This window comes from Talpa occidentalis, unplaced genomic scaffold (assembly GCF_014898055.3).
Source record: "Talpa occidentalis isolate TD23 unplaced genomic scaffold, MPIMG_talOcc4v2.1 talOcc4.3, whole genome shotgun sequence".
Classification (NCBI taxonomy): Eukaryota; Metazoa; Chordata; class Mammalia; order Eulipotyphla; family Talpidae; genus Talpa; species Talpa occidentalis.
In genome coordinates, this window is record NW_023603184.1 from 49,843,056 (window position 1) to 49,964,951 (window position 121,896).

At 40.6% G+C, this 121,896-nt stretch overlaps 2 pseudogenes; one reads left to right on the plus strand and one right to left on the minus strand.

Annotated features, from left to right (window-relative positions):
• Positions 1-40,033: 40,033 nt before the first annotated feature.
• On the minus strand, positions 40,034-41,213 carry LOC119255060 (40S ribosomal protein S11-like; annotated as a pseudogene).
• Positions 41,214-43,448: 2,235 nt separating this feature from the next.
• On the plus strand, positions 43,449-119,938 carry LOC119255061 (KIF-binding protein-like; annotated as a pseudogene).
• The last annotated feature ends 1,958 nt before the right edge of the window (positions 119,939-121,896 follow it).

Here is a 121,896-nt window from a genome sequence, read left to right on the forward strand (position 1 = left end):
TCACTTTTTCTGGCCTTCTCTGGTGGCCTCTGCTGCTCTGCTCTCGGTTCTGCTTCCGCTTTTCTGCTTCTGCTGGCGTCCCTGTGACGCCACCCTTAAAAGCCCAGTCTCAGCCCAGGTGAATCCCATCTACCTATGCCCACACCCTACTCCAGGTGCCGCCATCAGGCATGCATTCAGGACCGCAAGGATCCATCATCTATCCTGATGGTGGGAGGGCAGAAAAGCCTGATACTTTTTGCCTTACCCTGCCTGTGGCTATGTAGAAACTGCAGAAAGGCTAGCTCTTCTGCAGAGGCATCTGGATTTTAAACTGCACAAAATTGAGGCTCTGTCCTGTTAAAAGTAGATAAATTAAAGTTTACTCGAGATGATGGCAGCATTGGTTACTCGGAAATAGTGGTGGGGAGGGGATGAACTATGGTCTCTTCTTCCCTGGCATTGCTATTCTTTATGATTGGCACTGTAGGGTGAGGTGAAAAAGCATCAGGCTTTTCTACCCTCTCGCCATTAGGATGGTGACGGATCCCTGTGGTCCTGAATGCATGCCTGATGGCGGGCACCTGGCGTGGGGTGTGGGCATGATACATAGGTGGGTACACCTGGGCTGAGAGACTGGGCTTCTAGGGGCGGCGTCACGGGGACACCAGTGGAACAGAACTACCCGGAGGGAGACACAAGAAGAGAAGCAAAGGCCACGAGAGAATGCCAGAGAGCCCAGAAAGACTGAAGACTTGCTGGGGTCTAGAGGCCTGCCTGCCTCCCAGCCCCCTGCCTGCCATCTACCTGGTCAATCCCAATAAAATCCTGCAAAAGCCATCGAGGGCTCCAGGACTCTCTTCCTTTACCCCGTCTGCTAGAATCATAGAAAACCTGCCCTGTGCCCTTCCTGCCCCTCACAAGAACTCACCTCCATGACCCTATCTTCCCTGAGTGATACTAGCATGCCGTACCCTTTATTCTTGGGAGGAAATGTGACCAACAACTAGATCACACCTTCATGGGCAGTGAAAAATCATTTGAAACTCCTTACATCTAAGGGTCAGCAGACCACTACTTGTAGGCTAAATTCATCTGGCCACCTGTTCTTGTAGGCTTAACAGAAAATCATTCACAAGCCCTGTCTTCAAGCACTGGTCACGCTGTATGAGTGATTTCTATTCCTGTCCATCTTCCAAGACTTTTGACCTTATGAAAGATTCCACTTTTCTTAGATGACACAGGTAACTCTGTAAGTATTTGTAAGATGAAAGGGGTTATTGGTGGTGTGGGCTTGGGCAAGTCAGTTCCTCTCTGGGTGCCTCAGTTTCTAATGAGAGTTATCTAAGGTAACAAACATTCTCTATATTAAGGTGAGTGTAGCCAGAAATAAATGTCATGTTCAATTCATTGACTCTTCTTGTCTCCAACTTTGAGTTCTCCCTTAGTGACCTTCTAACTACTAGTTGGCTCCCCAGGTTGTCAGTATCATGCAGGGGATGCCCTCACTAGATAACCCTACTGGGGGATATTTTAGTGTGTATGGTGCATGTATTGCATGTAGTATGAAAACATATTAAAAATCAACTTTCTTCATGTTTGCCTGGCTTGTGCAGATCTAGTGACATGTACTTTTTCCCAGGTCAGGTCACTATAAAGAATCTGAATGGGGGGCCTCCCTGGTGGCGCAATGGTTGAGCGCTGGGTTGTGAAGCTGCCTGCAGCCTCTGCAGCGCCGATTCGATCCCCGGCCGCCAGGAGAGGGTCCCACATGGCGCACAGACCTCTCCTGCTGCCCGCTGCTCCCCTCAGCAGTGTACTTTGTAAGTCTGTCTGTTCTGTTCCCAGCTCTGGCTCTGGTGAATTCTCTCACCCTCCCATGCTTCTGACTGTACCCAGTGCTTGTATAAATAAATAAACCTTTAAAAAAAAAAAGAATCTGAATGTTGCCATAAACATAGGGATGCAGGTGTCCTTTTGAATTAATGTTTTTGTGTCCTTTGGGAAGATTCCCAGGACTACACCTGAGAAGAGAAAGCAAACATCATACAAAAATGAACAATGCTATAAAATATATATAAATACATATATATTTTTAAAAATCTGAATGTGTAGTTTCTAGGGAACACAGTCTGGGCTTATGGCCACTCCTTCATCATCAAGGTGCACTTTCATGATAAGCCCAGCAAACAGCTCCCTGCCCTTACTTAGAAAACTTACTATGTGAGAAATCATGGCATTTTCAAACCAAATGGATATAAAAGCCCTCCTCCAGACCTCATAGCACCATACCCTCAGGAGGTGTCTGGTGAGTGTGGCATAATGTTACAAGGTTAGGGACTGATGTGTTAACAGTGTTTTTAAACCATCTTCATGCACTGTTTCCTTGCAGATGGGTCATCGTCTCTTCCCACTGCCATCATTATAAAGTGGACGGAAACTCTGAATTGAGATACATGTGACACAGGGAAATGTGCTCGCCTGTCAATGTTTCCCCATGAAAGCTTCCTGCCAAGGAAGACAAGACCAGTCCTCATGCAATGGCTGAAATTTGTTTTCTGGATTCTTCTGTTCACTTTTTACTCCCTTCCCCAAGTTTCTAACATGGTCCCCAGATTATTCTGGGCCTCTGCTATGACACACCAGAGGGGGAAACACTTTGGACTTTCAGTTCATTATCTCCTTTCCCTTTCTATTTTAAATGAATAATGCGCTATGGTGGGAAAGGATAAAGCTCTTAGAATCAAGTTAGCCTGAGACCAAATTCCTCCATTCATTGGTGGAGACTCAGTTTCTATGACCTGCTAAGTGGAGATAATACTTATCACCTAACTCTACTAAACAACTCAGCGTCCCTTCCAAGCTGGAATCATGCATTAATTCTTTTTATCTCACACTGCTCATATAATATAGTACATATAATATAGCATATAATTATTATTATATTACCATATAATTATTATTATATTACCATATTATTATATGTATTATAGTACATATATTATAGTACATATAATATAGCAGATGTTTGACACATGTCAAACATGACTTTGCATGTAATCTTGCAAGGATAATGAAATAGGAAATGTTTAAGCTAAAAGGAATGCAAAGACCTACCCAGTTGAATGTCAGAAAGACTTCCTGCTTCCCACTTCTGCACTACATGGTCAGCTGTGTATCTTCTTGACTAAGCTTCACAATCTCCAACAAAGCTCCCTGGGAAGCTACTGCCATTCAACTGAAATTATCCTAGGAGAAAAAAAAAAGTTATATGTATATATATATATTTACATATATATAACATGTTTTCACATATATATTCTGGATAGAGTTAAAGTTTCACCTTATAAATGAAGAATCCATACTTGAAGAGAGGATATGATTTTGTCCAAGATCACAGAACTAATTGCAGGATAAGCCAGAACTAGAACACTGTATTATAAGTCTCTAGATTGTTTGTGCAGTGCTCTATCCACTACATAACATTTGCATTCCAGCAGAAGTCCCCGTGCCAAGGAGTGAGCACTGGGGGATATTTATAGCAAGGACAAATAAGGTTTGTTTTTTTTTTTTTTTTTTTAGAGACAGGAGGGACTTGGAGTCATGTTGCTGTCACCCTGATAATTCAGAAGGCAAGTAAATTTTTCAACATTCTTTCACTTTTGAAAGCCTCTTCCAGACAGAGGTACAAGTTCCCAGCATCTAAATAGATTAATGGAGTACCTAGAGCCAGTGAACTAACAGTGGAGGGTGGGGGATGGGAGCCTGATTAAGTGAGCTCACCAATATGCTTAGGGTGCTCTGAGAGCTGGAGGGCGTGACCAGTCAGTAACCAGAAAAGTCATGGAGGGCTTAAATGTGGAAATAGCTTCTGAACTGATTCTTCCCTAAATAGTCATACTTCTCCAAACAAAGAAGGGGAAGGGTGTTCCATCTGCAGGAACTCTGTGCAAAGGCATAGACCTGAGGAGCCTGGCACATACACAGGAGCAAAGAATTCTGTGGTGAATGGGGGAGAGAAGGAGGGTGTAAGGAAAATGAGTTAAAATCAGGCTATTTTTTGCCTTCCATACAACGGACAGTCCATACCTTGAAAAGCTATGTTTTCAACCATTTGGACATCTAGCAAACAAAAGAAGGGCCTTGCACTTGCAATAATATATCAGTTGTATGGCTAAGCAGGAGGATTGCTGTTCTGCCTCTCTCAGTGTTGGGGTGGCCCCTGCTCTGTCTGCCTGCCTGCCTGTGTGTGTGGTTCCCTGTCTCAGCATTAAAGGACTGCAAAATCCACTAAAGACTCCAAAATTCTCTTTTCGTCTGTGAGAAATGACAACGAACCTACCTGGCCTGGGATGGTTACACAACAGAGGGGAATGAGGACAGTGTGAGCAGAGGGATCTGGAGGGATAAGTAAAAGCAATCTGCTTTGAAGGCATCTACAAAAGCTACTAAGTCAAATACATCAATAATCGCAACACTTAAAAAATGGATCCATGGCCTTCAGATGATCAGAGCTCAGAGAAGGAAGAGATGATTTCCCATGTGGGGCTAGAGACTACATCGCTGATAAGTCAGGCAGGGTTGGAAATGGTCATGTTCTTTTTGGATATCTTTAACTTACTGGACCAGATCCCAAATCCAGTGCATTGCCCCAAATGAGTGTCCATTCCCATTAATAAACACCATTCTTTGATCACTACTATATGTCAGCAGTGCTTAAAATGGTGTCTGGCATCTAGTAGGTGCCAAATAAGTATTTGTGGAATCAGTCTCTTAAATGATGTACTCTTACTGTGGCAACTGCATACTCTAGAATTTTCCAGGGCTTCACAACATGCTGTTCCTGATTGCCATTAGCACAACTGTATTTGTCATGCATCTGGAATTCTGACCTAGAAAATATGGTAACAGAACCCATAGACACAACACAGGAAAGCTTCATGATCATTTTCAAAAACTCTCCATATGCCAGCTGGAGCATTGGGGAGAGTAATGGGAAGGGAATGTGGTTTTTGTGGGCAGCACACCGTTTCTGGCTGGAGACCTCAGCCACTCCCTTCTGCATGGTTGGCTAGCCCCGTAGCCTTAGAACAGGGCAGCCCCTCTGTCTTGTTCTTTGCCCGCTGAACACCCAGGCTTTAGAAGTCTTGGATGAAAGTGGAAAGCATTAGTATCTTGGAAAAGATGTAGGTGGGGTGCCTGTGGCTTTGTTTGGGTCTTTCTAAGCAGTTTTTGGTTGCTCTTTTGGGAGAGGAAACTGCCCACATTTGCAGGGATGAATGAATGTGTTGTTTCACAAACAGTATCAGCTCCACACTTCCTGGACATAAGGTTTAATGTGCTTGACTGTCACCGTTAAGTAGATCATCAGTGAAAATCATTATCAACCTTGTATGTTCTTTCATTTCTAGTCATTCCACTTTTGTTTCGTTGTAGTTCAAATGTCAGAGTTACTAGATGCATGCAGACTTTTTTGAGTGGAGGAAGAGACTTGCATTATTTTCTGATTTTTTCACAGCCTATCTTTATCTCTCCCGGAAAATTTGTAATCTCTTCTGTATTCAGAAAACAAGAGAAGGCGGTCTTAATGGTTTCCCCATCCTCCCATTTACCCAAAATAAATATTTTAGTATTAGCTCCTTCATTGCTCTTACCACTCCATTTTCAAAACTTCTTAGTTCTGCAACCAAATTATTCTCCCATGTATCCCTTCTTGTCCAGCACCTTAATTGAAGCCCTGGATCTGGGTCATTCTAACTGTCTCTTAATTGATCTTCCTGACTCTTAGATCCTAACCAACTCAGCCTTTGCACTGCTCCCTAAACCACAAGTTAGAAGGTGACACTCTCCCCCTCTGAAGCCATGGATTCCTCCTCTTCTCTCAGTGAGTAAAATACAAAATTTTGGGCATGCTATTCAAGGCCATGATGAGTCTTGATAATACTTTATCAGCCAACCTTTGGAAGTGAAAAATAAATAAGAGAAAAACAAATTTGTTAAATGAACTGGACATGATACATAAAAACTACTGTCAAAAAAATCTACTGTAAAAAAGATACGTGTGTGTGTATACACACAAACAATGTAGGGTTTCTAGGCAAGCTCACAATGATCAATGTATAATTGTAGTCAAACTATTATGTATATGCCATTAAAAATATTACTAGCAATTCCAATTTAAAAAAAAAACAGTGAAACCACTAAAATTGAAAATTATCTTAAGAAATATGTCCTGGTCCCAAGATGGACAGACTACTCCATTTGTCTTGATAACTAACATTTACTATATGCTTACAATATTCCCAGGCTTGTTCTAAGATCTTTACAAGCATTAGCATTATAAGTATTTGTTCTTTTGCTAAACTTATGAAATAGACATTTTTATTTTCCTCATTAAACAAACAGGAAAACTGAGGCAAAGAGAAAATAACTTACCCAACTTCACACAGGGACGTGGGGTTTAAATTGAGGTAACATGGTCTCAAAGTTTCCACTCTAAATGATAACCCTAGAGTAAGAGCCCCTACAAAGTTTTATCAAAAAGAGTCAGGGCCACTTAGTAGCGGAAGATGCACAGAAAGTGTTGAAAATTGTTACCAAGAAGCCGGCTGTAGACAAAGCTGGCTTATGATGTTATGTTGAGGTCATTTTGATAATATTGATTCTTAATTGATTCTTAATTCATTCCTGTTAAAAATAGCATTAAATTTTTGACTTAAAAAATTAGCAAGTACTCTGTGCAAAAAAACTCACCCTAATATCCGGGTGACCTGAGGGTCAGATGGGGGTGGGTGGAGTCAGAGATGTGGTGACAGATGGTAAAGCTTAGAAATGGGGTAAGTTTGTGGCAACAATATTTGCTCATTTTAGAAAAATGACTGACTTGATATTTAGGGTCACAAAATGTCGATGGTGTGAAAAATGGGCTGAACAAAATGTTTTTCTTCAAAGCGGGACTTGCCTGAGGAAGAGGTTAGGCAGTGAGTGCTAACCACAGCCGCCTGGGCCACTAGTGGAAGGAAGCCTTCGCCCAAGTGATGGCAAGAAAGTCACTTTCTGTTCTGTTTGCAGAAAGAGCAAAGAATCAAAACACACTTTTGCAATGGATGAGTTTACAAAATTGCAGGAAGTGTGTGACAAGACCCGGAGGACAGAATACATATTTTGAAACATGTTCAAGCAGTATCTTTTTTGTTTTGGAGTATTTCCCACCTGCAAATGGGGATTCTTTGACGAAGTGGCATCACCTGTGGTATCATCCATGGCTCCAAATAAAGTGTTGTGAGAAAACTGGGATGCAGCGCTGGGATCAAATCAGGGCTTACCCCTTGCGGGCTGTCTTCTCTTCCTTCAGACAAATCTAACCTCGCTGCACCTCAGCTTCACTGATTACAAGGAGACCATAGTCCTACCTAAGTCTCAGGAGTTCTGGGTTTTAAATTGTGCCCCAGCAAGTCAGCCTTCAATAAACATTCACTAAATAGCAAGAGTGGCTGGGGGGATTCAGCTGAGCCTTTCTTTTACTTTTCTGTATGTCTTAAATTTTTCTCATAAACATATATTGCTTCTGCTATTAGACACAAACCAATAAAACCTATTCTTTAAAAAAACGACGTATTTTGTCATTCTTTTGTCATATTTTCACATTTGCTCTCCATACCATTGTCTCTGTCGTGTCCCTTTCTTCTATACAAAGCATGGTCCTCTTTACACAGAGATCTTCAGGAGACTCCAGGGGCAGTTACTCTGTACGCTCCAGCATGGCTTTCGGGGAGCCGCCTCACTGTTCCCTGGCTGCAGCTCATAAACGAGGCTAAGCTCAGTGGGAGCCTCGTGCCCACAGGGAGCTCTGTTCTTTCCATGACATACACGTTGTGTCCCACCGTTCCCTCAGTCTGCCACTCAGTGGCATGTTCCCAGTCACCCCCAGTCCTCAGGGAGCTCCATTTCTTTTTACCCCTCGAGCTTCCTTTATGCAGAGCCAAGGCCTGGAGGTACTGCCAGAAGCTTCGGGAGCAGCACCTGCAGTTGGTCTTTGCAAACAGAGAGAGTGTAGGCGATTGCATTAAATGCAGCAAAGCTCTGGCAGGAAACCAGAGTCTAATCTTGAAGCATCCCCTGGTTCTTTTCTTTTTCTTTATAACCTTGACTTTGTGGGTCTCACATCTCCATTTTTAAATTCTGGAGCTGTATTAGCAATAAGAGAAAAGAAGGAGGTAGGGGTTTAAGGCTGCTTTACACCAACCCCTAAAGTATTACCATCTGAAGAAGCATAACAGGGGAACTTCAGATCTGAAGCAACCTGGTCTGCCTACCCTCTCAGGCTATAAATAGGTCTATTTTCAGTCAAGGGGGAAGAAGGAAAAGGCCCCGCCCTTCCTGAGCGTGTAGGCTTCTGTGAGTACACTGTGAGGTTCAAGCTTCTCCTTGAGCTACTCCTGCTTGATTGTTCCTGTCTCAGCAAATATCACTGCCATCCACCAGTTGTCTAAGTCAGAGATCTAGGACATGTCCTTTACTGCCCCTCCTCCCCACCCCACTTCCAATTATATGTGCCATCCTGCATACTCTGATCCTTTAAAACGGCCCTCGAAGCCATCAGCTTCTCTCCATTTCCACTGCAAGTCAAGACAAGCATAATGCTTCACACAGTCATTGTCTTCCTCTGGGTTTGCTTCCATTGTCACCTTTGGGGGTGGTTGCCCAGGTTGGATTCTGGTTTTCTACCTGCTAACTGATGTCCCCTCATGGCTGCCTATTTTCACCTTCAGACAGAGTTAGGCATCCATCTCTTGGGTCCCTGCTGATCCCCTTTCCAGCACTTGCCAATTTGGTTTCTACATGGTCTTCTCACAAACATCTTCTGAGCTAGTGAGGCCAATGGAAAGTATACACATCAAGACCCTTCTGCTGCAGAAAAGACTCTGAGTCCAACATATTAAACACTAATAAGTTAATATTCCTCTGTTGACCAAATTCATAATCTATATAGGAACATTCATCTGGCTTAGTTTTCATTCTGATCATGCTGCATAACTTCATGGGGAGGAGGTGCTCAGAACGTGATAGAGTCCCCAGTGTAGCCAGGATTCCAATAGATTCATTTAGCATGTGTTAAAGTTTTGTTCTAGCCCAGACCTGGTGCTGAGAACAAAACAGTGTGTCTCGTAGATGGCTATCATGACATACAGGACCTCATAGGTTAATGGAAACTGACCTAGCCTGTGACTTATTTAACTTTTTAATATATTTGTTTCTGAATACCATCTTTACAAATTCCAGGTGTAGGATTATAGAATCATAGATTCGAGGAGTCAGGAAGGAGACACTCATTTAACTCAATGCCTTTCTGCCTTTACCTAATGTTTACATTTCTCTTGCAATATTCCAGTCGGGTGCTCATGTGACTATGTAGCCCCTCCTTGAATATCTCCAGTAACAGGGGATTTAAAACCACCTCAGAGATCTACTCTACTTCTAAACAGCAGAAGGGGTTAAACTCTTCTTCCCTATATCAAACCAAAGTCAGTTTCCATAAAACTTGCACTGTGTTCTGCTCTCTGAGCCTCCAACGCCACAATAGTCTCTTCTGCATTGAGTTGGCCCTGAGATGTGTGAAGTTCTCCAAGCATTCTCTTCTCCAGACAAGCATCTGTCTTTCATTCTACCTTTGCCCATAAACATGATTTTGAACTTCTTCTCTAGTTAACAGAACCACTCTTCCCACTCTGTGGAAGCATGAAAAGAATCTTCATATAAATATTATTCTCCTTGATTCTGCCATATTAAGCATAGAGGTCATGAGGCCATAGAGCAAATTTCTCCCACCCCTGCCACACCCCATTGCATGTGTAACTTCGTAGATAGCTTTATAATAAGTAGGTCATCCATAATATTCATAAATTAGAGCTAATAATGTTGAACTTTTAGGGGTTGTTATGAATCTTAAGAGATAATAAATGTTGAATTCAATACTTCAAAAAGTATGATTTGAACAACCATCTTGTACCAGAGACAGTGCTGGACTTGGGAGCCTAAAGATGAGCCATTCTTCAAAGGTCATATTTTAACTGAAACACAGGGACCTGGGACCCAAGTTGGGAGCTCAAAAATGGTGCCCACTGTTATCATCACCATCATGATGAACACAGATACAACCATATTAATACCAATAAAGCCTTTAGGTGTTAGAGTTATTATGAGAATAATGCTTTTAGAAACAGATGAAAGATTACAGTGGAATGTCTTATAAATAATAAACATTATATCTCTGTTTGGGTCATTTTCTCCTCCTAGGAATTCCATGTTTCCATAAATCATGGAGTTGTCTAATAAATGAACTGAGTTAGTTTCCATGTAATAACTGTTTATTTGAATCTGGGTCACTTTCCGAACTTGGTTAACCTGAATGAGAAATTCTGGCGTGAAACAGCACCATCATTGGGGAGGTACAGCTGCACCAACAAGTGTGGTGCTGGACTCCCTTTCTCCTTGCAGCTGGCCGCTAGAGCAATCATCTTGTCCAGTAAGTTGTCTTCAGTCATCACCTTGCTCAGGGTGCTTGGCTTTCTTATCATTTCATAACACTGTTTGCTCAGTGTTTGGTCAAGGAACTGTTGGAAATGAAAGAATTATTTACTGTAAAACAGTCTCTTTACTCAATTGAAACCACTGGTCTTCCTGTTTCTCTGTTACTGGCAAATGACCCACCATCTAGGGTGGGGTGTGCAAGAAACCACCATTTAATACTTCACTAGGCGTAGGGATTAACCACAGGATGTCATCTTGTGTGTCAGAAGATAGGCAAACCTAGCAGAAAGGACTTCACATTTGCATCCCTGAGAAAACGAGCTATGTCAATCGACCCTGCTGCTGGGATGAGAGTTAAGATCTTTTTCATTAAGTTTCTTCCACTGACCCTGATGTTGACAAGATTTTTTAATAGTGTCTATGTCTTGTTGTATCAATCATAATGATATTTATAGTAGCTTATATTTATTATCTCTAATTGGTCCACATCCTGTATGGCATGTGGTATTCTTTATCTCAAGTGATCCTCAAACAGTCTTCTGAGGCAAGCATTACTCTCTTTTTAACACGAGAAAACAGGTTCAGAGAGGGCAAGGGGCTTACTCAGGGTAATTTAATTAAGAACTACAAGTGCTTCCTAGTTAAATCCAATGATTCAGGCTCACTCCAGTACCCATGATATTTTACTCCCTTACCCAATCACCCAGTATATGCAAATCCCCATCCAGAGAAGAGGGCGCAACTCCCAACATGTCCTTCCTCCCTGATTGTTTGTTCATTCCCTTCCATTGTATCCTTGTCTGCCTTCTCACTAAGATTTAAATTCCTGGGAAAATAAGATGACATGTTCAAATCACATAATATGGAATACAATGCTAAGGCTGGGTTCTCTGAATCCCACTTCATAATTATAGCAAGCCTCCCTTTTAAGATGAATAAGGAATCAAATCACCTATATAGCCCATGCAATAATAGCTGTGGAAAGACTGAAGAGTAAAACCACTTTCTATGTCCTCTTGTTGTCTAAAGCCAGAGAGAAGGAACTCTTCTCGTCCTTGGCCCCACTCAAGTGTAGCTGAGTAGATGTATGCAGTGGTTCAAATATGGAGAGAAGGACCTGCTTTTATTCACAAATAAAGAAGCTTCTCCAGAAGTATAAGAAACTGTTGAGTCTTCTGGGATAGAGCACACAAGAGGAATGCCCTCTCCTTCACACAGGTTGGCTTCACCTGGAGCCATTGTATGCTAGAGGCAGAGTTCTTGGCATCAGTCTCTAAGACTCTGACACCTTAGAGTCATCATTCCAATTGAAATGGAAGAATCACAATCATGAAACAAAATGTTATATAGGGACCAACAATCCAGGAAGGAAAGCAGACTGACGTGATGATAATAACTCTCCACAGTAATGAAACAGTTCCTATGACCCAGGCATTTGCTTAAATTATTTGTTTTAACCTTTCAACTGTCTGAATGGTGTACATTTTAAATATATAGGAATGAATTTGAGATGTTAAATAACCTGCCCAAATCTTCCTTGATGGTTGGTACGTGCAAAGCAGAGAGAATTGAACCCAAATCTCTCTGACTCTAAAGTCTAAGTTCTTAACCATAACGCTAATCATTAACTCTACCTACCTAACCACTTCATCTGTTCTTTGGCGAGCAGGGACTAGAGGTGAAATGCTAAAACACATATGATGATGATGATGATGTAAGAGTTAAATTATATAGCTTTTCATTTCTTAGGATGGATGTGATCATTCTAAATTAATTTTTAATTTTCATTCTAAGTCTGACGAAACAACTTTCTTTAGATATATACAGACCATCTGGACTCAGTATCTCCAAACTGAAAACTGTATTCAAGAAGTTGATGCCTATGGTGGGCAGACCAGATAAGCAGCAGCCGTTACAGACTTGAGCCTGATGACAAATATTACATGTTTCATTTATATTTGTAGAGAGCCTCATTGTCTACCAGGAATGTCATATATATTATTTTGTTTGACCCTCTAAGGAAAAATAGGTAAATTTTTTTTTTTTGATATTTTACTCAACCAGACTATAGCCTATTAAATGGTAGAACTGAGACTCCTTTTTAGGTCCTGTAAACCCAATTCCCAAATAAATGAACTTCCAATCCACCTAATCCTTCAGAATGCAGAGGTGACTCTGCTTAAGTCTTGACTTGACTATACATATCTGTGGGCTTTCATTTTTGTCTTCCATCAAATAAGAGATGAAGGCATCTACCTCACAAGATTGTGTAACTGTGGAAATAATGTAGCCATGGCCCTTTTAATAAAGTAGTAAATTGGAGTTAAGAAGTGAGGAGTGAAAAGTAAACATTCAATAATTCTACATTTAATGATCAAGTTACAATAATAATAATAATAATATTGTTTTGTAAGTGAAAATAAGAGCTATACAAGTGTACCTAGAGAGCGTGATCCTCTGTGTGGCTTGGGGAAGGCCTCCCTCGGCAGACAGGGCAAGGTTGGCACCTGAAGGATGAGTGGCAAATGGCCAGGTGAACTGGGGCCAGGTGGAGGGTGGGGTGTGGGTTGCAGTGGAGAGTGCTCCAGGCATAAGGCGCCTCATTGATGAAGACACAGGGTGCCTTTGAGGAAAAAGGAAATGACTTATATGCCTGGACTGTAGAGAGCTCCAGGAAGAATGATGTAAAAGGAAACCCCCAAGTCATGCGGAGCCTTGCAAGTCAAGTGAAAAATTTTTAACTTAATTCTAAGAGCAATGGAAAGTGACCAAAAGGCATTAGGCAAAGTGGGGAGGGAACAACATCAGCTTTAGACTTCAAAAACTTCCAGATCCTTACCAGGGAAATCTGGTAAAGCTTGTTCCTCCTTCTTTCTTCCTTCCTTCCCCACCCCCACCTCCCCCCCTGCCCCCCCCTCTCTCTCTCTCTCTATCTCTCTCCACCCCTTTCTTTTCTTTTTTTCATTTTTGCAAGCACTTCTTTAGCATCCTTTACATTGCAAAGAGAGATACAGGTTGTGTATTTGTTTGACATATAGAACAAGAAGACCTATAAGTGAGAGGAAGGATCTAGGACAAATTACCTCAGATATTATCCCTGCTTTTATCACTTCATACAGTTGCTTCTCTAATAACAATTAACTTCCAAGTCCCCAAAGCACATTGAAAACCAGCATACACACTTCTTTGAATCTTTTAATCAGTCTTTGTGCTGAGCAAGCATTTATTAAACATCAGCCGTGTACTTAGCATTACTTTGAATGCTGGAGGTACAAGAGTGTATAAGACAGGAGGCCCTGTATATGTACTCACAATTTGGGATTGAGGTAAGCCACAAAAATAAATAAGTTATGACAATAAAGTGGTTCCATGACATGAGAAGAAACAAAAAGGAAATAACTCACAGAGGTTAGAGTCCGAGGATGTTTATAGAAAAGGTCATTGGCTCTTCGTATGGGCTCAATACAGTTAAGTGGAAAAAAGTTTGAGCTGAGTCTTTCTCCCCCAACCTCAACTTTACTGAGATATATTTCACATACAACATGTGTAAATTTACAACGTGTTGATTTGATACACTATATATTGCAAATGATTTACCAGCACAACATTATTGAACAAAATCTTAACGGATGAGGGGCTTTGCAGGCAGAACAAGGGGAGCTGAAAATGAAAAGATCATGAATACCATAAAAGTGGGTTATTTGAGGTTATTTTATCACATCCATTGGATGGGCTGAAAGGGAGAGATTGCAGGTGAGGAGATTAAATAAAAACCTGTGGCAGTCATCCAGGTGAAAAGGGAAGAGGACTTGAGAATCACACCACAGTCATTGAGGCAGTACTCAGTGTGCCTGACACTGAGGAGTCCTCAGACTGGCTTGTAGGTTTGATTATACTCCCCATGAGTGGATGGATGCCTGTTCTCCCTTTCTAAGGCAGAGACCATGTGTAGGGTAAGGAAAAAATGTCAGGCTTTTCTGCCCTCCCGCCATCAGGATAGATGATGGATCCTTGTGGTCCTGAATGCCTGCCTGATGGCGGGCACCTGGAGTAGGGTGTGGGCATAGGTAGATGGGATTCACCTGGGCTAAGACTGGGCTTTCAAGGTCGGTGTCACGGGGACGCCAGCAGAAGCCAAAAACGAATAGAAGCAGAGAAAGAAGCTGAAAGAGAAGCCAAGAAGCCAAGAACGAACAGAAGCCAAGAGAGAAGCAGAGAAGGCCGGAGAGCCCAGATAGAGAGAAGACTTGCTGGGGGCTGGGAGGCCTGCCAGCCTCCCGGCCCCCCAGCACCCCTGCCTGCCATATGCCTGGTGAACCCCAATAAAAGACCTGCAAAAAAACCACTGAGGACTCTGACTCCTCCTTTACCTGGTCTGCATGGGATCAGAAAACCTGCACCGTGTCCATTCCTGCCCCGATACCATGTGACCTATTGAAATCCTTATAGTACCTGATACTGTGCTGTGTACCCCATGTGCAGACTTCAAAAGTTGAGTTAACAGTTGTGTTCCAGGGGCCTGGAGCAGGATTGGGGCAGCTGGAATGAGGAGGAAAGGCCGAAGGACCCCCCTCCCCCGCCCCGCCCTTGTATCTTGGCTGTGAAAGTTCTTCCTTCCCACAAGGAGGAAGAAATCATCTTAAACTCGGACACACCTGTTTGTTACCTTCTCCAAAGTTTGGTATAACCTTTTCCTTGTGAAATTGCACCAAATGAAACCTCAATATAATACTGGAAGCCAAGGAAAAAGCCAGGAGATGGGTGGGGAATCATTTTTCATGTTCTCCTCCAGGATCTTTAAAAGCTTTTCACTCATAGAAAATGTATATGATACTAAGATCCAACAAAGAAACTTCTCTGCATTTACTCTACAGTGACACATAAAGAAACATACATAAGTGTAGCCTTTGTGGGGAAAAAAAAATTAGAAACAGCTTAAAAGTCAATTAACATAAAATATACTAAATAAACCATAATATATTTATAATACAGGATACTATGCAAGCGCTAAAATGAATGAAATAGATCCATATGCATTAACACAGGAAACACTGAAAGTAAGGATGATGATAGGTGATAAATACTGTGTTTTATAGATATTGATAGCCATTGTATTTTAGCTTTGGTGCAAAAAATAATCAACCACCTAAAACAGTAATTTAATTCCTGTGACCAAATGCATAGGCATTGAATGCACAGAAAATGGTCTGGGCCTTTTCACACAAAACTGGTAATAGTGATTACCTTAGGGAAGGCAGAAAGGGAACAAGGGCTGGGAATGATGGTAAAAAAGGTAATAGTATTATCTGTACTGAAATCCCCCCCACCAGTGTAGTAATGCATTCATGTGTTCATGATTTAGCTAAAGAATTTTAAAGGTAAGATAATCATTAAGGGAGTGAATTTTTTTAATTTTTGGAATTTAACTATTAACTAATTTTATTTTAGCTCAGCAATACATTCATGTGGTTCAAAATTGAGATTTCCAAAATACAATGAAAAACCCATCTCTTCTCTTTGTCCTCCAATCAGCCAGGTTTCCCCTCCTTGGCAAAAATAGTAACTTATTAGAATTACATTTGAGTGCATATAAGAGAAAACTCAGAGTTGACTTAAATACAGTAGAAACAGTCAAAGGTGTCAGTTTCATGCTTATATGGAAGCTACACAAAATTATCAATGTCTGGACTCCTGACTTTTTCCTCTTTTGCAGTTTTTGTCAAGTTTTATTTGACAATCAGTGGTTAGTTTTTATCTGGATTAACTATCTGGATTTTTTTAAAGATTTATTTATTTATGCATACAAGAGCTGGGGTACAGGCCAGAGATGCAGAGTTTGAGAGGATTCATCAGAGACAGCAGAACAGGCAGATTGACCAAAGTACACTGCTGAGGGGAGCAGCAGGGAGACAGAAGATGTCTGCTGCACCATGTGGATTGCTCCCTGGCTGGCCAGGGATCGAACTTGTGCTGCAGAAGCTGCAGATTGCTTCACAGTGCAGTGCTTAACCCCTTGTGCCACCAGGGAGGCCCTATCTGGATATTTTCAAGGATGGTGAGAAGTACACTGGTCACCAATGTATAGACTTTTCATGAATCTTCATCCTCATTCCACTTCTTACACAACCATTATCTTTTGATCCAGGCAGCTTTGTTAAGCCTGGTGTCAATGTATACCATTGTGCAATATGCATCTCCTTCACGGCCATTTCCAGATCTCTCTGAGTGCCCATGGACCATGTTTCTTGAAGCCCACTGCATGGATGTGCTCTCGAATGCTGATGGGGTAGTCTCTGTTGGTGGCTGCCTGACCCTTCTCACCACTCCTCTTTGCTGGAGCCATTCTGCTTGACCCAGGTTGGAAAGGACAACTGTGAGAGTTTGTCTCCTTTTGTCTTTATGCTTAATGTCTTCATCTTTTAACTTTTAAGTTCAAGTCTGCCTCTTGGTCCAATTTGGCTACTGGAGCACCATCAGTCATTTCTGTACACTTGGGAGGAGAGGTCAGTAGGAATTGACAGGCACGGTTCTATAAAGAGCTTTCTCCAACAGCAGAAAGAGGAAATATAGAGACATCCAGATCACAGGAGACTTCGTATGAAAGGAATGCCTGTAGTAGATTGGCACTGTGCAGCTTGAAAGAAAGTATTGCCTGGAATGGAACTGTAGTCAAGGCAGGCTTCACTTATTTTACCATTTTGTCTGGGGCCAATTTTTTTTCATAACTTTATGTATCAAAGCTTTCAAGCTAATATATTTTTTATGAAATCACAGTGGTTTTTTTGTTAACTAAGATGTTACATGGCATTGAGCAAGTTTCCATGAGAGGGTCCTGCATTTTTGTCGTCAACACCTTCCTTACCACTGTCTTTTGATTAACATTTATTGGATACCCAAACATAACATTATTCATGCGTGATGGCATAAAGGAAGGAGACTCCTATAGTGCTATTTTTAATAGTGAAAATTTGAACTGCCTAAGTATTCAATAACAGAAATATAATTAACTTAATCATGGTACAATCCATATGGCAGAATTTAATAAAAATGATGCTATTAATCTTTATGTTCACTTCCGAAGACCAGCTCCAGCAAAATGTTGGGGCAGGTGTCCCTGAAAGGAGGAGATGGCATCAGCGAAACTTGAGGGCTGAGGGGAAGGGGAGTGAGGCAGACACAGACACTCTCTCTGGTGCAACTATCTCCTGCTGAGGGTCTCAGCGGGTCTTTATTTATACCTTAAGGCAAGCGGTGGGATGACATCATTGTATGCATAGAAGCAAAACAGAAACAATCAGTACATTCCTTTCCCATAGACATTTTGGGGCCTACATGTTTTGAGAAAAGAAGTGACCTTAAAAGTTAATAGATAATTAAAACTTGGACTCATTATTTCAGCCTAAACAACTACCTAAGACAGCTAATAGTCCTGGATACATCCCTATCCGCCAAGGCTACAATATCAGGAGACTCCTCTGTCTATGGCCTGCAGCTAGAGACCACTTGCTTCCTGGTAATCAGTTATTAGAACTCTTTTCTACCTAGAAACTCCTAGTGTAATCAACTCTCTGAATCATTACAAGGCTTCTTTATGGAACTTCCATGTAAGGAAAATTGCGGCCAGTTCTGGATTGCTTATCAGGCATGCCCTTGCACAATAATTATTTCCCATTGTCAAGTGGGCCAAATTGTTCAGTGTTTAATTTTTAAGCAAGTAATTCTCCATGTCACGTACTTACAGTATTCTTATACGTAAAATTTATTGCCCAATGTATATTCCGAGAAGTTTTTTCTATTGTGACCAAGAACAAAAAACAAAGGGATGTTTAATCTTCAGCCCCATGGTGTGAGTCTCTTTAAAAGTCTTCAGCCCCACGGTGTGAGGCCCTTTTCTTAGCTGCTTGCCAGCATCTTACTTGACTGGGGCAGCAAAGCCCCCTGCAGCAGTTCACAGATGTAAAGAAGTTAGTAATTTGTAGTTCCATGTAAAAGGAATTATATGCTTATTGTTATGTTCTGAATTATCCCACTTTTGTTAACAAATATATGCATCAAAGTTTAAGATGTTATATAAAAATACTTTATCACTTGGATTCTGATTGTTTTCTTTTGCTTCTTTATTTCCTGATTTTTTTCTGTAAAGAATAAGTAATATGAAAAAAGATTAATTTTGAAAAATGTAAAAGAAATGACATTTCGACATTAGTTTACAAATGTAAGTTAGCAATGATGAGATAGAAGAAGGAGAAATGCATAGTGGTAGATGGGGAAAATTAAGAAAGTAGGAGAAGATGTTGGTAATTCTTTTTAAAAGGTAATCTTATTTTCCAGAAAGTTAATTTTGTTTGAACAAAATACTATTGTTCTCAGAGTTTCTCAGAATACTTTCCAAACCATCAAATTCCTAAATATAACTAAAGATGATCCTTCTATATTAACAACGTGACATTGGATCTGCAAAAGTTCTTTCAATTGGTTGTATTTTTCTTGTAGAACATTTCCATTTTGAGTGCCCTTTTAAGCTACACACACACACACCCTCCTCTCAAGCCTTTAAATTTCAAGAAAAGTCAGAAAATATTAACATTGTAACATCTGGGAGTGATGGGGTGGGAAGGAGAAGGCTCCTTGCAGAGTCTTCACCTTAGCACTATTCAAACTTTAGTTTCTATTCCAATCACCTAAGGATCTTGTGAAAATGCAGCTTTTGTTTGAGCAGATCTAGAGTTGGCCTCCCAGGTAATGCCCATCATCTTTGGGCATCTTTGTTGTCTGGACAACTGCATAACTTTGAGCAGCAAGGAGTTAGAGTTTGGAAATTTAGTCTAATGCTTGGGTGATCTGCATTGCACATTGGAAACCTCTAGTCATGATCATTTCTTTCTAACCTAATGTTTTTTCCAACAAAATAACAAATAGTGAAAACTTTTTGGAAAGTCATTTTACCCTGTAAAAAGTACAGTTCAGGCTGTATACATGGAAACCAGAAAAAAATGGGAAGCAAAATATGGAATGGGCAGGAGCTCCCGATATACAAATGTAACCTGTTTAGAGAGGGTGTGGTTTTGTGGGAAAAGGCTTCGACTGAACATCGAAAGGTCTGATTTCAGTCCTAGTGATCACAAGTAGCTGTGTGCCTTTGTGCCAGTCATTTCTCTGGCACCTGTGGCGTTCCAGTTCTCTGTTTTCTTTTCTGTGAAATAAAAGAATTGATCTACATGATTTCTAAAATCTCTTCTGTTCTGGCACTTGTGGAGTCCATAAAAGGGATCCTGTACAAAGACATGTTGGTAATTTCATGGTAGAATTCTCACTCCAACAAGAAGGGAGGAAGAGGAAGACATACTAACACACACACACTGCCAAGCATCCGGTGCACATGCTGCTCTAATGGAGCATTTTTCTCCTTGTCTGCCCAGATACAAACTATATCTGGAGTGAGGGACTGGGAAATCTGCCTGGAATGAAATCTTAGGACACTGATTTCCTGGTTTTGGCAATTTAGAGTCGGGAATCCGTCCCAGCCTGTGTAAAATAAGGCAGACGGATAACAGGCCTTCTGGGAACCACCATGTCGCTCTGGAAGTTTTTTGATGCTAAGGGTCTCAATCCTTGGGGCCACCCTCGGGTTTTACCTTACTTCCCTATGTTGATCAGCAGCGAAATTCTGGAGCTTCTTAAACTTAAGCTTCCAGCCAAATGATCCTACTGCTTTCCCTTTGTGAAAGTCCCCAGTTCCCAGTTTGTGACCAAATCAAATTTTGCAGCTATTCATCCCTCCCCTAACAGCACCCCGGAGACCCCGAGTCTCCCAGACACTGCAAACTCTCTTCCTAGGGACCAAGCCTGCGGGAATTGGGCAGGCCAGACAGTAACACTTTCTCTGCATTTAGATAGTCCTGCCGTCAAAGTGGGATCTGCCTCTATGATAAACACGGGGTGGGAAGGGGACCTGCAGTTGTGAGATTACTCAGAATGTGGCAACCTCCCTGCAGTTCCATCTTGCATCTCAACAGACCAGTCTTTCAAATTACTAAGCAGGCCAGCAACTATTCTAACAGAGATTCTCAAGTCACCTCAAATATGCTGGCTTCAGGCGGTTTCCTGTGGTTTGCCTCAACCAGCTAGGAGGGCAGGGGTATTGTCTTCTCTGTTCCCGAGACCCTGTCCCCGGCTGACACACATGGCACTGTCAAATGAGGCACCCACTTGCCATGCAGTGACCCTGAGAAGTGCAGGAGGAGTTATTTTTCCCTTTATGCCCGGCCTAGGCCGGCCTGAATGATAGGGCTGGCTGGTCCAAAGGTTGCTTTTTATAACACGCTTTGTTGTATGTTCACGCCAGGAGAGAGCTTCCTTTCCTCCAGGGGATAATTAGCAGCATGGGGCATTTCCTTTTCCTCAAAAGTCTGTTTCCGCCCTTGAGACCAAGGCAGAGTGGGTGGCAGGTGTGGCTAAATGTTCTCTGAGGTAAACCTCAAACTTAAACTTAGAACATACAAGCAATGTGAAATGCAGGGTTAGAGCTTGCACTTGGCACCAAGTGAGTAAGTGGGCACAGGTCCCTGGCAAGTCCTGGAGTTGTTTTCTAGCCTATCAATCAGGTGAGGGGACAGGAGTAGGGGATGGGAACCAATGTGTGTTTGACACCTTTGTGAATTGTTCCTACAACAAAGGCTTTTTTAAAAAAACAACAGAGTGGAGCTTTATATATTTGAATGAGACACACAGAAGGACCTATTGTCAGGGGAAAAATTGCATGAGTAATTGTGCATGACTTCAGTCCTCTCAGTTGAAATGTGAGGCGTGTAAAGGATGATTGTGGCCATTCCAGTGTTTTCAGTGTGGGAAGAGAGAGGAAGGAACTCCTAGGAGGGTCTGAGAAGACAAAGGAGGCAGGAACCTGAGCAGCTCTTCCCCCAACTTTGCCTTGTCTTTGTTCCCCTTCTTCCTCTACTTAATTGAGGTACCACCTCTTACAGGAAGGCTTCCGGTCCCTTCCCCTCACCCCTGTTTCCCAACACAGGTGTTCTTCTTGATATTTAGCTCCTGTCTTTTCATTGTTTCTAGACCATGATATGCTGATAGGTCATAGAACAATGAGCATGGACTCAAGACCACACTCTTTCGGTTCCTAAATGTGTAACTTGGGCAAGTTATTCATCCTTTCTGTATTAATACATACAAGACATATACAACAAATGTCTTGGCATATAGTGTGCACTCAATAAATATTAGCTTATTATTTTTAATTTGTATTTCCAGTCACTAACACAATTTATAATATATCATAGGTCAGTGGCTTTTCAACCCTCATATGCATCATAACTGCTTGAGGAGCTTTAAAAATACATGGGTCTAGGTTCCATTGGTTGAGAAATAAAACTTGGTCATGGTATTTTGAAAATTCCCTGGTGGTTTTATAATGCAGTTATAAATGAATATTTGTTGATTGAATGATAAAATGAACAGATGAACCACATGGGAGTAGAATGACCAAATACAGGTAAACCCATCCTTAAGAATGTCAAGACATGATTCCGTCTCCTTAAGAAACTTGATTCTTCCAGGTGTAGATTTCAAGCAAACTGTTAACACTGCAATGGTTATAATGGGATACCTGAAAGAATCATAATTTCATTCATCTCAACATATTGAAATATTGATGATATAGAGAGATAGCTGATTAGCTAGAGCAAGTATGAGAGATAAAAGGTAATTCTGGTTATTCTCCCTTCTGTTTATGCAGACTCATTGCTCAGAGAGTTACCATAACAACTCCAGCCAGAAGCTGAACTTTGACCTTTCTGTTTTAATTGTTATTTGCAATTCAATCTTTCATTTAATGGACATAATAAACCACTTAAAGGCCTTGAATAAAGCATTTGTACCACTCTAATAAATAATTATGTGCAGGATAAAACATAATTGTGATTAACTGCTTTACTTAGTTGGCTTATAAAATTTAAACTGACTGCTGCTTGTAGAACATTGCAGGCACCTCACAGAAATTACAACTACAGACAGGGCCCCCACTCTCAAGGATCTTAAATATTAATGGTTAAGTAAAGATAAACATGCTGAAAACTAGAGGCTAAAAATACAAAATAAACATTTAAACAGTGTATAGCAAATGGACTTTGGAGTCAGATTATGCGTCTCTTTCTTGTTAGATGTGTGACCTCAATGAATTCAATTAATCGTCCTGAGTTTCACCTTCTTCATTGACCAGAGGTAGATTGTGGTATCCATATCACAGAACTGCTGTGAGATTTCAAAGCAATGATGTATGTGTCTGGCACTTTTTTTTTAATCTTATTATTTTAATTAACAAAAAAGTCTGTATCTGACGGCACACTTTATTGTCACAAATTTCATTATCAAGAGGAGGGATGATGGGGAAGAGGAAAATCAAAAGAAGATGAACTATTAGAAAAATATCTCCACAAAACAGTAAAGTACCTCGTTCCCTGCCCCACTTAAAGGTGGTGGCGCTGAGCATGTAGTAAAGCTATATAACCTAGAATGCAATTTGGGGGGAAGAAAAAAATGGGGAAAAATAGAGGCAAGGTCTTTTATTTCTGCAGCCAAACTTGCACCCCAGTTTTTCTGGGAAGAAGACATGGAAGGAGAAACATGGAGGAGAGAAATGTAGAAACACTTGAAAGAGACATGTGGGGAGGCTGACAATGGCAGGTATTGTCTTGATTAGTAATTTGCTTTTGTTCCTTTTGTTCCAGAATTGCCTGGCCTCTTTCTCCTTTTTTCTATAGTTCCCCACCAGAAGCTATCTTAGAATTATGGCAAACTTTCAGGCATCCGTGGCCCTGCTTCAGGCCACCCGTGTTTGGCTGGGCATTTACCCTCAAGAGGATGAGTAGTTTTGGGTGTTTTATTGGAAAAACTCTTATTAGGAACTTTCTCCTTCTCTCTTTAAGCAAATCAGTTTTATTAAAGTTCTTCCACACTGAGCATACTTTGTTTATGTGCACATGGTTGACGTGACCCCTTTAAAAGTGTGCAAGTTTAAAAGTGTGACTGGGTGCCCCTCAGTCACACACTCACAGAAATAAACACCAACATATACCTGCCCTCCCACCATAAATCCCTTGAAAGATAGAAAAGATAGCTTTTAAACCAGTAAGTCCCTGTTAGCACCAGCAGGAAGAGAGAGTACTGAATGATGATAACATCTGATTAGAAAGCAGTCGGGATCAGAATGATAGAGCACCCAGAGCAGAGTATCAACACATTCTAAATACTCCTCGGAGAAAAATTCTTTGAAGGTAGGAACAGAGAATCTTCAAGCTCAGCCGAAGCAAATAGAAAGAACAGAAGGAGGTTGTGAAGCAGTCGCCAGAGTTATTAATCTTTAACCTGCCCTCTGAACAATGGGCCTCTCTCCTTTCCCCACACAGGGAGTTGGACTAGCAGGGAGGAAAGAGTAAGCCCAGATACAACACTGAGCTTCGCTCTAAAACAGGAAATGGACTGTCTGGGCAGGCTGCATACTGGGCTATAAGAGACTGAGAATGGCAGGCCTGGAAGTCACCCCAGACACCTTTCAAGACACAGAGGGAGGGAAAGGAAGTGCTTTTGCTGCCCAGGCTCTCAGCTGTGGTTTCAGCCAAGTGAAGTCCTCCTCGTGGCATTTCAGGATGGGAAGTGGTGGAGTGGGGAGGGAGATGTCCCTGAGTCTTTTCCTCTGCCTGTTCCCGGCACCTAAAAGGAAATCTGCAGTCAAAGGTCTTTACTCACATTCCCCACAAACTCGCCATTCACCAAAGGAAACTGCAAGGAAAACTGATGGCTCGAAACTGAAGTGAATTAAACAAGATACTTAGGAATTAACCAATCCTTCAAACATAGATATGAATGAAAAACCAAGGATCACCAGATACCCGAGGAACTCCAACAGCTCTAGAGAAAAGGAGTAAGATGAACTATTTGCAAACTGACCCCAGAGAAAGGACAAAGGGACAAGAAAGAACATTTAAATAACTTAAATAGCATCATCCTTAGAAAGATGTATGAGCTATTGACATAGGCGACTGTGAAAAAGACACACACAGCTGCCGAAAGAAAACATATTTCATATTTCAAAAAGGAAATGTAAAAAATAAGGTAGCAAAAACAAATAAAGCAATACATGAACTGAATAATAGAATGCATATGGCAAAAACTGGGACTATCACCTGGAAGCTAAGTGTAAGGAAATCTCCCTGAAAATATAGAAAAGGTCGAGTGGAAAAATTGAGAGAAAAATTATGCTGCTTCTGAATTGTGGACTGAATTGTGTCCCCTCAAAATTCATGTGCTAAATTCCTAATTCTCACTGCAACATATCTACAGATAGAGTGTGTGAGAAGGTGATAAATGTGAACTAGGTCATAGAGTAGGACCCTAATTCAATAGGGCTGGTGGTCTTATAAGAAGAGTAAGAGACACCAGAGCTAGCTCTGTGGGACACAGAGAGCAGAAAGCAGCTGTCTGCAAGCCAAGGAAACCTCTCACCAGAAACTGAGTTATCAGCACCTTGATCTCAGCCTCTAAAACTGAGAAAAATTCATTTCTGTGGTTTAACCCACCTAGTCTATGATGTTTTGCAACCTGAGCAGAGTTATACAAATACACAAAGAATTAATTCAGAAATGATTCCATTCATTCAAAAGAAGTGCGAGGAGAGAAACGAGAATTTGTAAGGGAGACTGGCGAAGAAATGGAAATTTCCCGAGAAATCTCCCAAATTCAAAGAAGGACTCAAGTTTTCCCAGGGCCTTCCAAGTGTCAGGCAAGATAAGTTTTAAAACATCCTTACTTAGACAAACACTATGGGAATTTTAGAGTCAAAAGGAAACAGAGGAAACCCTAAAAGAATTCAGAGAAGACAAACAGATCAACTCTCAGGAACAAAAGTGAAAATGGCTTTCAGACCTCTGACTGCCAGGCGGTAATGAAGCAATGCCTTCAAAATTTGGAAGAAAATAATTCTGAGCCTAAAATTAATGACCATTCTAACCAAACTAGCATTCAGATGAGAGATCAAAATAAAGATATTTTCTATTTACCCTTCAGGTTGAGAAAATGAGTAAGCTTGACAAAAGCTGGCGCTGTAAGTTTCCAGGGGAAATAGAGCTTTCAAGTCCTCTGTGAGGGAGTATCAACGGGTACAGCCACATGCAGAGACTCTTGGAAGCATGCATCAAAAATTTCTATTTCCAGCTATAGAACCTGGACAAAAGCACAAGAGGCCCACACAGCACAGTGGGGTCAATAGTGCAGACTCTGGAGCCAGAGAGCAATGGTTCAAACCCCAGCTCAGATACCATCTTACACCAGTGAGAATGGCATATATTAAAAAAACTAGCAACAACAAATGTTGGCGAGGGTGTGGAGAAAAAGGAACTCTTCTGCATTGTTGGTGGGAGTGCAAACTGGTCCAACCACTATGGAGAGCTGTGTGGAGATTTCTGGACCTACTAAACATAGAGCTTCCATATGATCCAGCAATTCCACTCCTAGGTATTCACCCAAAGGACACAGAAACATCAATTCCAAAGAACACCTGCACCCCTATGTTTATAGCAGCACTGTTTACAATAGCTAAGCTTTGGAAACAACCCAAATGCCCAAAAATAGATGACTGGATCAAGAAGATGTGGTACATATATACCATGGAATATTACTCAGCATTCAAAAAAGATAAACACATGCAATTTGCAGCAACATGGATGGCGCTGGAAGGGATCATGCTCAGCGAAATAAGCCAGAAAGAAAAAGAAAAATACCGGGTGGTCTCACTCATAGCAGGAATCTAGAAAACTTAAATAAGGGACCAGGAAAATGAATAACTATAAGAAAGTGAAAATCAAAATCAACAAAAAACTATGAACCAGAGACACTTTTAGGGGGGCGGGGGCGGGAGGGGAGGGATTGGGGTCAGAATGGGGGGGCTGCAATTGTATGGGGAATATAAAAATAAAATTTATTATTTAAAAAAAAAAAAAAACCAGCTCAGCCTCTTAGTAATTATGGCAATTTGGTTGAAATCCCTTCAGTTGCTTGGTAGTTAGTAGAAGAAAAGGGGAATGGGCTTGAGAAACTGGATAAAAGGAGTCGATTGTGCAATGAAGGATGGATATGATTGTGGTGAATTTAATGTAGTACATACAGATATTGATTTATAATATTGTACATATGATACCTATAAAATGCTATAAACCAATGTTGCATCAATGAAAATACTGTAAGAAATACATGTATCTATACATGGGATCTATATTCAATGGCATAACTTGGTGGGACAAAGCAAATGGAGCAGTTTGCCCTGGGTATAGACAACAAAGAGATAATTTAAAACAATAACTGTGAACAATAACTTGAAAGCAATAATAAATAATAACAAAGTTTATGTGGTCTGCTCTTTATTACACTGTAAACAGAGGAAATAAATAATGTCAGTGTTGAACCAAGCTAAGTACCCTTCAACAGGTGAATAGATAAAGAAATCGTGGACTATGTACTAAATGGAATACTACACAGTTGTGAAAAAAGATGAAATAGGGCCTTTAGGACAAAATGGATGGACCTCAAGGTGGTTAAGTGAAGTGAAATAAGTCAGCAAGTGAAAGATAAATACCGATACTTTCACTTAACTGTGGAATATAAATGACCAAGAAACACACACGGGCAAAATACGGCAGGACTAAATTTTGAACTCGCGAAAGAATTTAACAGTCACCGTGGGAAACAGGTGGGAGACAGGAAGAGGTGAGGGAGGGAGGTAAGGGGATATTGGCACAGGTGGTTTAATGGAGGGTGAGTGGAACATGTGCACATATGGAGGAGCAAAAATGCAGCCCCAAATGAAAATTTAAAAAACAATGTCACGTTAAAATACCACTCCCTCCCAGGACAAACCACCCCGGTTTCCTCCCAGCCGCTGAATTCATGCAGCACTGTCTGTTCCAAAGTGTGTTGAAAAACTTGTGTCAGAAATTTATCTATGCCTGAGGGGGTGGAGGGAAGCAAATGTTTAAAAATGAACAATGATGTAAAAAAAATTTTTTTAAAAATAAGTAAAAATAAAAAAAAATTATTTATATGCTCAATAAACAGAATAACTTATAGAAGGAAGTGGAGTTGAGTAGGAATGTATGAGTAAGAATTTTACTTTTTATTTACTACTCACTTATTTAACATTTTTTTTGCAGGGATATATATATGTATTTATAATGACTTGCTTCTATGGTTAAACACTTCAATTTAAAGAGAAATAACATGGAAGGCAAAAGGACTTATTCTAGGAAGTCAGAAAACTAAAGTGCAATGATAACATATAACCATTCCTCTAAATATTTTAGAATGTGGTTTGATCTAGTGTCTGTCTCTTCAGAAGTAAAAATGTAAACCCACTATATACCAGAGCATTGTGGGTGCAACTTCTGAGTGGAAAATTCAGTCTGGAATCGCCAGTCTGGATGCCAAAATAATGGAATAATCTAATAGTCTATTATTATAAATAGACTGTTTGAAACTAGATCTATCCATGAATCCTCCATCTCACATTTTGCCTCCTGTTGGAACTGAGCTCCTGGTATGATACCAGCTTAAAATCCAGCACTCAGTCTGCCTTTCCCCTACTTCCCACTCCCCCAAGTCCAAGGCCTTACAGTCTTTGCTCCCCCTGTTCCGTCTCCCTCACCCATGTCTACTAGGAGATCTAACTTCCTAAAGCCTCTACATTTCCCCAGGCATGCCATCTGCCCTTCCCCAAGAGGGTAGCTGTTTTCCTGACTCTCTATCAGCCCACCTGGCTCTCTACTGGCCTCTCTTGCCTCCAGCTTGGTGATCTTCACACTCCTGGCACCTTCCTACTGTGATCCACCCTCCCACCCCTTTGCTGTGTAGCTGAGGCAGCCCGGCCTGGGCTTCTGGTACAATCCTCCTGAGGTCAGGACAGACAGTCCCATGCACAGGGTAAACCGAAGTCGTGGAAATCAAATCGAAAGGAGGAAGATGGTATAGACTCAGAGAAAGAGGAAAGAGTTTTCCAGGAAACCAGACTGACGACGCCCACTGCTTGGAAAAGAGAAGCTGGAGCAGGACTCACAGAACACTGGGGGGCTAGGAAAGGAAGTGGGGGAAAGGTAAGAACTATGTTCACGCTGCAGTTTTTGTTCCAAGTGTGAAAAAGCACATGAAGTTATGATCTATCACTGAGAAGAATAAAAGTTCGGCTTTTGTGAGCCCCGGCACTTTCTGGCAGGAACAGGAGAGGCGCTGTCAGGAACACCGGCTCCCCCATTCCCTAGCTGTGTGACATCAAACAGTTTCTCCAACCCTTTGAGCTTTATCTGTAGATTGGGGTCCTTCTAAGCATTCAATGAATTCAGGTAAGAAAAGCTCAGTCTGACATTGAGGTATTTGAATTTCTTTCTTCTTTCATCAAAATGCTGATGGTGGTGATGAAAACCCATCTGCGGCCTCCGTAGCCACTGCATCCTCAGTGTGAGTGGTGGACACACCAAACGATAGCTAATCAGGATAGCTGACATGGATTGAGAATGTTTTATTTGTAGCCTTTGCTCTGAACACACCGCAGTGTCTACTTTGTTCCAGGTCCTATGCTAGGTGCTGGAACATGGTAAGGGTAGTCAAGAGACATAGGAAGAGGCTCTTCCAACACAATTGGTAAAATCTTTGCTATCAGCAAGGGCATGCCACATTAAATCTTGGCCCTCCCTGTCAGGAGGTCATTATCCCAGTGATAAGTCAGAAAATACCTCCTACAATGCACAAGCCAAGAAGGGCCTTTGAGAAGTTGAATGGCTTCCTGCCTTAAGATAAGCATACCATGGACCTGAGTTGAAAAAAGGATGAATCAAGACTACAAAGGATAAATCAAACTAGGAAAGTCCATGAAGGCATCCTGGAAGAAGCAGGACTTAAGTTGAGATTTCCTGGAAAAATAAGATGTGTATATATGTGTGTGAGTAGGGGAGAAACCTGGTTTTTAAATGTTGATTACATTATTCCTTAAGCCCTTCTAAACTTCTCTTACCTGAGGTGTTAATCCCAAAATGTCTTTCAGAACTGCATTTTTTTATTTGAGAAGATCTGCTGCTAGATGTGATAGGACTTTGGGGTTTGACAGATCTGGGGTCAAATCCTGGCTCTGTCATTTTCATCTGTTAAATGGGGATTATGATACCTGCCCTAGAACTGTTACAAATATTAAATGAGATAATATATGAAAAGCATATAGCATAGGTCCTGACACTTAGGAAACATCTAGCATAATTCCTCAAGTGTTGTGATAATTATTAACCTGGATGGACCCAGAACCATTTATAGTGCACCCTGTATTCATTCAGTTTTTAATCACTTCTTTTATCAAACAGACACAGTGCCAGGTACTATTCAAATGCTGGACATAACAGTCCTGCACAAGACAGTCATTTTCCCTCCCTGCTCAGAAGAGTGTAGAGCATTGTCACATAGACACAAAGAGACATGATTGTGGTACCATGTGAGGTACTTTTTCATAGAGGTAGGTGGTATTCACTGGTGGTCAGCTCTGAGCAGGCCCAGGGACCTGATCTCACCAAGGCGGGCCTTCCCTGAAGACCCTGCTTGAAAAAACTCCCACCAGCAAAGTTATGGCTACTTCTTGCTAGTGCTAAGCTTGCTCCGATTTTATCTACAACATAATTTCAATTTAATGGCAGAATAATTTGAATTATACACATATACACACCTTACTTTTCCATAACACTCAACTTAAATCCCACTTCTTCCAGGAAGCCTTCTTTGACTTTCTTAAACCTCTAGGCATACTTGCAAAAGTGCCGTTCAGCTCATACTTACCATATGTAGACTTGATTTGTAATTTATCCTTTCTACAATTCAGATTTACTAGTCCAGCCTCTAGTAGAAACTACAACAAACAGTAAAAATACACCTGAACTTAAACTTCAGAAAGTTTTTCTGGCTCCTCCTCACACCCAGGGTGTTGAGTGGCTTTGGTATTAAGCATTCAGAATGATCGATTGCCACTTCCTAACATTTATACCCTATGTATTCCTCTCCTGCATTGTACCATGGACGCTCTTAGTGACCAACAGAAAGTGGCAAAAGGGATAAAAACATATTTAAGATTAGGTTGTAATCTTGGGTGTTCTTACACATGCTCTAAAGGATAATTTGCCTTGAGGAAAGTAAAGTATTAAGCAGACCTGTGTATATTCTTATGTGTTAAGGAACTGAAGTCTCCTGCCCAGGGCCATATAAGCGAGCTTGGAAGTAGATTCTCCAGCCCCAAGCAAGTCTTCAGAAACTACAACCCAGGCTAACAGCTATACCCCACGAAAGGCCTTGAACAAGAACTACCCAGTTCAACCATTCTTAGATTCCTGTCTCTCACATATGTCAGATAATAAATGCTTGTTGCTTTAAACTAAGCTTAGGGTAATTTATATTGCAGTGATTGAGAATGGAGCACCTTTCCTCTGTGCTTCAAGCATTCTGCCCCACTCCTGTCATGGCACTTATGCTGTGCTCTAGTGACCTCATTATGTGTCTTGTCATCAAATTCTAAGCTAATGGAGATCATGTCTTTGCACCCTCATCATCCAGCACATACCTACATATAATGAACGGGCAGAAAACTTTGTTGAATGAGTAAATTGCTTTCATATAGCATGCTAGAATTCTCTCAGATAGTCTACATGGCAACCCTAGGAGGTAGGTACTAATATTCCCACTCAACAGATGAGGAATTGAGGCTTTGCAAATCAAATATCTCACAACCAATAATTGAAAAAATTAGGACTCAAACCCAACTTATCCAATATCCACTCTATTCTGCTTCCTCTACATCAAATTTATCTTCATTTATCTTGGGAGGGGGTCTAGGAGAAGGGAAATTAATCTGAGATGAGGTGCTACCCCCTCACGAATGGAGCTCTGTAGAAGGGACCTAGGACCGGAGCATGGCTCTCAATGGCGAGGCTGGGTCTCTGTGGGCCTTCCCGATATTCCACATTAATCTCTCATTTGATCCTCACAAAAGTACCAATGTAGGAAATCAGTTCTTTTCATTCCTACTTTATAGATGAGGAAATCAAGTTAAGGAATAAAGATGGGCCTCAAGTAAATGTGTTCAAACTCTTAGTTCAAGGCTCATTTGTAAAACTCAAACAGCTTTATTTTCACAATATGGACACTAGGTTTGGGTTCCAGAGAGAATTCCAGCAAGGGAACAGAGGGACAGAGAGTCTCAGACAGTGAGCAGATGTGACTAATGCAAGGACTTGCTGGTGTGGTTATGTCCCCTCTCACCCTCTTTCTGAGCCACTTGCTGACATGACCACCCCAAGTGCTAAGTTTCACAGTATCCTTTTTTTAACGAAAGAAAATATCTGCTGTGTTTAGACTCAGTTTCAGTTTTGCACATCTTTAAAATGGAAAGCATGGGCCTCCCCTGGTGGCGCAGCAGTTGAGCGCTGGGCTGGGAAGCTGCCCACAGCCACCGCAGCACTGGTTCCATACCTGGCCACCTGAGAGGGTCCCACATGGTGCGCAGACCTCTCCTGCTGTGCCCGCTGCTCCCCTCAGCAGTGTATTTCGTCAGTCTGCCTGTCCTGCTCCCCGCTCTGTCTCTGGTGAATCCTCTCACCCTCCCGTGCATCTGACTGTATAAATAAAATAAATAAATGCTTGTATAAATAAAATAAATAAATCTTAAAAAAATAAAAAATAAATAAAATGGGAAGCATGGGGGCCTCCCTGCTGGTGTAAGGCTTAAGACACAACCTATGAAGCAATCCGCAGCCTCTGCAGCACGAGTTCTATCCCTGGCCAGGGTGCAACACACAAGGCGCAGCAGACCTCTCCTGTCTCCCCGCTGCTCCCCTTAGCAGTGTATTTCAGTCAGTCCATCTGTTCTGCTCCCCACTCTGTCTCTGGTGAATCCTCTCACCCCCCCCCACATCGCTGGCCTGTACACCAGCTCTTATATGCATAAATAAATAAATCTTTAAAAATAAATAAATAAATAAAATGGAAAGCATGGTTTCAGTGACATAAATGAGATGATAACGGACACGTGATAGGTATTCACAAGTGTGCTCTTCTGTCCTGGCTCTCTTGCCTGTGGAACATTTGCAGGGTGAGGCCACATGCCCTTTGTGAGCCTCTCTTCTCCCCCTGCTGAAGGTAGAGCAGCAGCTGTGAAAAGCAGGGGGAGAAGACAAAACTGTGGGCTCCATGTGTAGTCTTGGCCTGAGGGGCGTTCTGTAGCAGGATTTCTGCTTTATGTCAGCTGCACCACCGGGCAGGAAGCCCTGCGTCCTTGGAGGGCAGGTATCATGCTGAGGAGAAGAAGCCCCAGCTGTTCTGTGGTCTCTAATGGAATGTGGCTCCGGGCTGCCTGTTGCCTTGCTGAGTTGGGTAAACTTGGCCTATTTGATTCCATCCAAGAGACCTTTCACCTTGAGGTCTCAGTGACCAGAAAAACATCCCAGAAGCCAATAGTTTCACATTCTCCAGGGAGCCAAGATGCCGACAGTTTCTGGGCCGGACATCAGGGACAAACCCATGAGCCATGAGAGGTCCTCTGTGCTGAGGGCCCCATCTGCTCACAGGAAATGGAGTGAAGGGTCCGTGCACTAGAGGACACAGTTTTCTGCCAGGACTAGCATCTGGGCTTTGTCTCCAGGCACGCCAGCATGTGTATGTGACTGGGGTCTCATGGATAAGCTGTGGAGATGGTCAGCCCCAGCAGCAAGTCATAGGGATGCTGGCTCTTGTAGTCCTATTCAATGCAATTCAGAGCAATTAAGTAATCAAGTGAGAACATTCCAGGTACAGGCCTTTGAGGAAGCAAGGGACACTATGTAAATGTCACAGGCTTGGAAGTTTCAGAGACTGGTTTAAAATGCCAGCTCCACCACTTGCTAACCATGACTCAGGAAAGGTACTTAACCTCTTTGGGCCTCTGTAAAGTAATACTAATGCTTGCCATGCAGGGCTGAGGTAAGATTTGTCAAAGTTATTATATGCAAAGGGTATACAATGGTGCTGTCTACCTGCCCGATCAGTGCTCAACAAACCAATTTTTTTTTTAAAGATTTATTTATTTATGCATACAAGAGCTGAGGTACAGGACAGAGATGCAGGAGGTGAGAGGATTCATCAGAGACAGAGCAGGGAACAGAACAGGCAGACTGACGAAATACACTGCTGAAGGGAGCAGCGGGTGAGACAGGAGAGGTCTGCTGCACCATGTGGGTAGCTCCCTGGCCGGCTGGGGGATTGAACACGTGCTGCAGAGGCTGTGGATTACTTCATAGTGTGGTGCTTAACCCCTTGCACCACCAGGGAGGCCCCAAACCAATCTTCATTATTAGGTTTCATGGGGAGATGAAGAAGAAGTGAACAATACTCACAGTTAAGGAGACAGTACATGTAAAATGTGATTTAACTCAATTGATTTCCCACCTAGTATATATTAGAGCCTCCTACGTGCTAGCACCTAAAGGGCAGGCACAAGAAGAGTGACCCCTGACCTAGAGGAACTCAAGAGTTTTGCAACTAAGATGGATGAGTAAGCAAATCATTTCTATCAGGGCTATAAGTGTTCTGAGAAAAACAAGTGAAAATGCTGTGGGAGCAGTGGAGGGGTTGCTCACATGGTTAGAAGAAGCTGGAGAGCTATAAAGAGGGATTAGAAAGGGAGCTAGAGTCCTCTGTGGGGAGGAAACAACCCTTGGACTCCATGGGCTGAGTCTCAAAAGTTGAACAAACAGGAGCTTTGCCAGTGAAGAGTGTGGAGGTTCATGCTGAGATAGGAGACAGTGTATGGAAGAAATACAGAGGCTTGATAGAACTTGGTCAGGGGAATGAGAACCATGGAGAAACTGGATGTAAGAAATGTGATAAAGGACCATCAGCTTGAGAGATGCTGAAAGGCCTTGCTGACCTGCTAAGAAGTTGGGACTTGCTCTGAAGGCTATGAGGGATGTTGAAAAACTAATAACAAGATAATTAATTTGTTTTCAGGAAAGATACCTGGGTGGAGACTGGAGGACAAAGAGGAAGGATTGGAGGCCAAAAGTCTGGAAGCATTTGGAGATAAGCTCATCCGGGTTGCATAAGTTGGTGGGGGATCAGGAAAAGTTAGACCTCCTGGCTTCTGGTGTGAGCTTTTGATTAGATTGCTTCTCCTTTCTCGTCTCTGAAACTTGCCTACTAAGCAAACCATGACCTAAAATTGTAGTGCTCATGTGAACAGGAAAATAAAGCACACAAAATTGCAACTAGGTTTGAATTGGACTGAGGACCTACTTTTTTTTTTTTTTTTTGAGGACCTACTTTTTAACCCATGGCTTGCCGTAGTATTAAAATGTTCGCATTTTTCTATTTCCTGAGGTCTATTACTAAGGAGAATGCAAATTCTTGCTGATTTAGGCTGATCATTCATCCATTTGTTCAATCAATAAATCAATCAATCATCAATCCATCCATCCATTCACAAACCATCTTCCCTACCACCCCACCCTCTTTCTCTCCTTCCCTCCCTCCATCCACAGAAAGTTGTAAATTCTAGTCTAGTCTAGTCTAGCTTGGATAGACTAGACTAGGCAATATTTGCCTTCAGAGAGCTGCATAGCCTCATGCAGGGATGTCAAAAAAGTAAATAGGGAAAATCCAATGTGACAAGTGCTAATCCAACCAGAGAAATTTGCTAATTGCTGCAGAAGCTTGGAGCAGGCATATGCAACAGTCTGAGACATCAGGGAAGAAGAAGGCCTTGTGCCAAGGCTTGAAGGACAAAGAAGATGGTGCAGAGGTACTCTAACTAGAAAGAAGATATGCTGTGTGGGCTATTAAATAACAAGCATCCAACCTGTTAATTTAATAGATATAATTAACTTTATTACAGGATTTATGAATTGGGCAGCCTCCCATCTAATAAGCAGAAAAGTACTGTGAAAAACCATTCAAAATGATAGATTTTTATATGCAGAAAAATGGCAAGATAAGGGAGGAGAATTATGTCAGGCTTAGGTAATGGGGGATGGATAACATTCTTTTGACAAATTATCTCATTTTCCTTTGGGAAATGGATAAGATTACCTCAGAAAATTTCATAATGACCATTTAGGACCACATTCTGGGGGAGGTTGAAACCACAGGCTTGAATCCACAGTTAGGTTAGTCTTAAGTCTGGGTGGGTTTAGCACAAGCACCTCCATTTTCTTTTTAATGGGGGTTCCAATGTGCAGTGGTGAGAGTGATTAGAATTCACGAACTCAACAGTTTTCCTAGTCCTGAAGAAAAACATACGCTTTGCCTATGTTCATTACATGAATCACCTTAATTCAAATTTAACATATGGCTTCTCTCTGGCACCTCACTCTACAAGACTAAAATAGTGTCCACTTTGCCCCAAATTACCACATAGGCAATGATTGCTAGGCATTTTCTGACCTCTTCTTTCAGTGGTTGTCTCAATGGCGACCTCCAGGCTTAGTGGCCTAAGCTGTCCCTCCCAACACCACAAGCCCACATCAGCCTGATTTCTGCCCAGCTTTCAGAAGGCTTCACCCTGTGAAACTGGAAGGCTATTGTCACTCATTGTTCGTAGGTACTAACCAGCTTAGAGCATTCACCATGCCAGCGTCTGCACTCAACATTTTCTTTCCTCACCTCGTTGGTCCCTGTGAGGTGCATGACTCCATCCATTTAGGGCCATGTGACATCCCCACTTAGGGCTTTCTGTAACATCTGGGGTCACCAGCTCCCTCCTGGTAGCTCCATGGGTAAACCTCTATCATGACATTTGTCAAACACGCAGAACTTTAGCCACCTCATGATTGGTCTTAGGCAAAAAACTCTGTGCCCTATTCATTTTTCTCTCCCCAGTGGGCACTGATAAACATTTGGTGAATGAATGATTAGCAAAGGAATGAACTAAAATTTCTGGAACAAACTTTTGCCGAAGGAATGACAATCTAGAGCTAGGAATGTCAAGCATAAGAAACTGGCTGGAGAACAGACTTTTAAGACTTTGAGCAGCCCTGTGTGCTACAGGGCAGTGCCTATTTTGCCTGTGACTAAGGTTAGTTGAGAAAAAAGAAATGCTGTTGCTGAAAGCAGAGAAAAAGCAACATCATAGATCTTAATTTCTGTGAGCCCTGTCTGGCCTGATTTCTCCAGACCCATTTCTGCAGGTCTGTGCTACTTTATAGGGCTCTTATTCATGAGCTAGGAACTATTAATGATACCCCAGGAGCTGATATTATACTTGACCTGAATTGTTTTAATATTAATGTTGTGAAATTTTACAGAAGAAGAGGACCAAATTGAAGTTTATATTCACTGAAAAGAAAATGAGTAGTCCCTGGTTTATTATTAGAAAAAGTCTGGCCTTTGGTCTGATTTGTTTTTATTGCGATCCCAGGATACTACGAAATCTGACTGAGTGGCTGCATCAAACATATGCTGAGAGTCCACAGCCAAAGCCAAATATGTGAAAAGTCAAACAGTGTATAGAAAACAAACAAATGAATCACACTGTCGGATAAACTGCTGCTTGGCACAAATCCACGAAAACAAACCCAGTGTCTCTGCAAAGATGTGAGAAACATCTGTGGAAACTATCTCAGAAACAGATTTGAATTTGACCTGAAATCTTACTACAACTGAACTTTGTCCTGCAGGAGCAATACACAATGTTTTTCTTTAGTGCCTATTTGTTCTCCAATTTGTCCATCGATCATGGATGAAGCTGCTCCCTGCCCATTGAACTGTGCTCCGTGGTGGCCTTCGTCATCCCTGTGCCTAGCTGCTAGGGCTGGGCTGACTCCCAGTCATGGGATGCAAAGGTAATAGACTCTGATGGCTTGAAGCAAGGTAATTGGGCCAGGACCAAGATTCCTGGCTTCAAGTAAAGGAACTGTAAAGCACATGTAACAATTTTTAGAAATCCCTGTCCTTATCACATACATTAGTAGTGACTAACTAAAGACTGTCTGATCTAATGTCCTATTTGACATTTCATTTCATTACAATACATTTCTTTAGTTTTTTTCTTTTTTAAAACTTCATTATTCAGAAGAGTTCCTTCTGCACTGTTGGTGGGAGTGCAAACTGGTCCAACCACTATGGAGAGCTGTGTGGAGATTTCTGGACCTACTAAACATAGAGCTTCCACAGGATTCAGCAATTCCACTCCTAGGTATTTACCCAAAGGACACAGAAACATCAATTCCAAAGAACACCTGCACCCCTATGTTTATAGCAGCACTATTTACAATAGCTAAGCTTTGGAAACAGCCCAAATGCCCAAAAACAGATGACTGGATCAAGAAGATGTGGTACATATATACCATGGAATATTACTCAGCATTCAAAAAAGATAAACACATGCAATTTGCAGCAACATGGATGGCGCTGGAAGGGATCATGCTCAGTAAAATAAGCCAAAAAGAAAAAGAAAAATACCGGATGGTCTCACTCATAGCAGGAATCTAGAAAACTTAAATAAGGGACCAGGAAAATGAATAACTATAAGAAAGTGAAAATCAAAATCAACAAAAAACTATGAACCAGAGACACTTTTTGGGGGGTGGGGTGTGGGAGGGGAGGGATTGGGGTCAGAATGGGGGGGGTTGCAATTGTATGGGGAATATAAAAATAAAATTTATTATTAAAAAAAAACAAAAAAAACTTCACTATTCAAATGAAAAGAACATTAGGAGTTTTTCAGATAAATCTACATGAAGAGTATGTCTTATATTGATGTGCCTTTCAGCAGATGTTATTCTTAATTCTTTAAGGGACACACAAAGCAAGACAAAGTACAACAAAAGTAAATAGTCACAAAAATGTACGTGGTAAAAAAAACCACATTGAACTAGGAACTCAGATCAGTAACTAATTTGAATTGTTGAAAATTGCTTCACACTTAGATAAATAGGATTTTTATTTTATTTATAATTAAATTTATAGTTAATAATCTCATAAATTACTTATTTCATGGCTATAGAGAGTTTGTGGATATTAGTGACAAAAGGGAGGAGGGACTTGGGTCTAAGTTTTCCCAGATCTGTCACTGAACTAATTTTGTGTACCAAGTTCTAGTTACAAGGGGAGCTAGAAATGATGAACAGGCACAAATTTTCCTGCTCTCAAGGTGTTTAGAGTCCCAGAGGAAATGTAAGACAGGGATATTACAGTTCCATTTCACAGATGAGGAAACAGGGATTGCTGTAACTTGCCAAGATCACAAATAAGGGGCTAATAATTGGGGCTTCAACTCAGGTGACATGGTTATAGAACCTGTGTACCCAACAACTGTGCTATTGAGATAGCAAGAAGCTCAACTGAGGAAGATGTTCATTGCACACAAAGAGAAAGATGTTCATTGCCCACATTTTGTGGAGTGGTGATGTTTGCATTAAACCTTGAAGCATAGAAAATATTTGGAAATACTAATGTAGGTAGTGAGAGTAGAGGAAGAATTCAGAGAAAGGGAGAGTGGTGTTTCTAGGTTGAGAGCATGAAGTAGTAAACACGCAGGATCTAAGGAAATAGCCAAGATCAGTTAGGTTGTATTAGAATGTGTGAAAGCAGAGTAGTGGGTAAAAGGACTGGAAGGGTAGGCTGGACCAAGACCTGAAAGGTTTGGTCTTATAGACAATCTTTACTAACCTATTCCTAAGACTTTGCCAAACTAATTAACTTATCACCAAAAACCTTTCTAGGAGAGAAATACAAATAAACACACAAGAACTCTTTTCAAGTCACTTTCCCCCAAAGAGTAGCAAGTACCACAGACTCAAATTCCGGTCACTGTGTTCTGCTTGTCAGCTGTGAATTTCTCTCCAGATTTTCCAGGTCAGTCGTAGACTGTCAAACCTTAAGATAAGTAAGTGCACACATAATATCGTGGTAGTTAGAATCTTAGTAATAATCTTTGATAATCATGAAGGGTTCTTTAGAAATAATTGGGGTTTGGCTTATTGTCATAGTTACACAAGTGATATGTAATTAGAGTATAAAATAATGCTCATTTTAGAATTGGTAATGGTTAAGCCCTTTAGGGGAAGAAGTCACTGGCGTTCTAGATGAAATTAAACCAGGCAATACTTTATTAGAGAGACTCATGCTGAGGAGCCAGTGCAGGAAAGGAGAATTTAGTCTGATTCCTCACAGAGAGTTAGGAGGAGATATTTTCTTACATATGATTTTTATTTATTCATTTTTTGGGGTGGAAAAGACTTGTATTCTGACAGAGTGAGTGGGTGAGGTGGGGGGTAACAGGTGTCCAGCTCAGACCTTCTGGAACTGCTTCTGTAATGGGTGGCTGAAGCCGTAGACTGTAACAGGTGGTGCCCCCTGGAGGGGGTTGCTGGTGAGAATAGATAGCCCCAGGGAAAATGCTACAAAGTATCGCATTTTTGGGATAGAGCAATGATAAAAAATATAAGGGACTGCAGAAGGAGCTGAGGATTATTCAGTCTTTGGGATTCAGCATTTTGAGAGCTTCAGCATTTGGGGTCAGCAGATTTTGGCCCCCGCCATGCCTATCTTTCAGAAGGCCATCGTGGGCCCCTGAAGGTGGAGGCCTCTGGCAGCCAAACTCAGAGGGGAAAAGTTCGGAGGCTTTGCAAGTAACTGAGTGATTGAAACTCTTCCCAGTTTTGCTGCTGTTACAGCCTGGCAAGAAGGCGAAGACCTGGAGCCAAGCACCTCACTGAGCTGTGTGAGTGGGGCCATTTTTCGGGTTGCTCAGTTGCTACAACTGCTGTTATGAGTGTCGCTTGTCTGTGCTGCTCTGGAGTGTCCTGGCAGCTCCAGGAGCATCCGCCATTGCATGTTCTCTAGTCTTTGTGAGTTGGAACCTGGCTTCAAGTCCGGCTGCCCGTGCTCCAGATTGTCTGTGGCAAGAAGATGCCACCTTGGACACATGGCCTATTGTTCGGGAGAGGAGCTCCGTGTCCTCAGTGGTGGGAAGACGCCATCTTAGCTACTTTTGTTTAGACACGGCTTTGGATGAGGTAAATGGTCATTTTTGGCCTCAGTAACTCTTTGTTTTTCCCTGGTTTGTTAAATAAATCCCATTGTTGTTTCCTGAACCTGAATAGTTTTGCAATTTTGAGCGCAGATGAAAAACTCAGACAATGACAAGTAACCTTTGGGGCTCTGTCCTTAGGCAGTTTAGTGCTCCTTGCTGCCCTATATCTCTTCTTGGTGCTGACTCTCTTGGTCACGTTGAGCACCTTGAAGTGCATGGTCTTGCTCAGGGTACTCACCCACTGTAAGGATGTTGCTGATCTGGAGGTCCCTGAAACAAGGACACAGGGGGACAGACAAGATTGTTTGGCTCTTCTCTAAGTGGCTGTACTTTAGGATGTAGTGGAGGTAGTCTTGCAGATGACAGTGGCCTCTGCATCTTCATCTTGGACACTATACCAAATAGAATCTGCCCTCAGATGGAGACATTATCAGTAAAGAGGCATTTCTTGTCAGTGTAGGTGCCCCCAAAAGGCTCCTTGGTGTCTTGAAGCCCAGATTGATGTTCCTGTAGTATCTCAGGAGCTACTCCTTGCTGCTTTCCCCAAGTAGGGCCCTCTTCTTACTTTGAAAGATGGTCATCTGCTCTTGGTAGGCAGATCAGTCTGAATGTCTGCCATCTTTCTGGTTGCCCCCCCCCACCCAAAACAAAACAAAAGCAGAAAGAAAGAAAAAAAAAGAAGAAAAAGCCGGAGGGGAGAGCAGGAGGAGATATTTAAAGAGTAAATGCACCAGGTAGGAGGAGAACAGCCTCATAATTTATTCTGGGATGGGCTACACCAGGGCATGCACAGACAGGCACATGTGACTGTCAGCCTTCTCCCTCCAGGAAACTGTGATAATCATTAGTCAGGATGTAAGCTTTTTGCCCAGCATGTTCCCTCATAGTCAATGTGGTGGGCCACTGTAGAGGCAGGATGACCACAGAGCTGATTCATCTATAATCCGAGCAAACTGGCGGGTAAAGGAGAGTCGTGGAGCCCTCGGTGGGTTTCTCAGGCTTTTATTGAGCTTTATGTGTAGTGTGGCAAACAGGTACATGGCACACAAGGATGCTGGGGGCCAAGACAACAATGTAACCACTGCAGGTGCTCCATCAGGCAGGGCAATCCTAATGGTGGGAGGGCAGAAAAGCCTGAAAACCATTTACCCTACAACTACATTGGTCTCTAAGACCACACCTTTTAGGTGTAGTTCCAAGCCTTCCCTTCCAGGCCTTTACCCACTACTTTTGCTGTCACTCATTTTAATACAACCTATTAGATCCTGGCTATGTCCTTAGGTCTGGTGTATTTACTGCTTCCTGCTTCACTAATTTTGCTCTTAACCTAGAAACACCACTCTCCCTTTCTCTCATTTAATCCATGATTTAGTCCATGTGTACAAACAGAATTTAGGATTTAGGGTAACTCTTATTTTACCAGCACACAATTTTACCTAGACCATCTCGGTGGGACCCTTAGAAATCACGTAGCCTAAGCCCATGTATCCTGCAAAGGATGCAACGGAAGCTAAATATATTAAATAGACTTACTCAAAGTCATCCAGCAAATCAACAGAAAAATTATATCGCATCACAGAATTTTTGGAAAGTAAAACAAATGCTTTTACTGCACATTAAAAAAATCTGCATATAGGTGTAGTGGGTGTTCTATTTGTCCATGAATCTTTAAAATTTGATTAAAACACAATAACCAATAGCCAAACCTTATAAAACAATCCACTTTTATGCTACCAAATAATTGAGTAGAGATGTTAAAAATAAGAATTAGCCTTTCTTGAACACTTGCTCTGTGGCAAATATTGTGATGCATTATTTTCTATCATTAAAATAACAAATCTCACAAAGCTAGTACTATTATTCCCATTTTATGATTGAGGAAACTTTAAGAGAGTTAGATACTTGCTCAAGGCTATGCCACTAGTGAGTAATAATGTGGACTCAAACTCAGGACAGTCTGACGCCAAAGTAAGTGTTATTAACTGTTACAGTACATAACTTCACAGCTAGTAATAGATGGAACTTACATTTTTACCAGGAAATTTTAATTATCCACCAAGATGTAGAAACTAGAAAGTTTAATCCTTAAGATGTTTACCTTTGACTGAAAGTTGCTATGTAGATAAGTCTAAAGGACTTCCTCTTTGTGTGTTACAACCAACTAGATTGCTGCACTTTGCTGGAGAAACACACATCTAGTTTATCACACAGTGAGAATTCCAGTGACTGCTAGTGATTGTTACCAGCCTGAGGTCTGCCCTGTGCTGTGTCCATCAAACAGCTTTCCTGCCATGAGTGACACCTGCTTGGTAACCTGGGGTCCGGGGCCAGAGTCGTGGACCTTGAGAGATTGTACTGTGGCTGACCTAGGGCACAGCCTTCTGCCTGGCCTGGCCCCACCTGCTATACCCCTGACCTCAAATCCCAATAACTATATTGAAACAATCTTGATCTTTGGGTCTCCTGTTTCTTCTCTGTCCTGACTGCACTGTCCGGTAGACACTGCCCCGGCCCCCCCCACCCCGCCCACATAATCTCTTGCAAAGAACTATCAAAAAAACACTTATGTCCTCATACATCTAACCTGACATTTCCTAGCCCATTCTCTCCTCCGCTACTAGAATGCTTTCTCTAAAATGGATTGTGCCAACCCTATATTCCAAACTCTCTGATGGCTTCATGTTGTTTACAAAGTAGAATTCATACTTCCAAGCGTGGCATTCCATACCTTTCAAAATGCTCTCCTATTGCAAATCCTGTTAGCAAATTCCTGACACTGTTTATACAACAGTCAAGTTTACTGAGTGCCCAAAAAGTGTTGCATTTCAACAATCAGTATTTTAGTCATAGGATAATGGACAAAGACATCACAGATCTGGATTTAGGTATAGTTCTGGGGCTTTCTCTCCATGTGGATTTGAGCAAGTTGTTTCCCTCTTCTGGGTTTCAGATTCCCCTTCTATGTAAAAGAAGATGAATCTAGAAGCTCTCCAAGGCTCTTACAGCCCATATCTCTACTGGTCCCTGCTATTAGAATCCCCTTAGGGAAGCATCAATAACGCTAACCTCTAGGCAGCCAAAGATGTGTGTCTCACAGCTCTTTCCTGTGCTCAGCAGCTTAAGGTATCCTTACTTTACCCCCTCACCTCTTCAGCACTGTCTCTGGAATCTCCAGATGGGCCTGAAGTGAATCACGACACTGGCATTTCAATCTTTAACGTAATAAGCCGTGGAGCAGAGACAATGGAGCTCTTAGAGCCTCCAGCTATGATCTCACCTTCTGACCAAGATTTTTTTTGGCCTGTGATTGCTCAACCATGACCAGAAAAGAGAAAAAAAAAAAAGCCTCTACTTCAAGAAATGCTAGTGTTGACTCAGCATGCTGTAGGTCTGGAATTGGGGGAGGAACTTGTGTGGACGGGCAGGGACCTTGCAGACTCCTGTTGGGGAGAGAGGGGAAAAATACAGGCAATCCCAGAAGAAACAATCCTGAGTGCAAAGAGTTACAAGAGATGAAAGGCAGTAGGGTTTGTATGCGGGAGAAGACTTTATCGAGAGATGCTGTGTACCAGGCACTTTCAATCTGGGCTACCATGTTGCAGGAGGGTATTATCATTCCCATTTCCTTAATTCATAGAGGTTAACTAACTTTTCCAGAATTACATAACTAGTAGAGTTGTGGGTTCAAATTTAGGGTTCACCTTTTCTTTCATGCACCCTGAGAAACATCTGGGAGTAAGTCTTAAGAGCAAAGCTAGATCCTCAGGACATATTCATTGAATGATGATCTAAAGAAATAAACAAAAATACTAATGAGATGATGTTTAATCATAAATCATATTTAATCAGCACTAACCATGAAAAAAGGTAGAGTTGCAATCACCCAATGGACTAGCGTTAGGTGAAAAATGAGTGTTGTCCTTTGAAGAGGGACATGAAATGATGCTGCTAATTTCTAGAACATGAATGTGATTAACAAACTGGGCGTGGCCTCAGTCATCTTGTCTGCACAGCTGTCTGGGAAGGCTAATCTGCGGCTGGACTCTCTTGCTGCTGTCTGCTTGGCAGTGTGCTGTACTCTAATCTCCTGGCTTCACCGTTAGCTTGACATTTTTGCTGAGTCTGACTCATTCACTCCCAGCCTCGATTGTTCTGTGCCAATGCAGACTGCTTTTACAGTTGGCCTACTTAGAAGCACAGGATGTTAGTGTTGGAAGGCAGCTACCTTAGAATTCACCTAGTATAACCCCTTTGTGTTACAAATGCAAGAATAGGCCCAGACAGAGTTTGGTGATGTCTGAACTCTAGTGAGTTAGATGTGAGGCATGACAGCCCATAGCAACACGGGCCTGCCACATACAGAAAGGAAACTGGAATCAAGTAGCACTGGAGCTGGCAATACTAACCCACTGAAAGATTATTGGAACTGCAGTGGAATACAGTGAGTCTACCCAACCCCCACCGGGAGAGTGAGTTGGGATAGGGAGCAGGATCTCACTCAGCCAAGCTGTCTGGAGTTCAGGGCAAGGTTTCTGTCCCACAAGGGAAATGTGGAAGTGAATAGGGGAGTTAGAACAGAGGTGCAGTTATAAGGACTAGATCAAAATGCCCAAGAGGTGATGGTGCGTGGAGAAAAATTATAACTCATAGGCTATCAGGATTTGCAGTGTTTATCAGAAGTGTGATAAAGTCCACGTTAGTGGCAGTGTACCTCATGCCCATGGTGGGCTGTGTCACTCTCTTCAGGGGACATGTCTCATGCTCTTCAGGAACGAAGCTTCCTGAAGCTAAAAGGAGCGAGTGACTCCAGATCATAGCTAGGGAGTCAGGGAAGACAGCACTGAAGTACACCTTCCATTCTGCCTCCCAAATTTCTCCGGGATGTCAATCTCCTTACCACCCTGACCTGGGTTATCACCCTCCTGAATAATTGCAATCGAGTTTTACTTCATCTCTAATCCTCTATCCACTTTCTAAAGCATTCTTTTATCACCATGGTTATGTATCTATGACACATCAGTTGGTGTCTAGAAATATCGGATGGCTTGCCATGGCCCAGCAAACTTTCTCAACTGGGCTTCCATGTAAGAATCAAGCTCTACAGAAAATCAAGGGACCATTTTCTCAGTTCTCACTAGGAAGGTACATAGTGAGTATTATTCTGGGTCTACTGGGGAGAAATGGATGTCTATAATGACTTCCTTAAGTAAGAAGGCTAATTTTCTTGAGGATCCCTGATTGAGAAAACTTGGGAAGAATTAAGCCCAAATGTCTCTGCCTGGCATGTTTGATCCTATAGAACAGCAGCCCAACCTACTTTTGATTGTATCTCTTGTCCTCTTTACCATGTATCCTATGCTCTGGTCACACAAAATTCTTCCCATTTCATCATGCTATTTTGTGCATGTCTCAACATTGTTTTTTCCACTTAGTCTCCTTATTGCTCTTGCAAAATCGTAGTCTTCCATCAAAGTCTAGCTCACATGTCCTCTCTGAATCAGCCACCAAAGACTAATTAAATTGTTCCTTCTTCTATGAACCCAAATCATTTGTGTGGCCTGTATAACTTATATAACATATATGGATACCATATAACATGCTACTGTGTAACATATAATTCATAGTTAGAGGCTTACTGCACTGTGTGAGATACAATAATTTGAGTTTCTTCCCAGCAGGGAACATACCCCTCTCCCTTGTCTGACCTGAATAGATGTTTATCAAACTGAGAATAAAAGCAAAGCTAATTCTGGAACTTAAGTCTCTGTGCTCTTATTCCAGCATTATTGGGTTTCTACACATGACAACAACTACATCAAACAAAAAATGTGCTATGTCAAATTTGCAGGTGTACATTGTGATAGGGTGGACTGGGAGGAAACTTTCTGAATAATTACTGACAGAACGAGGACAATAACTAGTAGGCCCCACTGGGGCATGGAAAATGAAGCCCAAAAGATATTAGGTGAGGTAGAGAGGACTCTATCAGGAGTACGTAGAGGACCAGTTTTTAATTTCTCCAGGAAGTGAGAAAAGGAAAAGAAAGAGAAACAGTTGGCCGTGGGGTTAAGTGAAGGACACATACGTCAAGAACTAATGTTTGAAATGACTCATTGAAACTGAAATCTGATAATAAAGAGAACTTATATTTGCATAGTGCAGAATAGTGTCACACATCTGATCTCACTTAATTCTCAGAATAACCCTGTGTAGGGGGTGGGAGGGCAGGGGTGGAGTGTGTGTATGTGTGTGAGCCTGCATGCGATGCTGTTACAGTTCTCTCACAGAGGAGACAAACACGACTCAAAGAGAAGTGACATGTCACCGCCACTGTCTTTAAGTCAGGCAGCTGGAACCCCAAGACAGGACTGCCTATCTCTGGGTCCAGAGCCACATCACTTCAGTGAAAAGCAGGAAGGCAGCTCTTCTGGTCTAAAAGCTGAAGATCTTTATAAAATCAAAGAAGATGACATGTAGAGCTTTTTCTGAGTCATGACTCAGAGGGACTCTCCACAAACTAAAGACTTTTCTAGGCTTTTTTAAGATAAAGATAGGAAGCCATAAGTCAACTGACTTGCAGGGGGCCGGCTGATACAGAGCAATTCTCAGCTTGAACCAGGCTAGAGTCTGACTTGACTGAAAAATGTGGGGCAGGAAGAAGAGCCCAGATCTTTTGGGTTTTCACCTACTTCTAGGAAGGACGATGAGACAGGGAATAGGAACCCACTGATACACTCTGGTTGGCTTCAGATGTAGAAAACAAGGCATCAGGAAGATGGAGTGGAAGAACTGGGATCACAAGATCTGCTCAGTTTTATCCATGAATTTGGAATCTATGAGATCTTAGAATATAAATAGCACTGACTAAGCTCTGAAGAAAATTCCTTCTGTTGTCATTTAGCATCTTTATTATGTGTTTCCTGTCATCCCAACAAAATGGTGAGACCCTCAGGGGCATAGAGATGGTTTAAAAATGTTTGTATTTCACTATCTGATACATGAACATATGAAACAAATGTCAGGAAGTGGCTTTTTGATGACAATCAAGATTTTAGGTTCGTTAATCATCTGCTTACATGATTACACAGAATGAGTTTCCTTGATTTTTCTTCCCTCTCCTTCCAACACCACCTAACTGGGCTTTTGAAAATCCTTATCTATACATTAAATTATATTGTGGGTCTACTGTGTGCCAGGTACCACCTGTGTGCCACCTGTTAGGCCCTATGCTGGTGGGGGGAGGGTGCCTGGAAGTCAATGAGAGGCACCTACCTCCACAGAGTTTAGAATTTAAAGTGACATAGACTGGCATGGCTTAAGGAGCCACAGAGACTGTCTAATTCAACTGCCTCATTTCCACAGTGAGCAAATAAAGGCCCAGAGGAGGGTGCTGTCTTGTAGAAGGTCACACAGCTATTCTGTGGCAAAACCAGATAAAGAAAATAGTTCTAGTTTTCAATTAAGATCCTGATCTGAAATTATCCAAGAGGCCAAGAAAAGCTTTATCTCCCTTTCTTTCAGTCCCAACTCAGTAAGTCTTTCTCAGCCTCTTGATTATTAGAGAAAGTGAACAATTTTTTACCCTGTCTTTTCTGGAACTAAGCCTTTTCAGTTACTAATAAATCAGCTTCCTCATTCTCTGGAACTCTATCTTTTATGTTCTTTGCAACCCTCTTGTCTCCCGAGATTCTTGTTCTTATAACCAGAATCTGGGCTTAGAAATACTTGCTTGAGTTTTGCTTTTTCACAGGAAGGAAATATGTTAATTTTCTGTCACAAAATATCATGAAGTTGTTTCACTGTTGTTTAAAAGATTCATTCTGTTAGAAATACTGATAATATTTGTTTAGTGAGGGTTCTCCAGAGAAACAGAACCAATAGGACAGAGAGAGAACTAGATGACAAATTAGACAGACAGACAAACCGACAGACAGATTTTAAGGAATAGCTCATGTCATTGTGGAGTTGGAAAGTACAAAATCTAGACCAGTGGATTGGAGACACAGGTAAGTATCAATACTGCACTTCAAGTTCAAAGGCTTTGTGCTGGCAGAATTCCCTCTTGCTTGGCAGAGGTCAATTTTTTCTTCTAGTCAGGCCTTCAACTACCAGAGCGAGACCCACCCACATTCTGGAGGGCAGTTTGCTTTACTCAAAGTCCACTGATTTCAAGGTTAATCTTACTCAGAAACATTCTCACAGAAATGTCCGGAATAATGTGTGACCAAATGTCTGGGCACCATGGCCCAATCTATTTAACACATAAAAATAACTGTTATGATACTTTACGTTGAAAATCTTAAAACCCTAAGAGTCATACCAGAATTCTGAAGAGCTGGGCAAGTGTCAGTTGCTGGGGGAATCACTGCATGCAAAGGCCTCATGTAATACCATGGATCAGAATTAGTGGGTCAGGAAGGAGGTTTGGCAAAGATGGAAAAACCATCAGGTGGACAGAAAAGATTAGAAGAAGATTTTATTTTGGAAAACCTAGAGACTCCCTTTCTTTCTGCTCCATTTCATAAAGGAAAAGGAGAAAAGTCCAGACACCAAGCACCAGAGGGGGACATACTGGTTTTCTCTTCCTTCAGAAATGTTTGGTGACCCGAGTTCCAACAACATAGGGGACTGAGATAATACCCCTCCCAACTTCTCTGGGTGGGGAAGCGAGAAACTGAGCTTCATGTTCAGGGACTTAAAGCCGATGGCTGTAGAATCAGGTCTGTTGGGGCTCTGAGCCCCTAATGAAGCTGCAACAGTCTTAAAGTTAATATACCTCATGGAGTGCTTGGAGTTGGAGATTCTCATATACATTAAACAAATATTCTTCTGTCAGGAACTGCTCTAGGTGCTGGCAATCCAGCAGTCAACAAATTCCACAAAAATCCTCGCCTTCCTGAGTTTCTAACCTCAGGGGAGATGAACAATGCACAATATAAATAAGTGGAATACAACATGAAATGTGCTGATGACAAGAGCCACTGTAGGGAAGGGGATTTAGGAAATTCTGGGGAATGAATGTTGCCATTTCAATTAAGGTGGCTAAGGAGGATGTCCCTGGGAAAGCCACATTTAAGTAAAGACCAGAAGGAAGTGAGAGGGTGAGTAATGTAGACATTTGGGGAAGGAACATTCCAGACAGAAGGAATCATTGTTTGGGACTAAATTGTATCCTCCCCACCCCCACACCCCCAAAATACTGACATCTTAATCCCTAGTACCTGGTAAATATGACCTTATTTGAAAAATGAGATATTTGTAGATGTTTTCAAGTTAAGATGAGGTCATTAGGGTGGCCACAATCCAAGTTGTATGATTGGTATGCTCATGAGAGGGCACGGAGACAGACCCTCAGGGACGGAGAATTCCATGTGACAACAGAGGCAGACATGGGAGTGACGCAGCTCCAAGCCCAGAAATGCCAAGGATTGGCAACCATCATGAGCAACTAGGAAGAGGCAAGGATGGATTCTCCCTTACAGGATTCAAAGGCAGCATGGTCCTGCCAATACCTTGATTTTGAACTTCTAGCCACCAGAACTGAAAGAGAATAAATTTCTTTTTCTTAAAATCACCCACGTTGTGATACTTTGTAATGACTATTCAAGGAAAACTCATATAGCCATGAAGTAGAAATGTGCTTGGCATGTTAAAGAAATACAGAAGTCAGAGTGACAAGGGTGGGAGTAATAGGAAATCAGAGAGATTATAGAACAGATGATGAGAGCATTAGGGCCACTTAGGGTCAGAGAAGTGCCATGCTCACCTACAACTTAATTGTATAGATACTAGTACTTTTAATGAAATCTTTCATGAGTTCTTTTGGCCTATTTTAATCTATAATGTTGATACAAAACTAATTTTTTAAAAAATGAAATTCTTATTTTCAAAAACAGATCCTTAGGTGAACTCTCCTATTTTATCTCAGTTGACTAGCTAGCTGTCAACAGAGTTGTTTAGATGATAACTGTATGACACAAAGAGAAATCTCCAAAGGTTAGCCTCAGTTGCCCTTATGCCACCCTCCTGGCCCAGGGCCTGTGGCCCACAGATCCAGGCTCCCTGAATTCCCAGGTAGGGTGGTCCAGCTGGGCTTCCTGGCAGGTCAGAGGTCAATCGCCCTTGCTTGAGAACTGCATTGGTTTGAATGGGAAATTTTCCTTCTTCTAAGCCAGTGGATGGAGTTTATCTCCTAAGAAGAGGATGTCAGAGTGGAAAGAATACAAAGTTCAGAACCCAAAAAGCTGTGAGTTGGAGAAGAAATGCCCAGTTTTGAAGCCAAATGATTAATTCTGAATTCCTCCTCCGCCATGTCTTAATTATATGCTCTTGAGTAGAGTCAGTTATGCTTTTGAGTTTCTGAATAGAAATAATCCCCCTACTTCAAATGTGTATTTTTATACATTTATATTTTATTCATTTATTCATTCATTTATTTATTTATTTTTAAAGATTTATTTATTCACACATACAAGAACTGGGGCACAGGCCAGATGTGCAGGAGGGTAAGAAGATTCACCAGAGACAGATCAGGGAACAGAACAGGCAGACAGACGAGATACACTGCTGAGGGGAGCAGCGGGCGAGGCAGGAGAGGTCTGCTGCACCATGTGGGTTGCTCCAAGGCCTGCGGGGATCGAACCCGCGCTGCAGAGGCTGGGGACAGCTTCACAGTGCTGTGCTCAACCCGCTGCACCACCAGGGAGACCCCATCTATATTTTTTAAATAACATTTTTTTGAGATTTGCAAATGTCTAAGCACCAGAAATAAAGCAAAAGAAAAACAGCCCCTGCTATAGTGATATTCATAATTTTGTGAGGAAAACAGGTACAAAATCAAACAATTACTGTTCTAGATAATATGTAGTGAAAGGGAAGCAAACCTGGGTTAAGTGTGGTCCAGCACACCCCAGTGTGATGTGTGTGTGTGTATGCGCGTGTGTGTGAGACAGAACAGGAAAAGAAGGAAGGAAAATAGCCACTGCTTCCTAGAAAAGGTAAACCCGGATGGGGGCTTGATAGGCAATACTAGGAGGTAAAAGTGGGGTGGGGAAAGCATTTCCAGGAAGGAGGGTAACTCTGGCCTTCCCAGCTTCCTCTGCACAAGGGCAAGAGCTTTCTTCACAGCGAGTCACAGGCCTCAGTAAACACATTTCAGGTGTAGAGGTGAGGGCCCAAGGTTAAGAGCAGGACACTGGCAGGGGATCTTTTTTTTTTTTTTAATAATAAATTTTATTTTTATATTCCCCATACAATTGCAACCCCCCCATTCTGACCCCAATCCCTCCCCTCCCACACCCCCAAAAAGTGTCTCTGGTTCATAGTTTTTTGTTGATTTTGATTTTCACTTTCTTATAGTTATTCATTTTCCTGATCCCTTATTTAAGTTTTCTAGATTCCTGCTATGAGTGAGACCATCCGGTATTTTTCTTTTTCTTTCTGGCTTATTTCGCTGAGCATGATCCCTTCCAGCGCCATCCATGTTGCTGCAAATTGCATGTGTTTATCTTTTTTGAATGCTGAGTAATATTCCATGGTGTATATGTACCACATCTTCTTGATCCAGTCATCTATTTTTGGGCATTTGGGCTGTTTCCAAAGCTTAGCTATTGTGAATAGCGCTGCTATAAACATAGGGGTGCAGGTGTGGCAGGGGATCTTTTTTCTTTCTTTTCTTTACTTATGATATATTGCTACTTTACATGTTTATTTGTGTTTTCACAATATAGGATTTCCTCCCCTCAGGTGTGGTCACCATAGTTTTCCCACAACCACAGCACCCCAGGCCTCCACCCTAGTCCTTTGTGCTCTCCTCCCCTCCTGCTTTCTCCCTTCTCTCTTTCACCTCCTCTCCCCTTCCCCTCCTGGACACCTCAGATCTATAATCAGCTTTCAAGGATAGGTTTGAAAGTTTTTTTTCTCTGATTCTTTCTTTGCTATCTCCACATTCTGCCTATAAGTGAAACCATCCAATATCTATCTTTCTCCTTCTGGCTCACTTAGCATAACCCCTTCGAGTTACATCCATGCTGCCATAAATGGCATGTTTATCACTTTTGATCACAGAGTAGTAGGCCATTGTGTATCTATATATGTCTTTTGTTTTATCCACTCAACTGTTCTGGGGCATTTAGGTGGTTTCCATATCTTGGCTATTGTACAAAGTGCTGCTATAAATACAGGTGTACAGGTTTCCCTTTGAATTTGTGTTCATGTTTTCTTTGGGTAGCTACCTAGGAGTGGAATTTCTGTGCCACATGGTAGTTCTACTTTTAGTTTTTGAGGAATCTCCATTCTTCTTTCCGTAGAGGTGGCCAGTCTGCATTCCCAACAACCATGTAAGCGGGTTCATTTTCCTCCACAACCTCGCCAGCACTTGTTTCTCTTTGGTGTTTTGGGTTTTTTGTTTGCTCTTTATCTGGGTCATTCTCACATGTGGGAGGTGGTATCTCACTGTGCTTTTGATTTGCCCTTCCCTGATGATAAGTGATGATGAACATTTTTTCACATGCCTGTTGGCCATTTGCATGTGTTCTTAGGAGAGGTGCCTATTTCATTCTTTTACCTGCTTTTTGGTTTGGTTGGTTGCTTTGTTTTTGTTGAATTGTATGAGCTCTTTGTAGAGCTTGGATATTAGTCCCTTGTCAGCTGTGTGGTGTGCAAATATTTTCTTCCATTTGGTTGGGTCTTTCTCTGTACAGAAACTTTCTAGTTTGATGTATTCCCACTTGTTTACTTTCTCCATTGTTTTCCTTGCTGTTGGACATGAATCCACAACAGTATTTCTGAAATTTATGTCATGAAATGTATTGCCTGTTTTTTTCCTATGTATTTTCTGGTTTCAGGTCTTACATCCAAGTCTTTTATCAATTTGAATGGTTTTTGTGTATGTTATGAGATAGTGGTCTAATTTCATTCTTCTGCATGCAACTGCATAATTTTCCCAACTCCATTTCTTGAAGAGACTACTCTTGTTCCAATGTTTGTTCTTCACCCCTTTATCATAGATTAACTGTCAATCTAGGTGTGTGTTTATTTCTGGGATCTCAATTTTATTCCATTGGTCTGCGTGTCTGTTTTTGTTTCAGTACCATGCTGTTTTAATTATTATGGCTTTATACATATATATATAACTATATATATAGTATAAATGGGATAATAGTATATATATATATATATATATATAGAGAGAGAGAGAGAGAGAGAGTATAGTTTGAAATCTGGAAGTGTGATACTTCCTTTTTTCCCCTTTTTAGTCAGGAGAACTTCAGCTGTTTGGGGTTGTTGTTGTTTATTCCATATGAATTTGAATAATCTTTGTTCCATTTCTTTGAAGAATGCCATTCTCCTACCTACTTTTTGGTTTGAGATTGCATTAAATATGTAGATTGCTCTAGGTAAGATGGTTTGATAATAGTAATTTTTCCTATCCATAAGCAGGGAATATCTTTCCATTTCTTCATGTCTTCTTCAATTTCTTTTAATGATATTTTATAGTTTTAATTGTATAGGACTTTCACTTTCTTGGTTATGTTTATTCCCAGGTATATAATTTTTCTTTGGTGAGAATGTAAGTGGAATGGCTTTCTTTTTTGAAAGACTTTTTTTTTTAATTTATTCATGCATTCAAGAACCGGGGTACAGTCCAGATGCACGGGAGGGTGAGAGGATTCACCAGAGACAGAGCGGGGAACAGAACAGGCAGACTGATGAAATACACTGCTGAGGGGAGCAGCGGGCAAAGCAGGAGAGGTCTGCCGCACCATGTGGCTATCTCCCTGGCCAGCTGGGATTGAACCCACACTGCAGAGGCTGCAGACAGCTTCACAGCGCTATGCTCAACCGCCATGCCACCAAGCAGGCTTGGGATGGCTTTCTTAATTTGTTCTTCTTCTAGTTCATGTGTATAAAGGAAGACAACTGATTTTCGTATGCTGGTTTTATATTCTGCCACTTTGCTGAACTGGTTTATTGTTTTTATTAGTTTATCTATGGAGTCTTTGGAGTTCTCTATGATATTATCATATCATCTGCAAATAACAATAGCTTTACTTCTTTCTCTTGCCTAATTGCTATAGCTAGGACTTTTAAAACTATGTTGAATAGTAGTGGTGAGAGCGGACATCCTTATCTTCTACTAGGTATTAGTGGTAAGACTTTCAATTTTTCATCATTGAGAATGATACCAGCTGTGGTTTGTCATACATAGCTTTTATTTTGTTAAGATATGTTCCATTTCCCCCCAGTTTTTCAAGGATTTTCATCATAACTGGATGCTGAATCTCATCAAATGCTTTCTCAGCATCTGTTGATTTGATCATGTGATGTTTTTTCTTTTCCCGTTCTGTTGATGAGGTGAATTACATTGATTGATTTTGGAAGTTGAACCATCTTTGTGTTTCTGGTATAAATCTCACTTGGTCATGGTATATAATCTTTTTAATGTGTTTCTGGATTCTGTTTGCTAAGATTTCTTTGAAGATATTTTGCATTTGTGTTCTTTAGGAAGATTGGTCTATAGCATCTTTGCGTTGTCTTTGGTTTTGGTATTAGCATGAGGTTGGCCTCATGTTTGCGAGAATTCCATCTTTATTGTTAGGAAGAGTTTGACAGGGTAGATTTTAGTTTGTATTTGAAGGTTTGGTAGAACTCACTTGTGAAGCTTTTGTGTTTTGGGGGAGAATTTTGATTACTCTTTCAATTTCCTTCCTTATTATTGGTTTGTTTAGGTTTTCTATTTCAGTCTTGGATGATTGTGTGCTTCTGATAATCTATTCATCTCATCTAGGTTGTTACATTTATTTGAATATAAATGTTTATAGTAATGTCTTATCCTGTGAATTTCTGAAGCATCTGTTACCACTTCACCTTTTTCATTTTTGATCCTATTTATTTGTATTTTCTCCCTCTTTTTGTGAGCCTAGCTAGATATTTGTCTATTATGCTTATTTTTTCAAAGAACTAGTATTTCATTTCATTGATCTTTTGGACTGTCTTTTTTTATTTCTATTTCCTTTATTTCTGCCCTAATTTTTATTACTTCCTTCCTTTTACTGGCTTTTGGATTTTTTGTTCTTCTTTTCCTAGGTCCTTGAGTAGAAAAACAAGTTTGTTTATTTGGGTTCTGTGTAATTTTTTTTTAAAAAAAGATTTGTCTTATTTTATTTATGTATATAAGAACTGGGGTGTAGGCCAGAGGTGTGGGGAGTGAGAGGATTCACCAGAGACAAAGTGGGGAGCAGAGCAGGATGATCTACTGAAATACACTGCTGAGGGGAGCAGCAGGAGAAACAACAGTGCTTTGTAAGTTACCTCCCTGGCCGGGGATCAAACTCATGCCACAATGGCTGCCTATAACTTGATAGCACTGAGACTTTAACCCCTGCACCACCAGGGAGGACCTCTTCATAATTTTTTTAATGTATACTTCTTAATCACTATGTACTTCGCTCTTAATACTGCTTTTGCTGTGTCCTATGTGTTCTGGCGGGGTGTCTTATGCCTAAATAGTAAGTGGGGGAGCCAAGCTTTGGTCCCTAGCAGAATGGATTAAGTTTTAGTGATAATATTATATTGCTTTCCCAATAGATTTGTTATTAATATACCTGTTCACATTGATACATACAGTTCTTTTCAGAAATCATAATGAGCTTAGAATAGATGGAGCCATTGTTCTAATCACTGACTAGCACATAACAGATTCTTCATGAATATTTGTGAATGAAATTTTAAGAATACAACACAAGTTACTCATTCAGTGTTATTTGTGTGAAAAAGCTGCTCACCAGAAATCAAGAAATCTGTATTGTATTCTAACTTCTGCCAATACTTTGGGGACCTTAGGGGAGCCATTTAGTTTCATTGAGTTTATCTTAATTTCTTATCTTAAAATTTTGTTACCACCTGCCCCACCCGCCTGCAGGTAAATGTTGTGAGAATGAAATATAATGGTTGTGAAAAACTTAAAGCACAGCAGACTGAAATGTAGCTCTGTATCTTTGTCTTGGGTTTGGATCAGAGAGAGTTACTTATTTGCCTTTGGCTTCCCAGAACCCACAGCCACAGACTCTGTCCCACAAGCTGTATCATGAAGGATTCTTTTTTTTTTTTTTTTTTCATGAAGGATTCTTGATTGAGAATAACTTAATCAATAGAAGAGGTTATTTGAGTGATATCAGGAAGGTCACAGAATGGTGGGAAGACTAGAGAATCAAGCTTGGAAAATGGACATAAACTGAAGGAGACATCACAAAAAGACAGAAAGATCATATCACAGAAACACTGCAGATAAGATGCTGTTGGCACAATTACCATTACCAGCACAATTCCAAGCTGCCCTTGTTTCCTGGATCACTTTGCTTCAAATACAAGGTCTTGATCAGGAACATTAGCTGGGACAAACTTAGATCATATGCATACACTCCATTAGCCAAGGATCCAAGAGGGTAACTGTCTGGCCTCTTTCCCAAGTTCCATAGAGGGAAGAAATACTCTACTTCCAACTACGTCTTCCAGGATGGCAGTTCCCCTAGACATAGGAAAGAAGATCAGATGCTGGGCAGCCAATGAAAACAAGTTATGACAAATATCCTATAAAAGATGATCAAAGGCCTATTCCAGGTCAGGATATAGGGAGTGAGGATACTAGTTTAAAATTGGAAAACTAAAACTAGACCATGATTTATTGAGTAGCAACAGTGATTTAAGACTTCTTGTTTATTAGGAAATGTTCAAGATACTGGGAAAGAAGGCCAAGACATAGGTGTTGGGTTCACAGTACTCTAGTAGATAGGGAAGAAAAGGGAATAAAATAATAAAATAAAATGCACTAAGGAAAGGGTATAACTGAGATGAATTAGAAAGGGAGCATAGGGCAAGAATAAACACTGGGGATCATGTGGGTGGCCAGGTAAGCTTTCCTCAAGAAGAGCGCAGAATGGAAAGGGAGAGGAAGAAATAACATTAGCATGTTTGGTGTCTGTTCATCTTTGTAATGAGGCAGAATCTGGGCCTGGTATTTCCTTTGCTACTGCCACCAGTCATAATCTCCATAGTACTGCCATTAAGCTCAAAATTAGTAGTATTGTAATATCTGAGTGTAATTGGCATACTGCTAGAGCTAGGGCATTTTTTCCTTTGTTCACTCCAAAATCTCTAGTATTTAATGTATCAGTGAAAGTTTGTTACTGCTTCTGCTGGTTTTAAATATAGTCAGTCATCTACCTAGTCAGACCTGGGTTTAAAAGTTGGACCAACAACTGACTAATTTTACAAGATCTCACTGTGAGCCTCAATTTCCTCAAAGGTATAATGGGAATTAAAACTACTTGCTTCCTGAAGTGTTGTGGGGATTGACAGAATGTTCGCCAAGTGTCCTGGGTCAGTGGTTAGTAGGTCCTGTGATGGCTCTTGGTTTGAGGGCATTCTCCAAAAGTCTGATGATCATGGGAGGCCTCTTTGTTCTTCCCCTTTGATCTAAGGGGGGCCTTCTGTGCTGATGAGATTACAAGAAAGAAATGGCTTCTGGGAGAGAAGGGGCCCCAAAATGTGAGAATATGGGTTTGGGGAGGGAGTGGATACAAAGTTTACCTTGAGCTCTGAGCCCCTTTACATGGTAGAACAGAGAGCCTGGTTCCTGGAACTGAGGAAAGTTTTCAGATTCCACAAGAATGATTTAAAAAACAGCCCTCCTGGCACTCAGGATGTTTTCCTGGGCCCATTATGAGGAGGAAATGATTTACCCAGATGTGGACAGGACCTGGTTGGGCTCCTTTCTCTAGTGAGATCAGGTCACAGAACTTGGAGGGTGGAGGACAGCACATCCATTAACTAGCCATTTCACATATTGTTCCTGTACAGCGTTAGAAAATATGTGCAATATAATAGGCCTGGTAACACTCATGGGGTAACACTTTGTCCTCTCAGAATAATAAGCTTGATAGTTGAGGGGAATTTGCTACAGGCCGAAGCAGTTTAATAAATGGGTCAGATCCACATGTGAAAATACTGTGTGGCTTGGAACAGACCAAATTATGTGGTGTATGAATTTAGATCTCCCTTCTGAAATTCCTGGTGTACAATTTATTAGTCTTTTCTTCCTAATAAACTCTGGTATTCTAGCCCAACATTGAACTTCCAGATAAATTCTAATCATTCACTCATTATACAACTGTATATTGAGTACCTACCACATGCCAGGCTTTGTGAGGGGTTCACAGGATCTTGATTCTGATGGTGAAGAAAGGAGAGGAGATTTTTTGTAAAAATTCAGAAGGCTTTTCTCTCAGACATTATTTGTGGGAAGTGTGAATGTGCCTCCTCCCTGCCATGTGCATAGAGAGAAAATAATTTCATGTAGAATGGCTTGGTTCCGGTGTTGAGCGGGCTCAGCATCTCATCTGGGGGTAGGCCCAGGATTGGAAGAATAAAGCACAGAGTATGTTGCTATAGTAACTTGGCATTAACAAACCTTAGTGCCTTTGTGTTGCCCCCAAATTGTCTTTCTAGCTGGTATATATTGTCGGAATGTGGCAAGTTTTTCTTAATTTCCATCTTTCACTTTATAAATGCGTTTTTCAAGGTATATGTAGGAAATGTCCTCACTTTTTGAACTGGGGCCATAGTATAGATTGAGATCCAGACTATTTTCACCTTTTATGGAAGATTTCTCTTTCAAATCCCTTTCACATGTTATCTCACTTTATTATTGCCACTTTTTTTTTTAACTTCATACTTGAGCAATTCAAAGGGCAAGAAAATGAACCCGCTAAGCAGTTATCAGAATAACCATGTGTGGTGAGAACAAGTAACCCTATTGTACAATTGGAAGCATGAGTATTCAGAGGGTTTCCATGTTGTGTCCAGCATCACAATGTTAGAAGCAGCAGAATGAGGAACAGAACCAGGCCTTTTGATTCCAAGTCTGGTGTTTTTTTATTATATCTCTACAGATCCCAGTCTCTTCCGGCCTTTGTTATTTAAAAAACGCAAATGTTTTGCAAAACAACAGCCAGTTTTGCTTTAAGAGAAGAACATTTTATCAAAGTATTACATAGTTCATAAAATTCACCTGCTATAAACATATAACTCAATGATCTAAAGAAATTTTATAACAGCTTTATTGAGATATAATTCATGTACCATACACTTCACCCATTTAACGTGAACAATTTCATATTTTATAGTGTTGGGCCTAATGTTTCAGAGTTGGGCAATCACCACCACAAGAGCATTTTATCATGTCAGAAAGAAACATTGTACCCTCTCGCTAGCACCCCAAGTTCTCCCATTATCCCCACTTCCCTCCCCCCAGCCCTAAGCAATCACTAATCTACTTTCTTCATCAATTGCATCTATTCCAGACACTTCATGTAAATTATAACACACAGTAAGACCTTTTGTCACTAACTTCTTTCACTTAGCATAATGTTTTCAAGGTTCATCCACACCAAAGCATCTGAAGGTACTTTTTTTCCTTTTATGGTTAAATACTATTCCATCGTGTTGCTATATAGCACCTTGTGTTTATTCATCAGTTGATGGAAATTTGGGTTGTTTCCATTTTTTGGCTATTTAAGAATAATACTGCTATGAATACTCATGTACAAGTTTTTGTGTAGGCAAATGTTTTCATGTCTCTAAGAGTGAAGTTGCTGGGTCAAATAGTAATCAATCTGGGAAACTTCCAAATTCCTTTCCAGTGTGGCTGCAGCCTTTACATTCTCATCAACAACCCCTGAGGGTTCCAGCTCTCTACACCTTTGCCCTCATTTAGTGTGCTTTGCTTTTTTCATTTCATGTTATTTCTTAATACATTACTATATTTACGTGGTCATCGTTTTTAATGATTACACAATATTCAAAACAGCTAGTTTGACATTGTATGAGCATTACTTGAAAGCTGAAGGTTTGGTTGTTTCCAGTTTTGTGTTGTTATAAGCAGCCAGACTAAGATCTGTACCACTTACTGCTTTTTTTCCTTTAGCTTATTTCCTTAAGATATTTTCCAAAGTGGAGCAAAGGGGACACACAGTTCTTGTTACAGCTTCCCAGGTTACTCTGAAAAGGTTGACTGTATGTAAAATGCCACCTGTAAAGTTCATGCCTGCCTTCTGCCCCACAGCTTCTGCCAACTCAGTCTTTATTGCTTTACCTGTGTGCACTAATAATACAAGTGTAAAATATAACCTTAAGTTTGTTACAACTCCCATTTCTTTTACCGTTGGTATACTTCAATATTTTTCAAGGCCACCAGGTAGTTAGTACAACTGAGTTCTCAATCCAAAGAGGCCAGGCAGTGCAAGAGAATCAAGGTTTCAAAGAAAAGGGTAGCACATGTAGCTTAGTGGAATTCCCAGGTGTGGGGAACTGAGGATAAGGATAGTTCATGCTGAGGGTGGTTGCAGCCCTCAGCCATAGACAAACAGGATGCTAAGAAGGCAACACGGATTTCCATGCCTCTTTTTTCAGACTCTCCCCTCATCTGCTGCCTCTCTTGCTTCTCTCCCCCACTTTCTCTGATCTCTCCTGCCTCTTAGGTATTGGTATTCCTTAGGATTTATTCCTGGGATTCTTTTTTTCACTTAACAGTCTGTGGATCTCATCTACCTCTGTGCCAGTAACGACTATATAAATGCCAAAACTCCCAAAAATTTTCTCCAGGCTAGACTTCTGTCCTGAATTCCAGATAAACAGATATAAATTCCTGCAGTGCATCTCCATTTGAATGTCCCCTAAGCAACTTAAGTCCAATGTTTCCCCCTCCGATCACCTCTTTCCTACATTTCTTATTGTGTTGGTAATTACATTGGCTCAAGTGCCCAGGTAAGGAACCCAAAAACCACTCCAAACTCCTGCCCCACCCTACATATCACTAAATAACTCAAAAGTGTGTCTTCTCTCCAAATCTATTCTGTTAATTTATGTTTTCATTATTTCTCCCAATAGTTGTGACATTGTTACATGTATTAGTCAGGGTTCTATAGGTTGCCACTTTAGGAAAGAGAGAAAAGATTTATTGGACAGAGACAAGCATGGAATGAAAGAAGGAACTGAGCAATCCTGGTGGAAAGGGAGACTCCAGGGTGGTTCCAGGGGCTTCTGCAGCACGCAGGAAGCCCATGAGCCTTCCTTCAAGGGCCTGCTATGAATGTAACTTGATTCCAACAATGCCCAGCCTCTACATCGCTCAGGTCAAAATATTACACTTCTAGGAGAGTCTGAAGGCCAACAAAGATCAAGAAAGTGGAGAGGCTGAGTCACATGCTGGACACATGGCAGCTGGAGGATGACCTTCATGGATGGGAGACAATTGTCAGAGAAAGAGGAGAAAGGAGATCCACAGTCTTTCCAGAAGTAGTCTATCGAATCTCTGCAGTTTCTCAACTGGTCTTCCTACCTCTACTCTTACTCTCTGCCAACTCTCTTCTGCCAGATGATCTTCCAAAATACAAATTCTAGGGAATAGAGAAGTGGTGGGGAAAGTATAGGCATTAAAATGCTCATTCAGCTCTTACAAGAAGTGGGAATTTGAGCAATAATAACCACACATCTATTTAAGGCCCCACTATTTGCCAACACTCTGTAGGCTCATAATTTATATCATATTTACTCTTGTGACAGCTCTACAAGGTGGATATTATAATTAGTGTACAAAAGAGGAAACTAAGGCTTAAAAGGAATTGATAAACTTGTCCTAGGGTCCATGACAGAAAAGTAGCAGAATCTGTCGACTGACTCAAATTTTTTATTGCTGAGTATACTCCCTCTCTGAGATTCCCAGTTTCTTTGTTTGTAACATGCCTATAACCTTTATTTTTGAGAATTAATGTTAGGATTAAGCAGGACTGACTACATAATTTGTGGAACCCAGTACAATGAAAATGCAGGATGTTCCCTTATTAAGTGACTATTAAGAGTTTCAAGACAGAAACAGCAGAGCATTAAACCTACTAAACATGGGGCCTTGTGTGACTGCACAGGTTCAACACACAAAAAGTTGGACTGGGATTTGATTTAATGATTATAAGATATTTTGTTAAAAATAGTCTTTAATTGTGGCTATAATAATCATGTCAGCTTCCTATTGCTGCTATAACAAATTTACTATAAACTTAGTGTTTTAAAACAACACAAATTTATTATTTCACAGATCTCTTAGTGTCTTATAGCAACACACATTTACTATCTCAAAAGTGCAAAAGGATCTTATGAGACTTAAATCAAAATGTCACAGGGCCATGTTCCTTCTGGAGAATGTAAAGGAAAATCCATTTCCCTGCCTTTTCTAGCTTCTAGAGTCTGCCTACATTTTTTGACTCCTGTTTCCTTCTTCCATGTTTTAAACTATGTTTCACTCTCTCTGTCTTTCTAACCTCTGCCTCCCTTGGCACATTTCCTCTTAGAAGGACCCTTGTCTTTACACTGGGCCCACCCAAATAAGACAAGTAATCTTCCATCACAAGGTCCTTATTTAATCATGCCTACAAAGTCCCTTTTGCCATGTAAGGTAGTCTGTTCACAAGTGCTAGGAATTAGGACATGACCATCTTCTAAAGACCATTATTCAGATTACTAAAATGACAATATTAAAATAGCATTCATCATAATATGATTATTTTGTTGTTGTTGTGTTACTCTCCTTCTTTAATCTTTCAGCAATTTCAGGTTAAACTCTTTTTACAGTACATGACTGACGTGTTGTGGTCTGATCCATTCCTATCTTTCTGGCTCCACTGTTTCCATGCCCACAAGCACTGCATACTTTAGTGCTATTGAGTCACTTGTAATTGTTCAATTGCAACCTGCTCTTACTTGCTAACCAGCCTCTTTCCCTATGATACTTCTGTATAGACTATATCTCCTCCTTTCCCCTCTTCAACATGCTTTTTCCATTTCTTTTTCTTACCACTTAACCCAGGTTTTCTCCTTGAGAAATATTCATCTTCAGTTTACCATTTCCTGTGCTCTTGAGTAAGTTCTTCACTACTTTAAGTCTCAGCTCTTATACCTCTAAAAGGAAATAATTAAATTACTTATATTATTGTAAGGGTCAAATGACACAATCCGTGTAAAGCACTTAGCAGACTGACTGATACATGGGCCGGCAAGTAAATTATCTATAATTGTCATTATAAATATTCCTTGACCAACCCCAATGAGACTTAAAAACTTCCTCCTCTGCCTTCTACTAGTAACCAGTACAACAGCCTCTCCTGTGGCTGCCTGTTCATTTGTAAGACACTTCTGCAGTACTGACCAGTCACTTATTTCCTTAGGAGTGTCCAGGGTGCAGTTTGTATCTGTTGTGGCAAGTAGGTTAGTTTTTATTAAGGTGAAATAGGAAACTAACATGTAGGAATGTACATGCTAATTCTGTTCTCAGAATATTTCTTCATAGGGCCTCCTTGGTGGCACAAGGGGTTAAGACACAGCTGATTGAGCTATCCACAGCCACTATAGCACAAGTTCAATCCCTGGCCAGGGAGCTACCCACATGGCACAGCAGACCTCGCCTGTCTCACCCGCTGCTCCCCTCAGCAGTGTTTTCATTTGTCTGCCTATTCTGCTCCCCACTGTGTCTCTGGTGAATCCTCTCACCACCACCCCTCCACACACACATACACACACCTCTGGCCTGTACTGCAGTTCTTGAATGCATAAATAAATAAATCTTTTTTAAAAAGCACATTTCATTATAACACTCATTCCATTATTACCTTCCTGTATACCCATCTGAAAATTTTTCATTTATCTACTATCTCTCTATCCATCCATGAGCAATTGTTATTTTTCAATAGTGACAGTATTTTCTCTAAACGCTACATTATTGCAAGCTTCCCAGAAAATTATGTAGTGTTCCTCCCAACATGGAAGCCCCACCCTTCCCTTTTCGCTCTGTGCTGAAGCCCTTTAAGTTACCAGGATGTCTGGAACCAAAGCCGGGAATAAAAATAAGCTCTCCCTGTTCCTTTGGATTAAGTCATCCTGATGCTAGACACAGGGCGAGAGGATCCCGGCCGCATCCTCAAGAATTATTATAAAGCATGAAGTCACTTGGGCCTGTGTGTCCCTTGGGATCAGATTTGAGGAGGGCATGGGCTTATTTAAGATATTTAAGAAGTCATTTACTTCAAAAGCATAACAGAGAGCCAAATTCCATCCTGTTTGCTCCTTGGAGGAGCAAAGCTGCATATTTTTGGGAAAGAGTGCTAATTTTAGGGTTAGGACTTGTCTTTGAACCCAGTTCTACCACTTACTAAGCTGGCTGCTCTTTTTGGCAAACCTCCAATACCCTTTTTCTGGATCTTCAATTTTAGAGTAACATTAAATCTAGTTCACCTCCCTTATAGGGTAGATGTAAATGTTTCTAAAGAATGTTAAATTACTGGGCCTCCCCGGTGGCGCAGCGGTTGAGCGCTGGGTTGCGAAGCTGCCCGCAGCCTCTGCAGCGCCAGTTCGATCACCGGAGGAGGGTCCCACATGGCGCGCAGACCTGTCCTGCCGCCCACTGCTCCCCTCAGCAGTGTACTTTGGTCCTTCTGCCTGCTCTGCTCCCCGCTCTGGCTCTGGTGAATTCTCTCACCCTCCGGTGCTTCTGACTGTACCCAGTGCTTGTATAAATAAATACATAAATCTTTAAAAAAAAAAAAAGAATGTTAAATTACTACTACTTATATATGTGTGTGTGTACGTATTCATATATATATACATATGTACATATATATGAATGAGAAAACCAGTGATGAGGGAGTTATCACACAGTCACTTAACTAACACTTGGAGAGACAGGGTTCAAATCCAGGACTTTTGGACTCAAAATGCTTTATAATTTTCCTTTTTCCTTTAAGTTTACCAGACTGGTGTTCATGAATCATGTATCTGAAAACAGTTTGGGGAAAAAAAAAAAAGTAATTTCTGCACCAGAGAGGGTAATTATTATTATACCGATGAAGAAATTGAGACTTGAAGAAGTGTAATAACTTCCCTTGAGAGTTGGCAATTTTCAATCCAACAATTGCCCATGGAGCTAGCAGAGCACATAGGAATTAAGATGTGGCTATGTCCAGTGAAGGAGAGAAATCCAACAGAGGTGGCATGCATTTAGTGAAACCAAGCTGTGAGCAGGGAAGAACAGAGGAGGGAGTGACCTGCTTAGTGGGTTCTCACCCTGAGCTTATAACTATAGGGCATGACACAAAAGACTACACCGAGGATAAAGCAATAACAGAATTTATTTACAGGTAGTGTGAAAAAGAAGAGCTTAGAGAGAGAGTTTACCCTAGCCAAAGAGTGTCAGTGTTGCAAATTCCAAGCCAAAAGCTTCATGTGGAAGATGGAGCTGGTTCCCTCAGCAAAGGAAGCAGACAACAGCAACAAGATGTGTGGGGTATGGCAGCAAGGCAGCCCACGAGGCTGCCCCAGCTTCCCCAAGGGCCTAGGCCCACTGGGCCTCTCCAACATTAGTATTGTTTTCCACATGCTTTTCACATTGTGGTTGCTCAGATGACGCATGTCAGTGACATTGTCCAGGTCACAAGAATTTCTAGAATACTTGTTGTGGGAAACAGAGGCCCTTTGTGACTTGGTCTCAGCAAAAACTTCCAGGCTCATCTCATATCAGACATCCCCTTCACCACTTACTCCCACACCTCCTTATCAGTCATAATGAATTGCTTGCAGTTCCTGGAAAGCACGCATGGGTTAGTGCTTCTGTGCCCCTCTTTCCTTTACCTGGAAAGCACTTAACTTTCTGGCTACCTACTGAGCTCATACTCATTTTCTAAGATTGCTTAGCTGTCACTTCCTGGACCAAGTCTTACTTGGCCTCTCCCTCCCCTCCCCACTTGACATAGAATTGACCATTCTCTTCTTTGAACCTCAAATATCTTCCCTACATAATTTTGCATTGAGGCTTATAACACTTTTATTGCAAAATTTATGTGAAAATCAAAATCAACAAGCAACTATAAACCAGAGACACACTACGGGGGGGTTGGGGAGAGGGAGGGGCAGGGAAAGGAAGGACTAGAGTCAAAATAAGGGGGGAGGTGCAATTGTATGGGGAATATAACCAAAATGAAAATGCATACATTGTGCAAAGATGAAAAAAGATGTAAGAATTATATAAAATAAAATATTTAAATAAAAAAAAACTTTATTTACATGTCTGTCTTCAACTGTTATCGTGTTACAGTTGCGGAATATCTTATCTGTAACTGCATCTTTACTCTTTGTTCTTTAGTACGTTGATACTTGAGGGCAAAGTCTGGTGGCTGCCTTGCCCCACACCTACTCCCAGCATGCTGATCTTTCACCTGCCACCTTTATAAAGGCTAAAAAAATCTAAAGTTTCTTTTTCCAACCTCCATTGTAGCTGTGTGGAGAAAACAGTTCTGAATAATGAGATAAAAGCAAAGGTCTTAGGGAAGAGTGAAGAAGTTCTAGGAGAAGTTTTGCATTTCTCATGAAAGGCCCATCTCCTCTTCATCCTGCCTTGATTGCAAACATGATGCTGGAGCTGCTACCACCTTACAAACATAAGGGAAGTGCCCAAAAACAATGAGCCTCTCTCCAAATTTTGTTAATGTGAGAAAGCATAACTGTTGTTGGATTGTCTGTTCCTTGCAGCTCAAAAAGTCCCAAATATATAAAGTAATAATTTTTTTTCTATAGATATGATTTTTCTGCCACAGAAATGCCCTAAGGATGAGAATTATATAATCACACATGTATTATCTAGACATGCATACATACATATGTATGTTTTCAGTTCAGTATGAAATCTATATTGAATGTATTGGTGAATAAATGGAATAGATATAGCCTCAAAAAATATTTGTTGAACAAAATATGTATTACTTATTTTAATAAGCTTCAGATGTTTAGTTTAGTACCAGAATTTCTCCACAGAGGAGTTTTATGCTGTCTCAAAGCAAAGCTCTGATCAAAGAGGGTAGGAGGCTGCCAAGTGAACTCCCAGCCTTTTCCTTACTCCTCTTTCCCCCAAATGACCACTAAGATACTTATATGGAACCCTGGAGTCTTCCCTGGACGGTGCACTCTCTAGCCTTTGGATGGTAGTGTATATGGGAACACTTTGGCAGTCTGAGGGCAATTTCTATTGTGCTATTTAATTATATAACCTTCAGTTTAATGACTCTATTCTAAAACTCTGGCCTACAGAAATTTGGGCATTTTTATACATATATGTATATACAAAGTAGTTCATTACATCATTACTTGAAGGTTTAAAAAATTGAAACAACTTAGATGTGCATGAAGGAACTGTTTAATTATTTTATAGTACCTTCATGCTTTGGCATATTCTGCAGTGATTACTGACATATAAAAATCTCTAAGACATATTGAATAGATCTATAACATATTTTGTTTTATTGAAGTAACATCAGTTTACAATATTGTTTGTGTTTTAAAGGTATAGGATCGCCCCCTTCAGGTACCACACCTACCTCCTAAGCAACCATAGTCCAGCACCATAGTCCCTTGTACTCTCACCTTGCACTCACTGCTCTCTCTCCTCCTTCCCCTTTGGTGGTCTCATTCTTCAGATTTCTAGTGTTTGTTATTACTTTGGCTTTATTGACCCTTTATTCTGTTTCTCTGTATGCACATATAAGTGACATCATCTGGTATTTGTTTTCTTCTTCTAAATTATTTAGCCTAGCATAATTCCCTCTGGCTCCATCAGTGTAGTCACAAAATGCAAGAGTTTATATTTTTAACAGCTGAATAGTATTCCATTGCATATATATATATCACAACTTCCTAATCCATTCTTCTGTTTTTAAGCACGTAGTTAGTTTCCGTATTTTGGCTATTATAGATAGTGCTGCAGTGAACATAATTGGGAATATTTCCTTTCAAATTAGTGTTTTTGTATTCTTTGGCTGGATACCTAGGGATGGAATAGTGGGGCATATGTTAGATACATTCTTAGTCTTCTGAGAAACCTCCACGCTGTTTTTCCAGTTTGGCTGGGACACTCTACATTCTGACCAATAATGTGGGAGGGTTGATTTTTCCTCTACATCCTTGCCAACACTTGTTTTTGGTCTTTTTGATATGTGAGATATGTGGTAGTATCTTTGTGGCTTTGATGTACATTTTGTTGATGATAAGTGATAATAAGCATTTTTTCATATGCCTGTTGACCATCTGTATGTCTTTTTTGGACAAGTAGCTATTTAGCTCTCTGCCTATTTTTTTTAATTGGGTTGCTTATTTTCGTTGAGTTGTCTGAGTTATTTGTAGATCTTGGATATCAACCCTTGTTTGTTGTATGGTGTGCAAATATTTTCTCTTTTCAATAAGGTATCTTTTTATTATAGTGACAGTTTCTTTTGTCATGAAGAGAAGTTTTTTAGTTTAATATAGTTCCAATTGCTTATGTTCTTTTTTTCTTTCCTTGTTGTTGGAGATGAATCCACAGACATCTCTGACACCTATGTCATAGGGTGTTTTGTATGTTTCCTATGTACTTTATGGATTCAAGCCATACACCTAAGCCTAGTATTCATTTTGAGTTGATTTTTGTTTATGGCATGAGCTTGTGGTTTAATTTCATTCTTTTGCATGCATCAGTTCAGTTTTTCCAACATCATTTATTGCAAAGACTGTCCTTGCTCTACTGTGTTGTTTTGGCTATCTTTGTCATAGATAAACTGTCCATATAAATGTGAGTTTATTTCTGGGTTTTCAATTTCAATCCACTGATCTTTGTGTCAAGTTTTGCTCTGGTGCCATGCTGTTTTGATTGTTAGAGCTTTATAGTACAGTGATGTGTGATACAACCGTTCTTTCTCTTTATTGCCAGGATTGCTTTGGCTATTCTAGGCATGTTATAGTACCATCTGAATTTCAGTAATGCCTGTTCTTATTTCTTTGAGGAATGCCATTGGAACTTTGATAGGGATTACAGTGAATCTATATATTGCATTGGATAAGATAGCCACTTTGACAATGTTAATTCTTCCAATCTGTGAGCAGGGAATATCTTTCCATTTTTTGTGTCTTCATCTATTTCTTATACCAATGTCTTACAGTTTTCTTTGTATGGGCTCTTCACCTCCTTTGTTAAAATTTTACCCATAGATATTTAATTATTTTTATGTAATTGTAAATGGGATTATATTCTTGATTTCTCCCTCTTATTCATTGTTTATGTATAATAAAGCATCAGATTTTAATGTATTTATTTTATAACCTGCCATTTAACCTATGTATATAATAATTCTTCTGCAAATAATGATGACTTTACTTCTTTCCCAATTTGAATTCATACTATATCCTTTTCATGCTTAATTGATCTAGCTAGGAATCCCAAAAGTATATTTAATAGTAGTGAACATCCTTGTCTTGTACCAGTTCTTAGTGGAAAAGTTTTCAATTTTTCACCATTGAGATGGATATTAGCTGTGGATTTATCATATATGTGATTTTTATTATGTTAATGTATGTTTCATCTATGTCCAATTTTCAAGGGTTTTCACCATAAATTGATGTTGAATCTTATTAAATGTGTTCTCAGCATTTTTTATATGATCCTGTGATTCTTACCTTTACTTTTGTTGATACTGTAAATTATGTTGATTGATTTTTGGATATAGCCATCCTTGTGTCCCTGAAATAAACTGGTCATGGTGTATACTCCTTTTAATGTTTTGTTGAATTCAATTTAAGATTTTGTTGAGGGTTTTGGTATCTAAGCTCATTAAAGAAATTGATCTGTTGTTTACCTTTTTTGTATTACCTTTCTGTGGTTTTCACATTAGCATAATGTTGGCCTCGTAAAAAGTGTTTGGAAGTATTCCCTCTTTCTCAATTTTTTGTAAGAGTTTGAAGATGGGTCTTACTTCATCTGGAGTTTTGGTAGAACGCTTGTGAAATTTCTGGTCCTGGGCCTTTGTTTTTTTTTATGGAGACTTTTGATTACTCTTTAAATTCCCTTCTTGTAATTGGTCTTTTCAGGTTTTCAATTTCTTCCTTATTTAGTTTTGGTTGGTTGTATATATTTAAAAAATTGTCCATCTTGGGTCTCCCCTGGTGGTGCAGTGGTTGAGCGCTGGGGTGTGAGGCTGCCTGCAGCCTCTGCAGCACTGGTTTGTTCCCCAGCCGCCAGCAAGGGTCCCACAAAAAATTAATTAATTAATTAAATTAATTAATTAAAAATTGTCCATCTTTTCTAAGTTGCTCAACTTAGTACCATACAAATGTTCATAGTAATATGTCACAAACCTTTGAATTTCTGAGTTTTCTCCCTTCTTTTCCTGGGAGTCTAGCTAGAGATTTGTCATTTCGTTTATTTTTTTCAAAAAAAACAACTTTTAGTTTTGTTGCTCTTATAGACTGCCTTTTTAATTTCTATTTCAATTATTTCTACTCTAGTTTTTATTATCTTCTTTATTCTACTGACTCTGGGGATTTTTGTTGTTATTGTTGTTGTTGTTATTTTTTTCCTTCACTCCTTGAGATGAGACACATAGATGTTTATTTGGTCTTTATCTTGTTTCTGGATGTGGGTCTGTATTTCTATATACTCCCTTCTTGGTCTACTTTGCTGTGCCCCATACATTCTGGAAGATTGTGTCCTCATTATCATTTGTGTCAAGATATTTTTTAAATTTCTTGCTTGATTCCCTCATTAACTCAATAGTCAGTAAGTAGTATGTTGTTCATTCTTCAAATATTAGAGATTTTTCCTGCTTTCCTTTTGTGGTCATTTTGTAGTTTGATACCAATGTAGTCAGACAATATGTTTGGTATGATTTTAGTCTTCATGAATTTGTTGATACTTGTCTTGTGACCCAATATGTGGTCAGTCCTGGAGAATGTCCCAAATGCACTTGAGAAGAATGTGTATTCAGCTTTTTGGGAGTGTAGTGTTTTATAAATGTCTATTAAATCCACATGTTCTAATTCTTTGTTTAAGATTATCATGTCTGCATTTATTTTCTTTCTAGCTGATCTGTTCATTGGCAAATGTATGGTGTTGAAGTCCCCTGCCATGAATGTGTTTGTCCCAATATGTGTTCTCAAATTTAATAATTATTGCCTTCTATGTTTTGGTGTTGCTTTGTTTTGTGAATATATATCAATGAGTGCTATGTCTCCCTGATATATTTTTCCCTTAATCATTATGTACTATCGTCCTTGCCTCTTGTTACCTTTTTTAAGTTGTGTATCTGTTTTACCTGATATCACTATAGTTGTCCATTCTTTCCTTTGGGTCTCATTACCTGTAGGATTTTTATTAGCCCTTTACTTTGTGGTCATGTTTATCTTTAATGCTCAGATGTGTTAGCAGAATGGTGGATTCTGTTTTCTAATACAACCAGATGCTCTGTGCCTTTTAATTGGTGAGTTCAATATGTTTACATTTAGAGTGATTATTAATATAGGAATTCTGCTATTGCCATTTTATCTTTTATTTTGTGGCTCTATTCCTTGTTCAGTTCTTTGCAAAAGTTCTTTTCTTCAATTTAGATATGAAAGCTCCTCAGGGGACTGTGGTGTTGATGCATGGGTGCCTTGAGGAAGGAAATTCTATGGGCACTCAATCTGAGGGGGTGGGGAGCAAATATTGTCTAAAAAAATTTTAAAATGATAAATGTTAAAACTAAAAAAATCCAAAAAAAAAAGAGAAAAAAAAAGGCTGGAGACAATGCTACAAGCACGAAAAGGCTATTTTTCAAAAGGTCAGGAATAGCTGTACTAATATCAAATAAAGTTGCTTTCCAAATTAAAAAAAAAGATATGAGAGCTCCTTTCAACATTTCTTGGAGAGGGGATATAGTGTTTGCTAACTCCTTCAAATTCTTTTGCAGCCAAGGGCCTTTACTTTTCCTTCATATCTGAAGAAGAGCCTCACAGGATAATTTATTCTTGGCTGGCAGTTTTTAAGTATTTGGAGCGTAAGCATTTCATTCTGTCTTTGTCCATAGTGTTTCTTCAGAAAAGTATGATATAAGCCTGATGGGAGTTTATTTACAGGTTGTCTGCTTCTTCATGCTAGCCAGCTTCAATATTCTTGCCTTATCTTGACTGCTTGGAAATTTCACTACTATGTGTCTTGGTATAGGCATAATTTTGTTTCAGTAATCTGATGTTCTTTTAGCCTTGTGGACTTATACATTTAGTTCTTTTTCCAGGTTTGGAAAAATTTCCTTCTATTACATCTTTAAATAAGTTCACTGTTCCCTTCTCTCTCTTTTTCTTCTCTGGGATACCAATTATATTTATGGTGCTTTCCTCATAGACTAAGATAATTCTCAGAGTGTTTCTTCAATTTTCATTTTTATCTCTCTTCTCCCACCTGGATTTTTTGTGCAATATCATCTTCAAGGTGACTGATTCTGTATTCCATTTGGCCTATTCTACTTTCATAGCTTTCTTCAGAGTTTAAAAAAAAATCTCCAGTATAGATCGTTTACATTCTGCATCTCTATTTTCTTATTTAAAGCTTCAATTTTGGTCTTCAATTTTGGTTCATTAATTTTGTTTCTTGAGTTCATTTGTTTTGCTGAGTTTTCTTGTATATCTTTGAAAATCTTTCCTGTGCTTCCTTCTATTTCTTTAAATTTCTTTATCATGGTTATTTTAAACTCTGTGACTGGTAGGAAGTAAAGATCTTCCATGTCTTTATGATTGGATTCTGGGCATTTGTTCTTTCCTGTGTGACATATTATTCCCATGAGGATTTAGCTTACTGCTGTGTTTTTTCTTCTCCCCATTGTTTCTTTTATAAATATTAAGGGTGCAGAGCTTCTACTTTTCTAGTAGGAGATACCGTATATCAAGGAGAACTAACTGGGAATGCAGTGAGTGTGGGGAGGTCTTACCTGAAGGAGGCCTGCTATGGAAGGTCTGCCTTCACAAAGTTTATTGAGGCCATGTTGATGACTGTAGAGTTCTGCTTCTAGAAACTGTCACCAAGATCATCTGGGTGGGTAGTTTGCATCCACTTGAGCAGCCAACACATAGAAAAGCTGCAGTTTTGCCCACCTCATGGAGTGTAACATATATTTTAAAAGTCACTCACAAAATTGTGTTTTTTAAAACTGTATGGTTGTTTACAGAGTAGCAGATATACCAGCCTGAGCACAATAGCAGAAGCAGTGGGCATATGATGGAACACGTTGGACATGAGACTGAGGGTTCTTAGCTGATCTTTGAAGATGAAAGAGTGGTCAAGGAATAGTAAATAGGATGAAATGTGGCAAGATTATGTTGGAGGGAGATGACATTATGACAGTGGTCCAGGTGTAAGTTAAATAAGTTTGTAATAGGGTAGGTGTGGGTGAAGAGGAAGTGGTAAATCTGAGACACATTTTGAAGGAGAGATTGAATAAAAAAGAAAGAGAAGAAAAAGCAATCTAAGTTTGCCACCATTGGTAATTTGAGGGGAGTGAGCAAAGAATTGATCTACTGGGGAACTGCAGTTTATTTTGTAGACATTAATGTGCTTGAATAGTTTTACCAGAAGTCTTCCAAGGTGAGACTTTGTAGGTAGTTAGAAATGAGACATGATTTTCAGAACCAGATATGCAGAGTTTTTAATCATTCATACCAAGACAGTAATTGCAACCATAAAAAGGGATGTTATATGTAAAGGAGACCATTATAAAAAAAAATAACGGAGAAATTCCTGAAAGAAAAAAAAAAGTGAGTCATAGTCATTTATGTTTCCCAGATATCCTATTTTGACTTTCATTATATTATTTGCATCTTACTGTACTCCTTTGACTTGTCCTATAACTTTTCTTTTCTAAAAGTTAGTAATTTTTCATTTCTGAGTAATTATGCTAGTGAAGATAGGTTAGTTTGTGCTCACATTCAATATCTTACTGACTGAAAATGACTTCTCATTACCTGCACACGTTTGTCACTTCTGTTCAACATTTTATTGACTAAATAAAGCTACATAGCCACATCAAGATAGGAAAGAAGTGGTAAGTGTAATACTCGTACATACATTAATGGAAAGTGTCAAAATTGTGAGCAGCTCTAATAATAACCATAATAACATAATTTTTTGCATTGACTTCTAGCTACAACCATACTGCCTTCACCTTTTTTATCTGTATAATCAGTATAATACTGTATAATCAGTAAAAGTTCAATATTTTATATCAACATTTGATAACTGGTGATATTATAGCACAATTCCTATATAACAAATTATTTCTGCTTCTCTGTTTTCTCCTTATTTTGATGCTAAGTTTTCCTTGGTACTATGACTCATGCTCTTTTGTCCTTCCTTACCCTGTTCTTTGGAACTGAAGAGACTTGAGAAAATGCTACATCCATAGTCAAAGCAATCTTTACCCCCCACTCTCTTTCCTGTGGTTCAACTTCATTTATTTCAAAAAAATAGATCCCTTCCCTCACAAGAATAAATTCCTTCCATCTGGGTTCTGCCACACTTCCTTCTACTTTCTCACTTCCTTATTTCAGGTCCATAAGTTGTTTACTTGATTATTCTGAACAGAATTAATCTTTTTCCATCAGAATCTCTAATATAATTATCACAGTCTGTCCTGCCTAAGGATTATTTTTGTATATGTTCCCTCACTGAATCATGACATCTTTATAGGTAGGTTAAGTTGTGATTTGCATGCAATTGATAATAAATAATAGTTAACTCACTGATGAATCCTATATTTGACTGAATTGACCATTCACTTTGATAACTTTTGGATATATCTTGATTTAGCAATTGGCATGTATTAGCCTCCAGCTCATATCGAGGAAAAAAAGAATACACATACAGATGTATTTTTTTATTAATGTCCTTTCTACCTCTTACTGTCACATTAGACTGTAATATTTTTTTAATTCATACTAAAACTACCTCCAAAATGCATTGAATAAATGTCTTATGCACTAAATTTATTCACTCACTCACTAATTTATTCAACAGTCATTGAAAATTGTCTATTACATAGCTTGTCTATGTAATAGCTTATCTATAGCTTGTCTATTACAAGCTATGGATAGATAGGAAGTCTGACATGATTTCTTTCAAAATGTGGGAGCAGGTGGGAGACAGATAAGTGAAGCAATTAATACAGTGTGATAAATACTATGGATTAGAGAAGCATCTAAATTACACTGGGACTTCTTTGGAGATGGGACCCCTGAAGTTAGTGTGAAAGGACACAACTGGAGAGTTTGGGGCGAAGCTCTCTTTATGAGAAGGAAACATGCCCTGCACAAATATTAAAAATGGGAAATAAAATTATTTGCCCCAGAAACTGTTCACAAAATTCAATATGACTGCAAAATAACATATAAGTTGAAGGATAACTAGAAATGATTCCATAAAGATGAACAGGTGTCAGAACTAAAACAAGCATGTGTGCTGACCTTGGGAATTATATGGGACAAGCCTGAACTCCTCTCTCAGGCAAGTGAAATCACAGATACATTTGGAAGTTATAATTCCAGAAACTGATTCTGATTATGGGTAGGGGGAGGCTTCCCCATATAGTGCAGGTAATGCAACTGAGGGTATCTGAAATAAAGACCCAGGAGCAAATCTCAGCAATGTTCAAAGTTTTAAAATAAAGCTAGGAATAATTAAAATGAAAAATGAAATGAAGGTACTACGACAAAGCAAAGAGGTCAAAACAGAGAGCCTGATGCAATTTCTAATAGCCTCCTGTCTCCTTTTGGGTTACTTCACCCTGGCCCTTGGGTGAGAGAGGAACACAGTAAGTCCTTTAATAAGTTATTTCATCAAACTTCATTTCATTATAATGTTGATGAGAAAAAAATATAATTTCCTGGCCAGGACTATCTATGTGGAGTTTGTGTGCTGTCCCCATATTCTTGTGGATTTTCTCTGGAAACTAGTCTCCTTCACAACCCAAGATGTGCATGTAAGTTTCATTGCGGTATATCCATGGTTCCAGCCAGAGTGAATGAGGGGTGTGTATTATGCACCCTGCAGTGGAGAATCCTCCTGTCCAAGATTGGGTCCACTTGTGCCCTGAGTGTCCAAGATAGACCCTGACCACCCTTGGCCCTGAACTAGAAGAAGCCAGCTAGAAAATTAATTAACAAATAAATACAAATGATTGTGTGATAATATAAGTGTTTTGGGGTCTCTATTTAGAATTTTGGTGATGTTTTTGGAACCAGAAATTTGCTTTCAGAACTTAACTCTTGTTTATATCAATTAGGCTATGGTAAAATTGGTTTCAGTATACACAGTTTCATTTGAAATCAAAGTTTCCAAAAATCTATAGATGACTGAAAAATATCATCACCGCTATGATGAGAAAAAGGAGCTTTAATTTTTAGAGTGAAGATGAGAAGACAGATTGACACAGAGAGAATTCTTATTGGCTACTTCCCCTTACCATAAAGTAGGTTCTAGTTCATTTACCTTTTCAACGCGCATCAGGCAGAACTGATTGCAATAGAAAAATCACAAAATGTAACAAAGTATTTGTTCCAGAAGCCTGAATATGGTGATTTACTAAAATCCTGAATGAAGAGAAATATATGTATAGTTTATAGTCTCTATAGACAATTGTAATCTCCGGACAAGAAATTCAAGAACTAGGAGATAAAATTTTACCTTAAAGAATGGCGTTTTTGTGTGTGCACTGTTGAGTCTGGGGACTATTGGCAGAAGTTGCAGCAGCTTGCAGGGCTTGGAATAATGGTGGGCAAAATACCACAATGTTGCATCCCAGAAATTTTACTTTATAGTAGTCGCTTATGACTAACCAGAAACTTCTGAAGGATCTCTCACTCTGTGTCCAAAGGTTGCTGTTTTCCTTCTATACTATCTATGATGTTAAATAAAAATGTACTGTATTCTGAGCCAATCTGGACTAGAAGTCCCCTAAGAATTTTTAAACAGAAAAGTGATAGAGACCATTGCTCACTTCTCAACTGTGGCCACACAGCATTGTATCATATCCTGTGATCCCTCGCCCATGTGTATCTGACTCAGATTAAGTCCTTAGTAAATTGGTGAAAAATATGGTCTTTTTGCTCATTGTTAAGCACAAGAATGCTTTTGTTTAGATTATTCATATGCCATGTGAGCACAAGGCCAGAAGAAAACTGATCTCATTGGAAGGCACAAAAACTCTTCTCTTTTATTTATTTTATTAAGTGTCAACTAAAATCAATTACTAACCAACTGTTCAAATGTAAAACTAAAATTTTTTTTCTTTAAAGATTTATTTATTTATTTATACAAGCACTGGGTACAGTCAGAGGCACGGGAGGGTAAGAGAATTCACCAGAGCCCGCGCAGGGAACAGAACAGGCAGAGGGATGAAATACACTGCTGAGGGGAGCAGCGGGTGTGGCAGGAGAGGTCCCTCACCAGCTGGGGATTGAACCTGTGCTGCAGAGGCTGCGGGCCAGCTTTGCAGCCAAGCGGTCAACCGCTGCACCACCATGGGAGGCCTAAAACTAACCTTTTTTAACAGTGTCTAAGGCATGCAAAATTTTTAAAGATTTATTTTTATTGACTTTTGCATACAAGAACTGGGGTACAGGCCAGAGACAGAGCAGGGAGCAGAACAGGCAGATCTACTGAAACACACTGCTGATGGGGTCAGGCATGCAAATCTGAATCATATCCATTAAGAAATAAAATGATGGAAAAGAATCTCCCCACCAAAAGAAGAATCAACTTAAATATAAGAACAATACGGCACTGTAGTTTAACAGTATGTGCTATAAGTCTCCATAATACCACTAATACAGAAACAGTGATTAAGATGATTGTAAAACATAAGTTTAAATAATACAAAGTTTCTTGCGAGTCTTGTACGTTTGTGTTTTTGAGATGTCAATCATAACTGAGGTTGGGTGCTTAAAAGTAATGCAGGCAAGTCACAGGTGTTGACCACCATGCGATCTCAGGTGGTTTCATTAACAGTCAGATAAAGACAAGCTGAAAAACTAGCCCTTGCTAGCTGCCTACAGAACTAAAGTAACAAGCAGGGAAGCGGGCAGAGGAGGGTAAGAGCAAAGAGGGAAGGAAGCACAATGGTCTAAGGGTGAGTTAGAGGTGGGTGCACAATGGTAGTAATACCTGATGGGGTACCCCAATATTACCTCAGTTAAAAATTAATTAGTTTATTAATTTAAAAAAACAAGTAATGGAGGCAGTAACAAAAGCTATAATTTCCTGGAGAGAAGTTTTACTATTTGCCTGCCATTCTAAAGCTGAGGGGAATTAGGCAATCTCTGGGCCCATTTAATTAGGAGAGAAGGCTTTATTTATTTATTTATTTTTAAAGGTTTATTTATTTATGCATACAAGAACTGGGGTACAGGCCAGAGGTGGGGAGGGTGAGAGGATTCACCAGAGACAGAGTGGGGAACAGAACAGGCAGACTGACTGAAATACACTGCTGAGGGGAGCAGCAGGTGAGTCAGGAGAGGTCTGCTGCACCATGTGGGTAGCTCCCTGGCTGGGGATTGAAACTTGTGCTGCAGTGGCTGTGTATAGCTTCATAGGTTGCATCTTAACCCCTTGCGCCACCAGGGAGGCCCCCAAGGAGAGAAGGTTTTAAATAAATAAAGTTGAACACAGTATGACCAGTCTGTACACATGTCACAATGGTGCCATCATGAGACCAGTCCATGTAATATAAAAAGTACAGGGCGAGGGGAAATACAAACTCCAAATGAAGACCAAACTTGTAAGAACTGTAATGACTCCTGGATTACCCTTTATTCACAGCACAGGCATCAAATATACCTTGTGGATGTGTAGCAAGGGTGGTCCCCAGGGAAAGGGGAGGTTTTAGGTTCCCTACCCCACCCAAGAAGTGTGGAGCTGAGCAAGGAGAAGCTGGGGAGGAGACAGGGGAAGGAAGGAAGCAGGATGGAGCCAGAAGGAGACCTGGGGGAGGTGCATGGAGCAGAGAGACAGGTGAAGAAGATGCACTTGTTTCTCAGTCTCAAGACTGGTTGAAATAGATGTGGGTGAGAAATGCATGGGGAGGGTAACAAAGGCAGATTTTATCTTGATTTTGGTATTGCTCCTTCTGCCCCTTTCCTACGGGTGCCCACCAGGAGGTGCCTTAGACTGTGGCAGGCTTTCAGGCTCAGAGGCCCTGCTTTGGGCCACCCCTGTTTGGCTGGACATTTACCCACATTTACCCACAAGGGCATGGGGAACTTTGGGCGCTTGATTTGGAAACTATCTTATCTATTCTTTCCCGTCCCTTCTCTTTATTGTACCAATTATATTAACGTTCCTTTCCATTAAAGTTCTTATGCACTAGAGTATGTTTTGTCTTGATGCGGCAGATGGCAGAACCTATTTGGAACAGGCAGATTTGGGGTTATGTGGTGCCCATCACCCTGCCCTGTAACAGATGTGCATCCAGATGGTTGTGTTTCATAAATTGAGTCAATGGGTATTTAAACGGGAACTATGATTTTAGTTATTTGCATGAACGTTCTGTCTGAGTATTCAGAATGATTCCCACATACTTAACATCACCAGAAGACAGAAAGCAACACCCTTTCCTGCAAAGACATTTAATTAGGGATAATTAAAACTTAAGCATTTGGTCTTTGACCCAGGTTCCAAGCATACAGCTTCTAAAAGCCTCAGACTGACTAGAGCATCTTTTGCATCCTAATGAAATAACTTGCCACTGAGGCGTATAGGTGGCTTTCCAATGGGGTGTGGTCATGAGAAAGACCTTGCCCAGATTTGAAACTTAGAACGTGTTACCCTAGACCACAACATCCAGGCAAGGAAACTGGATATAAGATTGAGTCCAGGGCCTCCCCTGGTGGTGCAGCGGTTGAGCGCTGGGCTGTGAAGCTGCCCGCAGCCTCTGCAGCACCAGTTAGATCCCCGGCCACCGGTGAGGGTCCCACGTGGCGTGCAGACCTCTCCTGCCGCATCTGCTGCTCCCCTCAGCAGTGTACTTCGTCAATCTACCTGCTCTGCTCTCCGCTCTGGCTCTGGTGAATTCTCTCACCCTCCAGCGCTTCTGGCTGTACCCAGTGCTTGTATAAATAAATAAATAAATCTTTAAAAAAAAAATGAACATTTAAAAAAAAAAAAGATTGAATCCAGTCACCAACTGCCAGTGATTTAATGAACCTTGCCTATTAAAAGCCCCAAACGAAAGGATTAACATAGTGTTTTAAAAAGAAAAAATAGTCCTGAAATGAAGTAATTCATGTTGGACCCACCAAGACTTGCACAGAACCAAACTGCAGTTTCCGTCAGTTCCAAAGGTGTACATTCAAGTAAACCAGCAGGAATCTCCTGCTCAGTACTACTGATTGGACTCAATCTTAACCCCCTCTCTCTTGCCTGGAAGTTAGAATTTGGGGCTGCCAGTTCTAAATTTCTAATCTGGGTTTGGTCTTACTCCTGGATAAGGTGGCATAATCCCCTCCTACATTCCCTAGTGGAGGGTGGCTTTGCCTTAAATAATTCTTGCTTTCTTTTGCTAATGACCTTGTCCTCCCCTTTTTTCTGACTATAAAAATTTTTCCTTTGAATAACATTTTGCAGCACTTTTCTACTTACTAGATAGGATGCTGCTGGATTCTTGAATCATTTAATAAGGTCTGTTAGATCTTTAAAATTAACTTGGTTGGGCTCCTGTTTTTAACAACAGCTTCCAGGCTGGTGAATACACTGAGGTGCCAAGAAGGTCGACACCCCAACTTCATGGGGACAAAAGCTCCTGAGCTCAGTACCTTTCTAGATCTTGCACTGTATCTTCCTTCCTCTGGCCATTTATTTGTATCCTTTATAATAAACCAGTAAAAATAAGTAAAATGTATTCCTGTGTTCTGTGAGCCATTCTACCAAGCCATCGAAACTGAGAAGAGGGTAGTGGTAATCCTTGTCTTATAGCCAGATGATCAGAAGAACAGGTCATCTGACACTTATGAGTGGTATCTGAAATGTCTTATGAGACTGAACCCTTAAACTTGAGGTATCTAATGATAACTCCAGGAAATATCAGAATAGAATTGGAAGACACCCAACTGGCATCTACAGGATCAGAGAATTGGTTGATGTGAGAAAGTAAACCCATACCTTGGGTTTCAAAAATATCATGATTAAAAACAATTCAACCCTGGTTAGGTGTATCTCCTAATCTTGCTATTTGTCAAAAGTTAACATTTAGCAAAGTCTCATAGATCCCATGTGTGTGTGTTTGTGTGTGTGTGTGTGTGTGATCATGAGAAGTTTGGAATGATGGGTTTGGTAAGAACAGAGGTGAATATTGTTTTTTTCCCTTGAATATTACAGGTTTAAATTTAATCTTACTGTGATCCTCCTCCTCTATATCCCTTATTTCCTTCAAGTAAACATCAAGTTAACTCAGCTCTTTTGAAAATCAAATCCACTCTACCTGGCTCAGTTACCTTTCTATTTGGTTGTGCAAATATTCCATTTTCTAAAATATCCTGTAAGGTAGTAGAGAGCTAAGGACTTGTTTTTAACCTTGACGACATGGTATAATTTGCCATGCGGTTTTAGGTAGTCACTTAGGCCAAAGGCTGTATGGACGATGGATTTGCAGCATGTAAAACACAAAAGCTCAGGTTCTTGAGTCATCCAAACCTGGATCCAAATCAACTACCCAGAACTTACTGGCTATATAAGTTTGAACAAGTTACTCACCCTATCCAAACCTGCATTTCTTCACTGGGGGTGTATGTAAAAGTTTTCAATAAAGTCATGTTTATAAAGTGCTCAATGTAAAGGCTGGCACATGGTAAGCACTCACAAGTGGCAAACGTGGAGTTTAATTGCCAAGTTCTAGGAATGTTTTTTCTGTTGAGTCTTAGCTAGATTTTCATCAGACCCTACCTCTTATTTCTCATGAAAATCACCTGACACAATGTCTGTCCCCTAGTCCGGACCAGAAGATTATTCAAGTGTCATCCCAATCCAACTGTGGGTCCACATTATGTCAAAGTAACATAGACAAGGCCAGTTCAGTCCTTGACACTTGCTTCTTTCTTTTAGTGTGCTTGAAACCCAGGATTTCTATTCTGGGCTGTAACAGGAGCCTTCCCAATGCTTGGGGGCATGACTGGCTAAGCTGAGGCTTGCCAAAGCAGCTGAGTTTAAGGGCCAGGCCCAGTGCCAGCTGCAGGAAAGAGGCCTGTGTTGCACTGAGACCCTGAACTCAGCATGCAGCCTGTGGACCAGCCTCCATTATTCTGACAATTGGTGGCAGTACCTGCTATATAGCAGTTCATGCTCCATTTGCTCAGGTGAGTATCTGGCCCTGCCAAAGCCTCAACTACAGCATAAGTAGAGTTTGGCCTGAACTTAACTCTTGAATACCACATGGGAATTAAAGACAAATCAATCAGGTTAGTGTTCCTGACAAACCAATCAGGTTCAAGTTTCCACTGATGCCATTTAAGGTTTTTGAAACTATTAAGGATTGTAAATTGGATCAATCAGATTTGAGCTGGACCAGCACCAATCAAAAAAACTAGAAATGAAACAATTCTAAACAGACCAATCAGGTTTGCAGGTAGAGACCCTGAAGGGCAGCAGCCAGCTTGAATTCCTTCCTCAGACAGGATTCACCAGATGCCCACTCAAAAGATGGGATTCATCAGTTGGCTTCAGAAACACCTGTCTAGAGACTTCAAGACCTTTGAAAGAACTTCAGGACCTCCATAAACCTCCGTAGACATTTGCATCTGATCTGTGCTTCAAAATGCAGTCTCACCACCTCTCCTGCCTCTGGTCCTGCCTCCAACATCACCTACATTTTGACACCACTGGTTTGTGTCTAGTGTCTTTAAAAGAGCTCTCTGCCACTGGACTGTGCCTGGCATCACCAAGAGCTATAATACTGGTGACTCATACTTCTGGCACTGCCACCCCTGAGCTGTGCTGACTGGCACTGCTGACCTGTGTGTCCAGCTATTCACTGCCTCTGATCCTCCACCTCCTGATGCTGCTGTCTCTGGCATTGTTCAATCCTGCATCTGGTGCTGCCCAGTCCAGTCTCTGCATATGTTGGCCACTCGGTGACACCTCAGCAGCATCACCTGGGATCACTTCTTACTGCCACCATGACTTGGACTCTGGTCTACCACTTACCAGTGTGTCAGGCTCCAGGCTCTCATTGAAGAGATAACACCATCTTGCATGAGCGGTCTTTGCTTTAGACAACTGGACACTGCAGACACTATCTGGGGTAGGACAGCTGGACAATTGTGGCCTTTGAAACTCTTTCCTTTTTCCCAATTTCCTCTTTGTTAATAAACCCCATTGCTGATGCCCCCTGAGCCTGAGTGGTGCCTTGCAGCTGTGAGCATATGGGTGAGGACCGCCAACCATGACATTTGGCCACAACCCACACTACTCCTCTGCTGCCATCCTAGAACAAGTCCTTCAGTAAAATGTACTTGGCCAATTCAAGTACTTTGCAGCTCTGTCTTCTTGCTAATTCGTCAATATTTCCAACAGACTTTTCCTGATTGCTGCAAGCTAGGGAAACAAAATTACAATGGTGTAGTCTTTACATTCCAGTAAAATTCATATTCTGTTTATACTGATAGAGTTAGTGCTGTGATCAGTGAGTCTCAGCCCAGAAATAAAACCATCTGTGAAGTTTTAAAAAGTACAAATGCTTATATCCCCTAATTAGCAAATCTGGGTGGGACTCAACCATATAAAATTTCCAAATTTCCTCAAGGATTTTACTGAACAGCCAGCACAAAGAAGAACCACAACATGTGTCGAAAGTGGAAAGATGATACACATCTGAAAAGATTGGGTGGACTTTACATTGAGATTTAAATTGTATACTGAAGAATGAATATTTTTCCAGGAAAGTAAGAGAATGTTAGGAAAAGGAAAAGCACACTATAATTTTTACTAATACACTAGGGGAAAAGGTTTAGGAGACTAATTTATGAATAATATAAATGCATATTATCTATCCATTTCTGGAGAGGAAATAGAAATACCTTTACCTTTGTTTATTAATGCATTTGGTTCACACAGGGTATAGTGACCATTTCAGTTTCATCGATAAATTACAAACTCTCTCGGGAGAAGGACATGTGACTTAGTCTTTGTAATCCCACAACTGCTGCACAGTAGGTTGCTATGTGTATTGAATGAATGAATGAATGAGTGAATGGTAGTCTCTAGGGTACGATCTAAGTAATTATTCAAGACAAGTAAGACAGGAACTTTGGGGAGAAAATTAGCTTCTTGATTGTATTTGCAAAGCATGAAAGTGATCACCTGTTTTTTTGTCCATGTGTTATATCCCTGTTTGAAATATCCAAAACACATCCATTAATTTGACAAGAACTTGTAGAGTTTCTTTTATAAACCAGGCCCTCCTTTTACGTAATTATTTTCAAAGTGACATGAATTAATTTCTTGTTTTTTAAATATATGTTAATAATTCAATATTAGAGAAGGAAAATTTGTACTGAATGAGTACCAACCCTATGCTTAGTACTTTGTATACGTTCATATCTGATTTAAATGATATCATCTCATTTTATTTTCTTTTTTAATACCATCTAATTTTTAGTCCTCCCATCAATCTTGTAAATAATCTTCTCCTTCCTATCACCATTTTTATAGAGGAGGAAATTTATACTTGAAGGTGGAAGGTCCAAAATCATGTGACTAATGGGTAGAAGTACCAGAATCTGGCCACAGAATTTGTCTACCTTCAAAAACCAGACCCTTTTCTTCACCTCTTGGATTAGCCCAAAGAATCTTTTTAAAACTTTATTAATGAAGCCAGGTGGTTATTAAGAACTAACCATTCGGGCCTTCCCGGTGGCGCAGCGGTTGAGCGCTGGGTTGCGAAGCTGCCCGGGGCCTCTGCGGCGCCGGTTCGATCCCCAGCTGCTCCCCGGCCACCGGAGGAGGGTCCCACGTGGCGCGCAGACCTCTCCTGACGCCCGCTGCTCCCCTCAGCAGTGTACTTCGGTCCTTCTGCCTGCTCTGCTCCCCGCTCTGGCTCTGGTGAATTCTCCCACCCTCCCGCGCTTCTGACTGTACCCAGTGCATGTATAAACAAACAAACAAACAAATAAATAAAAAACATGCCTCTATTAAAAAAAAATTAAAAAAAAAAGAACTAACCATTCAACAAACTGAGCCCACAGGTTCTATGGCATCAGAATGCTCACTTTAAATTAATAGATTATCCTTAAGACTACAACAGTAACTTCATCAACCTCTCACCACTGATTCAGTTGTTTTGAACATGCAGTTTGTGATGAAATCTATGCACACAAAGTGAGGTTTGTCAGTTTTTATTTATTTTTTTTTTTTGGACTGGGTTTGCTTGATTGGTCATTTTTAAGCCATCCCAAGTCTACTTCAAAACAACATTATCTAGAGTGTTAGTAAATAACTGATTGATTTGGCCAGTGCAATAAATCAGTTTGGATAGTGAATTAAACACCAGAAAATAAAACAATATCAAATTTAAAATTAGATTCCAAGATTGTTAGTCTGTCAAAACCGACCAAAGTCTTGAGAAATTTATTCATGTAGTTCCAAAATATCATGCATAGATATGGGAGTTGGGGAGAAGGATGGGATGAAAAAGTAGTGTATCCATCTCAGGAGTGAAACGATGATATGATAGACATCCTATTCTGTACAGGGTATCCAAACTTTTCCCTCCCAGGTCACCCTACACTGCAACAACGGCTGGGTCAAGATATCTAACTGGCCCATAGTGCCCCAAGGGTGGTTCATAGATTAAAATCTCCACAGTCTATGCGGAATGATTTCTTTAGTTTCATATTCTTTAGAGAAATCATTTTCTTGGATTGGTTTCCTATCCAGGAGCTTGTTAGAGGGGGCTGCCAGCATTCTATGTAGATGAAGTCTTTACCACCTGACTTGGGGACAGACTGGCAGGACATATTAGAAGGAGTGCAAGATTCAGGGCAGAGACTCTCCTCAATGCAGGAAAGACATCAGATGTTCCAACTCAGTTCTGGAGTAGTAGTTGACCATTTATTGGCAGGAACTCTTTAGTCAGACAGTGAGTAGAACAATTCAAATGTTTGCTACCTGAGAGAAGGGAATGGACTGGAAAGAAGGACCCCAAGTTCCTTGAAAAAGTTCTTGAAGAAATTGAGAGGATGGACCTAATAATGATTTAACTATAGGGAAATTATGAAAGCCCAAGAGCAGATTAGCATATTTGGGAGAATAGCGGTTAAAACTCCTTACGACTTCTAGACAAGCAACCTCAGCAAGAAGGCAATGTGTTTGAGAAAGGAGGCCTAGACCCAACTGGTCAGTGTTAAAACCAATTGCCAGAAAGTGTCATAGAAGCAATAGCAGGAAAAGAGAGTGAAGAGATGAACATTCCAGTTTCCAGGGATTTCATGGAGACCCTGAGACTTGAGAGGCTACCCCAGGACTCTGACCAGGAAGGAGAGACTTGGGGAAGAGGGTTTCTGATTTTGGCTTAGATACTATTTTGTTTCCCTAAGTGCCTTTGTATTGAATTTTTCTATATACCATATACCAGGTTTTTATTGTTGTTGATTTTAATCAAATCTGATTCCTTTTTGTTGTTGTTATTCAATCTTCTTTATTTTCAAATCTGATTTCTGCTAGTGCCCTTGTTTGATCCACATTTATTCTTATTTAGTAAAGTTGAAAATGAGCACTTTAACATCTATTTCTTTGACAAGATAGTATAGCAAAATGGTTACTATTTTGGACTCTGGAACTACAAGTGTTCAAATCCTGATTCTACCATTTACTGTCTAATATAGTCTTAGCAAGTTCCTTAACCTTGATTTCCCTAAGTCTTGATTTTCTCATCCCTAAAATGGGAATTAATGAATCAATAAAACCTACATCACAAATTTACTGAGGATTCAATGAGATGAATGCATGTAAAGTGCTTAGATCACTGTCTACTTATAGAAATTCTCAATCTTATTGATGATGATGATGTTAAAGTTGAGAAAGTATTATCAGATGTATTTTCCCACTGGAATTATTTAATGTTGACATACAGTGCAAGTCCAGGATGCAAAAGTAGATTAATAGGGAAGAGAGATTGATAAAGCAGAGATCCTTTCCCTCTTTTAGTCTCTGGAACCTAGTATTAGATGAAGTTTTATCAGTTATCCCCAAGTGTTCTGAATCTCATATGCTTTCTTTCTTTTCTCACTCACTGCCTTTCAGCTCCCTCCTCTTTACTTCATGATTGGAATGTCCCAACATGGGGTTTGTCACTGTTCCAGAAAACCCCGTCTCTACTTCACTTAATCATCAAATGCTTCTCCATTTTACTCAGGAAACTGCTGAGCCCTTTTGAGGGTAGCAAGAGCACAGACCACAGTGCTCACCCTTTGAGCAGGGCCTCTTGGGAGGAAATGCCAGGTGCTGTGGTGGGGACTGGGCAAAGCCTCAGTGTCACCCACCGTGTTTTCCCTTTCCTCATACTTGAGAATTCTCTGTGTGGCTGGGGAAATCCAGCTCAGTCATCTCTGAAGATCTCTGAATTACAAGCTTGATCTTCCATTATGGTTGGTTTTGGTGGGGGAGAGGGGCCTGAAGGAACTGTCCCCACCCACACCCAACATTTCTAGGTCATCGACTTACACACCAAAACGTTCTCTCTACTGAGAGAGATATAGCCATCCCTATAGTCCACCAAATTGGTCAGAGCATCAGACTCAGCCATCAGAAGGGTGTATGCATTGAAGAGTAAGTTGGTGTCCTCTTTCTATTAGGACTTATAGTCATCAGTCACTTAATACAGATGCTCACCCCATCAACTTCCTTCCCCTCCTACACTATTGAGAATAACGCATAAAGAAAAAGGCATTTTGGACTCAGCCTTTTGCTAGGTCACTTAAACTAAAGATATCACAAAGTTTAATTCATAGAATATAATTAATCGGGAGCATTAAATCAGCAGATGGAATTGAAGCTAGAAATTCTCTGCCAGCAGTGCCCCTATATTTTGAATCCCCTCATACCTCTCTGTGGATGAGATCAGGAATATAAACTTGATAGGAAGGACAAATACCAGTGCTTCAGTTTCCTTGGTGTAGTTGTCTTTTTATTCTCCCTGATATAATATTTACTCTGGCTATCATGTTTTTTTCTTTCAGGAAATGGAACTGTCTTCAGGGTTGGTGCCCTTCTAAGATTTTTTACCACTCCTTCCTATTGATTCATAGAATCTCCATTCCTGCCCAATAATGACAACTATAATACACTAATGGCCACCCAAAGTTACTCCTGAAACCTAAAAATGTTGTCTTATTTGGGATAAGAGGTATTTGCAGATGAGATTAAATTAAGAATCTTGAGATAGGAAGATTACTCTGGATTATCTGGGTGAGCCCTAAATGCAATCACAACTGTCCTCATAAAAGAGAGGCAGGAGGAGATGTGACACATACAGGTGATGTCAAGAGGGAACAGAAAGATCTGACATCAAGGGGAGAAAAAGGAGTACTATGACCAGGATAAGATAAATAAAGACTAGCAATCAAGGTGTTGAATGAGGCTAGATCAAGGATAGCAGGAGTATTCAAGGAGGGTCTTGTTTTTAAGGATGTGAAATGTATTAGAGAAGAAAAAAAGAAACTCATTAAAAGAGGTTACTAACATTGTGGTAAAGAGATTATTAGTGTATTTTGAAAAGGCAGTTATGGAATGATAACAAGTCGTGTTCTAGAGCTTACCCTAGAATATGTCTTACTTCCTTTCTTTTCTAATGTGGTTAAGGTCACCACTGCTTTGTGTGCAGATGGGTTGCCCTTATTTTATCTCCACTCATTCCAGTCATTTTAGAAAAAAATCTCCTAAAATATATTATGAATATGTTATTGCTTTGGTCAACAGCCTACAGGCAGGGACTTAAGACATCTATTGGAAAAATCTACATTTCTACTGGTGCACTTCTGATATGTCTGTTTACCAAAAGTTTGTGAGTTTTTCCTACCCTAAATAATTCTGTGATACCAATTGGGTATCCTACAACTTAACTCATTTTTGACAATATTGTTTTACTTACCTACAAATTGGAGGTTTACAAGAACTCCCCCTTGGATACAATTATTTGCTAAAAACATAGAATTCAGGAAAATACTTATATTTACCAGTTTATTAAAGGATATGCCAAATGATACGGATGAATATCCATATGAAGAGGTACATAGAGTGGGGTCTGAGAGGGTTCCAAGCACAGAAACCTTTGTCCCAGTGGAGTTGGGTACATCAACCTCCTGGTACGTAGAGGTATTCACCAACCCAGAAGCTCTGTGAGTCCCATACTAGTGGGAGCTTATGGAGTTTTCACACATAGGTATGATCGATTAATTCGGTTTCCAGCCCCTCTCCTCTCTCTAGAGAAGCAGAGGGGTTAGGCTGAAAATTCCAAGCTGTTTCTTATAGTCTGTCTGGTGACCAGTTGTCATTCAGGAACCCAGCCAGAAATGCTTTATTAGAATGAAAGATGCTTAATAATCATATCATTTGGAAATTTATAAGGTTTTTAGGAGCCCTGTGTCAGGGGTTAGAAAGGAAGACCAAGTATACACATTTCTTATTATAATCCCATTAGAAATTCTCCACACATGGTAAGATTTCCATTTTTTTTAATGTTAACTAATACTCCATTGTATGAAAATAATGAAACCATGCAAAGCAGGGGAGCAAATATAATGGTTGATGGGTTCCCACCCATTCAGTTACAACAGCAACTGCATGATTCAACTCGGGCTCAGGATTCAACAACAACAGTTTACTTACAAGAGAGATATAGAGAAGTTGGGAGAGAGGAAAGAGTTAGAGACAGGACCAGAGGCAGTAACAATGGCCAGGTGGTGATTTGAAGCAGAAATTGGACTCAAGGGTCTTGAAGGTCTGGTCTCTGTGAAGGTCTTTGAAAGTCTTTCTGGAGGGGGCACCACAACAGTCAGTCACAGCAAACCAAAACTTTTGATGGGCAGCACTGTCTGTATGATGGGTCAGCACAAGAGGCAACAGCATCAGGGAGCTGTGTTGCAGTACAAGGATCAGTGTTACAGTTCTGCAAAGGTCTTTCCAGGAGAGGGTTTGGATGAATCTGACAAACTATTGAAACTAGCTGAATTATATACCCTTAGGGTGCCCACCTTTAAAACCTGGTTGGCCACCTTACACCAGGGAGAATGGCACACATTAAAAAAAAAAAAAGAAAAAGAAAACTAGCAACAAGAAACATCGGCAAGGATGTGGAGAAAAAGAACTCTCCTATACTGCTGGTGGGAATGAAAACTGGTCCAACCACTATGGAAAGCTGTCTGGAGGGTCCTCAAACTGCTAAAGATGGAGCTTCCATATGATCCAGCAATTCCACTCCCAGATATCCACCCAAAGGACACAAACACATTAATTCAAAAGGAAACTTGCACCCCTATGTTTATTGCAGCACTATTTACAATAGGTAAATGCCCAAAAATAATGACTGGATCAGGAAGACGTGGTATATATATACCATGGAATATTACTCAGCAATCAAAAAAGATAAACTCATGCCATTGGCAGCAACATGGATGGAGCTAGAAGGCATCATACTCAGTGAAATAATCTAGAAAGAAAAAGAAAAATATCAGATGGTTTCACTTATAGGAGTAATGTACACGAGCCAAATAAGGGATCAGGAAAAAAAAGTGATTATAATAAATTAAGAATCAAAATCTATAGGTAACTATAAATCAGAGACATTCTTCAGGGGAGGAGGGGAGAGCAGGATCAAAACAGGAATGGAAAGAGCACAAAGGACTATGGTGATGGTGCATGGGTGAATTGGTGGTGGGAATTTCACAGGGACAACACCTGAGAGGAAAAAGCATACATTGTACAAAAATGATGATGTAAAAAATATATAAAGAAAAAAAAAAAGCTGGTTTGTTAATTTAATTTTATTCAATTGGCACCCGTCATAACTCCAATCAGATTGGTCCATTTATAATCCCAGGTATTTAATTGGTGCCGGTCATTTCCAATTTCATGTTGTTTTCATAACTACCTGACCCTGCACCAGTGCGCCCCACCTGACCTATACTGAGGTTGGGCTTCAAAGAAAACACCAGAGCAATGAGGGTAGAGGTGTGTTCAGGCCCAGCTGTTTGAGTGGTGCTGGTTGAGCTTTAATCAAAATGGTTCATTTTCAATCCCATGTTGATTTCATGGGCCCCTCTGACAATACCATATTTTCTTTACCTATTCATCTCTCAATAAACATTTGGGTTTTTCCATATCTTGGCTATCCTAAAAAGTGCTGCAGGAAACATATGAGTGTAGATTTCTGTTTGAGATCCTGATTTCAATTCTTTTGAATATGTACCTGCTGCCTAGCAGAGCAGCAGCATTGGGGCAGCACAGGACAGAGAAAAGACAACTCAGAGTCCAAGGAGAGCAAGCCCTAGAGGGGCTTGCACCTCTACAAGGGTAGTCTCAAGTTCATTGAGGATCAGTTCAGGGAAGGTGGTCAAGTACATGGAGTAATGTATGCCCCTGGGGATGTGTATTGGGGATGCACAAGCTGGAGTGGAGGTGAGTAGGGGCTGTTGCCTGGGGGGCTCCATTGTTCCCCCCCATCAGAACATTCTATCTCTAGTTCCTGTTCTCACTTAACTTTCTGACAAGGTGGTCTAGCTGGTTATGCTAATTTGGCCATAATATCTGCCTGCTGTTTTCAGCAGGCACTGGTTTTCCTGTATGTTCCTGTAAGGTCAGGACAGGCCACAGTGCAGATTTTCTATGATCCCATGCAGACCGGGTAAAGGAGGAGTTCTGGAGCCCAGGGGTTTTTTGCAGGTCTTTTATTGGGGTTCACCCGGTACACAGCAGGCAAGGGTGCTGGGGGGCCGGGAGGCTGGCAGGCCTCCTAGCCCCCAGCAAGTCTTCACTCTATCTGGGTCTTCTCGGCTTCTCTCTCGGCTTCTTCTGCTGGCGTCCCCGTGACGACACCCTTAAAAGCCCAGTCTCAGCCCAGGTGAATCCCATCTACCTCTGCCCACACCCTACTCCAGGTGCCCGCCATCAGGCATGCATTCAGGACCGCAAGGATCCATCATCTATCCTGATGGAGGGAGGGCAGAAAAGCCTGACATTTTTCCTTACCCTACAGTCCACCCCCTCAGCGTTTTCTGCCATATAGTCTTCATATATACAATTTTCCTTAGCAAACATAAACAATGCAGCCATGTCCCACAAAAGCAAATACATCACAATATAACAACAAAATACAACAGAACACAAATAAGTCCAGGCAGGGCCCCAACCTAGTGGCAAAAGACAATTATTGGTACCAGCAGATGAGCCACCAAATCTGCTGCCGAAGGCACTGCTCATACGAGGGAGGGGAATCACTCACGGCATCTACTGTCACACACCAGGAGCCGTCAGGCTTCCTGGCCTTCTCTGGCTGTAGTCTCGGCCACAAGCCACACACCGTATCCACCCCCAGGATGCACTAGCTCTGGGATTGGCGATTCTATTCTATTGGGGGTAATTGCCAACCCTCAGGGTTTCTGTCTGCAGTCGCTCCAACACTCGGCCTTCATAGCCACCAATACGACTCGCAGACCCCTGCACTCAGGCCAACCCACTGCACAAGCACATGGGTCGGGGATCCAAACTCTACATTCAGCTTGGGCTCCATCCCAAGCCACGTTCCCCATGTTCCCCTTGGAGGACGGGTTCCTCAGCTCCTCACCCTCACTCAAGAATGAGCAGGGCATCACCCACAGGTGATTTTACAAGACTCACTGGCCTTCAGCATACCCAGGCTGCTTAACAGCCGTTCAGGACTTCTCAACTTAGCATCAGCACCAGCTTTTGCCTTTTCAGTTGGCTTTTCTCCTCCACCTGGCTGCTGGGCATACACAGGCTGCTTTTGGCCATCAAGGCCCACTGGCCACCCCCAGATTCCCAAAAAAAGACATAACCTGCCAAGGTCCTTTGCCTTCTGGCAGGATTGTCAGTCCAAGTCCATTAGTCCAAGTCCATTGGCCTCTCCCTGCATCAGCACTGGCGAGCTCTGAATCGTGGTCCTCTCTTCGCCCATGATTCTTGCTGCCTCAGGGGTCATTGGCTGGTCCTCTCGGGCGTCTCCTCCTCCAGCTGAGGTCTCGACCTGCAGCTCCCGGACGATGTCCACCTTCTGTACCGCCATGGCGCCTCCAGCGTCGTCACAGGCAAACAGTCTGTTATTCCTTAGTCCCTCCAGGTCTTCGGAGGGCTCCAATACCCGTCTGCATGGATCATCATGCCAACTATGCCAATTGTAAGGTCAGGACAGGCCACAGTGCAGGTTTTCTATGATCCCATGCAGACCGGGTAAAGGAGGAGTTCTGGAGCCCTCAAGGGTTTTTTGCAGGTCTTTTATTGGGGTTCACCCAGTACACAGCAAGCAGGGGTGCTGGCAGGCCTCCCAGCCCTCAGCAAGTCCTCACTCTATCTGGGTTCTCCGGTGATCTTTGCTTCTGCTTCTTTGCTTCTCTCTCAGCTTCTCTTCGGCTTCTGCTGGTGTCCCCGTGACGCCGCCCTTAAAAGCCCTGTCTCAGCCCAGGTGAATCCCATCTACCTATGCCCACACCCTACTCCAGGTGCCCGCCATCAGGCATGCATTTGGGACTGCAAGGATCCATCATCTATCCTGATGGTGGGAAGGCAGAAAAGCCTGACATTTTTCCTTACCCTACAGTTCCTTATACCAAGACTTTTGTCCTGATGAGAAGCCCCTGTCTGACCCTACATTTTAGCTTCAACAGCAGGAACTCTGGGCACCAAGACAACATCCCAAGAACAAGGTGGGGCTGGGGAATCTACATATACCCAACAGTGGAGTTGCTGCATCATTTGGTAGTTTTAGTTTTTTGAGACACCTCAATACTGTTTTGCATAGTCACTGCGTCATTTAACGTTCCCACTAACAGTGTACAGGATTTCCAAAGTCTTACTTTTTTTTTTTTTTTTTTTTTAGCTTACAAACAATAGAAATTTATATCTCATCGTTCTGGATAAAGTCAATTATCAGGGTGCTTTCATGGTCACTTACTCTTCTTGGTGCAGACTTCTGACTTTTCTCTGTGTCCTCATACAGTAGAGGGGCAAAGGAGATTTCTCAGACTTCTTATGAAGGCAAAGACCTTATGACCTCATCACCTCTAAAGACCCCCTCACCTCCAACTACGCTCATACCCAAGTCATGTGTTTAATCTTAATTTTACAGGTTACATTTTTGATCTTCCATATGTGTGCACTTTCTACTCATCCTCCACCAAACCACCTTTGCCCATACTCCCCTATCTCCCTCCCCCAACTCCACCTCCTTCCTCTCTATTCCCTCTGGTAACCATATTATTTCACTGAGTTCAAGATTTATTCTTACAATGCTTTTCCTGTGTTTGTGTGTTTTTTTTATTTATATTCCACAGATGAGTAAAATTGTTTGATGTCTGTCTTTCACTTTTTGATAAAATTCACTTAACATAATCACTTTGAGGTCCATACATTTTGTCCCGAATGCTACTGTTTTGTCTCTTTTCTCAACTGTATAGTACTCCATTGAGAATATAGTCCACAATTTCTTTTTTTTTTTAAGATTTATTTATTTATTTATACAAGCACTGGGTACAGTCAGAAGCATGGGAGGGTGAGAGAATTCACCAGAGCCAGAGGGGAGAGCAGAGCAGGCAGACTGACGAAGTACACTGCTGAGGGGAGCAGCGGGCGGCAGGAGAGGTCTGTGCGCCATGTGGGACCCTAGCCCAGCAGCCGGGGATCCAACCGGCGCTGCAGAGGCTGCTGGCAGCTTTGCAGCCCAGCGCTCAACCTCTGCGCCACTGGGGATGCCCTAGTCCACAATTTCTTTATCTGATCATCCATTGAAGGGCATTTGGGTTGGCTCCATGACTTGGCAATTGTGGTCAGTGCTGCTATGTACGAAGGCATAGATAAATCTTTTCATGTTAGAGTTTTCATATAATTTGGATAAATACCTAACAGAGGTATTGCCAAGTAGTGTGGAGTTTCCTTTTTTTATTTTCTCAAGAAATCTCCATACCATTTTTCCACAGGGACTGCAACAATTTGCATTCCCATCAACAATGGATGAGTTCATTGTTTACCACAACCTTGCCAGCATCTGTTGATTCCATTCTTCTTTATATGCTCCATTCTCACAGGGGTGAAACAGTATCTCATCATGGATTTGATTTGCATTTCCCTTACGATAAGTGATGTTGAAGAATTTTTCACATGACTATGGGCTCTCTCAGTGGCTTCCTTTAAAAATGTCTGTTTAGAGACAGATCAACATGGCGGTGGGGAAACCCTGCGAGTAAGTCCTCCCATAAAAAAAAGCTAATAGGGAGGAAAAGTGGCAGGTCCCTGCGAGAACCAGGACACGGAAAGATACACAGGCGACTCTAGCAAAATGCCCAAAGAGGAAAGTTGCCATAAAAGAGGACGAGAAGAGAGGAAAACTCAGAACCCTGCTACCCTCCCCTACCCACAAAGCCAGCACTCTCTGACCAACTTAGAAAGAAAAACAACAACAACAACAACAAGAACAAACTACAGATCAAGCAGGACAGTGAGTGGAAAGGAACTACTGCAGGCACCGCACCCCGCAAACGGGCACTGTGGAGAACCCAGCAGGAGTCGCCACTGGAGGTGAGAGACCCTCTCTGGGCGCCATTAGAGGAACATAAGGACTCACTGAGAGACCTGCAAATAGCCCAAGGCCAGCCGTCAGCTTGTGAGGAAAAGCACATGGGTGCGCGAAAAGCATACGTGGATTGCAGCTGCCCAGGTCCCCGGGTCCGTCACCTAGATTCCTGGAGAGATGTAGAACTGTCACTGAGGTGAATGACCCTCACTGAATAATCAAAAAGAAGGCGCGACATGCCATATTTAAGACAGGGAGCTTTGCATCCAGACCTCACCAAAACGTGTGGTACAGGAAAGGGCTGTCCCGACAGTCAGAGGTGAGCTGAAACCCCACACAAGCTAGACCCCGTGACTAGCCGCCAGTTGGTGCCCAGAGTGAGATCCAGACACTACCGGGGCAGACTGAGGGTGCAAGGAAGTGCCTCCCAGACTCACCATATTTAAGACAGAGAAGTCCTGGTCCGGACCTCACCAAAACTGTGTGGAACTGAGAAAGGGCTGTTCCCACAGTCAGAGCTTCCTACATCCCAGAAGGAGCTCACCAAAGAGATGCTGGCCAGTACCAGTGACACAGTGTCCCAACACATAGGACAAATCAGAAAACAAGCAGCAGGGAGAAGAAAAACTACAAGCAACCAAGCAAGTCCTCAGGGAAAAGACACACCACAAAAAGAAAATCAACAACCAAACTGCAACCACAGTGACTTGGAAGAAGTTCTGAGCCTTCCAATAGAGAATTTAAAATTGCCATGATTAAAAAACTGAGAGAAGTAAAAAATGATGTGGGAAAAATAATCAGCGATCAGAAGAATGAAATTGAGTCCCTAAAGAGGGAAGTGAAAGAAATGCAGGAGATCAAAGGATTAACAAAAGAGCTAAAGAACTCTGGGAAAAGCAGTGAAAGCAGAATAGATGAAATGGAAGAATGAATAAGCACTCTCGAAACACAGAAATAAAAAAGAACCAAAACAGAAAAGGAAAGAGAAGGATAAAGGACAAAGAATAAAGAATAAAGAAAGACTTACGGAACTGTCTGACTCCATGAGGAAAGGAAATACAAGATTTATAGAATCCCAGGAGGAGAGGCGAGAGACATGGGAACAGAGAAAATATTCAAGGAAATAATTGAAGAGAAATTCCCAAACATGAAGGAGCTGAAAATATACATACAAGAAGCAAGAAGAACACCAAACTTCCATGATAAAAAATAATGAAGCTGTCAAGAGGGAAGAAACAGATAACATACAAAGGAAAACCAACCAGACTGACATCGGACTTCTCCGAAGAAACACTACAGGCAAGGAGAGAGTGGAGGGACATAGTCAACAGACTCCAAGAAAATAGATGCCAACCAAGAGTACTCTATCCCGCAAAGCTCTCCTTCCTCTATGAAGAAAGAATAAGGACCTTCCCAGACAATCAGAAACTCTGGAATTTCATTATGACTAAACCCCCACTCCAAAAAATGCTACAAGGAGTCCTAAAACCAGAACCAACACAGAGATGAGTAAGAATGAAACAAGACAAAAAATAAAACCACAGAAAAGACAAACAAAATGGCAAATACAGATGCTAACATATTAATATTAACTTGAAATGTAAAGGGACTAAGCTCCTCAATAAAAACACACAGAGTCACAGGCTGGATTAAGGAAAAAAAACAACCTTTTGCTGTCTCCAGGAAACACATTTAACTGCAAAAGATAAATATAGACTGAAAGTAAAAGGATGGAAAACAATACTACAAGCAAATGGATCAAAAAAGAAAGCAGGAACAGCTATACTTATATCAGATAAAACAGATTTCAAACTTAAAAAGGTAAAAAGAGACCCAGACGGTCACTACATTATGATCAAGAGGACAATACATCAAGAAGACATAACACGCATTAACTTATACTCACCAAATGAAGGAGCACCAAAATATATCAGACAACTATTATCATCTCTGAAAACAGACATAAGAGAAAATACATATGTAGTGGGAGACTTCAACACACCACTATCAATAATGGATAGATCAATGAGACAAAAAGGAAGTAAGGACACTAAAGATCTAAATAAGGATCTAGACCTCTTGGGCTTAACAGACATTTATAAAACACTACACCCCAAAAAATCTGAGTACACATTTTTCTCAAGTGCACACAGATCATTCTCCAGGATCAATCACATACTGGGACACAAGATAAACATCAACAGATACACTAAGACTGAAATCATACCAACCATCTTCTCTGACCATGAAGGCATCAAACTAGAAAAAAAAAAACATAAAAAGAAGGCAAGGAACCCTCTTACCCCATGGAGGTTGAAACCCATACTACTGGAAGACCACTGGACTAACGAGGAGATCAAAGAAGAAATTTAAAAATACTTTGAGTTGAATGACAAGGAGGACACCAATTTCCTAAATGTATGGGATGCAGCAAAAGCAGTAATAGAGGAAAATATATAGCAATAGAGGCTCACATCAAGAAATAAGAAAGAACTCAAAGAAACAAACTAATCTCACATCTCAAGGAACTAGAAAAAGAACAACAACAACAAAATAACCTAAATCCAGGAGAAGAAAGGAAATAATAAAAATCAAAGCAGAATTAAATGAAATTGAAACTAAAAAAATAATCCAAAAGATCAATGAAACCAAGAGCTGGTTCTTTGAAAAAATAAATAAAATAGACAAACCCCTAGCCAGGCTCACAAAGGAAAAATGGGAGAAAGCACAAATAAATAGGATCACAAATGAAAGAGGAGAAATCACAACAGACACAGAAGAAATCAAAAGAATAATCAGAAACTACTATGAACAGTTATATGCAAACAAGTTCAACAATCTAGAAGAGATGGACAAATTCCTACATCTCTACAATCACCCAAAGCTAGATAAAGAAGAAATAGAACACCTAAATAGACCAATTACAAGCAGCAAAATTGAAATGGTAATCAAAACCCTCCCCAAAAACAAAAGTCCAGGGCCAGATGGATTCACAAATGATTTCTACCAAACATTCAGAAATGAATTAGTGCCTATCCTTCACAAGTTATTCCAAAAAATTGAGAAGGAAGGGATAATACCAAACACGTTCTATGAAGCCAACATTACACTAATACCAAAACCGAACAAGGAAAATGCAAAAAAGGAAAACTTCAGGCGAATCTCTCTAATGAACACTGATGCAAAAATCCTCAATAAAATTTTAGCTATCAGAATCCAACAATGTGTCTATAAGATAATTCACCGTGGCCAAGTAGGATTCATTCCAGGGACACAAGGATGGTTCAACATCTGAAAATCAAACAATGTTATCCAACACATCAACAAAAAGACATATCAAAGCCATATGATAATATCAATAGATGCTAAGAAAGCTTTCAACAAAGTACAACACCCAGGGAACTGTATGGGGACTATAACCAAGATGAAAATGCATACATCATGCAAAAATGAAAAACTATGTAAAAAATATATAAAATAAAAAGAAATTTTAAAAAGTGTCTGTTTAGGCCCTTTGCCCACTTTTTGATTGGATTATTTCTTTGTTGCTGGGTTATATAAGAATTTTGTATATTTTGGAGATTAGCCCTTGTCAGGTGTGTGGCAGCCAAATATTTTTTTCCATTCTGTAGGTTGCCTTTTTGTTTCTGTGATTGCTTCTTTTGAAGTATAAAAGCTTTTAAGTTTGATGTACTCCCACTTGTTTTTGCTTTTATTTCCCTTGCTGTTGCTGTTGAGCCCCCAAATACATCTTTGTAGTATATGTCCTATAGTGTGTCCCTTATAATTTCTTTCAAATACTTTATCTCTTCACTTCTTATATCCATATATTTAATCTATTTTGAAATAATTTTTGTATATGGAGTTAAGTATGAGTCTTGTTTCATTTTTTTTCAAAAGGCTATCCATGGTTCCCAATATCATTTATTAAAGAGACAACCTTTCCAGTTTTTGACCATAGCTCCTTTGTGAAAGATCAGCTGCCCATATTTCTGTGGGTTTATCTCTGTACTTTTAATTTTACTCCATTAGTTGCTTTCTGTTTTTTGTTCCAGGACCATACTGTTTTATTTGTGTTGCTGTGTAATATAAGTATAAAATCAAGAAGTGTGATACCTGCATTTTTTCTTCCTTTCAGGATTTTTTTTTTTTTTAGCTATTTGGGGCCTTTTGTGGTTCTGTATAAATTTGATAATTGATTGTTCTATTTCTTTGAAAAATGTCATTGGAATTTTGGTAGGTATTGCATTGAACCTGTAAATTGCTTTGGGCAATATGACCATTTTGACAACGCTAATTCATTATTAGCATGGGATAGCTTTCCATTTCTTTATGTCTTATTTCCTTTAACTGAGTTTTATAATTTTTAATGTACATATCCTTTAACTTCTTTGTTAAGTTTACTCCCAGGTATTTCATTATTTTTGTTGTCATGGTAAGTGGGATTGTTTTCCTTATGCTCCTTTCTTCTAATATATTGTTTGCATATAGAAATGGAAGGAATTTTTTGGTATTAATTTTAGCATCCTTACACTATTGTGTTAATTTATTATTTTTAGAAATTTTTTGTTGTATTGTTTTGGTTTCTCTAAGTATACTAACATGTCATCTTAAATAGTGAGAGTTTCACTTCTTTTTTAATTTGGATTACTTTTATGTCTTTTTCTTGACTAATGCTTTGGTTAACACTTCCTATACTATTTTGAATAATAGTGGTGATTGTGGATATCCTTGTCTTGTTCTTGATCTTAGTGGAATCACAAACTTTTTCACCATTGTGTATGATTGGACGCTGGGTTCATCAGATACGGTCTTTATAGTGTTTAGATAAGTTCCATTTATTCTCCAATTGTTGGGGGTTTTATCATAAACAGATGTTGGATCTTGTCAAATGCTTCTTCAGCATCTACTGAGATGATTGTGTGGTTTTAGTCCAAATTTTTGTTGATCTGGTGAATGATTGATTGATTTGCATATGTTGAACCAACCTTGCATTGCTGGTATGAAGCCTTCTTGATCAAGGTAGATGATTCTCCTTGATATGTTTCTGTATTTTGTTGAGGATTTTTGTATCTGTAGTCATCAAACATATTGATTTAAAATTTTCTTTATTTTTTTACTGGTATTGTTTGGTTTGGGTATTAAAGTACTGTACCCCTCATAGAATGTGTTAGGGAGTTTTCCTCCCTTTTTGAACTTTTTGAGGATATTGTGTAGGATAGGTATTTAATTTTCTTTGAAAGTTTGGTAGAATTCATAGAAAAAGCCAACAGGTACTGGGTTTTTATTCTTAAGGAGACTTTTTTTACTTTGAAAAAGTTTCTTTTTTTAATTTTGATTTTTTTTTACATTGCTGTTCATTTTTGTATATTGTTTGCTTTCTCCTCTCAGGTGTATTCCCCATAAAATTACCACCACCAAGACACAAATGAAATGACACCATAGTCTCTCATGCTCTTCCCTCCCCTGTTTTGCTCCCTTTCCTTCCCCTTCCACTGCTGAATGTTTCCAGTTTGTTCTGTGCCTGCTGGTTTTGTCTTTTTTCCCCCCTTATCCCTTGTATAGTTTCCCTATGTTCCTCCTATAAGTGAAACCATCCAAAATTTTTCTTTATCTTTCCGACTTATTTCACTGAGCATAATCCCTCCAGCTTCATCCATGTTGTGCAAATGACGTAAGTTCATCTTCTTTCATTGTTGAATAGTATTCCATTGTGCATATATACCACATCTCTTTGATCCAGTCATCTGTTTTTGGACATTTAGGTTGTGTCCATATCTTAGCTATTGTAAATAGTGCTACAATAAACATAGGAGTGTAGGTTTCCTTTTGAATTAATGTTTTTGTGACCTTTGGGCATATTCCTAACAGTGGAATTGCTGGGTCATCTGGTAGCTCCATTTTCAGTAGGTTGAGGGTCCTCCACACAGCTTTCCGTAGCGGTTGGACCATTTTCATTCCCAACAGCTGTGTAAGAGAATTCTTAGGGAGACTTTTTATTACTCTTTCAACTTTAGTACTAGTGATTGGACTGTCTATTTCTTCCAGTTTCAATCTTGGGAGGTTGTATGTGTCTAAAAATGTATCTATTTCTTCTAGGTTGTCCAGTTTCTAAAAAGACATTTGTAATAAACTCTTGTGATTCTATGTATTCCTGTCCTATCTGTTGTATTTTGTTTTTGTTCTATTTTTTTCCTTTCATTTCTGATTTATTAGTTTGGGTTTTCTCCCTTCTCTTCCTCATAAAACTAGCTAATAGCTTGTCAGTTTTGTTTATTTTTCTTTCAAATAATCAACTCTTGGTTTCACTGCTCTTTTGGACTATCTTTTTGGGTTCTATCTCATTTCTTTTTTTTTCTTTCTTATCTCTATGCACGCAAGAACTGGGGTTCAGGCCAGAGGTTCAGGAGGTAAGAGGAGTCACCAGAAACAGAGTGGGGAGCAGAACAGGCAGACTGACTGAAACACACTGCTGAGGGGAGCAGTGGATAACACAGGAGAGGTCTGCTGCACCATGTGGGTAGCCACAGCTGGGGATTGAACTCGTGCCTCAGTGGCTCCGGATAGCTCTCAGTTTGCATCTTAACCCCTTGCGCCGCCAGGGAGGCCCACTATCTCATTTATTTCTGCTCTGAATTTTTCTTTTTCATTCCTTCTAATGATTTTGTATGTATTTGTTCCTTTCTCTAGTTCCTTCAGCTTCAGAGTTAGCTTGTTAATTTGAGACTTTCTTGGTTTTTCATGTGGACCTATATTGCTATAAACTTCTCATACAATACTGCTTTTAGAGCAGCCCAGAGGACCTGGTAACTTGTCTTTCCATTTTCACTACTCTGTAGATACTTTTTGATGTCCTTGATATCTTCATTGGCTCAGGAGTTAATCAGAAGCATTTTGTTTTTTCTCTATGTGTTTTCATTTGTTCCAGCATTCTGTTTGTGGTTGATTTCTAGTTTTATAGCATGTGGTCTATGAAAATGCTTGATCTAATTTCTATTTTTGTATATTTTCTGAGAAATATTTTATGTCCTAGTATATGAACTATTCTTTTTTTTTAAGATTTATTTATTTATACAAGAACTGGGGTACAGGCCAGACTCGCTGGAGGGTGAGAGGATGTTTCCCACCAGAGACAGTGGGAAACAGAACAGGCAGACTGAAGAAATACACTGCTGAGGGGAGCAGGGGGTGAGACAGGAGAGGTCTGCTGCACCATGTGGGACCCTTGCTGGCCAGCCAGCATCAAACCAGCACTGCAGAGGCTGTGGACAGCCTCGCAGCGTGGCACTTAACCACCTGCACCACCAGGAGAGGCCCTGAACTATTCTTGAAAATATTCCATGTGCACTGGAGAAGAAAGTGTATTTATTAATTTTGGGATGGAAAACTATGAATGGCCAATAAATCCATCTGTTCTAACAGTATGTTTAAGGCCTCTATTTCTTTGCTAATTTTTTTTAAAGATTTATTTATTTATTTATTTATTTATTTATGCAAGCACTGGGTACAGTCAGAAGTGAGGGAGGGTGAGAGAATTCACCAGAGCCAGTGCGGGGAGCAGAGCAGGCAGAAGGACCGAAGCACACTGCTGAGGGGAGCAGCGGGCAGCAGGAGAGGTCTGCGCGCCATGTGGGACCCTCCTCCAGTGGCCAGGGAGCAGCCAGGGATCAAACTGGCGCTGCAGAGGCTGCGGGCAGCTTCGCAACCCAGCGCTCAACCGCTGTGCCACCGGGGAGGCCCTCTTTGCTAATTTTTTGTCTGGATGCTTATCCCTTCATGTTAGTATTGTCTTGAATTCTCTGGCAAAGATTGTATTTTGATCATTATGTTGTTTTAGATATATTAATAGTCTCTCTACATAACTAGGTGCTCCTATATTAGATACGTAAATAATGACAAGTTATATCTTTTTGGTGAACTGTCCCTTGCTCATTATATTGTGACCATCTTTATGCCTGATTACTTTGTTCAGTCAAAAGTCCATCTTACCAGATATGAGAACAGTAGTTCCTGCTTTACTCTTTGAGTAAGTTAGTCTATATAGCTTAATTTCAACCTATTATATTTAGTTTGTTTTAGTCTTTGGATTTTAAATGAGTCTCCTGTAAACACAGTTATCAATGATTGAAACTTTTTCACCTACATTATTAGCGTGTCTTTTTATTAGTGAATTCATACCAATCACATTTAGGGTGATTATTGACTGAACTATTTAGCATCAGTTATTCTATTTTTGATTGTTTTATCTTTCTGTTGTTCCTTTTTCTATTTGTTTCTCTCTGCTCTTTCTGCATGGCTTTTCTTAGTATTTATATCACTTTCTTTGTTTCTTCATCTGTGGGTCTCTATTCTGAATTTTTGGTTAGTGGTTACCATCAGAATTTTACTGAAATCCCTATATCTTCAGTCTTTAATGAGCTAGTGTCTGCTCTCTGACATATTATACAAGTTCCGTCCATTTTGTCTTCCCCCTTAGTATTTTGGTTTTGACTCATAGTATTCTTGCCCATGCTCTGAGTATTGTATTGCTGTTGTCATTTTGCTCAGAAATTTGTTTCTTTTTTTTTTTTCTTATAGAATTCCTTTCAACATTTCTTGAAAGGCAAGTCTGGTGCTGGAAACCTCTATTAGCTTCAGTTTGTCTGGGAAAACCTTTATTTAATCTTCATATTTGAATGATAATTTTGCAAGATAGAAAATTCTTGACTGGCAGTTCTTGTCTTTTAGAATTGTGACTACTTCCATGCTCTTCTTGCCAGGAGAGTATCTGGGCTGAAATCCAAGGAAACCTTAATTTGGGAAGCTTTGTAAGTTATTATTTTTCCCTATTTCCTGTGAATTTTTTTCTTTATCTTTGATTGTTGGTATTTTGACAGTGATGTGTCTAAGTATAGGTCTTTTCACATTTGTAATTCGTGTGTTCTCTCTGCTTCCTTGATATCCATATTTAATTTATTCTTCAGGTTTAGAAAATTCTGTTAATTTTTTTTTCTGCTCCATTTCTTTCTCTTCACCTTCTGGGTTTATGATTATTCTTAATTTTCCTCTTTCAATTGAATCTGATATTTCTCAAAGTTTCCTCATTTTTTCCTTTGTCTTGATTCTCTTCTTCTAAATGAATGATTTGTTCATTTAAGTCTTCTATATCTGAAATTCTTCTGGCAGTTAATTTTGAAGCATTTTTTAAATTACTATGCATTTCAGTCTTGTTGTAATCTCTTTATAATTAAATCTCTTTGGTGATGAACTCTCTTTGTTCCTAGATCTCCATTCTAACATCATGCACCTGCCTGTCTACCTTTCACTGACTTTCTAGTAGCTCACTTAGCATTCTTAATATTTTTGTTTTCAAGTGTTTGTGTGATTGTTCTTCTATTTCTGTGTCCTTTATATTTCTCCCATAATTTGTGTCCTTCTCATTTTTCTTTCCCATCTTGTGTTCAGATGCTTCTGGGATTTTTGTGTGATTTATACCTTATTTATCCTTTCCTACCTTTACTTAAAATTATATGAACATACTAGATTTTTACATAAAGAAAATATGAAATGATTCTTATTACATGCAAAGAAAGAAAAGTAAAAATAATGTTATTTGATTTCTTATAATGAGAAAGCATTTATTTATTATTTTCAGAACTGTAAAAAATAGTCTGCCAGAATATAAACTAAAATATCAAAAGCAATTAATCTCTGGATGATAGAATTCTAGATAACTTTTTTCTTTTGGTACAAAAGCTTACAACAATGCACAGATAACACTTGTATAATTAAAATAAATTTAAAAATCATAATATAGATCATTTATTGACATTGAAATAGTTCCATAAATAGATTACTAAGTGGGGAAAAAAACCCTACAATGCAGATTGTAGATGTTATGGTGATTTTTGCTTTAAAATGTGCACATACATAGTAAGAAACAGTGTAAGTGCATACATCAAAATGTTACTAGTGTTCATATTTGAGTGGTCAAATTTTGGTTAATTTTTTGTTTCACACTTTTTTTTATGTTTTCCAATATTTTGCATTAATCATTTATTATGTTTTAATGAGAGAAAAAATAACTATCATTAAATAAATTAGAAAACATAGATACACAAATGAAAGAATCAGAGATCGAGTCAGAACCCACAGATCTTCACAGTAGATTAGATGGCATGCTAGAATAATAATGTGACTCCTCTAGCTGAAGCAGAGAAGAGAGTTTTAAAAAATCCTCTCTGAAGGTATGCAGAAAAAATAAAGTTAAAAATGTGACATTTTGTCATCCACAACTTCAGGTAAGTCCAACACCTGCACAGACTACCTGCCCTCCCAGAGATTGCACCTAAACACCACTGTGGACTAGCAAAACTAAGAATTTCTGATATTGGCATCCCTCTTGTCCAGACCTTTGTAGGTCTCCTTATTTCCTGCAGTTGAACACCTTTCCAGGGTCCTACACTCATGTCATTGTTCTTGGCATCACCAGCTCCTCATGCCTCAATTGATGAGGGCCTTTATTTGATTATTGATGAGGCTCCAGAAGACAGCCTTTATTTTAGAGTAGATGCATGCCTCCCATTTGGCTTTGCATTCCTTCAAATTCTACGCTTCTGCTGATGAGAATGTTCTAGTCCAAGAAGTGAGGCCTGGCCAAGACCAGCTTCTGCTCCAGGCACAATTCCATGAAGAGGAGGTGCCATTTCCCCACCCCAGCTTCTAAATAGCCTTGGATTACAAGTCCCAGTATTCCATAAATCAGACTTGCTGAGTGGGGGAGCTACTAGTAATTAGGGGTGAAGCTGAGTGGGACTAGATGACTAGTAATTAGAGGTGCCGCTGAGTGGGACTATATAACCTGGAAGACAGGCAGGCCCACTCTCTTGTTTCTGCAGCCCAACTTTCACCCTAGTTCTGTGGGAAAGAAGACTTGGAGGAGACCCATGGAGGAAAGGTGTGGGGAGACTGTCCTTGACAGAGACAATAGTAGCTTTTATCTTGATTTGCTTTTTTGCATCTCTTTCCCTTCTGACCCAGGCTTGCCTGGCCCTTTTCTTGTGGTTCTCTGCTGGAGGGTGCCTTGGATTTGTGGCAAGCTTTTTGGCCTCAGCAGCCCTACTTAAGGCTGATTCTGTTTGGTTGAGCATTTGTCAATGAGGGGATAGGAAATCTGGGGAGTTTTATTAAGAAACTATTATTAGGAATATACTTTATTCTCTTCTTTCTGTATGCATATCAATTCTATTAAAGATCTTTCACACTAAGAGTCTGTTTCCTGTGTCTTTGTGCATACAACTGACCGGAATCCTTTCAGAGCATGTACCCCTTAACAATTTGGGGCCACTAGGTGCCCCTCAGTCATGTGCTAACACTCCCACACTGATGGGAGTTTTCACCTCTCAAGGGTACTTTTACTGCTGGCAGAAATAATCTCCATCTCTGCCATCTTGGCCAAAGCTATGTGCAAGATTCGCTCTCAGCAAGAATCTTACCCATTAAATCCTGCCTCATAAACTGTAGTCTCGTATATGACCATACCAGATGCTAATCACATACTGTTAGGTGAAAATAATCTCACCAAAATAACAAATCATGCATGTGGCTGCACAAGTTTTTCACTAAACTTATGCACAAAGGACACTTCAGGCAAATGCCTATTCTTTACTGCCAGCTTATGATGGCCCCAAGACCCATCAGATCTCTTGCTCCAGCAGCTGCGCTGCACCATGTGGATCTTCTAAAGATAATTTGTCCTCTGACTTCAGAATGTCCTAAACACCAGTGATAAGATAGAGAAGAGGTGAAAATGAATTCAACCAGAGTGCCCAGGGACCAACTAATTCGTGCACTCTGAAGGGGTCCTGCCATCCATGCATACAAAGGAAAAGGAAGCAGACTCTTAGGATAAAAGAACTCTAATAGGGGCCTCCCCAGTGGTGCAGCAGGTAGAGTGCTGCACTGTGAAGCTGTCCCCAGCCTCTGCAGCACAGTTTCGATTCTTGGCCGGCCAGGGAGATTTCCACATGGCATGGCAGACCTCTCCTATCTCACCGGCTGCTCCCCTCAGCAGTGTATTTCATCAATCTGCCTGTTCTATTCCCTGCACTGTCTCTGGTAAATCCTCTCACTCTCCCATGCCTCTGACCTGTACCCCAGTTCTTGTATAAATAAATAAATCTTTGAAAAAAATTAAAAAAAAACTCTAATAGAATTAGTGTGCATAGAGAAAGAGAAGAAAGGATGTTTTCCCAACAAATCACCCCAAATAACCCATTCCCTCATGGGTAAGGGACCAGCCAAAAAGAATTGGCCCAAAGTATAGCTATTGAGGCCAAAAGTCTAAAGCACCTTAGATTGTCACCTTGCCAAAAACCTAAGGCACCTTCCCATGGGGAATCATAGAAAAGGAATTCTGAAGCAGGCCCCAGAAAACTTGGTCAAAAGGAGTAAAATTGAAGTAATGGCTGCCACTGTCCAACTCCCCATATGCTTCTCTCCCATCTGTCTCTTTCAAATATCTCTACTGGTCTCCTTCCATGTGTCTCCTCCCGCATCCTCTTCCCAGCAATAACAGTGTGTAAGTTTGCCTGCAGGAACCAGATCTCTTCTAGTGAATTTGAAACAAAATATATTTTACCAAATATATTGATAACATTTGAAGATGTACTCAACATCTAGTTCTTCTTTCCCTGAGCCCACCAGCCTTCCATGTTAAATAGCTTCATCTGGCAGCTCAGTTCTGCCCCTCATTAAGTGGGACAGGAAACATGGTACCTCCCATTTTTATGGAGATGTCTGTGTAACAACAAGATAAGGGTATTAAAAGGACTAAACAAAGCCAATAGTCTCCAGACATGATTGACAGGGAAAATAATCTCTCAGTCCACTTCCATTTATAACTACTTCATTCTTCCAACAAAATTAATGTTTCTTTAAACTCTCCACTTTGGGGCCTCCCTGGTGATGCAAGGGGTTAAGCATAGCTCTGTGAAGCTGTCTACAGCGTCTGCAGCACGAGTTCACCCCCCAGCTGGCCACGGAGCAACCCACACGGCGCAGCAGACCTCTCCTGACTCGCCTGCTGCTCCCCTCAGCAGTGTGTTTCAGTCAATCTGCCTGTTCTGTTCCCCACTGTGTCTCTAGTGAATCTCCTCACTCCCCATACCTCTGGCCTGTACCCCAGTTCTTGTATGCATAAATAAATAAATCTTTAAAAAAATAAAAGAAAATCTCCATTTTGTTTCAAATTCACTTCAGAGTTCCATTTTCTTTGGAATTAAGGACAGAATCCTTGAGCTCCCCCTGGAGGGAGGAGTGTACTAGCAAGACTCTCTCCTCGGTAGTGGCTCTTGTTTCACACAACCCAGGTCATCTTAGGAGCAACCTTAGTTTATTTGGTAGCTGACGTTTGCCCTTTTCCAGCCAGCTTCAAGGGGATCAGTCTGCAATCTCCTGACATCTGACTGGGACTTCCGTCCTTCTCGTGTGTGTGCTGTTGTAGTCTTGATAAAGGAGGGTCACAGGGGCGCTAAGGGTAAAGAGAAATCAAATTAGAAAAACAAAGAATGTGAAATATTTTATTAATAATTTCGATGTTAAGAACATCTTAAAATGTTATTATCAATATATTTGGTGAAATAAAATATAGGATTAAAATTTAAAAAATAATAAAGTGGGGAGGAGGCTTCCTTGTCCTGCTGCATAAACAGCCTAGCCTGTGTTTCCCAGTCTAATCTTCCATGTTCTCCTCCAACACCAATATTATTAGTCTTCTTCGACTGCTGTATCCTTCTTCCAACCCTCCTCACATTACTTAGAATTGTTTTCTGACCCTCAATCCTTATGTCTTTATGAAAATATTTTTCTTCCTTAAAACCTCATGTTACCAGGTCAGTTTGCTCACACCAGCATTGATATTCCGTAGAATTTGTTTACAAAGCACTTCTATACATTGTTTTTCATTTTACTTATCTCTGCATAGCTTATTTGCTGTTTCTAACCAAATGACTAGGCAAGGTCTAGTGTGCAATAGATTGTCATTAGGTAAATTTCAAATCAAGTTGTTGAAGGATGATTACAAACAAACATTTTCAAAGAACAGAAAAAACTATTGCTTAAAAAAGAAAGAAGGGGGCCTCCCCTGGTGGCGCAGCGGTTGAGCGCTGGGCTGCGAAGCTGCTCAAAGCTCGCAGCACTGGTTCGATCCCTGGCCACCGGCAAGGGTCCGGCATGGTGCGACAGACCTCTCCTGCCGCGCCCGCTGCTCCCCTCAGCCGTGTATTTCGTCAGTCTGTTCTGTTCCCCGCTCTGGCTCTGGTGAATTCTCTCACCCTCCCACGCTTCTGACTGTACCCAGTGCTTGTATAAATAAATAAATAAATAAATAAATAAATAATAATAAATAATAAATAAATAAATAAATAAATTTTAAAAATAAAAATAAAAAAGAAAGAAGGGAGGAAAGAGGAAAAAAAGGTGTTTAGAAGTTAAATATGAGAATCTCAACATGCTGCTCACAGAGCATTGGACTGAAGATCAATTTCCATTTGGGCATTAATTAACTAAATGACTACGCAACTGTCCTCTAGGCAGCAGTTTCTTCTCTCAACATCCAAGGCAGTGGGTTATATGAGCTCTGAAGTTTATCACCATGCTGACATTGTGTGACTGTCTCCCCACTTGATAGCTGATTAAACAAGACAGCATCCATATTCCACTTATCACAGAGACTAGACTATTAGGTACACCGGCTAAACACTAGTTCATCTTCACACATAAAGAAAATATTCTACAACACTTTCAACTTAAAGGAAAAAGTTTACCTTTTCCATTGAGGATGCGTGTATACAGGAGTATTTACCTGGCAGTATGGTAATGGAGAACTGTACAGCTTATTTAATAAAAAATGTTGCAGAAATATTTAAATTCCCTTCTGGATGAGTATGGAAGAAATTTTCAGTTTTGTCTCTCACTAGTCTGAAATTTTTTTCTTATCATTTCTTCCTCAAGGGTTTATGATATGCCATTTCAGGCAGAAGTTTCAATTCCAGCAAATAAAAGAAAAATGAAAAAGAGCTATGTCAAAACAACCATATCTGGGAGGATGTAAAATCATCTGACAAAGATTGTTCTAAATGGTAAGCAAGAAAGGAGAAGGATAACACTTAGAAGCCAATAAGAAAAAAGGGGAAAGAATTTAAATAGGATAGGCCAGGAAAACAAACAGATTCCAGAAAATTAAAATAACACTTCTGGAACCTAGGACAGCTGAGATACTTAAGTTAATACATATGGTAGCAACTTATTTATCAAGAAATTTACAGCAACATGGAGCTCTATTAATGGCACTTCTGGAGTTCACTAAAATATTTGTAAAGAATTGATTTAATTTCACTATATCATTATGTTTTCCTGACTTATTTAAGAGAAATCCCAATTTCACTGTCCCTACAGATAAGTGGTGGTTTTTTTTTTAAGGATTTATTTATTTATGCATACAAGAACTGGGGTGTAAGCCAGACGTGTGGGGGGATGGAGGTGAGAGGATTCACCAGAGAGAGGGGGAGCAGAAAAGGCAGATCCACCAAAACACACTGCTGAGGGGAGCAGCAGATGAGGCAGGAGAGGTCTGCTGCACCACGTGTGTTGCTCGCTGGCTGACTGGGGATTGAACTTGTGTTGCAGTGGTTGGCAACAACTTGATAGTGCTATCTTCAACTCCTGTGCCACCAGGGAGGCCCAGTAAGTAGTGTTCTTTATCTCCTCTGTGGCTTTTGGGTGCTGTTTCCTCTCCCTGGAGTCCTCCTGGTATCCCACTCTTCAAAACCCATTTTAATCCTCTGTGACTCCAGTCAGCAAAGTAAGTTACTCCCACTGTCATTCCGCAGTCTTAACTCATAGCGCTTTCATTTTAATAATCATTGGGTCTCTAGCTGGGGAAATGCCAGGTGCACCCAGCTGGGGATCAGTGAAGTGAGGAGGGATCTGATTACAACAGCAATACTCAATTATAGGAAGTTAAGACTTTGTTTACTGAGCATCTAATACTAGTGTCTGTTTAAAAAGAAAAACCTTATGTTTTCTTCTGGTGCTGTTCTGAGTATATTCTGGGAGTCTAAATACAATCCAAATAATTGGAGGAGGGAGAATCAGAGGAGCAGGATGCTGAAATAAGAAGTAAAAAAAAAGAATACTCAGCTTTGGAAGAATTTGCAAGGACTAAGTTTATCGACGCCCACATCTTCTCTTAGTTATACTCCTACAGTTTATAGATCTCAGCATTACTCAGGGAAATGTTTCATGCTCTTTCTCTGATGAGAACAACCATAGTATTTCATACTTCTTATTCATAGCATTTTCCATAATTGTAAATGTGTCTTTGTACGTGATTCTTTGATGGAGGTCTGTTTCTACCACCGGGCTTATGCAAATAGTGACTTACTTCTACCTGACTTTGATCAGCACTGTACCCCAGGTCTAGAGCACAGACTATGGCACATGATGGGGTTTCAAAATTTGTAAAGTAGATGAACATTGTGGCATGAAAGGCAATAGGGTAAAGGGATGAAACACAGATTCAAAGGGACACAGATGTACAGTTACTTTAACTTAGCATTGCTTCCCGGTCTTTTGGCAAAGATCAAGTGTATTTTAACTCAGCAGTATTGCTATTGACCAACGACAGAATGATACATAAATGAATCCTCATGGGAGGGTTTTTCCTCCTGAAACCAAACATGTGATGTCTTTTCCAACACCACTTTCCTAACCTTCTGACATCAACTGGGTGTCAAACAACTAAATTGCATTCTGACTCTCTTTACCTATAGTTACCATCATATCCCACAAGTTACAGCCTCCCCCAACCTTGAGATACCAATCACATAATCCTGGCCACCTAGTCTTTGAAAATACAAGGTATACTGGGCCTCCCCGGTGGCGCTGCGGTTGAGCGCTGGGTTGCGAAGCTGCCCGCAGCCTCTGCAGCGCCGGATCCCTGGCTGCTCCCCGGCGGCCAGCGGAGGAGGGTCCCGAATGGCGCGCAGACCTCCCCTGCTGCCCGCTGCTCCCCTCAGCAGTGTACCTCGGTCCTTCTGCTTGCTCTGCTCCCTGCTCTGGCTCTGGTGAATTCTCTCACCCTCCCACGCTTCTGACTGTACCCAGTGCTTGTATAAATAAAATAAAAAATTTAAAAAAATAAATAAATCTTTAAAAAAAAAAGAAAATACAAGGTATAAAATTCAAGATTCCCATGGTACACTCCTCATTTTTGATTGTTCACTAAAATGACTCACAGAATTCAGGAATACACTTGCCTTTATTTACCAGTTTGTCTTAGAGAATATAAATGAATACCCAGATGAAGTACTTAGTGTGAGGTCCAGAAAGCTCCCAAGCGCAGGACCTCTACCCCTGTAAATTTGGTGTGCCACCCTCCCAGCTCCTCAATGTGTTTACTGCCCTGGAAGTTCTCAGAAGTCTGTTGAGGGTTTTTATGGAGGTTTCATTATGTGGGCAGGCTTGATTGAATCATTGGTGATTGAGCTCAATCTCCAGTTCTTTTCTCCTCCCTGGAGGTGAGGTTTGAAAGTTCCAACCTTCTAATCAAGGCTTGGATCAACCTCCATCTTAAAGCTATCTAGAGACTTGACTTGCCAAGAGTGGCCTCATTAAAAGATGCTCCGCTCACCCTTTTCACTCAGGAAGTTCTGAGGGTTTTAGGAGCTTTGTGCCAGAAACTGGGAACATAACAAATCTTTCTATGATACCACATATTGGAATGGATCTAAGGACATAAATTTAAGGGTACATACAGTTAATAAGTAGTTGGTAATGATGATGCCAACAATGTTGGCAACCAAAGTTTAAAAGGTAATAATAAGTCATTAGGTTACACTTGCATTTCATGGCAATTTATTTTCTACTAACTTGTTAAATAGGCAAATTAATGGCATCAGCATGCTTTCACTGAGTAATTACAACACTCCCCTCCCCACTTCATCCAGCCCTAATGCTCTCTTACCCTGAGTCATTCATTTGATAATTAGATGTTATAGATACCCATGAGAATGTTCAGCTGAATTAAATATTCTGGCATTGTGTTCCTGATCGTTTTTCTAGGAAGAGGTGGATGCCTTTAATAATCTTAAATCCTACGCAAGACATGAGTTTAGATCTGAACAACCCTCGCTTCTCCTATACTCCAGCATTTAATATATCAAATACTTTCAATAAAAACTAAAAAGTAGATTGATTATTTAAGGGAATCAATCAAATTACCACTCTATACACTACTGCTCAAAATTGTTGATGACAGGTAATGGAAGGAGATTGTATACAATCTTTATATTGAGACAGTCATTCATTCATTTCTTCAAGTTTCTGTTGAATGGTTTCTGTATGCCTGACACTAGCATATAGAACACTTCTATAATGAAGTGAAAATTGGAGGCTAATAGGAAATGAACTCAACATACAACCTGCCTGTAGTGGCAGGATGGGCACAGAGCAGGATCTCTATGGCCCAAGCAGATGGGTGGAGGAGAAGAGTTCTGGAGCCCTCTGTGGCTTTTTCAGGTTTTATTGGGATTTTACCAGGCACACAGCAGGCTGGGGTGCCAGGGGGCAGGGAGGCTGGCAGGTCTCCCAGACCCCAGCAAGTCTTCACTCTCTGGACTCTCTAGCGTTCCCTTCTAGTCTCTCCCTTGTTATGGTCTGTTCCATTCCTTGTGACACAGCCCTTATAAGCCCAGTCTCAGCCCAGGTAAACCCACCTATGTGTGCCCACACTCCAGGTGCCACCATCAGGCATGCATTCAGGACCGCAGGGATCCATCATCTATCCTAATGGCGGGAGGGCAGAAAAGCCTGACAATCATTGACTCTACACTGCCTTCAGGAAGCTTCCACTCTTGCTAGGGCAAGACTAAAAAGCAAATTAAAGAACAAATCTACAATTAAATACTAAGATAAAAGGAGCATTCCACAGACTTGGGATGGGAGGGTTGAGGAGGGGGGACAAAGGCAACCAAAATTGGGTTAGGAAAGTTTTCCTAGCAAGCGAGGTTTTTGTTTTGGTTTGTTTTGGTTTGGTTTTTTAAAGATTGATTTATTTATGCATACAAGAGCTGGGGTGCAGGCCAGAGACGCGGGGGGTGAGAAGATTCACCAGAGACAGAGTGGGGAACAGAACAGGCAGACTGACAAAATACACTGCTGAGGGGAGCAGTGGGGGAGTCAGTAGAGGTCTGCCGCACCATGTGGGCCACCTCCCTGTCTGTGGGTTGAGTTTGTGCTGCAGAGGCTGCAGATACAAGCTGTAGGGTAAAGTAAAAGGTATCAGGCTTTTCTGCCCTCCCGCCATTAGGACAGATGACGGAACCCTGTGGTCCTGAATGCATGCCTGATGGCGGGCACCTGGAGTAGGGTGTGGGCATAGGTAGATGGGATTCAACTGGGCTTTTTTGTTGTTGTTGTTTGTTTGTTTGTTTGTTTGTTTATTATACAAGCACTGGGTACAGTCAGAAGCACGGGAGGGTGAGAGAATTCACCAGAGCCAGAGCGGGGAACAGAACAGACAGACTGACAAAGTACACTGCTGAGGGGAGCAGCGGGCAGCAGGAGAGGTCTGCGTGCCATGTGGGACCTTCCTCTGGTGGCCGGGGAGCATCCAGGGATCGAACCGGCACTGCAGAGGCTGAGGGCAGCTTCGCAACCCAGCGCTCAACCGCTGCACCACCAGGGAGGCCCTCGACTGGGCTTTTAAGGGTGGCATCACAGGGACACCAGCAGAAGCCAATAGAAGGATGGAGAGCCCAGAATGAAAACCTGCTGGGGGCTGGGAGGCCTGCCAGCCTACCAGCCCCCCAGCGCCCCTGCCTGCCGTGTACCTGGTAATCCCAATAAAAACCTGCAAAACCACTGAGGACTCTCACTCCTCTTTTACCTGGTCTGCTGGATCCTAGAAAACCTGCTCCATGTCCATTCCTGACCCTACACAAGCTCATGTTAAAAATGAGCTAAATGAAAAAGATGAGATAGAAAGAAGGTATTTTAAGCAACAGGAAACATAAGTGAGAAAGGTGAAAACAGTCAGAAGAATACAAGTCATTTACTACAGGTCTTTACCAGAAATACTTTCAATTTCAGAACATTTATAAATACAAAGTTTGGCCCCAAGCAAAGGTGAGTCAATTCTTTCAGACATGCCAGGAGTTCGTGGCCAGCTGAGGTAATTTTAGTCCTGGTCAGGAGATATTGGGTTATACTTTAATCTATTTAATTCCCTAAATTGCAGGATGGCAAGCATATCACCATGAAACTCACCAGCAGGGCTGTGGGTGAACCAGTGTAGGTGAAGTGCTGTGAATGTGAGTCCACCCAGAGGGAGCTGCCTGAGGCACCAGCATGTTACACCTTGCCAGGCCTTCCCTCTCTCAGGACAAATCAGAAACCTTGAGCTTTGAAATGTTGCTAATTCAAAATTTAAAAATGCTAGCCAGCTAAGTGAAAAAGTTTTCAGGATGAATTCAGTCTGCCAATCACCACGTTGTAATCTTTGATCTTTGTATATTTGTGTTTTGTTTTGTTTTTTTTTTTTTTAAGCATCCAGATGATGAGCAGTTGTTGGGAAATAAAGAGTAAACTCTTTTTTGATTTTTTTTTTTTTAAATGTATACAAGCACTGGGTACAGTCAGAAGTGCAGGAGGGTGAGAGAATTCACCAGAGCCAGAGCAGGGAGCAGAACAGGCAGAAGGACCAAAGTACACTGCTGAGGGGAGCAGCGGGCACAGCAGGAGAGGTCTGCGCGCCATGTGGGACCCTCGCCCGGTGCCCAGGGATCGAACCGGTGCTGCAGAGGCTGCAGGCAGCTTCGCAGCCCAGCGCTCAACCGCTGCGCCACCAGGGGAGGCCCTGATCTTTGTATATTTGATGTGTTTGCGCTTTGCTTTCAGTATTTTACAAAATGATAAATGTGGACGTGTCCTGCAGCAGGAGGAAGGCACAAGTCTGGACAAGTTCTTGAGGAGATGAGGCTGCAGGAGTGCTCTGGCCTGTGTTCCGGGCCTGGTCCAAGATCCGTGAAATTCCAACCAAATTCCAATCCCAACTCTGGCCCTGTGGCAATTGAAATTGCATAAAAAAGCCCAAGGAGGCTCCATACCAGTCCAAAAATAGCCCGTGGCCAAGGTGGAAGAGATCAAGTTGCTAAATTCAGCAATCAAAAAAGATAAACTCATGCCACTTGCAGCAACATGGATGGAGCTGTAGAAGGAATTATGCTCAGTGAAATAAGCCAGAAGGAAAAAGAAAAATATCGGATGGTTTCACTTATAACAGGAATGTAGGGGAACCAAATAAGACATCAGTGTAAAAATAATAATAATAATAACAGTACAAAACACTACAAAGCAAAACCGGACAATTATAAATCAGAGACATCCTGGGGGAGGAGGAGGGAGAGGGATCTGAGGGAGGGAGGGAGGAGCACGGGGGACTGAGGTGATGGTGCACGGGGTGCCTTGGGGAAGGAGATTCTATGGGGACTCAATCTGAGGGGGTGGGGGGAAGCAAATATTGTCTAAAAAATGTAAAAAATGATAAATGTTTAAAAAATCCATTCAGCCACTTTATAACTTTTAATTGGTAAATTTAAGCCTTTTACATTAAAAGTGATTACTGAGAAAAATAAATAAATAAATAAAAGGCCCAGCCACCTGAGGAGGAGGAGCAGCTGCAGGTGGGTGGGGGAGGCCCTGGGGTGGTGGCCCAGGGGCAGGGAGGAGGGCGGTTTTCAGTTCTGTCTGGGGACCAACCTCACAGATACCAAGTTGCTATCTGTGCGGGGGGTTGGGGGGGGTGGTTTGGGGGGAGTACCTGGTGAAGTGTCTGAGGCTCCTTGGTGAATAGCGGCCTAACTTATATACCTTGTGGTCTAAAAGAGAAGAATGGAAACTGCAGAAGCTTAAGAAAAACGTGCTCAACAAAAGAGATCAAAAAGATTCAGGAAGGTTCATACTCCTATATTACCTGGCTCAATTCTACCAGCATATGGAAATATTTAAGAAGGCTACTCCTTACTGCTACGCTCTAAAATGCCAGTTTGAGCACAATGCCTACCCTATAGAGCTGGCTGTTTTTGCTGCTACCTTGTCACAGTTTACATCAATAAGTAATGCTTCATGGAGGCCAGCCACTGCTTTGTGCTTCGTGGAGGCCAGATATTAGCTGCGAGTGTCATTCTTGGTCAAACTGGAAAGATTTAAAGTACAGAAAACACTACTAATACTGAAGATGTGTGTAGGGTAAGGTAAAAGTATCAGGCTTTTCTGCCCTCCCACCATTAGGATAGATGAGGGAACCCTGTGGTCCTGAATGCATGTCTGATGGCGGCACCTGGAGTGGGTACACCTGGGCTGAGAGACTGCGTTTATAAGGGCAGCGTCGCGAGGATGCCAGCAGAAGCCAAGAATGAACGGAAGCAGGAGAGCAGAGAAGCAGAGAGAACACAAGAGAAGGCCGGAGAGCCCAGATAGAGTGAAGACTTGCTGGGGCCTGGGACGCCTGCCAGCCTCCCGGCCCCCCAGCACCCCTGCCTGCCATATGCGGGTAAATCTAAATAAAAGATCTGCAAAAGCCACTGAGGACTCTTTCCTCCTTTACCCGTCTGCATGGGATCATAGAAAACCTGAGCAGTGGCCTGTCCTGCCGCTACAATGTGCCAGGGCTTTATCATCAAAGGGGAGATAGGAAGATGGCTCAAATCCTGCTTGGCTCTCATGTGGAACGCCCAACTCTCCAGAGCGACAACATGGTCGAACTGGAGCTTGATAAACAACATGAATTTAGCGCTTTCAAGAAAAAGGAACTAGAGAGGAAGAAAACATTAGGGATAAAAGCTGTGCGTTTGGAACTGCAAGCTGTGTGACACCTTCTCTGCAGTAGAAGAGAAAGTGAGATATTTGATACCTTTAGATTTTGAGGAGACCAGGGAACTTTTCTTACTGTGACCTAGCACTGTGTCTTCCCGCCAAGAGTTCTTCCAGATTCACTGACAGTATTGAAGTTGCCCACGACCACAGTACTCTGTGTAAGGTGCCTGCTTTCTTGGAAACTGACATGGAGATCTGGGGCAAAACGCATATAAGTGGAGCAGCCATGCTAGAACCCCTAATTTTGGACCCAAATCCAAGATATTACCTGTTAGTCAACAAACAGATTCAGTTTGAAACTGCACATATGTACAATGACATGACTGATTTGAATGTTGCTCTTGCTGACAAGGTGGAGTATCCGGATTCACACATTGTAAAAGTAATAATCTTAATAAGTCAGCATTGAAGTACTGCCAGCTCCCCTCAGGCTCCCTGAGAGACCCAAATAAAGTATTTCCTGAGCCTTTACAGGAAGATGTTCTTCACCCTGTCACTTTAGCTAAATATCAAGCTGCCCATCTCTGGCAAAATCATCACTGCAGATCCCAAGAAAGAGTTAAAAAACTTGGCAACATCATTAGAACATAACTAATTAATTGTTGATTACTGTGAAAAGGACCTTGAGGCTGCTTAGGAAATAGAAATTGAGCTAGAACTTAATAAAGAGATGGTGAATCAGCGTCCAACAAAAATGGAGAGATTCAGAACAAAGATGGCTCTAAGTTAATTCTTCTGTTGATGAAAATGTGCAATATTTGAGATTTTTATCCCCTTAGCCATACAACCAAATTCCGCTGGCTATTACCTTTATAGCTAGATTGTGGTCTGAACCTGAGGCAGGCCAAATGAATCTTTTTTTTTTTTTTAGATTTATTTATTTATACAAGAACTGGGGTACAGGCCCAAAGAGTGGGAGGGTGAGAGAATTCACCATAGACAGAGCAGGGAGCACAACAGGCAGACGGACCAAAAACACTGCTGAGGCGCCATAAGGGATTCTCCCTGGCCAGCTGGGAGTCGAATCGACGCTGCAGAGGCTGCAGAAAGCTTCACAGCGCTGTGTTCAACCTGCTGCACCACTGGGGAGGCCCCCCAAATGAGTTTTTGCTAGGACCTTACTTAACAAAATAATTTATACCTAACTATATAAATGGCCTTTTTAAAGAGACATGTGATTATATTCTAAATTGCTTGTTTTGTATTTAAATATTAGTGCTTAATGGAGTCCCTAAGAGAAAAAAGACAGCTTACTGTACCTGGTAGACAAGCCTGTTACTGAATTAAAATTTAAAAAGTAATGTCTTATAATTATTTTTCCTAAAATATTTACCTTCCTAAATTCCCAACGAAGCCTCTCCTTTTTGAAAATACTTAAAAAACTTAGTTGTGTTGTAAAATGGTTCATCTTAACTACAGGGATGGGACTTTGTTGGAAATATAATAAACTGACTTGTTTCACTAAAACAAACAAAACCAAAACAACAAATGGTATTAACCCTTCATATTCAGTAAGAATAAATGCAGCTAGTTATTAATATAATAACTATGTTAATATTGTCAGTAGGAAGACACATACAATTAGTATAGAGATAAACATGTATATAAAAATTGAAAATGAAAGATTCGTGCTTATGAGATGTTCTGTTCAATAACAACAGTTCTGAAAAACAAGAAATCAGTTATTTAATCATGCATGCACCTATTCCATTAACAATAATATGCAAGAAAAAGAAAAAGTGACCGTCAGAATGAAAGAATTTAAGAGTGTGCAGCTAAAGAAGGAAGATCAACTCAGATGCCTAAATAAAATTAATTCTGAGCAAAGACAACCATTTGTGTAGGAAACTGAAGGCTGGATGTTGTTACTGAAACTTCATTAGAGCCACGGGTAAATTCTAGAGCTTAAGAACATTAGAGCTGCCAAGTTTTCTACACTGGCAACCTTCACCAAGGAGGGAATAACCTACCTCAACAATATTCAATGCAGTGGAAACTGGCCTATAGAGAAAGACAGCTGAGAGACTATATATAGAGAAAAAAAGTCATGCCTAGTTTGTGATTTTAAAGAAAACTTTTTTCCAAAAATATTATTTAAATGTTTAAAAATTCAAATTGTATAGAAAGCTATACAGTAGCAAACAAGTCTTCCTCCCAAGGTCTCCTTAACTGTTTAGAGGAGACAACTTCTTTTTTCATTAATTAATTAATTAATAATTGAGGGAATATTAGGATAATGCATCAGGTATTGCCAACATAGTGCACCCACCACCAAGATCACCCAGTCCACCACCACAGTCCACTCTTTTTTCTTACCCCTCCCCTAACCCTTGTTACTAGACATTTCAGTTCTATAGCCCATTTGCAAGGGTTAGTTTTTAAGCTTGTCTTTATGTGGCACTTATTTGGTTTCTTTGTATTCCACATATTAATGACACCACCCTTATCCTTCTGAATTATTTCACTCAGCATTATGTCTTCCAACTCCATCCATATTGCTGACAATAACATCGGTTTATCATTTTTTATCATTGAATAATATTCCATTGTGTGTCTTTACCACATCTTCTTGATCTAGTCACTGGGGTATTTAGGATGCTCAAAAAACATGGGAGTGGACATTTCCTTTCAAATTAGTGTTTTTTCATTTTTCAGGTAGATACCTAGCAGTGGAATTACTGGGGCATA